Below are 144,179 nucleotides of genomic sequence, written 5' to 3' on the forward strand. Positions count from 1 at the left end.
CTTCCAGCACAAGTGGAGTGCTCAGCACACTATCAGTGCTCTATAGATTTAAGTGGAACTAAACAGATCAGAGCAATGTCAAGCACAAATCATCCTGGCAGAATCAGAAGGTGAGATGCAGGTTCCGGGAGACTGTCAAGGTCAGGAAATGGGCATGATGCAGGACCAGATATGCTAGGGGTCTTGCCAACTGTGAGTTCTCTGTCTCCCTGTCAAGCCCTCCCTGATCAATAATCCAATCATGGGATTCAGTCAAGATGAACTAAAATGTCAGCAAGGTAACAGGAGGAGACTATGATCTGCTTCCTGTTTCCCCAGAGTATAGCACTGTATTGGGCACTTTGTAGGGACTCAGCCATGCTGATTGAACAGAACTGAAAAAATTGAAAACAAAATCACTTAAAAGTTTCAGAGGCATAAAAGTCAAGGAAAATAGCTTAGATAAAAGAATCAGCACCTTTACCACCAGATGCTCTGTGGCCTTTTCTGGGATAAAGTCAATGTGAATAAGCCAAAGCCATACACTCAAAAACCCATCACAAACCATGGTGATGCCCAGCCACCAAGTACTGTGAACAGGCCGGATCTAAGTATACAAGCGAAGAGCCAACTACAGTGCAACTTCTTTTGCTCTACTTTTACTACTATCTCAGGCCTGGACTTTCTTTCTAAAAGGCCTGATGCCAGAGAGGAGCTCTCACAGTGTCCTCTTGGGGTCTCCTAAAGAAGAAAGCAAGATCCACGAGGCACCTCTCTTTTAGGGCACTTAGCCCAGGGGGTCTTTCCCTGGGGGACATCATCGTGCTTCAGAACACCCAGGAACTCTCTAAAATCATCTTATGTGTGTGTGCATTTTCCTAGAAAAAGCCATACCTTGTATGGGTTTCTCAAAGAGATCCATGACCTAATAAAAGTTGAAAGTGAAAGTATTAGTCTCTCCGTCATGTCTGACTCTTTGCAACCCATGGACAGTAGCCCACCAGACTCCTCTGTCCATGGGATTCTCCAGGCAAGAATACCAGAATGGGTTGCCATGCCCTTCTCCAGGGCATCTTCCTGGCCCAGGGATCAAACCTGGGTGTCCTGCAGTGCAGGCAAATTCTTTACCATCTGAGTCACCTTAAGAGTCAATAATTAATTAGCTTAGGTATTTGAAGTTTGGTCAAAATCATTTGCTGGCTAATAAGCTCAAAAATATTCTCCATGAGAAAGGCAGCATGGGGTGGTGGAAAGAGCACAGAGTGAAAGAGCTCAGAGGGTCTGAGCACAGACCCTCTTGGGTGGGCTTCCAGCTCCGCCCCTTACCAGCTTCCTGGTGTGGGAAAGTTACATAGACCATCCGAGCTCCTGCATAATGGGGGCAATAATACCTACCTCCCCAAAGCCACTGACACAGAGAAAGCACTAAATAAATGTCAACTCCCTCCCTCTCTTCAGTAGCAGTCTTTCCCCCTCCCTCCTTCTGTCCCTTCTTTCTTCCCCTTTCCTTCCTTCCTTTCTTCCCTCCCTCCCTCCCTCTCTTTCTTCCTTCCTTCTTTCCTTCATTTCTGGCAACAGAAAGCACCAATGCTTTGAACAATTGCCCCCTTTCCAAAGAGTACAAAGCTGTCATCTGACATAAATAACAAGTTGACATGCCATTGCATGGCCTGGCCAACATTATCCTTTTACTGAAAAATAGGGAGCACATTAATGGGCTTTTGCACCATAAACAATATTGAGCAGTGAAACCTTTCCTTCTCTCTTGTTATTTTATATACGCCAACCCTAATAACCTACAAATTACACATAGGAGATTGTAATCACTAGTGGCAAACACTAGTTTGGTTTGGATGCAGCCCAAGACGATGGAAGGGATGAGAAGAGCATATTACAATTTTTAAAAATTTGAGCACCAAAACCTCATGTTTTCACAGAGAAAGATGCTATACAATCAATGCTAACAATATCACTTAACACATCCCAGAGCCATAGTCTGTGCATGCCTTCACAACCCACTTTTGCATAACAGAGTTGATTGGAATACTTCTTGTAGTTTTTATTTGTTGAGGGTGGGGGGATTTAGCCTTATGGATGCTTCAAAGTTGCACTGCATGAGTCATGTAAGACTCTCTCTCCTCCGTCCCCTCCATCTGTAGAGGGAGGAGGAAAGAACAGAACAGGCGATGGAGCCAGGGTAACCAAGGGTGGGGGTTTGAGGAGGGGGAGGAATGGTGAGATTTCATAGCTTGCCAAAGATTATAAGTCCAAAGGTTGATTTTTTGGCATCAGCTTTACCCAAGTGGAAAATTCCCAATTTTCTCTTCTTGGTCCTTTCTCTCAGAGGAAATGCACAGTTTTGTTGGACTCAAGCAAACACATCTTCCTTTCCTAATTTCCCTGTGCTGGATGAAATACTAATTTATATCCACATTTGTGCCGGAGATCTTACAAATCTGCGGTTGTTTCCTTCCCAAGCTGTAAGGTGGGGGCTCGGGGTGGGGGTTGGGGTGCGGAGGAGTGGAGCTGAGCACCAGGGAAAGGAGACGGGGAATGTGGTTGGAAAGGTGAGGAGGGAGAAGAAGAAAGAAAAACTTCACCCGGTAAGCATTTTCCATACTTAATAATTTGATTTTTGAAGGCTAGTCATATCAAAGAGCAAAATATTCAATATTGTTAATTCAGTTTTGCAAAATATATTCTTAATTTAAAAATGATTTTGCTCCGGGTGGTAGTGCAGTAATAAAGCAGTTATTGACCAGATCTTATTGATTGTAGAGTCTGTGGGCAAAGAGCACTGACCTTGCTCACACTCTTATTGCTTCCTCCCTCCCTGGCCTTCTTCATCTATGCTCGCTCAATAATATATTATTAATATATATTTTTAGCAAAAACTGTATGTTACAAGGTTAAGGGCTTCTTAGTGATTTTTTTTCAAGCTACTCTCTGCCTTTGGGGTGTTAGAGAAGAATAAACCTGGTAACTGAGTATCTGGACAGAAGTGGCTTTCCAGAAAAATACTTCACATACCCCTGGGACGCACACTGTCACCAGCCACTGTTACTGTCACCCAGGACAGAAAGAAAAGAATTCCTAATCCAAAGGGAGCTGCAGGAGCTTGGGCAATGGTGTGCCTGTGGAGAGGAAACCACACCATGGCTGTAATGACCAAATTCAGGACATGTGGGTGTCCTTCCCAGAAAAGTAACTCTGCGCCCAAGGGAGAGAAATCTGTGGTCATATCAAAGTCAATAACAAGCATGTCCAAATCCTTCCACTCTCTAATAGCTACTTCATGGGGCTTTCCCTGGCACCTTTATGACCATCTTCCTCACACCATCAAGCTCAGTTTCCAAGTTGTGTCCAGTTCTTGTGACCCCATGGATGTAGCCCACCAGGCTCCTCTGCCTAGAGGATTTCCCAGGCAGGAATACTAGAGTGGGTCACCATTTCCTTCTCCAGGCCATCTTCCTGACCCAGGGATCGAACCAGTGTCTCCTGCATTGGCAGGCAGATTCTTTACCACTGAGCCACCTGGGAAGCCCACTCTACACCATAACCATGTATGCTGCTGCTAAGTTGCTTCAGTCGTGTCCAACTCTGTGCGACCCCATAGATGGCAGCACACCAGGCTCTGCCGTCCCTGAGATTCTCCAGGCAAGAACACTGGAGTGGGTTGTCATTTCTTTCTCCAGTGTATGAAAGTGAAAAGTAAGAGTGAAGTCGCTCAGTCGTATCTGACTCTTCGTGACCCCATGGACTGAAGCCTACCAGGCTCCTCCGTCCACGGGATTTTCCAGGCAAGAGTACTGGAGTGGGTTGCCATTGCCTTCTCCAACACATAGCAATTGCTTACTTTCAGCATTTGCACATAAACTATCTTGTATGTTTAATCTGTTTTTTCCCAGATTTATCTTATTTCCCTAATAAATGTATAGGTCTTTTGAAGTCAAGCACTATGCCATACACTCCTTCAGTATCCCTTCAAGGACCTGTTGTGTGCCAGGTTCAGAGCAAACATGCAGTTAATAATTATTACACTGGAATGTAAATAATGCATAGCTCTGTATTTAACTTTCTCCCAGGGAAAGCAAAGATACAGAACATTATGGTGCAGTTTGCTTCTGTCCTCTTCACTGGGACCCCCTGTAATCAAGTGGTTTGCCTGTCTCCACAAGTGAACCTGGAGAGGGAAAGAAGAGGAAGATACTACTGAATCTAAGAAGCAACTTAAACTGTCGTATCATGAAGCAGAATATTCGGGAAGTTTGCTTTCGCGTCATGTGTGAAGCAAGAGGAAAGAACAATGGTTATGCTTCCAGAACACTGAACTCAGAGAGGCTAGCAAACCCACAAGCTCTTGAAGAGGTCAGGGCTGGACGTGCATGGGCACAGCTGTCACCTGCAACTTCTGATTCCACGACCCCACCCACATCTCTTTGTATCATGGGAAGGAAAGTGGTACTTCTTCAGATGGCAGAAGAGACAGGCTACCAAAAAAAAAAAGAATCTGGATCTCTCTGACTCCTCTCACCCCCATACCTGGGCTCCTGCTTTGACAAAGAAAATTCCACCCCAGAAATCCAATATTCGTAAAGGACAGGAGAGATGGAACAGGAGCTAGATCTCTTCGTTGCTGCTGGTTTCACTGCCCACCAAGAATGGACAAAGAAGAGGATACCAGTGATTCTGTGATGGGAGATCATAGCCCAGTAGAAACAATCCTGGAGAGCAAAAAGGAAGGCTGGGCTCTGCTTCCTAGCTGTGTGGTCACTGGCAACCTGCTGAACCTACCAGCGGAAGTCTCAGCAGGCACCAGCTGTTCACTCAAAGAGTTTTAACAGAAAAGAACACGTGAAAGTACTTTTTACAAAGATGTTGGGCGGGTAATGGGACCAACGAGGAACAGCAAAAGGCCTAGCAACAGCAGGACGTCTTTAGCATTCATAGGTCTGAATGGGGCCAAATGGAGCAAAGAGGTTGCTGGAAAGTGGCAGAAAGTGTAGGTGGGGAAAAGAGGTCACCCACAGCAATGTGGCCATAGAGGAACATAGGCACTGCAGCACCACATGGGTAGCAATGAATCCCAAACTCTGGCTCCTGGTGCACCCCCATCTCATGTCAGGGCTAGAAGGCAAGGGCAATTGGATGAGGGGTCCTTTGAGGTCAGCTGACCAGAGCCAAAAGCCAGGAAAGCAACATGGGAATGATCTGGAAGAGAAAATGGATGAAGAGTCCCCATCTTTGTGCCTCATTTTCTCCTTTGTCACACAGGAATAATTATGCAGCCCCACCTACCACACAGGTCCTCCTAAGGACTGCACATAATTATAGCTGGGAATGCACTTCCTTAAAGTTTCCAACTCACTGCAGAGGCTGCGTTGGTGAAGCACCCGCTCTGCTCTCGGTGAAGCCCTCTCCCCGTGCCCATGCCCAGGCCAGGGGAGGCATCTCCACTCCCAACCAGAGCCAGAATGATGTGAACAGAGCAGCACAGGGCTCTGCAGGTGGCAGGGGGAGGGGGGAGCTGCACACGCAAGGCAATAATAGAGACTGGATTGTTTACGCTTGTGGGAAAGGGCGCATGAATATGGATAAAACCCTGTGCGCATTTTGCTAATTACCCAGCATCACTGTTAAAGGAGAAAAGAGCCCACTGCAGATTTTCAAGCCAATTCCACCCCACGGAGCCCGCCCCCACCTATGTACACTCACACAAATCACCGCTGCCGCCATCACCACACCACCATTTTCTCTCCTCTCATGTACATAGCTGATAATGCTCCCCTGAATACGAACCACAAGGACCCATTTGAGTTAAATCTGAATTGACAGAAGATTCCCATTCTGCATCACAACAGAGAGCTCAAGGAAGAAAGTCTCAGTCCTTGATTCTAGTTGGCAGGGGCTTTTCCTACAATATCCAGAGTCAAAGCAACCTTATAAGCTCCATAGGCAAAAGACGTGGGGTGAACCAAGGAGGGGAAGGCAGTGGAGAGACAAAGAATCACAATTAAATGGGAAGCCAAAATGCAGGGGAATAAAGCAAAAAAAAAAAAAAAAGAAAATCCCAGTCTTCAGCTCCCAGTATCAGTTAAAGTCTCTTTTTTTATCAGCTTAAAATGGCTAAACTTACTGGCCAGACTGGCGTGCTGCAATTCATGGGGTCGCAAAGAGTCGAACACGACTGAGCAACTGATCTGATCTGATCTGATCTGAGACCCAACTCTCAATGGCACCCCACTCTAGTACTCTTGCCTGGAAAATCCCAAGGACAGAGGAGCCTGGTAGGCTGCAGTCCATGGGGTCGTGAAGAGTCAGACATGACTAAGCAACTTCACTTTCACTTTTCACTTTCATGCACTGGATAAGGAAATGGCAAGCTACTCCAGTGTTCTTGCCTGGAGAATCCCAGGGACTGGGCAGCCTGGTGGGCTGCCGTCTATGGGGTCGCACAGAGTCGGACTCGACTGCAGCGACTTAGCAGCAGCAGCAGCAGCAGCAAACCCAATTCTAGGGCTTCCCCAATGGCTCAGCAGGGAAAGAATCTGCCTGCAATACAGGAAATACAGGAAATTTCGATCCCTGGGTTGGGAGGATCCCCTGGAGTAAGAAATAACTACCCACTTCAGTATTCTTGCCTGAAAAATCCCATGGACAGAGGAGCTGGGCAGGCTACAGTCCAACAGGTCACAAAAACTCGGACACGACTGAGCAACTAAGCACAGCACACAGCACAGACCCAACTCTAGGGAAAGAGAAGACGGTGGATTCTGACCTCTGTTTCCAGGCAACCCCAGGGCTTTTCCCAGAGAGCCAGTGCCAGGAAGATGTCTGCTCACTCGTCCTTGAAAATCAGCAGGGATGTGCAGTTAGGAAAGGCCTGCTCAGGATGGACACTTGGAGGGAGAATCTCAAGCCAGCTAGCCTGGTCCCTGAAGTCCACCACCAAAAACTGCCAGAGGACATGCTCCTTTTAGCTCAAGATCAACCAAGCTAAAGAGCCAACCACAAGCACCGCTGTCTTGAGCTACACAACTTCAGGGCAATAATAAAGGCTTGACCTTTCTGCTTCATTCCTTGCATGTATTCTCCTCTGCAAGAAAGTCAGCAGCAGAGGCACTAGAAAGACACTGGGCTGTGAGTCTGGAGACCTAGATAGTTGTACTGGCTCGTCCCATGCAGCTGTGTGACTGTGAGGGAGGCATTTAGCCTTCCTGAGCCTCAGTCTCACAGTTCTCTTCACTTAAAAAAAAAGAAAAAACTGGCCTAAAAACTCACATAGTTCTCAACGTCAAAAACTCTGTGAGTAACAACACCGTGAAGGTAACATGGACTGAGCTCTTCCTAATGCCAGGCACTACTGTGCATAATTTAACTCATTTCTCAATAGCCTTGTAAGTGTTATTATCCTAATTTAATATATAAGAAAGCTGAGACCCAGGGTGGTTAAGTCATTTTCCTGAGTTGGTAAGTGGTCAGGTGGGGATTTGAACCCAATGAGAGCATATCGATGGTATAGCATTTCAATGAAAGCCATGGGCTGTTCGTCCATATGCTATTCTACCTAGGCTAAAGACTTACTAATCTAGTGCTTCTTCTGCTACGTCAAACAGCTTCTTGTAAGTTTCCTGAAGGAATTCTGTCTCCAAATCAGTCTCAGAAAAACCAAGAAGGGGCAACATGACCTCAGATTTCCAAACAAGTTCTGATGATTGTTCCATCTTCAGTGGGCTGATATGGGCAAATGGAACTTCTGGTCTTTAGTTCAAGCACACAAATTCCACATAATCAATGCTCAGTAAACATGGCATACATATTGTACACAACAGATGCTTGATAAAAGCTTAGCATGATGCCCTACACACTAAGGGCTCTACAGAGTCCTGGCACTGAGATTAGGAAACATGGCAGAGACTATGAGTTGGAGTGGATGGGAAAGTTACCTAAACAGCATCAAAATATAAAATAGTAAAAGGAAGCCTACAAAGATATTCTCAGCACCAGGGGCTTCAAGCCAGAGGGTCCCTCTCCCATGTCAACTCCACCACTACCCCTACCAGCACCACCCACCAAAATCCACAGTACCTCCATGTACCTGAGGGGCAACGTGGCTTGTAAAAGGAAAATGTCCTTGAGCCTAGGCTTCCTGCCATATTCTGCCTTGGACTTTGCATCTAACTTTTTAATGGAGGGAGGCAGGAGCTGATTGGATTATAGGAATACAAATGGATTAATTTGGGGTGGATTAGATACATCACAAAACATAAGTTTGACTTGCATTAACATAAAAATGTCATAAAAATGTAGATGCTGAGGCAGAGCTTATTTGTGATGCTGCTAATGCACTGTTACTCCAGCAAAAGATGTACACAATATTTACGCTGTATCTGACCACATAAAACATGTCATATACATATGCAATTTTTCATTATGTAGACGGAAGAGAGCCAGAGGGCCCTTCAGAATTCCAATTCTTGAGCTCCTGATTTTCCCTTCTTTTTTTTTTTTAATCTTTTTTCCCTTTTCAAGAAACAAATGCAGTTTTAAACCATCATTACTGTATTTTGAACAGTTAATATTTCATATCGTGACATCTCTACTCAGAGGTAACAGGTTTAGTTGATTACTATTTGTTTATAGAGTCGGAGAAACCTGCAATCACAGGGAACATGGAAGGATTGCAATTAGATCTATTGGCTGAGAGCTGTACCTTGCCGACCCACGGTTAAGTGGTTAGCGCTATCAGAGAGAAAAAGCCTACTGACAGCTGGCACATCTGCACATAATAACACGGGCAGAACTGACATGGCCACTGAAGGCTGCTGCTCTGCTCTGTACCCAGAAGCTGAAAACAGATCATGCTTTTTAATAGTGCATCAACACGTTTCTTCTGAATTACCATAATCATGTGAGTTCTGGGAGGCAGCGGGTACCTCTTGGCTAAGCTGCTGTGAATTCTTCAAATTATCCAAATAAAAAAGGATTTTTCCCCCCCAAACCTGAGTCTATACTCAGCTTCTAGTTTATTAAAAAGGAAAAGGACAAGAAGAGAGCGATTGAAGAAAAAGGGTTAATCTAAGTGTTTTTAATAAAACACCCAATGTCGCATATGTGACAGAATGGACACACAACCCCTGAGGCAGTGAAGGGTGGGGAAGAGTCATTAGCATAAATACACAAACAAGATTCTATCAAAGTGGAAATGATGGTGAGAAGTAAAGGTTCACTATGTGCCTGTAGCTGCATAAAGAATCTAGAGAACCCATCACCTCCACAGGCCAACACTTCTCTCTCCAGGCACCCAGCTCTTCTTTCTCCACCGGTCACTTTAGAGATTGCCAAACAATCAAGATTGATCAGATCAACTGGGAACTCTATCATACATAGTGGTGAAAGTGAAAGTGTTAGCCACTCGGTCATGTCCAACTCTTTGCAACCGCATAGGCTTTAGCCAGCCAGGCTCCTCTGTCCATGGGTTTCTCCAGGCAAGAATACAGGAGTGGTAGCCATTCCCTTCTCCAGGGGATTTTCTCAACCCAGAGATCGAACACAGGTCTTCTGAATTGCAGGCAAATTCTTTACCATCTGAGCCACCAGAGAAGCACGGGTGAGCTCTAAAGAGCAAGTCAGCAAATCCCGAGGCTGCCCTGGGATGGAAAGGGTGTCCAGGGTCCTGGTGGCCTCTACTCCTAAACAGGGGCATACAGTTCCCAGAAATCAAAGTTTCCCTTCCTGCAGCCAACTTCTGTGAGACTCAGGCCACACCAGTCTGCATAGAAACTTTCTGAGAATTAGAAAAAAGGCATTCACTCTTGGCAGACTAGTTAGAACAAGGCAGCTCATTCAGTGGGAGATAAAAAAAAAAAAACAATAAGTAAAATAAAAAACCAAATGAAGAGTATGAAGAAAATATTTAAAGAACATAAAAACTCTCTGTGTGTGATTGAATAAATTTCAAAACATATACACAGTAAAGTACTATGCAACTATTAAGAAACAAGCAAGTGAAAAAGGGAGATCTATATGAACTGGTGTAAAATGATTTCCAACATATATTATTCAAGGAAAGAGGAAAAATACAAGAGGCAATGTTCTGTATGCTATCTTTTATGTAAAATTGAGGAGAAAATAAATCATATACAAATCTGTTTTTCTTTTTTTTTTCCAAAAAGAAACAGGGAAATCAAGTCAGAAAACAATTAAATCAGTTACCCATCACTCCCAACTAAAAGAAATCAAGAAGTTCCTTAAAGAAATGGACGATAATAAGGTTGAGAGAGAGAAGATGCAACAAGATCCCAGAATATCCTCTTAATTAGAAAGTAAGAAAGTGTTTTTAAAAATGATGATGGCATGTTTGAAAAACACAGGAGCTACTTGAAATGTAGAAGCAGCTCCCCATTGGCCAATATCTAGTAATTTGAGAACCAAAATAAATAACAGATTATAAACCATTGAAAAGAAAGAATGAATCCATGAGTCAATATTGATTAGAAAAAGTTGAATAAGAAAATGAAGGAAACTTGAGGGCTCCTCCTTTCAATAGGATGCTGACCAATAAATGTAGAGGAAGTGGTAGATTGCAAAATAGCCATATCCAGTCATCAGTAAACAAGAATTGTCAATGGATGTGAAAACTTGAGGTCAAAATGTGATGAGTTGCAAGATAGTTACATGCTCAGAATGTGTCCCCAACAATGTTTAAAAACAGTTACAAGTGTAAAAAGAATAACAATGCAATGGAGAAACCAGACAATACTTTGATCATATATCAAAGCGTTAGTTTCTCAGTCGTGTCCGAATCTTTGTGACCCTATGGACTATAGCCCGCCAGGTTCCTCTGTCCATGGGATTTTCCAGGAAAGAATACTGGAGTGGGTTGCTGTTTCTTTCTCCAGGGGAACTTCCCAACCCAAGGATCGAACCTATGTCTCCTGCATTGTAGGTAGATTCTTTACCGTCTGAGTCAAAACTTAATGTCAACAATACGGGTTGTACATCATATGTCTCTGAATGTGTTAATCTGAGAAATACATGTACACAACATCCTCTGTAAAATTCTGGCCAAGAATGGATAACCTGAACCTAAACCATGAGGAAATATCAGAAAAATTCAATTAGGAATGTTCTGTAAAATAACTGGTCTACATTCTTCAAAAATGTTAATGTAATGAAAGACAAAACAGCATCAAAGTACTGCTTTCAATTAAAAAAGGAGAAAAGAGACAAGACAACTAAACACAATTCATGAGACTGGACTGGATCCTGTAACTGAGGTAAAAATAATGCTTCGAAGGACATTATTGATATAATTAGCAAAAATTGAATATGGACTGTAGATTAGATAAAAGCATTACTTTGCTTTATTATTTGATTAAATTTCCTATTATTTGATGACTGTATTACTTGAAAGAAGAACTTTGTTCCTAAGAAATATGTATTGAAACATTAAGGTACAGAGTATGACACCTACTCTCACGTGATTCGGGAAGTGCTACCTACAATAGATGGATATACAGCCAGGGAGCCCAAACATTAAAAACTGGTCAATAAATAAAAGGCATATTTTTCTCTGTAATGTTCTTGCATCTTTTCTCTAAGTTTGAAATAATTTCAAAGTAAGATATTTTCAAGCTAGGAGAGCTTGAAGAAAAAGAGCCCCCTCTATAGCGCCCAAGCTAGAACTAGCACTGGCATTGTTGAATTTCACTACCACATACCTCTTCAGTCAAGAGCCCTCTCCTGGAGCAAATCTCTCATAGTCATACCCAGTAGCCCTAGGGAGGGGCACCTCCATCCTTCCAATAAACCCTCTACTTGAGCTTCTCTGAATGTCTCTGTTCTTTACAATTAAATGCCTCCTGACCAGTTAGTCCTCAACATACCAGAAGGAGGGAGCAGCACTAGCAAAGGCCTTGAGTCACTCAGTCATGTGCGACTCTTGCGACCCCATGGACTATAGCCTGCCAGGCTCCTCTGTCCATGGGATTCTCCAGGCAAGAACACTGGAGTGCCATGCCCTTCTCCAGGGGATCTTCCCAACCCAGGAATTGAACCCAGGTCTCCCGTACTGCAGGCAGATATTTTACCAACTGAGCTACAAGAGAAGTCCCATGGATATACATGTCTCCTCTACTCTGGGAACCTTTGATGGCTGCATGCGAACATGCCTGTGTGTGTGCTAAGTTACTTCAGTCATGTCCAACTCTTTGCGACTCTATAGATGTAGCCCATCAGGCTCCTCTGTTGATGGTTGCAACCATGTCTTGTTCATCCTTATATCCCCAGTGACTGACATACAGAAGATGCTTAACAAACATTTCAGTGCTGAGTGGAGTTAGACTATGTTGACTGTGGGGATTTATACTACCATCAGTGTTAACAAGTCAAGGGAGCACACTCCACAGAAGGCTTCTCAACCATGCTCATGCCAGCACGCTCTCCCCAGACAGGTGCCAGGAAAATGCTGGCATGACAAACACTAGCATTATGTCTCCACCTGATGGCTTAGGCACTACTTTGGTGGGTTTGCTGTATTTTAAACTAAATGTGAAGGTGGAAAACAGGTAGAGAGGAATTCAAGCCTCCCTGCAACTATTTACCCTATACGTGGGTAGCAAGCATATCAACAAAACAGTATAAGCTTTCCAGGAATTGGAGAAGAAAAGAAGCAGATTAGTATCCTTGCAGATCCCCCCACCCAAAGAATTACTGCCCCATAATTACAAAGAGGGAGAGCTCCAGTTCCCACAGACTATCAGAAATTCCCGAGCTCTAGTTCCAAGCATTAAGAATATCAAGTCCTTCAGATTCTCACCCTGACTAGGCTTGACCAGTGTAGGTAACCTCCATATTCACAATGGCCCAGACAGAGTAGAAGAAAAAACAGTAAGGGCCACAAAAGTAAGCTTCTCCATCCAACTGAGGCCTTTCCTTGGGATTCCTTTACAAGTTCCTACTCCCAAGCTTTGCAGGAGTTAATAAAAACAATGAGAGTCTGGATAGAAGGAATGGTTCTTGAAGAAGAATGTGGAATTGACAAGACCAGAAATAACACGAGTCAACCCTATTTCAACAAGGATATGTCACTACAAATTTGACTGGACCAAAAGCAACTAATTTTACTACCCACCCAGAGAGAAGAAACAAGCCAATCTTGAGTCAAAATTCTCTTGGTTGAAGCCAAAACGCTTTTTCTATCACTATTTTAACCATGTTGAGGTTACACAGTAGTTATTACTTTTGCAAGTAGATAAAGAAACTTCCTAAGACAGTTTTAGAATCCATCTGCGTGATAAGTGGATGTTTTCCAAAATCTAGAACCCAGGAAGTGAATCCAAGTGAGAAGGACATTATAGTGGTCTTGAAAAGTTGAGTTATTCAGAGAGCTCTGACAAAACACCTAGTTCCTGCTGGGATAGTTTTAGGGGAAATTCTTAATTGGATGGAGGAAAAGACACGTCCATGGAGCCTTTAATAGAGCTAAAACCTCCTTGGAATACCTCTGCCACCAAATCTGGCTTGTCACCTGAGGGGAAGGAAAGCCTCAACAGAATAAAGGAACGAATAGACCCTAACAGTGATTTTGATGAAAAACTAATTAGGAATATAACAAGGAGATTATTAATTCCTGCCAGAATCAAAATTACAGACCTTATCATGTTGGAAACATGAGCATTAGAAAAGAACAACTCTCAGACCACACTTTGAAAACTGCCACCTGGAAGGGAGCGAATGATGAATCTGAATGCCCTGAAGGGAACAGGAGACAAACAGGAAGGTTTCATGCTAAAGAGACTATGCCGCCCAGACTTCTGAGAAGTTGTGGGAGTAAGAGGTCCTTAAGCTGTTTAGATGATCTGGAGAGAATCAGAGTGAGTGATAATGGGTAGAATCAGAGCTGGCATGAGGGAAATGCTGACTCGGGGTGGGATATTCAGAAGAGGATGGGAGGAGGGATAAATTAGGAGGGTGGGATTAAGAGATCCAAACATCTAAACATAAAATAGAGAAGCAACAAGAGCTTACCATATAGCACAGAGAGTTATACCCAATATCTTGTGATAACCTGTAACCCCACAAATCACTATGCTATACACCTGAAACTAACACAATATTGTAAATCAATTATGCTGCTAAGTCACTTCAGTCGTGTCCAACTCTGTGTGACCCCATAGACGGCAGCCCACCAGGCACCCCCGTCCCTGGGATTCTCCAGGCAAGAACACTGGAGTGGGTTGCCATTTCCTTCTCCAATTATACTTCAATCTAAAAAAAAAAACAAAAAGAAACATATATAGAAGGGAAGTGGGCAGAGGAACCCCAAAAGTGAAAGGAAAAGGAACTGCCCTCCTATTCAGGGTATCAGGAAAAGTATGCTTTTAGTCATGTCCTAACGTTTTCCCAGAGTTAAACTGAATAGGTTTCAGTGTTTTTTCCTATTCTTTTCTTTTTAACTATAAGGATATTTTGCAATTATATGTCTTATGAGACCTGATATAAATTTTATGGACTTTATTTCTAAGATGATAAACACTTGGGCTGATTTGATTTAGTCCTTAGCCCCAGGGACATGAACAATAAGAGAATTCCCATTTTGCATTTGGGCAGGATATGTTCTAAGATGAAATCAGCGAGCCACTTCATTAGCCACAGAGGGTCAGTCCCCTTTGAAGCTGGACCAGACACCAAGGAATCCTATATTGATGTTGGGTTCAGACCCCCATAAGGCAGCAGTCCCTTCTCACTATTCCATCCTTGTGAGCCTCAGAAACTGTATCTCTATTTTTTAAGATCATTTGTAGTCTCCTCTCCTCCCTTGCCCCTATCAAGAGCCGGACGATGTTATAATTTTCTGTTACTAAAATTTTTATTTCTCTAAAGTGGTCATAAATGCTGGCTTGATGACAATCCAGAAATATTCCATATACTAAACACAAAAACTAGCTAGGAAAATTGCTTGGTTTATTTTTGTTTATGTTATTGAGTTCTTGCAAATGACACAGCTGAATGTTTATCCTACCATAAGGAAATGCATTTTGGTATTTGTATTTTGTTTTTTTTTGTTTCTTGAGGACTTTTTTTTTAAGTTTTGCTTTAAAAGATAAGGGCAATAAAGAGGGAACTTAAACATGCATATATCATATCACACACAAATCCGAGCATGTGCACACACATGCAAAATTTTAAATTTGGGGAAAAGTTATTTCTACAACCTTCCAACATTTTATTTTCTTCTCTTCTATCAAAATTAAAATACCTGAATTTATCAATATTAAAGCACAAAATGAGACAGACTAGACTTTTTTTTTCTATATCACATTCAACCCTCTTCCTAAGATGGCTATAGGAGACCCCTGGGCCTTTACTCCACCCTCACATAAGAGCTCTCCTTGGAAATGGCAGCCAGGGCAAGCTGGACAGAATGGATGAGGACAAAGAGTTTCAGTGAGGAGTGAAACAAAGGGACTAGAAGAGAAGGGCAGCTCTCATTAATACCATTAACTTATATAAGACTTCTAAAATTATAGTGGCAATAGGCAATTTAACCACATTTCATGGAGACTGCTGTGAAATGACAATTAAATCTAGATGAATAAGTAAAGCAAATAATGGAGAAATAAGATACGAGACATATGCATGTAAGATTCCTTATTTTGCAATCAGATAAATAAATGAGAGCTTTGGGAGCTGGATTAAGAATTTGAATTACGCACTTCTGAGCCATTGCTGGAAGGCCTGTCTGCCCTGGACCTCAACTGAACCATTGTTGGGGCCTCACTTCTTCTTCTCCTTGATGAGAAAGAGGAAAGAATGAGCGTCCACATCATCGTTTTATTCTCCTCTTTACAACTCTGCAGGGTGAACAGGTGCTACATCGGGTTGTGTTTTCTTAAAAGACGTCCATTAGTCTCCAGGCCTCCACAGCTCACAACGCCGAGTGTCATAAAGCGATGGCTGCTGGGCTTCCAAAAGTTGACAAAACCCATGGAAAAAAAAATCCCGGCTGGATGTTGCTTTCTGGGGAGAACATGCAGTCACAGCATGGAGGGCCCTTTTGAACATTTTCTGAGTAATAAAAATGTGTTATATCATGAAAACAAACAGGCTTGGAGAGAAAAAAATCTTAACGGACCATAGATCTCAAAGAAAAAGCACCAGCGATTGACAGCCCCACACACCCCGTGAGCAGCTTCTATTTTTGTGATTCCTGAGATTTTGATCACACGCCATTTTGAAAACATAAGTCTAATGAGGGCATAACTACTGAACAGCATCATATGGATCACAAAGAGCATGGACTTTGGGTAAAATTAGGTTCAAATCCTGGCTCCTCCTTTCCCTGGTGGGCATTACCTCTCCTGAGTTTCTATCTCTGAAGTAAAGACAAAGTTATTGTGAGGATTAAATGAAACCATGTATGCAGTAGGCTGTCAGTAAGCACCTTCCTCTTGTGTTAAGTGGACAGAGCTTGTCTCTGGGAGGATTCTACCTTCCCAAAGATGCCTATGATGCAAGCACTAGAGTCAGGACTAGTTAACTAAGGAAAGGCACTAGGGATCTTCTCGCAAAATAGAAACTGATGCTCAAACTGTAGAATTAAGATACAGACACTGAATCCTTTCCAATCATGGGACTGTGTCAGCCTCCTTAAGTGGAGCATGTGCTCAGTGTTTGATGCTGGGGCAAGACATGGAATGTTGCCTAGTTGGTTGGTTTATTTCTCCTCAGTTTTTTTCTAATGCTACATTATATTTAAAATAAAACCAGGAAAATCTCATGTTTAAAGTAACTAACCAATTTTCATTGTTGTTTTTGTTTTAATTTTTTAAATTTATTTTTAATTGAAGGATAATCGCTTTACACTGTCGTGTTGGTTTCTGCCAACAACATGAATCAGTCATGTTTTTTTGTTTTGCTGCTTAGTCACTAAGTTGTATCCAACACTTCTGTGACCCTAAGGACTATAGCATGCCAAGCTCCTCTGTCCACAGGATTTTTCCAGGCAAGAATACTGGAGTGGGTTGCCATTTCCTTCTTCCCGAACCAAGTTATACAATATGCTATATTGCCACCATAATTTTCTCTTATACAGCAATCTGGTAGCTTACCCAAGAGCAGATTACCTTTCAGACAATTTCAGAACAGGCCCCCTCTAGTTTCAATGTGTGTTCAATGGATCCAAAGGGTTGTGTAAGGCTGAGTCAGGGGTGTGACCTTCATATCACCAGCCAGGCTGGCCTGTGGTAGCCAGCTCTGTCCCTGGTAATCTATTTAACCAATCTTGGCCTATGTTTCCTCATCTGTAAGTGAGGAAGGTGGTCTACCATCTCTAAGGTCTCATACAGCCTAAATATCTTCTAGTCACACTTTTTTTTTTTTTAAACAAACTCAATTTTAACCTTTTCCCTCAGTAATACAGGTCTGAACTGTAAATGAATCCAGATAACAATAATGTTTCTAAACGTCCAAAGGGTTGGAATCATAAGATAAATTATTTTTCTCTGGTTGCTTAAAGAGTTGAAAATAAACTGCTAATGTATATGAGGCACTGGAGTGGATATTTTATCTATTGTCCTTCTTTTAATCTGAGTATCTGAAGGAAAAGAGGTAAGAAATTAACACATGATAAGGGCTATAGATGCCATCTACTAGGGTCGGTGCATTATACATATGACCTCACTAGGGGTGTGGAACAACATCCAGTGCTTACAGATGCTTAAAACGCCAAGGATGAAACAGTCACAATTCAAATACAGGACTGAACTGACAGCCTCCAAAGCTCACAGTTTTTTCTAGACTGCCTGCATGGAGTCATAGTAGCTGTAGAAATAATATCTACATATTATCTTATGTATAATGTGGAGCAGAAACTTACTCTCTCTGGCTAGGCCTTAACAATTACACAGCAAAATTCTCCAGTTTAAGCCTCAAAATTCTCCAAGGACCTTACAGCTCTAAAACACAAAGATTCTCTGGTCAACTCAACAACCACAAAAAGTAAATGTATTAAGTATCCTAGAGGCAGTGTTCATCTCTACGTCCAGCTGGATGTCATTGCTATCTGAATCCTGTCCATCCCCTAGTCCTTCTCTTTTGCCCACCACCCCTCCAAAAATACTAGATAACCTCCAAAGATTCAGATACCACAGAATAATACAAATTAATAGAATATATATTGCATGACAATATATTTCACCATTAAAAAAAACAAAACTGGGACAAGCAGCCCATGAGAGCTTTACACTCTAGTGACTTCTTCTTGCTCTTACAGCTAATCAACTGGGGCTCGAGGGGCAGCTATTTGTTGATCTTTGAGTGTAAGGTGGTGTCCTCTCTGGCCCTTTCAATTCAGACATCAACCAAAAGACCTGAGAAGTTATTGTATTTCTGGGATTTTCCTTTGTTTAAAAAAAAAAAAGTGCAAGAAGATATTCAGTGGAAAAAAAGAGAAGCATCGACGTTTCCATTGGTAATCTGGTCCGTGTGTTCCCTGCTACTGAGCATTTTCAGAAGGCCTGACTGTCTGGGTTAATTGTTTAATGCTTTTAGTTAGAATTAAACTTTGCACCTGCTCTGACAGTGATAAATTAAATGTGCTCCTTTTCCAATACTGTTGCCCTCTTTAAGTAGAGACCAAGAAGTGTATCTCCCTTCTTCCCCAGCATTTGAGGAATCTCTGCTACACTGGAGTGTAAACCAGCATAATTTGTCACCAGAGCTAGCGCCAATTAAATTGATTGCGTTGGACTGAACTCTGGGACCCCTAATGCAAGCACCAAGGGAAAAATGGGCTCTTTTCTGCCCATTCCCCCATGTGGCACTTAGGCATAGCTCAACAGTGGAAGGCTTTCAAGGTTCAAAAGGGTTTTATTTTCAAAAGAAATGGGCATTGATCAGCTGCATTTAAAGGCAAAGATAATTCCAGAGCTTGAAGGCTGGATTTGTGTTTAAGGTCTAAATCTCTTTCTTTAACCTTGGGGGGCCAGTATAACATAAAAGCAACAAAGAGATTAAGATTACAAAGGGTTTGCAAGTGTAAATGATGCGGTGGTATTCTCCAAACATAACACAGTCCCCATTCACAAGCCCAGGCACAGGCCGGCATTTGATCTGTTGGTTTTACACCTGTAAAAACAACTCGTGTTTATTTGTCACTCAGCAAACCATTTCGGGCAAGAGGGGATAAGAAAAAAAAAAGGAAAGTGGAGGAGGAGTGAACTTGTTCATACCGCAGAGTTCAAAGGGGCCTTCCCCAAACTGACTGAAAAGTAAACACACAGAAGGTCAGCATGGCAGAGACAATCAGAAAATCCCCTCTCTCTGTCGGTGTAGCACACTCCACACAGGAATGCAAGGAGCAGGACTCTCAGTTCCAACCCTCAGTCATTCCCCTCATTATCCCAGCCTCTGATGCTTGGGTTTGTTATGTCACGTTCCACCAAAGAAGGCAATAAATAAACTCAAGGCAAATATCAGCCCCTTCTTGCTCCTTATTTATGAGCTACCAATTATGTGTCCCTCCGTCTTGCCTTTTAGCTCAACTTCCCACCATCAGTTCTAGAGAACAGTACCATTTGAGAAAGGTGAGATATAAATCAAGGCTACAGAGTTAAGAGACTCAGATTCCAAGTTAGCTGATTCCATCACTGCACAAGGTGAAACCAGGGGTAAGTGCACCCCTTCCCCCAAGTCCCAGTCTCTTCTCACCCATCTGCTTTCTCCCTCAGCAACATATACCTTCTCCTTTCAATTCTATCCCCTGGTTCTTCCTGGGACAAGCTGAAGCCTTCTCAGGGAAATCAAGCCTTATTGCTAAACCACCTGGAAGACGGAATGTTCCGACTTCAGACAAAGGGGGAAAATTGATGTTTATGGATGCTTTCAAAGTCAGATCAAATGTCTGGGCACCCTGAGAAGGTAAATAATTTGGTATGAACTTAGGTGACTAAGTATTCAGTGCTCCTTTAAAGTAAGCAAGCAAACAAGAAAACATCATTACTTAGGAGAAAGACTATTCACCAGAAGAAAAGTGGAAAGGAATAATTCAGGTGGCAGCTCTCTCTCTTCCTAAACCCCTGAACAATTCAGCTCGGGCCCCAAACTTGCATACTCTACCCAAAAAACAAAAGCCACATCTCTCTGACCAGGAGAAATATTGAACATAATTACTGCTTCCCGATTATCCTTTCCAAAATACTGCTTCCAGCAGGGCACTCTGTGGAAAGAAAATAAATGGAAACAAAAGATCAATGTATTGTAGATAGCAGGGGCTCTGGGGTTTTTTTTCTTTCTTTTTTCTTTTTTTTTTTTGAGCAGGTCGGGGGCTGCCCTAGGTCTTTGATGCTGCTCAGACTTTCCTAGTTGTAGCGTGGGCTTCTCTTTGCAGAGGTTTCTCTTGTACAGTACAGGCTCTTAAAGGCATGCAGGCTTCAGCAGTTGTAGCATTGGGGCTCAGTAGTTGCCGCTTTCAGGTTCCACAGCACAGACAAACTCAATAGTCGTGGCTCATGGGCTTAGTTGCTCCGCAGCACATGGGATTTTCCCAGACCAGGGACCAAAGCCATGTCTCCTGCATTGGCAGGCAGATTCTTTACCACTGAGCCACCAGGAAAACATGGGTATTTGGTTTTATGAAAATTTTGTTTGATATGTACTTGTGTGCATATGTATAAACTGACACCTAAGTGTGTGGTATTGTGCAATGATGTAAAATATATTGATAACTCTAGATTAAAACCCTTTCATGGATCATAGCCTTGTCAGAGCAAAAGGGCTTGCATAACTCAGTGAAGCTATGAGCCATCCCATGCAGGGCCACCTAAGACAGACAGGTCATAGTGAAAATTTCTGACAAAGCATGGTCCACTGGAGAAGGAAATGGCAAACAACTCCAGTATTCTTGCCACAAGAACCCCAAGAACAGTATTAAAGGGCAAAAAGATATGACATCAGAAGATGAGTGCCCCCCACCCCAGTCAGAAGGTGTCCAATACACTAATAAGGAAGAGGGGAAGGCAATTACTAAAAACTCCAGAAAGAATGAAGTATCTGGGCCAAAGAGGAAACAATGCTCAGTTGTTAATATGTTTAGTGGTGAAAATAAAGTCCAGTGCTATAAAGAACGATACCGCATATGAAACTGGAATGTTAGGTCCATGAATCAAGGTAAATCGGATGTGGTCAAGCAGGAGATGGTAAGAGTGAACATTGACATCTTAGCAATCAGTGAACTAAAATGGATGGGAATGGGTGAATTTAACTCAGATGACCTTTCTATCTACTACTGTGGGCAAGAATCCCTTAGACAAAATGGAATAGTCCTCATAGTCAATAAAAGAGTCCAAAATGCAGTACTTGGGTGCAACCTCAAAAACAACAGCTTAATCTCAATTCCTTTCCAAGAGAAATCACTCAGAATTACAGTAATCCAAGCCTAGGTCCCAGCCAGTGAGGCCACAGAAGCTGAAGTTGACCAATTATATGAAGACATATAAGACCTTCTAGAATTAACACCAAAAGAAGACGTCTTTTTCTTAGGGAACTGGAATGCAAAAGGAGGAAGCCAAGAGATACCTGGAGTAACAGCCAAATTTGGCCTTGAAATACAAAATGAAGCAGGGCAAAGGCTAACCGAGATTACCAAGAGAACACACTGGTCATAGCAAACACCCTCTTCCAACAACACAAAGACAACTCTACACATGTACATCACCAGATGGTCAAAACTGAAATCAGATTGACTATATTCTTTGCAGCCAAAGATAGAGAGGCTCTATAGCATCAGCAAAAATAAGACCTGGAGATGACTGTGATTCAGACCCTGGGCTCCTTATTGCAAAATTTGGGCTTAAATTGAAGAAAGTTAAGGAAACCACTAGGCCATTCAGCTATGACCTAAATCAAATCCCTTACAGTGGGGATGATGAATAGATTCAAGGGATTAGATTTGGTAGACGGAGTGTCTGAAGAACTTATGGACAGAGAGGTTCATAACATTGTCCAGGAGACAGTGACCAAAATCATCACAAAGAAAAAGAAATGCAAGAAGGCAAAATGGTTGTCCGAGGAGTCTTTACAAATAGCTGGGGCTAGTGCACTGGGACGACCCAGAGGGATGGTATGGGGAGGGAGGAGGGAGGAGGGTTCAGGATGGGGAACACATGTATACCTGTGGCGGATTCATTTTGATATTTGGCAAAGCTAATACAATTATGTAAAGTTTAAAAATAAAATAAAATTTAAAAAAAAAAAAAGTAAGGGAGAAAGGAAAAGCCATACCCAACTGAATGAAGAGTTCCAGAGAAGAGTAAGGAAAGATAAGGCCTTCTCCAATGAACAATGCAAAGTAGAAGTAAACAATAGAATGGGAAAGACTAGAGATCTTTTCAAGAAAACTGGAGATATCAAGGGAACATTTCATGCAATGTTTTTCATTTTCATTCAACATTTCATGCAAGGATGGGCATGATAAAGGACAGAAACAGTAAGGACCTAATAGAAGCAACAGAGATTATGAAGAGGCAGCAAGAATACCCAGAAGAACTATACAGAAATGGTGACCCAGATAACCACAATGGTGTGGTCACTCACCTAGAGCCAGATAGAAGTGGGAAGTCAAGTGGGCCTTAGGAAGCATTAAGTGTAAGTGTTAGTCTCTCAGTCATGCCCGACTCTTTGCAACCCCATGGACTGCAGCCCACCAGGCTCCTCTGTCCATGAGATTTTCCAGACAAGGATACTGGAGTGGGTTGCCATTTCCTTCTCCAGGGGATCTTCCCAACCCAGGGATCAAACCCAGGTCTTCTGCACTGCAGACAGATTCTTTACCAACTGAGCTACAAGGGAAGCCCTAGGAAGCATTACTACAACTAAAACTAGTGGAGGTGATAGAATTCTAGTTGAGCTATTTCAAATCCTAAAAGACGATGCTGTTAAAGAGCTGCACTCAATATGTCAGCAAATTTGGAAAGCTCAGCAGTGGCCACCAGACTGGAAAAGATCAGTTTTCATTCCAATCCCAAAGAAGGGCAATGTCAAAGAATGTTCAAACTATCATACAATTGTGCTCCTGTTGCATGCTAGTAAGGTTATGCTCAAGCATAAACAATCCTTAAAGCTTCAGTAGTATGTGAATCAAGAAATTTCAGACGTTCAAGCTGGATTTAGAAAAGGCAGAGGAACTAGAGATCAAATTGTTGACATTCATTGAATCATAAAGAAAGCAAGAGAATTCCAGAAAAACATCTACTTCTGCTTCACTGACTATGTTAAATAAAGCCTTTGACTGTGTGGATCACAAAAAATTGTGGAAAATTTTTAAAGAGATGGGAATACCAGACCATCTTACCTATCTCCTGAGAAACCTGTATGTGGGACAAGAAGCAACAGTTAGAACTGGACATGGAACAATGGACTGGTTCAAAAGTGGGAAAGGAATACAACAAGGCTGTATACTGTCGCCTTGCTTATTTAACTTCTATGTAGAGTACACCATGAAAAAGGCTGAGCTGCATGAATCATAAGCTGGAATCAAGTTTGCCAGGAGAAATATCAACAACCTCAGATATGCAGATGATACCATTCTAAAGGCAGAAAGTAAAGAGGAACTAAAGAGTCTCTTGATGAGGGTAAAAGAGGAGAGTGAAGAAGCTGGCTTAAAACTCAACACTCATAAAACCAAGATCATGACATCCAGTCCCATCATTTTAAGGCAAATATAAGGGGAAAAGTAGAAGCAGTGACAGATTTTATTTTCTTGGGCCCCCAAATCACTGAAGATGGTGACTACAGCCATGAAATTAAAAGACACTTGCTCCTTGGAAGAAAAGTTATGACAAACCTAGACAGCATATTGAACAGCAGAGATATCACTTTGCTGACAAAGGACCGTATAGTCAAAGCTTTTGTTTTTCCAGTAGTCATACAGATATGAGAGTTAGACCATAAAGGCTGAACACCAAAGAACTGATGCTTTTGAACTGTGGTATTGGAGAAGACTCTTGAGAGTCCCTTGGACTGCAAAGAATCAAACCAGTCAATCCTAAAGAAAATCAATGCTGAATATTCAGTAGGACTGATGCTGAAGCTAGAGCCCCAATACTTTGGCCACTTGATACAAAGAGCCAACTCATTGGAAAAAATCCTGATGCTGGGGAAGTTTGAAGGCAAGAGGAGAAGCGGCTGATGGAGGATGAGACAATTGGACGGCATCATGGACTCAATGGACATGAATCTGAGCAAACTCTGGGAGATAGTGAAGGACAGAGAAGCCTGGTGTGAAGCAGTCCATGGGGTTACAAAGAGTCAGACACAACTTAGTGACTAAACAACAACTGGATTAAAAGACAGTTTTAAAAGCACAAGAATGCATTGGAAAAAACCTCAATGAGGGAGTTTAGCAATAATCAGAGTAGGTCAGAAAGATGTAAAATGTTATACAGGGACTCACACAATGAATTGCCTTAACAAATGGAATAAACTGCTTCTAAAAACATGCAAGCAGATAACACATCCTCCCTACTGATAAGGGAAATATTAAGAAATGATATTTATATATGCTTTTACTATTTCTAAAAGGTTTCACTCCTTTATGCCACCAGCATCCCAGAAGGAAAGCCAAGCAGTCTTTTTTCAGGATTCTCATTTTTAAAAATAGGGGGCTAGAGTGGTTATGTGGCTTGTCTTTGGCCTAGAAAAGGTCCGTGTCAGAAAATAAACTCAAATCTTTGACACAAATTCCAAGTTCTTTCCTCTTCTTGCTTGGAAAACGATAGACTGGTTCATCAGAATCCTCCCCATCATTAAGGTGCAAAGGGAAATTGTTCCCCTCCAGAATGGCCTCTCTGATAGTACCTGTGACCTTGTCCACAACTTCCAGCACCATCCAGCATGGTTCTTATTTGTCCAGGTGGGTAATGTTTTCTTAGAGGTTCCATTACAAGTCTTTCAAAGTTGAGGGCCAGGGCATTCCTTTTACTGAAAGTGAAAAGTGAAAGTGTTAGTCTCTCAGTCATGTCTAACTCTTTGTAACCCTGTGAACTGTAGCCCACCAGACTCCTCTGTCCATGCAATTCTCTGGGCAAAAATGTTAAAGTGGGTAGTCATTCCCTTCTCCAGGGGTTCTTCCTGACCAAGGGATCAAACCCAGGTCTCTTGCATTTCAGGTAGATTCTTTACCATCTGAGACACCAGGGAAGCCCAAAAAGAAGGAGATAGAAGCCCTTGGCTGATTGTGCTGGCACATTCCAGTCTCACTTACAACCCTGGAACAGGACTTTCCCTAAGGCTGTGGTATGTCATATCCAAGGCCGCTCAGTCATATCCAACTCTTTGCAAACCTTTGGACTGTACCCCTACAGGCTCCTTGTTCATGGTATTTTTCAAGCAAGAATACTGGAATGGGTTGCCATTTCCTCCTCCAGGGGATCTTCCCAGCTCAGGGATTGAACCAGTGTCTCCTGCACCTCCCGCATTGTAGGCAGGTTCTTTACCCACTGAGCCATTGGAAAAAGGCTCATCTTTGCTGACTTATTATTTATTGTTTAATCAATGGACTGCCTCAGCCTCCCATACCAAGGTAGGTATTAAGGGAAGAAAATAAACTTAGTGTGGGACCAGGAATGGTCAAAGCAACTGGCAAAGTTGGAGTACACCAGTACCATGGGGCCCATCCTTTTATTTCAAACCACCAGGCATTTAATGGGCACCTACACAAGGCCAGCACAGTGAAGAATGCTGTGGAGTTTATAGCTCAGAGGTGCAGACAGACAGGCAAGCAATGAACTGAAATGCACAGCAGAAAGGAATGAGGGCTAACTCAAGGTCTGAAACATAGGCTGGAGACAGGAAGGAATGGAAAACGGAGGATGAGAGAGGGCTTCACTGTAAAAACTGCATCTGAGCTAAGCCTTGAAAGTTGGCAAGATGTCACCAGCACAAGCTTTCAAGACTTGTCATTTGCTCCATCAGCAAGACTCATTTCAGATTTCCTGGAGCAGCAGGATCAAGAGCAACAGTGATTAAAACAGGAGGTCACACACAGTCCAGAAGGACGTGCCCTGCTTGCCTTCGAGACTTCTGCTGATGTCTCGGCTGCAGAGGAGGTCGATCAGCTAAAGATCAGAGGGCCATCCCAGAGGCTGGCTGCCCAGGTCATCCTGGTGGTCAGCCCCACATTATGACAGAGGGAGCCTCCCTGCGGGCTCCGGGGAGCCGGTAAAACCAATTGTAATCACATTGCTCTTTTCCACAGTGTAGACTGTATCCACCAGCAGCCCTAAACTATGACTGTCTGGAATGGGAATGAGTGGATTAGCCTTTCAAACCTTCCCAGATCAGGTCAAAGTCTCAGGGACCAGTGCTCGGAGTCAAGTTGGAGCCACGCCGAGCCACCCTTAAAGAAAAGAAAGGCCTGTGTTTTCACATCAGCGGGTTTGGGGGAAGGAGGTCCCTTCTCCTCCTGCCCTCAATATGGCAGTTTTTCTAGTTGCAAGACAAAAATATTTGCACATTTCTCAAGTGGCTCAGGAAGCCCCTGCAAAGCAGAGAGAAGAATCCATCGACTGAGTTGTGGTCCACATGAACCCGTCATCCGGGAGCCTCAGGCTGTCTCGTTCATTCCCAGTTCCCAGGCAGAGGGCATCCCAATCCTCTTTCTCTGTGGGAGGCCAACATGGGCCCCGACAGCAAGTGTCATCTCTGGGAAGAACCGCAATGTTAGACTGCGGTGACAGAAACCTCAGCTTCCTCCAAACTCCCCTGATCAGTTTTTGAAGGCCAAGCCGGTTCAGCTAAGGAGTATTCCATGCAAATTTGCCAAACACCAGCTGAGGGGATTTCCACGCCTCACTTCCAACACAGCAGGAGAATCCTGAGCAGCAGGGTCCAGTCCTATCTTTATTTCACATTCTGGAAGCCTGAGCTGAGTTTCCGCAGCTCCCTTCGGTCATTACCACCCATTCACTTTGACCTCTTTATGGCCAAGGATTTAAGACTTCCAAGGTACTTCTGAGTGTGTATGGCTCCTTCCTACATATATTGCCCTCTCCTTCCCCAGAGAAGGTAGAAGGATTACACCCATAAGAGACACCAGAAGACTGAAAACAGGGAGATCAAATGATCTGGCCCAGAACCAATAAAGGAAAGAAAACTCAAATTCCAAATTCACCTTTCCTATCCTTTTATCAGAACTGCTGTCAGGAGCCACATTGAGATCTGAATTTGTATTGTAGGAGAGCATGCATTCCCAACTGACTTTTTTGGAGGACTGTGTATAAATCTTTCTAGTGCCGACTTCTTCTTAAAAAAATAACACCTTTTGTTTCTCCCTGATATAAAAGTAATAAATCTTCATTGAAAAAATGGAAATACAGAAAAGAATAAAGATCACTCCATAATCCAATATCCAGATATTATAACAGCTGTTAACATTTTGATATCCCTTTTTTTGTGTATACTGGATTTATTTTTTTCTGAACTAAGGTTATACTCCTATATACTTAAGAATTCTGCTGCTTTACACATAACATTCTACTGTACTTCTCTGTGTTGATAGCTATTATTCTACAGCATCATTTTAAATAACTGCAAGACAATGCATTATGGGCATGTACCATCATTTACCAATCTCGTTTTTGGACTGTTGAGTTGCTTCTAAGTATTCTCAAATATAAAAAAGGCTGAGTAGAAATCTCAGCCATATTAAGGAAAGAATGGGCAATGTGGTAAAACTCCCAAGGAGACTTCCTGACTATTTTTAATTCATTCTTGCTTTTATGTACATGGCATCCAGGTGAGGTTTGGCATATGCATTCTTGGTCCTTTTATGAATAGGATACACAGCCAGCATGCCACAAAGACACAGGTGGCATCAGAAAGGGGAACGAGCACTAGACTAAGGGCTGAGAGGTCAGATTCCACTGCTAGCCCATAACTCACTGTGTGACCTTGAGTGAGTTATCTACCTCTCGGGACAACACTTTCCTCATACACTGAATAAAGAAATTGAACCAGATGACTTTAATATGCCTTTCAGTCCTAACACCATGGTCCTACAATACTTTTAGGGAGATAACACTCAAACCCAAAACACTGAACCATATATTATTGTTGTTGTTTAGTTGCTAAGTCATGTTCAACTCTCTGTGACCTCATGGACTGTAGCCCACCAGGCTCTTCTGTCTATGGGATTCCCCAGGCAAGAACACTGGAGTGGGTTGCCATTTGCTTCTCTAGGGGATCTTCCCGACCCAGGGATTGAACCCACGTCTCCTGCATTGCAGGCAGATTCTTTACCACTGAGCCACCTGGGAAGACTGTGAACTGTATAGGACCGTCTATTATCAAAGGTAGACTGCGTTAGAAACGCAGTTCTCCACTGTGTTGGGAAGCAACCATGTGTCTCTAACAGACACGACCTGAGTCACAGGCACATTGTTCCCATAACAACTTACGGCTTGAAAATAATTTATTTTGTTCTAATAATTGAGAAGAGATTCGAGATTTCCCCCATGAGAAGGTCACTGTCACTTCCATCCCAGCTTGCTCTTTAGAATGAGAGAGAAGTTAGGGGATTTGGAGTTCATGCACCTAAAAAAGCATAGAACTTTTCACCTATGTTATTGAGGAGACCCCTTAGGACTCAGTCCTGTGATTTCCAAAGTGCCCTAAAATGACATTACTGCTCCTCCTCAGCCCCTTCTTGCTCCTTCCCCAGGGAAAAGCAGACTAATTGCATCCATCTGAGAGATGAGGATCCTGAAATTAAAATGCTCCTTCTCGAGGCAGTGAGGGAGCGTCTCATCATTCAGGGCCCTGGTCCTAGGCCTGCCCACACCAGTCGAACATCAACTCTTTACTGCCCGACATGGGCATGTCTGTGACACATGCCCCACACACCAGCAAGTGCATGGCTGTGAGATCCACTGGGCAACATGACCACTGCTCCTCTGCCAACACAGGGGCTTCTCAGCAGAACCAGGGTGTAGACTGGACCCAGAGAAAGTGGGATGTGAACGGGCCAAGAAGAGGAGACTAGAAAGAAATCCTCTACAGGGTTGGCCAAGGCCTGGAGGCTCCATGTATCTTCTTCACAGGCCCTCACCCAGGTCTCAGGAGCTGTACTTTATCTACATTCAGGCCCTGGGGCAGCAAGAGCTGAAGTAGCAACTTTGCTTACATTCAAACTTGTCTCTGCTCCTGGCACCCACATGCCCTGAAGTGAACAGGAGAGGGAGTCATCATCATAAAGCTCTCCAGGAGGCTGGCGCATGCATGAGGGGCTGGCTCCATCCCATCTTTGAAATATGCAGCGTATGGCAGGGTGGACACAGCTCATTTTAATCCCTGCATCAGTAAACTATTCCTGAGGGGTTCACTCTCTAGTGAGTCAGTCCCTCCCAGCCAGCAAGGATAAACCATATTTTATCCCTAGCTGAGAATACAGTACAAAGAAAACCAAAGAGAACTGGCAGGAACAACCAAGAGAAAGAAAAAAGCTTCTGGTGTGGGATGACAGACTGATTCAAACACTCCCAAATTACCACTAGGGCCATGTTCCCAAAGGGAGCTCCGCTGGGGAGGGAGAAAAATTCAGTGGTCCCAAAGCAGCCACAAACATACATATATAGATATATAGAGAGATACATATAGATATAAATATGCATATATAGAGATATCTGGAGTGCATGTGTATGTACACACACAGACACTCGTGTGTGTGTGTGTATGTGTGTGTGTATGTGTGTGTTTAGGGAGGAGGGAGTAACAGCAAGATTTTACTATGCCCCATTCAAAGCCTGGATTTGGTTGAGAGGCCCACAAAACCTGTGACTCTACACTCCTCCTCCCCTCCTCTGGGCAGTCTCCACGCCATCAAAGACAATTTTCCCAAATCTTGGCCATCAGAAGCTGGGCAGTCTCAGGAAGTTTCCTGATCATTTTGGAAGGACCTGGACATCTGAGAAAGAATAACACACGATTGGTCGGCAAAGATGAGGAGGACCTGGAGGCCAAGGAAGGATGGTCCTAATTTTCCATTTCACTGACCAGCTCCTGGGGAGGCAGTGATCACGAACAGGATCCCAGAAGCCTAAGCTCTGGTTGAAGCTCCGCCAGAAACTCACTGTGGGAGCATGGGCCACCCCAGGGCTCAGCCCAGCTCAGCCATTGTACTGTCCATTCCAGGATGGGAATGCCTGCCCAGCCCACCTATCCAGGTGGATAATGCTACCTGGGCACCTCCAATTCAGCTGGTACCGAGGCCCCTCCATGTAATGCTCCTGGGAGTACAGACATGGATACAGCAGGGTCGCTACATGACAATGCAGTACAGACTACATACAGGTGTTCAAGCCAACACCTCACAACGTGAGGCAATGCACTGCGAATGAGATTTTTAAAAAGAAGAAAAACACACGTACACAGGTGTATTAAGAAGGGCAATCAAGACTCTCTAAAAGCAAGACTTGACCAGCTGTGGAGCCAACACTGCAGGGCACTTCAGCCAGAGGGGAAAGTGCCTGCAGAAGCACAGAGAGCCTCCTGAAAGCATCGTCCAGTCCTACAGTGCTTCACAGTGTCAAAGCGTTTACATATGTATTTCTCATTTTGGCCTCCAAAAATCTGTGCAAGAAGTAACTCCCCGGGTCACAGATAGCAAAACTGAATTCATCAGAACCTCAACATTCATCAAGCACCAACTATAGTCAGGCAGAACAGTAGTTTGATCATCCTCTGGTCACACTGCCTGGTTCCTCACTTATTGTGTGACTGAGGCAATTTACCTCTCAGAGCCTTGGCTTTCACACTTGCAAAATGAGTACAGTAATTGTTCCAACTCAGGATTACTCAGGCTTCCCTGGTGGCTCAGATGGTAAAGAATCCACCTGCAATGCAGGTGACCTGGGTTCGATCCCTGGGTTGGGAAGATCCTCTGGAGGAGGGCATAGCAACCCACTCCAGTATTCTTGCCTAGAGAATCTCTATGGACAGAGGAGCCTGGTGAGCTACAGTCCATGGGGTCGCAAAGAGTCGGACAAGACTAAGCGACTAAGCACAGGATTGCTCTGAGAATTAAATGATGATACAGGGAGATTCAGGTGGTGCTAGTACATGCCTGCCAATGCAGGTAGACGTAAGAGACTCGAGTTCAATCTTTGGGTTGAGAAAATCCCCTGAAGGAGGGCATGGCAACCTACTCCAATATTCTTGCCTGGAGAATCCAACTGAGAGTGGAGCCTGATTTCTAGCACATAGTGAACAACTGTTCGATAAACCTTGGAAATAATTAGGGCACTTAATTGGAGTATACAACTGGCAAGTTATGTGATCCTGGGCAATCTTGTGCGATCTTATGACCTGGGTTTTTCTGAACTCCAGTTTCTCTGTTTGTAGAACAACTTGGTTGGATAGGTCAGCTCTAAATTCCCATAACAGTCTATGATTCTAAAGCACATCAAAGCATGTGATACAGCATCTCAAAAATCACCCTTCAACAAAATCATTCTGAATGCTCTCGACCTGCCAAGCTCTGCCCTAGAAACGGAAAAACTCCCTCGAGGACCACAGAGTTTGAAGAAGCAGGCAGACATGCAGAAAGCTGCTACAACACAGTAGGATCAGAGCTATCTACAGAGGTCACAGATGGAGTCAGGCAGCGAGCCAGGGCTTGCCCTGAGCTTCAGGGGGTCTTCAAGCAGGGTCCCTGGGCCTCTGGGATCAGCAGCACCTGGGAGCTTGTTAGACACAAATTGCTAGGCCCACCCCAGCCCTAGTGAATCAGAAACTCTAAGAGTGGGGCCCAGAAATCTAAGTGTAAACAAATTCTCTAGGAGATCTGGACAGGTGCTAAAATTTGAGAACTGCTGCTCTAGGGTGACAGGAAGTTTCTAGAGGAGTTAGCCCTTGTTATCACTCAGCTTTCCTTTCTCAAATCATGGAAACCTAAGCTGGGGGAGGCACTCAGCTGGCTCCACTGTGCCCTCTTTCCTTGCCCTGTGGTCTCAAGAATGAAGAGTTACAACCAATGGAGGGGGGTGGAGGCGGGCTGTGGCCAGACCGGATCCTGGGAGTGGGTGACCTTTTGCCAAATGGTTCTCACCGCCAAAGCCCTGTCCCGAGAACATTACCCAGCAGCCCCACAGGAAAGGCCTACAAACCAGATGAATTTCTGCAGGGACTGGATGAAACGTGAGGCCACCTGAGAGAAAGGCCTGGGGAAGAGGGATGTGTGTGTGAGGAGCTAACAGGAGGTTCTGTCTTCCATCTCAGTTGTTTGGTGTCTTCGGGTCTTTACCTCAACGGAACACAGGGTCTGGCAGCCTAGGCCTGTACCTCTTCCCCAGCTTCTCAAAACAGCCCTTGAGGACAGTTGCCAGCATCACTCTTCTCCACTCTATCACTCGCCATCCCCTTTGTGTGTCACAAGAAGGAGCAGAGCAGAGGTGTATTTTGGTTTTTTGTTTTTTAAGATCAAGAGGGTTTTTTTTTCCCCCTAACTTAAAGAGAATCTTTTTCTGCATCTGGATAGATTGCCAACAGGCTACAAGCTCTATCAGGAATATCAAACAATTACAAGAATCCCAAACCCAGGCTTCCTGTGCAGAGCAGGACAGACGTGCTTCAAAGCAGAATCATCTTCCCCCATCCAGCTCCCAATCTTTTCCACTAATTCACTGCCCTTCTGTCCCACAGTCCACAATGAAAGCTGGTGAGCTAGCCCAAGGTAGGCACCCAGGCTGCTGGTTCTATACAGTGGGCTCGGATTCTTTCACTTCAAGGCCAGGGTCACCCTCTTGGCTTCCAGACACTTCTAAATATGGTATCATGGAAGCCCATGGACCCATTCACACTTATCTACCCCTACCCTTGGTTCCCTCCCTTCCATGACTCAGGAGAAGAGAGATCAAGTAGGATGGATAACAAAAGAACGACTGCTGAGATGGCAAGATGGTGGTAAACACAGTGGAAAGAGAAAACATCAAAGTACTAAGAACTGGAAGCCGGTCCAGGTAAGAAGTCCAACTCAGCTTCATGTCCTCCAGCTAAATGGCAGGGCCATCCCATTTTGGTTTGGAAAAGCTGATGAGCATATCTTCGGATGTAGAGACAGATTGATTATTAACACAGAGGAGCAGCCAATGCAAGGTTCTCCGCCACCAACTGAAAGTTCCTCCTTCACCCCTTTAGCTCTCCTCCATGTTCTGGACAGCTGTCTTATGAGGGGATCTCAGCTGCGGAAGAGCAAAGCTAGACACAGACTTCAGACTTGTGACTAAATGATCAGCTTAGACTGTTAATAACCCATGATTCCGCCCCACAGGCTATTAAAGCCACTTCACTATCACTTCTCATTTGATCTCATCTTAATTCCTTTCAAATGTTTAAAAGCACTTGAACTAAAACTAAGATGACCATTCAGTCCTGATCCACAGCAAGGACAAAATTTTCCCCACAGACAGTAAAGGAATTATTGTTTACTAACATTGTGCTCTGAACATGTGAACTATTTATTTCTAAGAGCTGTTCAACTTGGAAGGGAATGTGGCTGAACTTGGAAGGGAAGGCTTGAGAAATCATCCCAATCTCATGGCACAATATTGTCACCTTGGTGCTGTACTTTTCCAAAAGAAAATGTGTCCCACGGTTTCTTTCTCTCTCTTTCTTCTTCTTTTCCTCTCTTCTTCTTTCCCTTTCACTATTTCTTCCTTTCTTTATAGTCTTTCTTCCTTCTTTCCTTTTTTATACTAAAGAAATACAAAACTTTTTGCTAGAAGAGTGATTACACAGATTCAAGTGGCTGAACTTTTATGCATTCCTTTCTCTTAAAAAAAGTCATTCCTAGGAGAGAAGAGCTAATAAAGTCCTGTATCTTTGATGATAGTGATGCAGCAGTACAAACAAATTATAGTGTTCAGAAAGTTTGAGAGACTGAAAAGAAATGCACAACGTGAAACACCAAATTTGCCTGTCAAGGTTTTTTTTTATTATTATTACTGCTTGTTTCATTTTATTTTATTCTTAAAGCTGAGGTTTGCAGCTATTTGCTTCACTATAGGAAATTCCAGATCCAAGAATACTGATTTACAACTTCAATCATCACCTGACAAATACAGCCCTTGCTAAGTGAGAGCTGATCCATAACAGGTATTTCAAATTTTCATAAGCCACAACATATCAACCCTAAAGTGAAGAGTTTCATTCACAGGAAACAATTTTCCAAAATCAGCAAATATTTTTTAAAGAAAAAAAAATGTAAAGAATAAAAGAGGAAACCTTCCCATAAAGATAACTTCCTCCCTGAATATGACTCTCTATGTTGAAATATACTGAGTTCTGTGATTTTTATTATTTTTATTACACCTGTCTTCCAGATCCCAGATTAACTCTTATCTTCCCCTGCCCAGGTAGGTCTCCAGGAACTGACAGATGGGCTGGTAACCTCAGTGGAACACCCAAAGTTAACCTGTAAGTCCACAACTTCTGCCGAGGGCTGCTGGCTGCTTATTGTCACAAACATTGTATCTGAGCCACTCTGACATCCTACTTCAAGGTTTCATGGAACATGAGACAACTTAAGCATTGAATTATTGCCTCAGATCCATTATGTACATCCCCCCCTCCAAAAAAATAGCTGCTGCCGCCACAACTCTTAATCCTTAGTCTATTATGGAAGCACAAAGATTAGAAATGCCACTCTTGCAGTAAAAGTTCTTTTTTCTTTGGAATTCTTTCTGCTACTTTTTAAAAAACAGAAAAGTATATTTTTACTTCTTTCAAGAAATTCAATTACACTTGAAAAATGTATGCAGTTGACAATGAAATCAAAATATCTAGGTAATTTCTAGTTTACTCAGAAAAGAAACATCTGAACAATAAAAAAAAAAATGTATTTCAAAGACAGTTCCCAGGTTATACATTTTTAATATATTTAACATATTTTCTTGTAAGAAAGATCTCTTTGCACTTAAAAAAAATTAGCATTCTGTAAAAGTGAAATCTGATAGCATTCCTAGAATAGCTCAGTAATTTATTTTACAATAACTTATAAATGTCAGACTTGAAAATTCAGGTTAGGGTTGTGGCTTCTGAGATTTATTTAAGAAAAAATATTTCTTCAAACAAAAATGTATCAAAAAAAAATTAAGTATGGGGTGCTTCTGTATCCTCAAATTAGTTTGGTGTGTAGGGGAGTGGGGAGGAAATTTTAAAGAGCAGCACCTAATGGTAAAATTAGGTATTGCAGGCTAGCTCTCAGAGGCATTGGAAGTCCGGTAAGGAGGAACATTAAGGTCTCCGTTCTGAAGGCTTTACATACATAAAAAAGGACAAGTCTTCAAATAAAATGTTTTCCTTGGTAAGTAAAGTAAACAACTTGGTAAGTAAAGAAGAGGATAGTGTCTTGTAGTTCTAAAGTAACTGCAAAACACATCGAACATAACTCTAGGAGCTCAGAGACGTGGCCATAAGGTTAATATTATCTTCATAAAACAGCCTCAACTCATTATTTGATGACTTTTTTATGGATATCCAAGTAACTTTCAATGGAATCAGTTGGAAAAAATGAGATTGGATATAAAGCAAATTTTGCTAAACAGCAACAATTTTGTAAAGGAAAAGATACTGATATCATCAATTACTCATGAAGTACAGAGGCAGGACAAGGACAGTATAAAATTATACAAAGGCTATTATGCAAAAGCACAATTTCACCACACACAGAAACCGCCAACCCCACAAAATTCAGTAATAAAAATAGTTAAGGCCATTTAGACTCATAAACAGTTGACTCCTTTTTTAAAGAGAGATTTATTATTATTATTATTTATTTTGACTGCAGTGGGTCTTCATTGCAGCACATGGGCAGCATGTAGGATCTTAGTTCCCTGACCAGGGATCAAACCTGAGTCCCATGCACTGGAAGGCAGATTCTTAACCACTGGAGCACCAGGGAAGTCCTTGACTCCATTTTTTTAAAGGGGCTTCATCAACCTTTACTAACACACACAGTCTACACAGACAAACCATTTTAAATGAAAACACCTTTTCAGAGAACAGCATCTTTGGTTACTTACCTCTGGCTAATTTGAAATACAGTCAAAATGTGGAGAACAATTTTTGGAAATAAACGGAGAGACCCAGATATGCTTCCACCCTGACTCCATGCCCAGTCTGTCTTGTGAATTAGTTTGAATGTTGGCAATCAAGCGAGTAGAAAGGAGTAAAGGGAAGGGAACTCTGACTTCTGTGAATAAGAAGTCATGATTAAATGCCAGTAGATTATAAAGAGCTGAATGCTACAGCCCTGTGGATTCAACAGAAACCAAACCAGAGACTAAGCCTTTTCACGTTAAAGAGAGCTTCATTTTCTCCTAGATTACAGTGTTGCATTTAGAATACTCCAAACCTAGTTCAGAGTTCTATTCTGTGAATATCCAAATGAAAGAAATGCATCTAAATGAGGGGTGTTATTTATTGCTAGATAAATTACAACAAACAGCAGCTTAAAACTGCACACATTTACTGTCTCACAGTTTCTGTGAATCAGAAGTCTGGGCCTGGCTTCACTTGGTCTTCTACAAGGCTGCAGTGAAGGTATTATCAGGGCTGGGGTCTCATCTGTGGCTCAGCTGGAAAAGTAAAGTGGTTCCTGGTCACATTCAGTGCCTTGCAGACTGTTGGCCTGAGGTCTCAGTTTCTTGCTGGATGTCATCTACAAGCCACCCTCAGTTCCCTGTCAAGTGATCCTCTTCATAAGCAGCTCAAAATATGGCAGTTTGCTTCTTCTTTAAAACCAGCAAGAAAGAATGTCTTTTGGCAAGACTGGTATCACAATCTTATTTAATGAAATCACATACATGTAATCATACATATCCTTTTACCTTTGCTGAATTCTACAGGTAGAAGCAAGTCACAGATCATGCCTCCTCTCAAGGAGACAGAACTGATTATATAAGGATGTGAACAGCAGGAGAAGAGGATCATGGGAGTGACCTTGGAGCCTGCCCAGCACAAGTTACTCAAAAGCTAACTTCAGTCAGCTGGTGGTAGCTATCTGGAGCAAGAGATTAGCAAAGATTCTCAAAGCAAATGAGCCCCATCTCAGTTCATTTATTCAATGGTACCTGTTTTTTGGACATGTACTATATCCTCAATACATGAGGAGGAGGTAATAGGGAAATAGTAGAGAACAAAGCAGAAACAGACCTAGTCCTCGAGAAGTTTACATTCTAGTAGGTGGAGACGGACAATAAATAAATATGTAATATCGGGGGTTCATGAGGGGTTAGAGAAAAACATTATACCTTAGAGTTGAAGATTGTGAAATCCACCTCCTTTTTGCCTTCACTGCAGAGGCTGAACTCAGTGGGTAAAATGGCCAACTAAGACTGCAACAACTTCACCAGCCCCACTGCTATCATTTATGAGCTTTGTAAACTATATGAGGCAGCTCCCCAATTTGAGAGAATCTTACTTTTTACAATGATAAAATGGATAAAATGGAGAGTAGGTGGGAATATGTGGTCTCAGCGGTCCTTTCTAGTTTTAATCTTCTATACCTTTTATGGGTAGATTTTGCTTTAAAACAGGAGTCAATCTATTGAGTGTTCTTAGTTTTAAATTTTTTTGAACTAAAAATAAAATTTTAATTCTTATATATTCTTCTTATATTCAAAACATTAAGTGACAATCCATGACAACTTACACAAAAGAGCAAATGTTTCCCTTATAATTTCCCTAGGTGACTTTAATTTACTATCCTTAGCCAACAAGTAAGTTATTGACTTATCAAGGCAAATTCCTATATATTGCTATATAGTTCTCTCTTGTGGGTGATAATTTTGATCTCTCCTAATTTTGCAAATCTCCAGTTCTTTTGCCAACCCCAAACACTGACTTGGGGACAAAACATGCCGTGGTAAAAGTCTGCTCTGGGTGAGGAAGGGGTAGGATATGACATTGCATGTACTTCCATTCCTGTGATAGATGCTTCTTTCAGTTAAACAGCTATTTAAACAGAAGAATGACTAATTCAAAATCCATGCAGAAAGCTCAACACTTGGAAATATGCATCTACATTACCTGAACTAAGATTAAGAGAAATCATCTTATATTACCATCATCACAAAAATAAACTGTATAAAGTTGCCAAGGTCCTTCTACTCAAAACTATGAGTTTTCCAGTAGTCATGAATGGATGTGAGAGTTGGACTATAAAGAAAGCTGAGTGCCAAAGAATTGATGCTTTTGAAGTATGGTGTTGGAGAAGACTCTTGAGAGTCCCTTGGATAGATAGCAAGGAGATCAAACCAGTCAATCGTAAAGGAAATCAGTCCTGAATATTCACTGGAAGCACTAATGCTGAAGCTGAAGCTCCAATACTTGGCCACCTGATGTGAAGAACTGACTATTGGAAAAGACCCTGATTCTGGGAAAGATTGAAGACAGGAGGAGAAGGGGATGACAGAGAATGAGATGGTTGGATGGCATCACCAACTCTATGGACATGAGTTTGAACAAGCTCTGGGAGTTGGTGATGGACAGGGAAGCATAGTGTGCTGCAGTCCTTGGAGTCAAAAAGAGTCTGACATGACAGAATGACTGAACTGAACTAAACTGATAAAGTCGCAAAATATTCATATCAGGCTATCATCATGATTAGGATTCTAAGACTAACCTTCTTATCCTTATCCGTAGTTATTCAACAATCTTTCTTTAACTCTTTATCTTTTATCTATGCTACCGTTGCTATTCAGTTGATAAGTTGTATCTGACTCTTTGTGACCCCATAGACTGTAGCACACCAGGCTTCCCTGTCCTTCACTATCTCCTGGGGTTTGCTGTTTGATCAAATTCATGTCCATTGAGCCCATGATATCATCCAACCATCTCATCCTCTGTTGCCCCCTTTTCCTCCTGCATTCAGTCTTTCCCAGCATCAAGGGTCTCTTCCAATGAGTTAGTTCTTCACATCAGGTGGCTAAAGCATTGGAGCTTCAGCTTCAGCATCATTCCTTCCACTGAATATTCAGTGTTGATTTCCTTTAGGATTGACTGGTTTGATATGCTTGCAGTCCAAGGCACTCTCAAGAGTCTTCTCCAGCACCACAGTTCAAAAGCATCAATTCTTCAGCAATCAGCCTTCTTTATGGTCCAACTCTCACATCCATACATGACAACTAGAAAAACTATAGCTTTGACTATACTGATCTTTGTTGGCAAATTGATGTCTCTGCTTTTTAATACCTTATCTAGGTTTGTCATAGCTTTTCTTCCAAGGAGCAAGCTTCTTTTCATATCATGGCTGCAGTCACAGTCTGCAGTGACTTTTGCAGCCCAAGAAAATAAAATCTGCCAGTTTCCATCTTTTATCTATGTCTTACCATAATGTGACCACCTATGTGAGCTTATGCTAACAACCATACTATCTACCATAAACCTGATAACTACTAACTTGGCAGGTAAGACTTGATAAAGAATCATTCTGAAGAAGCAGCTGTTCACTTTCCCTTAGAAACTCTTTACAAACAGCAATAGTGTACAAATCAGAAAACATTAGACCCTCTGGCTATCAAAAAGGAAAAATCTGCCAAGAATCTCTTCAAGTGTTTAACCCAATTGTAGTGTGATATATATTTTTTAACTTTTTAAAAAAGTATTCAGTGTTTTTTTCCCCTCAATGGAAAAGATTTTATTCAGATTTATCAATAGTCTGGTTGGTTAATTGAGTCTTATAATAAATACTACCACTGCATTTACTTACATGTTATGAAAACGGGTCTTTTATCCATTCTTTAGATGAGACTTTTCTTTGTTTTCATTAGACATATATCAGTTTTTCAACCTTGTAACTCAGTAGGGATAAAAAATGTCACATGTTACATCAGGCTGGTACTAAAATCTAAATAAGTTTTAGGTAGGCTAGTAACATAAAGTTCAGTAGAGATCAGACTTAGCTATAAGAATAAATGAATTTTTTAAATGATATGCCAACTTTTCACATACAACAAGATTCTTAAGAAATTGTAACCACAGATATTTTGCCATAACCACCCTTTTACTTAATAAAAATTTTTTGAACGTTTCCTCCAGGCTGGGTTCCAGAGTTGGCACTGAAGATATCCCTGCCTTCAAGAAATTCACAAGCTAATATAACTGAGTGCTTCCAACACACGTTTTAAAATTATACTTCTCATTACCTAGCAAGTGTGTCCCCAAAAGTCACAATGAAACTCATCTTTGATAAATTGAGTCATTCTTGAATATGCCATTTAAATAATCCTGTGATACAGTGGGAATCCTTTTATTACATAAGGCAAATAACACTTCTAATTTGATATTTAGATTTTTATACCTTGAGTTTTCTAAAAAGTATTTTTATATGTAATTTATTTAATCGTTCAGCTATGATATATTGGAAAGAACGCTTAGAGGAACTAAACTTGGATTTAAGCACTGAATATAATCTTAGGCAACTTACTGTTGGCCTTATTAGTAAAAAAGGAATAATATCTCACAGGCTGGATAGGAAGAGATGTCAAATGGTAGGTGTGGCAACCGATACCCATTATGGCTCCCCCTGATCCTGGTACCCATGCTGTGTAGAGTCCCCTCCAAGACTGAATTAGGACCACTCCGTATGACCATCAGAATGAAGTGCATATGACTTCCAAGGCTAGGTCACAACAGACACTGCAGCATTCACCATCTTCCCTTACATCACTCTTTCTGGGGAAAGCCAGCTGCCTCATCCTGGAAACATTCAGGCAGTCCCATGGAGAACCCCTGTAAAAGGCAGCTGAGGCCTGCCAACAAGAAACCAGTAAGGGAACCATCTTAGAATTGGATCCTCAAGCCTCAGTTGAGCCTTCAGACAACAACAGCCCTAAGTGCCTTCTGACTTCAACCTCATGAAAGACTTTGAGTCAGAACCACCCAGACCCACAGAAACTGTAAGAGTTAATAAGTACTTTTTATTGTTTTAAGTCACCAAGTTTTTGGTAATTTGTTATACTGCAATAGATAGCTAGTACAGATTATGAAAGCTCTGTGTACATAACAAGAAGAAAAATAAATTAGAAAGAATATCTTCTTTCATTCTCTCAACAACTATCGACAAACAGACTCTGTGCCCAGTTCTGTGCTGGGTCTATAGTTACGGTGGTGAGCAAAACACAGACCCTGCCCGTAAAAGTTTACCATGAAGCCAGGAAGATGGCCAACTAAATAATCACAATAAAGTGTGAAAGTTGCCATGGCAAGGAAATACAGGATACTTTTGAACCCTGTTTCAAGGACAACTAATCTTTTCCAAGAAGTCAAGGGAAGCATCTAGAAGAAAAGTTTTTGAATCTAAGAAGATTGTTGAGATAAATAGAAGAGAGATAAAAAGTTGCCTTTTTCACTTAACCAGCAAATTTGGAATAGATGGATTAGAATTGAAAAATTCAGAACTGCCAATATCAACTTCCATTCATTCTTCCAGCCAAAATGTGCTGAGTGCCTACTATGTGCCAGGGACTGTTCTAGGCTCTGGAGGTTCATCAAAGACTAAAGAAAGAACAAAATCCCTGCCCTCATTATTAGTCTTAAAAAAAATAGGAAACTATACTTGGGGAGGTGGTAGAATAATAATGGTCAGGGGTACAGGTTTTGAACTCAGATCTGCCTCTTACTGGGTTTGTAATCTTAGGTAAGATTTTTAACCTCTCTGTGCCTCAGTTCCCCAAGTGTAATAAGAGCACCTAGCTCCTGGGTTGCTATAAGAAAATAAATGAGTTAATGCTCATCAAACCTTTAGAATAACATCTAGCACATAGTAAGAGTTCAATTTATTGTAGCTATTTTTGATTTTCTTGCAATCTTACTTACAAAGCCCTCCTGTTCCCAGTTGAAGAAAAGGCACAAGGTTAAATTTAAAATACATGAGATCCTCACGAAGTAGGTCATTTCTATTTCAGCATAAGGTTGACATCCTGAGTAATTTATTGCCTGAATAATTCTGAAACACAGAAATGCAAATGTACAAAAGTTCTAACCATGTTGCAGATGGAAAAATGCTCCTTATCCAAGAACTTGTTTCATCTGTTAAACAACCCCTAAAATGGGCTCTTTCTACATAATGCTAAAACAACCTGTTGAGAAATAAGAAATTTAGTATGGTCTAGTCCCAAAGAAATTGCCTTTATATTCAAATACAAACTTTAAGAATAGTTTTGCATTTGATCAAATATTTTGAATGAATAAATACCGACTAAAATAATAATGTCGGCCTTGAGAACAATAAACACTGATTTCCTCCTTGTTTCCTTTATCATTTCTCTCCGGCCCAGTTTTGAACGGAAAGAGATGGCCAAGAACAATGGTTCCTCAAAAATGTTTCATCCCTGGATATCTTACTAACAATTATTTCATGTGTTTCAGGCCCCAGAGAGTAGCTATAGCTGGAGTGCTTCAGTGAAGAGCGGACGATCGCAAAATCGTAGACACTAAAGATGGAAAAGACCTTCGAGGTCATCTTGTCCACTCCTGTCAACTCAGTCCTGTTCCCCACAGCAAATTCTCAGGGGCTTTCGACAGCCAACTTGTAAATGATTCCAGCACCACTGGCCTGCCACTGTTCCCCTGGAGAGACCACTCCACTGTCTAATAGACCTTTCTGTTAGGTAATTTTTTTCCTTGATATTCAGCCCAATTTTACCTTCTCTTAGCTTCATCCCGTTATTCATTGACATACTGCATTGGACCAGGCTAAGCATCTCTTCTCCTCTTTCAGTGTAGATATCTTGTCAGATTAATTATGACATCAGCGGCTTCAGCCAGCCACATTTACAAGGTCCAACACAGTAGCATTTAGGCGGACAGATTTGGCTTGAGTGTCCCATCAAGGAATCTATGCAAAGAATGCCACAGATGCAAGAAGATCTCTTGCGCTTTGTCCCTCATTATCTATTTCCACAGCTTGCTTAGGGTTCATGTGTTTAAGAGCAGCAATGTTTGATACCTTTGGATTTCCCTAAAATCTTTCTCTTTCTCTCTATTCCTTCTCTATTCTGGCTCCAGGATAATCAGAAGGGGCCTCAAGAATGGCCCTCCTTTAGATGGTAGTTTACCAAGGCATGGTCTTTTACATCCTAATAAGAGATCCTAATATTGACTCCAGCTTTTTGCCCTAGGACAGAACATCCCTATTCTAACTGCCTGGAAAATCCCATGGACGGAGGAGCTTGGTAGGCTGCAGTCCATGGGGTCGTGAAAATTCAGACGTGACTGAGCGACTTCACTTTTACTTTTCACTTTCATGCACTGGAGAAGGAACTGGCAACCCACTCCAGTGTTCTTGCCTGGAGAGTCCCAGGGATGGCAGAGCCTGGTGGGCTGCCATCTATGAGGTTGCACAGAGTCGGACACGACTGAAGCACCTTAGCAGCAGCAGACAGCCTTGGATTTATAAAACTGAGGATGAATTGGTTTTAAGTGGGTTTTGTTCATATTGCCAATGTAAGGCTTTGGGGAAAAGCCATTAACTTGTGTGTGTGTGTGTGTGTGTGTGTGTGTGTGTACATGTGTGCATATGCATCTGTCTTTGTACAATCACTCTGTGGTTTATGAATTTTATAATTATATTTTGGTCATCAAACATAGTAGTGACTGTGGAGCACATCCTGCCACATCCTAAAAGAGAAACATTTTTAATCACAACTCAATGCAAAATATCCATGCATATACATATATATATATATATATATATATATACACACACATACATACACACAACTGAAAGAAAATTTCAGGAAATAATATTTATCCTCACCTAATAGGAAATCTCTATTTGCTATTCTCATCTTTTTCAATTATTTACAATGATGGCCTCAGCCCTTTAGGGCTTCCCTGGTGGCTCAGACGGTAAAGAATCTGCTCACAATGCAGGAGAACCAGGTTTGATCCCTGGGTTGAGAAGATCCCCTGGAGAAGGGAATGGCTACCCACCCCAGTATTCTTGCCTGGAGAATTCCAGGACTGTAGCGCTATAGTCCATGGGGTCACAAAGAGTCGGACACAACTGAGGGACTAGCACTTTCACTTACACCTTTTCCTCAACCCATTAGATTGATTTTACAGCCCACTAATGAGTCAAAGCCAAGGGTTGAAAAACCCAAATGTAAAGCCGCCCCCCCTGACCTCCAACCCTGTGGAGCAGCTGGTGTTGAGAGCTAGCCTCTGCTCTTTGCACCTGTCTCCACTGTGACTACTGCCCAGAACCTCAAGAAGCTTCATTTCACTTTTATCAGCTGCCACAGGCAGCTCCTGGTTCCCTAACCTCAGCTCCCAGGACTGAAGGAGACTGAGAGGTAGAGTTATGAAGATTGCCAAACTGAATGGCCATGTCAGCTTCCTCCCAAGAGGCTCAAAGTCCCCCAAACACACTGCATATCAGGACTGGGGGCAGCAGATGCAGGGCTAGAGACAAAAGTCCTTCCGAGATTGATTTTATAATCAAGCTCTAAGATACACCTCTGTGTGGTGGCCACGATTCAACAATTCTATAAATCCATCAATGGCAATATCAATGCATATGCAAAAATACATCTCAAAAAGGCTTCCAGCTAAATAATGTCTAGTGTCATGATGGAGGTCCTCATGTCTCTTATAAGCATTTCCTCTCCTCACAGGACTTTTTGTTCCCTTAGTGTTTATTTCTTGCAACTACATTATATATGAGAAATTAGGGAAACGAGTTAAAAGTTTTATATGTATTTCTCTTAAACTTTCTGTTTTTTTCCTTGTAATTAGTTTCATTTACTGGTTCTCCTAAAACAAGTTGAGTAAAATTCCCCTCCAGAACGATAATTCACCCTTTTAAAAAGGAAAAGACATGTTGGGTGACTTCTAGCTATGTGGAGTGGAAGATGCCCATTTCTGTCACAGACCATCTAAGGATAACCCTGGATCTGGAAGCCAGAGCCTTCCTGACATTAGCATACAGGTCAACTGCTTTTCATGACTATCTGCTCTACAGAGCTTTGTATTACATGGTAGCTTCAACTAAGTAACAGGAATCTGGTAAGTCCTATTTTGCAGCTGGAAAAGCCAAGGCTCAGGGAGGTGGAACAATTTACCAAGGTCACAGAGCAGATGAAGGAACTGAAATTTAAACCAAAGCTCTGATCCAAAGCCCACTCTCCTTCCTCTTCAAAAAGACTGCCTCAAAGTAATAAACAAGAGGGACAAATAGAAGTCAATTCCATTTGTATCAGTAACTATTTTAAACGTAAATACTGGTCTAAATGGACCAAAAAGGTGGCCTCTCCATTAATACACATTGGCTTGCACATTAAAAAATATTCTTATGTTAATACTACATATGAGGATTCATTATCTAGACATTTTTTCCATGCAAAGACACATCAGAAATCAAAATTACAGTCAAGGTTAAAATGCGATTTGATGAATAAATTTTAACTCCAAAATGTATGTAGAGTATATAATGAATGACATGAAGGTATAAATTAGTATACTAGATAGGATACATGACCCACTTTCTTAAAAATAAGCAAAGATATTTATACTTCAAAAAAATAAGGAATTTGCTGTATTAAAAAGGGATACATCACTGTGAGGGTGATGTGTATCCAAAAATGCAACTCAAAACATCAGAATGCAAATTGCAAAAAAAAAAAGTAAATTGTTTGCCCAAACCAAAGGAATTCTTACAAAAGCAAGTTCACTGTGTATTTCAAACATTTATTCAATTTTACTTTCAAAGAATTACTATGTCCTTTAAAAAGCACTACTATGTAAAGTATGGTTTACTAGTATCTTTACTCCATCTTGTGTGTGGTTACACACAAGAAAATAGCAAGAAGTTCATCCATATTTAAAATTAGTTGGGCTTCCCTGGTGGCTCAGTGGTAAAGAATCTGCCTGCCAATGCAGGAAACACAGTTTCAATCCCTGGTCCAGGAAGATCCCACATGCCGTGGAGAAACTAAGCCCATACACCACAACTACTGAGCCCACATCCCACAATTACTGAAGCCCATGCTACCTAGAGCCCATGCTCTGCAGAAAGAGAAGCCACCACAATGACAAGCCCACCCACCGCAACTAAAGAGTAGCTCCTGTTCACTGCAAGTAGAGAAAAACCCACGCAGCAATAAACCCAGAACAGCCAAAAATAATACATAAAATTAAGCTATCAGCACTGGTCTCAGCATTGGTAATAATCAACATGGTGATGAAGATGGATACAGTTCTCTGCCCCTTAAAGTTTTTGACTGAAGCCAGGGGCCCAGCATTAATGCTGGAAGGCAGACCCCTTGCAGATGGTAAGCAGTGCTCCCTCTGGACATGAGGTGGTTCTCACTCCCCTCCTTCCAAAAAGTGGCTTAAGCCACTTATAAATGCTGCATAGGAAAATCTTCTGTCCAACCTTGACCTTTCTGCTGAGGCCAACATGCAACATGTTTATACATTCAAAAAGCCTCGTAAATCATTTCAGCTTCAACAGAAACCTAGTTGAAAAGACAAACTAGGGCTAGAGAGTGAAGAGGAAAATGAGTAGCCAAAGCAATCTGAGATGGAACACAAGTATCAGACAGTTCAATGAGAGATTTGAAGTCAATCTCCAGCCAAAGACACTGACTGCAATATTTACCATCCCAGACCTCTGGATCATTTTAAAATAATGTTGACCTCCCCCTCTGAATCTTTTAAGCCTCAGGATATATGTGGGGTAATAAAAAATGTAAATGGATTGAAAGCTTGGTTCTTGTGAAGTAAGACGGTTAACTTCAAGTTAACCTGTCTAGACATGTGAATAAAGTCTTTTAAAAGTAGAAGGCCCAACAGGGCCAAGATAGGTTTTTCCAGGGCTGTCCTGTGGCTGAATAATTTTCCATGAGCTCAACTCACTTCATGGAACAACTTTAAAAATAACAAAGAAATAATAAATCTCACCATATGGAAATCTCTTTGGCCTCCACGTAATTCTCTGCCTTCTCTCTTTTTGTATTAACATCATAGCTTTCCATAGGTGGTATGCAGAGAGTATCTGAATCATCACACCCTGCAAAGACTGGCATTCCAGGCCATTTTTCTACCTTGACCTACTGAGGCTGTAACCATCTAAACCCATATGGAGGATATCACCATGGGGGCAATTTGGTGGTTTAGTTGCTAAGTGTTGTCCGACTCATGCAACCCCATGGGCTATAACCCACCAGGCTCCTCTATCCATAAGATTTTCCAGGCAAGAATACTGGAGTGTATTGCCATTTCCTTTTCCAGGGGATCTTCCCCACCCAGAGATCGAATCCAGGTCTCCTGTGCTACAGGCAAATTCTTTACCAACTGAGCTACCTGAGCAGTTTAGAAGAGCATTATGATGGAGAGAATCCTTTGGGCATAAAAGGATGACACCAGTGATCAGTACTACCCTTGACAGGATAAGAGGCCCCAGCACTGGGACCCATGCTTGGGGGCCAGCTCAGCACCTCCTCTGACTTGTCCTTCCCCACAAGTTCCTGAATTCCAAAATGTCCTGCCCAAAGAGCCTCTCCTCCTTTCCCATATACTAACCACAGAGGGCTCAATTACAGCAACCAGCCAGAGGGCAGGGAATATCACCAAGAAAGGAGAAGATGGGAATTCCCCCCACCTCCCATCCCACCAGAAACATGTTACCCATGAGGGGCTTTCTCCGTGTGGAAAGACATGGCCTTGTATCATACTGGGACTCCAGATTACTATATAGGATTGGGTATTCTAAGGACAGTGAGAGAAGGACAGGTTCTCCCAAAATCCAATAGAATGTATTTATAGACATATACACATATATGTGTGTGCATATATATAGATAGGTAGATACATATATATGTGCATATATCTATATATACATACACATTTATAGAGATAGAGAGAAGGTTTATTTTAAGAAATTGTGGAGGCTGTCAAGTCCAAAATCTGCAGGGTAGACCAGCAGACTGGAAACCCAGGGAAGAGTCATTGCAGCTCAAATCTAAAAGCAGTCTGCTAGCAGAGTTTACTTTTCTGTTAAGTCTTTTTTCTATTAAGGCCTTCAACTGACTGAATGAGGCCCACCCACAGTATAGAGGGTGATCTGTTTACTCAAAATCTTCTCATTTAAACCTCAATCTCACCTAAAAAATACCTTCACAGAAACATCTAGAATAACGTTTGACCAAGTATCTGGGTACTGTGACCTCACCAAGTTGACACATAAAACTAACCATCACAGAGAAAAGTATGTTTCATGTTGATGTTGATCATATCCCACAAAGCAGGCCTGCTTGATGTACCTTTTACTTAAACACACACACAAACACACACACGTCATTGTATGCTTTGTGTGTTCAATAGTAAGTCTACATAGATTTCTACTCACCAGTAGTAAATAGTAGAATAAATACACCTTAGCACCCCCAATAGAGAAGGAAATGGCAACCCACTCCAGTGTTCTTGCCTGGAGAATCCCAGGGACAGGGGAGCCTGGTGGGCTGCTGTCTATGAGGTCGCACAGAGTCGGACACGACTGAAGCAACTTAGCAGCAGCAGCTCCCCCAAAAGATCGTAAGTTCTGTATAAAGAGAAAAAGTTTCATCTTCTATGTCCATGTGGCATCACCCTGGTGCCAACAAGTATGTAGTCTATGTTTAAGGCCTATGTATTATCTGATTAGCCCTTCTTTTGCAACAGTAATGCCAAGCCTCCATCTAAAGCATGTTACTGTATTTTTAGGAGATCAAGTTGACAGATGTGAAATCCCTGGGGAGAGAATTCCCCTTTTGTCTTTTCTTTAAATTGATACTTTTATTGATAAATAATTTATTTTTAATTTTTGTTGGAGTAAGTTCATTTACAATGTTGTGTTAGTTTCTGCTGTACAGCAAAGTGAATCAGCTATATGTAAATATATATCCTTTCTTTTCCGGACTTCCTTCCCATTTAGGTCACCACAGAGCAGAATTCCCCCTTTACTTTACTTGTAGGCAAAGCCAGGAGCAGAGGAAAAGAAAGAAACGGAGGGAAAGAAAAAGGCCAAGCAGAAAAGCAGAGGTATCTATCACATGAGCCATTGGGTCCACCCCAGAGTTTTCTCAAGCACAGTTATGGCATCTTTATGTACTGATTCACAAACATCTATTAAGCACCTGCAATGTGGCAATGTCTGTCCTCTTAAAGTTATCATCCTTATTCCAAGCAATACACAATTCTATGAAATCCCTTATAGTTAGGAGGGGTCTGCAGGGTTCCCCTCTGGGACACACTCGCTTCTTCCCTGCTGAGGGTCACGTTGAGAGTTTTAGACCAAAAGTGACACCATCTGGCCTCCAGTTTCAGCTGTGCCACCGTCTCCCTCGGCGATGTCAGATCAGTCACACTTTTCCCTTCCTCTACTAAATAGGATGGCAATTATAATGACTTAACTACTTGTGGACATGCTATGAAGATCAGTGAGATAATGCATGTAAGAGCACTTTTTGTATAAGTGAATACAAATATAAGGTATTTCTAGAAGCTGCCCTGAAGACTTTTCCTCCTTTTAGGAGAAGCCGAAAGAGGTGACAGGCAATAGCATAAGGCAACAGCCACATTAGGGTGAGACTCTGGAATTTTCCATCTGCTTGATACCTCCACCAAGGTCCCTCAAACATGCCACCAAGGCCTGATCCCAAATAATCTGCCCATTAGCCTTCCATATATATGTGATATTCACCCACCAAAGTGCCCATGCCTTTAGGTTAAATTTCCCCCACAAAGAACCAGCATATTAAGTTATAATTTATAGCCTTTTCTATTTCAATGTGCCTTGACTTACTGAGCCTCATTCTAATATCACTGGGCTTTCCTGTTGGCTCAGATGGTAAAGAATCTTCCTGCCATGCAGGAAACCCAGGTTCAATCCCTGGGTTGGGAAGATTCCCTGGGGAAGAGAATGGCTACTCACTCCAGTATTCTTGCCTGGAGAATTCCATGGATAGAGGAATCTGGAGGGCTATATGGGGTCATAGGGTCATAAAGAGTTGGACATGACTGAGTGCCTAACACTTACACTTTCACTTTTCATTCTAACATCACCAGAAAGCATAAGAGAAAAAGCATAGCTGGAAAGTAGAGGAAAAAGGGATCAGTAAAACACTGTTTTACAGATTGGGGAATTGAGGCTCAAAGAAATGAAAATAGTTATCTAGCATCACATGGCTAATCAGTGACAGAACTGCAGCAATCTCTCAAGCCACTGTCTTCCCTCCTCTAAGTACTTCATGCTGACAATTTCTCTGTACCAGATGGATTAGAAAAAATGTTTTGTTATTACAAACGTACTAGACGAAAGGACTCTATTTAGCACCTAGCCAAATTATAGGTACACAATTGATGCTCTTGAACTGTGGTGCTGGAGAAGACTCTTGCAAGTCCCTTGGACTGCAAGGAGATCCAACCAGTCCATCCTAAAGGAGACCAGTCCTGTGTGTTCATTGGAAGGACTGATGCTGAGGCTGAAACTCCAATACTTTGTCCACCTCATGTGAAGAGCTGACTCACTGGAAAAGACCCTGATGAACTCCAGAGTTGGTGATGGACAGAGAGGCCTGTCGTCCTGTGATTCATGGGGTCACAAAGAGTCGGACATGACTGAGCGACTGAACTGAACTGAACAGATATTCAATAAATGCTTTTTGACAAATTGTTAATAAGACTTTATGGTAGGGCATAGTGTTATTTTTTTCCAATTGCTTCCACATTTATAATCTCATTTTTATCTGCATAACTAATGGGGCAGGTGTTATCCAATTCAAGAATAGGAAGCTAAGGCTCTGAAAGGTTACAGGCCTTCTAAAGTAGGAACAGAGCTAGCAATCCTACTACTGGGCATATACCCTGGGAAAACTACAATTCAAAAAGACACATGCACCTCAGCATTCACTGCAACACTATTTATAATAGAAAGGACATGGAATCAACCTAGATGTCCATCAACAGATGAATGGATAAAGTAGATATGGTACTTATATACAATGGAATATTACTCAGCCATAATAAGAAATGAATTTGAGCCAGTTGCAGAGAGGTGGATGAAACTAGAGCTGTTACACAGAGTGAAGTAAATCAGAAAGAGAAAAACAAGTATCATATATTAATGCACATATATGGAATCTAGAAAAAGATTGAACCAATTTACAGAGAAGAAATGGAGATTCAAATGCAGAAAACAGACTTGTGGACTCAGTGTGGGGAGGAGAGGATAGAAGAAATTGAGAAAGTAGCATTGACATATATATATACTATCATGTGTAAAATAGATAACTAGCAGGAAGCTGCTATATAACATAGGGAGCCTAGCCTGGCACTCTGTGATGACCTAGAGGGGTGGAATGGGGGTGGGGAGGGAGGTTCAGTAGGGAGGGGACATATATGATTTGCACTGATGTACTGCTGTACAGAGAGCACCACAAGGTTGTAAAGCAATTATCCTCCAGTTAAAAAAAAAAGTAAAAAAATTAAGTAGGCACAGAGCCTAGCTAGAACTCAGGTGTCCTGACTTGCTGCCCGTGTTCTTCTATGAGCCAGACTCAACAACACCGCAGGAGCTGAAAGAGTTAATGTGGGTGCTGCTGCAGCAAGAACAGATGGCTCCTTGCCTACTGACCAAGGTGACTTTCTGTCCAGAGGAATCTTTCTCCACCCTCATGATAAGGGAGGGTACAGGCAGGTACTGGCTTTATAAGTTGAGTTTATAATGGGGAAATGCTGGGCTTGCCAACAGGGAGGGCTCACAAGGCATCCGGGCCTCTTCCATCAGGATTCTTGGCATTTCACCCTCTATGTAATGACAGTGTAGAGCATCAGCTCTACATTGTCATTTCTCCATGGGTCATCTAAAAATTCTTGAGCAAAATTAACACCTTTTTCTATAGGGCACACACACACTTTTTTTTTAATATCGTTTTTTTAAATATTTATTTATTTATCTATTGACTGCTGCATGAGAGCCTTCTCTAGCTGCAGGGAGGGAGAGGCTACTCTCCAGTTGCAGTGTGCAGGCTTCTCATTGCAGTGGTTTCTCTTGTGGAGTGCGGGCTCTACACGTGGGAGCTTCAGTAGTTGTGGCCATGGGCTCAGTAGTTGTGGTGCATGGGCTTAGCTGTCCTGTTGCATATGGGATCTTCCTGGACCTGAAATCAAACCCATGTCCCCTGCATTGGCAGGCAGATTCTTTATCACTGAACCACCAGGGAAGCCCCCTTGCACACATACTTTTTACATAGCTTTGAAATTAATTCTTTACATATGACTTTTTTCTAATTAGACTCTTGGACAACAATGTCAAACTGTCTTGATTTTATCCTTGTATCTCTAGCATCCCACTTGAGTAACATAGAACTTCAACAAATGTTTGTTGAAATAAAATTAGGGTGGCTCAAACACCCCTGGGAGGGGTAAAATACTAAGTCACAAACACTTCAGTCTGAATTAGTTTGCCCTGGGTCTTTAGTGAGGACAGCCAGGGTCCTAGACACTTGAGGGCACAAAGCAGAGAGAAAGGAGGAGGAGCTGGCCAAGGACGAGTCCCCAGCAGGAGAGTCCCGACCCCAGAATGTGTGTGTGTGTGTGTGTTAGTCACTCAGCTGTGTCCCACTCTTTGGGACCCCATGGACTGTAGCCCACCAGGCTCCTCTATTCATGGAATTCTCCAAGAATACTGAATACTGGAAGAATACTGAAGTGGGTAGCCATTCCCTTTTCCATGATCCCAGGATACCAGGCTCAAACACTATGGTGAATTTTACTGTAACTCCCTTCAGTTTCATTTGAAGAACAAAATGGTTCAAACATTAGGATTCAGGACCGAAAAGTTACAAAATCTGGTATCAACTAAGTTCATAGAGGACTCTCAAGGCAGTAAGTCCCATAGAGGGGCTGACAAGATCTGCCCAGGCCTCACCTTCCCCTCCCACAAACAGGGGTTCAAGGAGCAAGTTTGGCCGGTATTGTTGTTCAGAGAAGCAGGGCACAAACTACCAGGGCTACCAGGGTATACAGCTGATGTCTTCTCCAGGATAACTGGGGTGCTCATTTATCATAGTTTCAGGTCAGTTTTCCCAAAGAAGTACAATAATGTGCCTCTCCTGGGATGAGGCCAATCTTCAGTGATCTGGACACAGCATTTCATGCAGTCTGATGAGATTACTCAGTGAGTGGAAAAGGAGAAGGAATTTCCCTGTCCAACATATGGAAACAAGATTGAGTTCTGAATAAATCAAAACCATCAAGTGTTTGTTTTATAGACACAGGCCACATTTTTGAGAAAGGGGAATATAGGGTTGTTGTTCTTATCTCTATGGCTCATTGTGGCGTTCTTGGATTCTGTTTCTGTTCATCTGTTTGTTGATTTTAGTAGTCTAGTTCTTACTATGTACCCAACATTGCTCATAGATTATCCTATTAAACCTTCCCATTAAATCTATATATTAGACATTCTTATGTCCACTTCCTTGGCAGAAATATCAAAAGAGACAAATTAACACAAGATCACACACCTAACAGCCAGCACAGCAAAGTATCCACATTCAGCCTTAGCTGACTCCAAAACCTTTGCATTCTCCAGCATTCAAGGCCACTCATGTGTCCTGCCATTTCCCTTCTGCTAAATGGGAGGAGAATCTTTTCTAAATACCAGCTAGGTACAGAACATCATGTTGGTCCAGGTGGGAAAAACAAAAGAAGTGGAAAGCCTAGTCCCATCCCCTCAACGGAATCATCAGTAATGAACAGAGAAAGTATTCAACAAATGTTCATTACTTGAACTATAGCATATGGCTAAGGGATCCAGCTCCCTTTGTATCATCTAAGATATGACAATAAGTCAAATGCATGCCCCCCAACCCCTACAAGATGAAGACTGAAAAGGTCTTATCATGCCACCTGCAAGAACTTGGAAATTACTCAGTATGCACAAAATTACCATCCATGACTATACATTTTGGGTTCAACCATTTTTTTTTTTCCTGTAGAATTTTAAAATCCAAGAAATAGGAGGGCTTTCTTCCCTTTCTTTGAGAAATCAAGGTATACAAGTCATCATTTTAAGCTAGGTCAAATTTTTCTTCTTTAGGTTATTAATGTTAGGACTTAGAATAAAACTGGAAAAAATAGAATGAGTCTATATATGAAGTAGAACCTGAATCACAGCACACAGTCAGGCATTTTAAATCCAACAAATATTACTGACTGTTTTGCCATGGAGCACACACACTTAGAGTCCAAATGCCTTACAAAGGGCTATAGGACCTTTTATGGGCCTGGTTGAGATCTAGCCTCCCAATCTTACTTCCTCCCTTTTCCTAAAACACACATTGTCCCCCAACCAGAACAATTTCACTCCATGTTCCTCCAGGCTGTTGTGGCTTTGAGCTCGCTGCTCCTTCTAATGAGCTGATTTTCCCCACTCGCCATCTAGTAATTTACCTTTATAAACCTTCTCCACCACCTCCTCACTGATGTTTTCCTCCACTCCCTCAAGAAATGTCTTCCTCTACCCCCTAATGTGTATGCGTGCTCAGTCACTCAGTCATGTCTGACTCTTTGCAACCACACGGACTGTAGCCCACCAGGATCTCTGTCCATAGAATTTTCCAGCCAAGAATACTGGAGTGGGTTTCCTACTCCAGGGGGATCTTTCTGACCCAGGGATCAAACCCATGTTTCCTGTTTCCTGCATTGGCATGGGGACTCTTTACCACTGTGCTACCTGAAAAGCCCACTCCCATAATACTTGGGACATAGACAAAGTAGTGTGGAGCTCTGGACTGAGGCAGGCTGAGTGCACTGCTGAGACTCAGATATGTTTGGGCGTATCTGGTGAACAGATGGGGCCAGAGCTTCCTAAGTTAGAACTGTTCCAAAAAAAAAGAACTGTTCCTAAGGGAGATGCGGTCAGGTAATAGAACCTTCATCACTAGGGCGGGCATCACCAAGCATGGTGGGATGTCTCAGTCTCAGCCCCCAATGGACCTGTGTCTGGTTCCCAGGGACAGAAATGGCTGTGAGTAAAACCCCAAAGCTCTATTCATTCCATTCACTCTGCAAGATGTTGGACACAGTTTCCTTAGGTTCCTCTACCACTGTATGTCAGTGCCATTTGTAGCACAAGAAGGTCACAGTTGAAGCAGCATTTGGGGCTCAAGGAGGTAGGGGTGGGGAGGGCATTTACAGAGGGGTAGCACTCAGCAACAAAGACCCAGAGGTCAAGGCCCAGAAAGTGGCCATGTCAGAACCAGAAGGAGGAGAGAAACAGGTAGATACCCATCAGCTGACTAGACTTGGGTGTGAGTCCACAGGAGACAGCTGGCAGGTGGGGGGACAATGTTAGGATAGACTTTCTATGGAGCTGAGGTAGACGCAGAGAATAGTGACATATAACACCAGTGACTTGTTTGGTGTTGACTGAGTGTCCATCTCCCTGCCCCTTCTAGAAAGAAAATGCCACAGAGATCAAAAGAGAAGTGACCTTGCCTAAGCTTTTTTTATATCCTTCCAATGGAAACTTACACAACACCTGACACATAGGACCTGTTACTCAGGACATGAAGGAAGGAAGGAAGGAAGGGAGGGAAGAAGGCCGGTCTAGGGGCAATGTTAGGGACATTGTGATCATCTCAGAAAAAGCAAACAACATGAATGAGAACACAGAGATAAGAATAAGGACATGGGGAGAAAACACAAGCCTGACTCAAGTCAAGAATAAATATTAGGGAGTGGTGAGAAAGTAAATTGTGGGTGGGGGGAGCGGCAGTGCAGTGAACGTGTGGGGCAAGGATGAAGAGCCTGGAAACCAGAAGGAGAAGAAATTGTTTAGATTCTGGCTGGGGCTTCCCTGGTGGCTCAGATGTTAAGAATCCACCTGCAATGCAGGTTCAGTCCCTGGGTCTGGAAGATCCCCTGGAGAAGGGAATGGCTATCTACTCCAGAATTCTTTCCTAAAGAATTTCATGGACAGAGGAGCCTGGTGGGCTACAGTCCATGCAGTCACAAAGAGTCAGACACAACTAAGTGACTACCACACACAAATAAGTGATATCATGTAATAGTTGTCTTTCCCTTTCTCAGTTACTTCACTTAGTACAATAGTCTCTAGGTCCATCCACGTTGCTGCAAATGGTACTACTTCATTCTTTTTTTAAGGCTAATATTGGATTATATATACAAAGCACAGCTTCTTTATCCATTCATCTGTTTATGTACACTTGGGCTGCTTCCATGTCTGGGCTACTGTAAATAAAACTGCTATGAACATTGAGGTGCATGTATCTTTTTTAATTAGAGCTTTCATCCTTTCAAGCTTTATGTCCAGGAGTAGGATTGTTGGAGTTATCATATGGTGACTCTACTTTTAGTTTTTTAAGGAAAAAAAAAAAATACTCCATACTGTTCTCTATACAGGCTGCACCAATTTTACATTCTGGGGGGTTATTTTGAGGACAAGGCACAAATTTGTTTTTGTTGATTTAATTGTACAGACATGATGGTCATATAACACCTGTTTCTTAGATGAGAACAATGAAGATCAGAGAAATGAAAAGAACTTTCAATAAGACTTGGCGTCAGATAGACTTCCACATACCCCGTCTCTTTGCTGGACCAAGAATCTTCTCCCACTCTGCTCCCTTCATGTGGGTATTTGAGTGAGCAGCCTGCCTCCAACTAGATGTCCGTGCAGTTCTCAGAGCCTTTTATAACTGAATTGCTCTGTTTCTGGCTTCACTTTCCTCACAAACCCCCACTTATTGAAATCACTGGTAAGACATTAAGATTTTTCAGAATTACCATACTTTATCAGAATCTGCTTTAAGTTCCAAAAGATTCTTCTGCAGTCTGCTTTATTCTGTTCCTTCTTTGACTTGTGAACGAAGTCTGGTAGGATGGACGGAGACAGAATGGAGGGAGGGGAGAGAGGAGATGGACAAATTGTTTCATGCTTAGTTCAGCAGCCCTCTTACCTAGGTTTCCTCAACTTTAGAGGAAGCATATTTCATATTTATTGGGATATTTTCCTTCCAAATTTCTTTAAAAATCTCTGAAAATCCATTAAAATGGCAGAAAGAAAAAGGAAAGAATGGGGGGAGGGAAAGAAAGAAAAAAGTCCCCCAGTTTTAGGTCTTCTCTTTGTCCCTACGGAGACAGTTTCCAAATAATTCATGACTACTTAGAACATCTGACCCACCTATTAAATATGCCCTTCAAATTGGCTTAGAATTTTACTACATCTTTGGCGAATAAAATTTCCTGATTCATAGAGAATGCTTTCTAGGTAGAGCATGCATTGCCCCAACTCCACTTCTGAAACTTGCTCACTGTAGGTAGGTGCAACATTATTGGCTGATTATATTTTATAGATGATTTCCCTTTCCCAAAACAGATGTTTACAAAGTCTTGTCTCCATGAAAAAGTGCCAAGGACCCAGTCCATTTAAACCATTTAAAAGGAGGCAATGAGAACATTTACTGTGCAAAGGGTAGTATATATCTCCATGCAGATCCTGGATAGTATTTTTAACATAAGATTTAATTATAATGATAATGACTTTGTGGTCATATTTCTAAAAAGGGGGGAAAATAAATTTTTAGGCACTTTACGGTTATGTGTTATTACACTAATGAGAAATGGCCGTTTTATCCAGGTATCCAGGTACCTGATTATAATAATGAAAAATATTGTTCTACTTTTATAAGCCCTACATTCCAAAAGCCCTTCAGTGCTTCATATCATCATCATCATTACTGTAACAGTTAATTATACACAGACTATCTGGGTATGTGAGTAAGAACACTTGACTATAATCTGACTCACTAATAATGGTAAGGTCAGTGGTTCAAACCCTGGGAAGGATGCTGGCAAACAAAGGGAGTTGCTGCTTCACAAATGCCTCATGTCAGCAGGAATGGAACTGATGGTCTCACAGGGAAGGGAAGGTTGCAGCTTCAACGTTGCTGCAATAGCTCAGGCCTGAGGAGGAGACTTCAGTGCAACTGAACTGAGTTGGCCGGTAACCACTTGGTTTAGAAACACGTGTGTGTGTGTGTGTGTGTGTGTGTGTGTTAGTCACTTAGCCGTGTCTGACTTTTTGAGATCTCATGGACTGCAGCCTGCCAGTTTCCTCTGTCTGTGGAATCCTCCAGGCTAGAATACTGGAGTGGGTTGCCATTTCCTTCTCCACTGAGACTACCCCAATTTCAAACTTTTCTCTTTTGACAGTACATGAAATGCAAAAAGGCAAAATGGCTGTCTGAGGAGGCCTTACAAATAGAGAAGCTAAAGGCAAAGGAGAAAAGGACATTTGAATGCAGAGTTCCAAAGAATAGCAAGGAGAGATAAGAAAGCCTTCCTCAGTGATCAATGCAAAGAAATAGAGGAAAACAATAGAATGGGAAAGACTAGAGGGCTCTTCAAGAAAATTAGAGATACCAAGGGAACATTTCATGTAAAGATGAGCACAATAATGGACAGAAATGGTATGGACTTAACGGAAGCAGAAGATATTAAGAAGAGTTGGCAAAAATACACAGAAGAACTATACAAAAAAGATCATCATGACCCAGATAACCATGATGGTGTGATCATTTGTCTAGAACCAGACATCCTGGAATGCAAAGTGGGCCTTAGGAGGCATCACTATGAACAAAGCTAGTGGAGGTGATGGAATTCCAGGTGAGCTATTTCAAATCCTAAAAATGATGCTGTGAAAGAGCTTCACTCAATATGCCAGGAAATCTCAAAAACTCAGCAGTGGCCACAGGACTGGAGAAGGTCAGTTTTCATTCCAATCCCAAAGAAAGGCAATGCCAAAGAATGTTCAAACTACTGCACAACTGCACTCATTTCACGCGCTAGCAAAATAAGGCTCAAAATTCTCCAAGCCGGGCTTCAACAGTACGTGAACCATGAACTTCCAGATGTTCAAGCTGGATTTAGAAAAGGCAGAGGAACCAGAAACTCAAACTTCCAACATCTGCTGGATCATCAAAAAAGCAAGAGAGTTTCAGAAAAACATCTACTTTTGCTTTATTTACTATGCCAAAGACTTTGACTGTGTGTATCACAACAAACTGTGGAAAATTCTGAAAGAGATGGGAATACCAGACCACCTGACCTGCCTCTTGAGAATCCTGTATGCAGGTCAGGAAGCAACAGTCAGAACTGGACATGGAACTATAGACTGGTTCCAAATCGGGAAAGGAGTACGTCAAGGCTATATATCATCACCCTGCTTATTTAACTTATATGCAGAGTACGTCATACGAAGTGCCAGGCTGGATGAAGCACAAGCTGGAATCAAGATTGCCGGGAGAAATATCAATAATCTCAGATACAAAGATGACACCACCCTTATGGCAGAAAGTGAAGAAGAACTGAAGAGCTTCTTAATGAAAGTGAAAGAGGAGACTGAAAAAAGTTGGCCTAAAACTCAACATTCAGAAAACTAAGATTATGGCATCTGGTCCCATAAACAATGGAAACAGTGACAGACTTTATTTTTGAGGGGCTCCAAAATCACTGCAGATGGTGACTGCAGCCATGAAATTAAAAGATGCTTGCTTCTTGGAAGAAAAGTTATGACCAACCTAGACAACATATTAAAAAGCAGAGACATTACTTTACCAACAAAGGTCTATCTAGTCAAAGCTATGGTTTTTCCAGTAGTCACATATGGATATGAGAGTTGGACTACAAAGAAAGCTGAATGCTGAAGAATTGATGCTTTTGAACTATGGTGTTGGAAAAGACACTTGAAAGTCCCTTGGACTACAAGGAGATCCAACCAGTCAATCCTAAATTCCTTTATCAGACCTGAATATTCATTGGAACGACTGATGCTGAAGCTGAAACTCCAATACTTTGGCCACCTGATTTGAAGAACTGACTCATTGGAAAAAACCCTGATTCTTGGAAAGATCAAAGGCAGGAGGAGAAGGGGATGACAGAGGATAAGATGACTGGATGGCATCACGGACATGATGGACAGGAGTTTGAGTAGGCTCCAGGAGTTGGTGATGGACAAGGAAGACTGGAGTGCTACAGTCCATGGGGTTGCAAAGAGTCAGACATAACTGAGCAACTGAACTGAACGGAACTAACTGGCTAACGAGGCCCTTACAAAATGTCACAGGCTTGGTGGCTTAGCGAATTTATTTCCTCACCGTTCAGGAGGCTGGGTGTCCAACACCAAGGTGTTGACAGAATTGGTTTCTTAATTGAAGAGTCTCTGCAGCACCCAGCATGCTGTTTCCTCCTCCTATTGGGATAAATACGTTTGGAAAGCCCTGAGGCTTCTGTTCTTGACTTGTAGATGGCTGTCTTCTCCCTTCTCCATCTTCTCATGGTCTTCCCTCCATATGTATCTGCCTGCTAATTGCTTCTTCTTATAAGGACACCAGCCCTATTGCATTAGAGCCCACTCTAATGAATTCACCTGATTTACTTCTTTAAAGACCCTATTTCCAAATACAGTCACATTCTGAGGTTCTGAAAGTTAAGACTTCAACATGTAAATTGGGGAAGTGGAGCATAAACCAGCTCAGAGCAGACAGGATCGCAATTCTGGGCTCAGAAATCATGTATTGTGAGTATGACCCTTACAGTCCCTTCCACCCAATCTTCAACCAAAATCTGGCCTTCTAGTTAGAAAGGTAGAATTTGCCCTGTGATTTTTCATGGCTCCTTTCTCTTGGTTCCCATTCAATGTTAAGTCCAAAGTCATCTCCTCAAAGAGGCCTTCTTTGATGGCAGAAACTGATATTGTTGTACAATCCACCCCAGATCACATTGCCCAATTTACTTTTTTCCCAGCACTTACCACTGTCTGAAACTGCCTTGTTTCTTTGTTTGCTTTTCACAGTCTGTCTTTCCCACTAGATGCTAAATTCCAAGGTAGCAGAAACCTTACCACGGTTTATAGCTGTGCAGTTATAGGCCAGTGCCTAGCAAAGAGTCTAGCACACAGTTGGGATCAAAATATATTTGTAAAGTAATTGACTTTAAAGGGTAACAAGAAGATAAATGATAAAAGGGGACACAGTCTGCCTGGAGAAAGGACAGTGGGCTGTTGGCCAATAGTTTTTCAGAGGCCCCCTGCTCCTTGGTTAACATACCAAGACCCCGTCATAAAGGCTCAGGGACCAGTTTGCCAGCACCCAAAGGACAAATGTATCACTCAGAGGAGGAACCACATGATACCAAGCTCACCAGGCTAATGTACTAAAAGAGGGATGCCTTTGTAGGAACTTACATGGAGCCGGATTGATCTCAAGGACAAGCACATGCTACCTGTGTAGGTAGAAGGTAACCACAAAGGTGATACATATGACTGAATATTTAATCACATCAAGCTAGGTAAAGAACTCACCTGTCAATGCAGGAGACTTAAGAGATGCCGGTTCAATCCCTGGGTCAGGAAGACGCCCTGGAGGAGGGCATGACAACCCTCTCCAGTATTCTTGCCTGGAGAATCCCAAGGACAAAGGAGCCTGGCAGGCTACAGTCCATAGTGTCACAGAGTCAGACAAGACTGAAGTGATTTAGCACACACACAAACACACACACACAGCTAAATACTCTGGTCTTACAACAGGAATGGTCTTGCCAATGGCACTGGAAGATGCATATTCCTGTAGCAAAGGCTCCTGACTAATGCTTTAGGGACAATGTCAGCATTTGCTTTGAGGGTTTTTCAGCCAATCCCCCTTTTCAGAAGGCATTCTTGCTTTAGGCCCAAAGAGAAAAAAGAAGCATTAGAAGTTAACCAATATATAACCTCACTGTTTTCATTACAAACCATCTTCTCCCCAAAATCATTCCACCAGAAAGCACCAACTCAAGGATTTATTGTGCTATACCAACAGCCAGTTTCTGAAGTGAAAATATTATAATTTATTGATGAGGAATGGAGATGGGATACATATTCCCTGGGGGTTAAAAGGTTTAATATTTTTGTTTGGTTAGTTTTTTCAGTGATTTTTCATCTCTCTTCCATGTTTGGCTCCTGAGCCACCAATTGCTAGAGAAGGTATCAGTTTGTCTAGGATGAATGGCAGAGTCTGCCCAGAATGTGTAAATGATGAATGTACTTATGTTAGCTGTTATCACTCCACAGCCAGCAAGCTGGAGGGGAGGTGTATTAAGTCAGATCATTCCCAAACACGTTGGGAGAAAGAGAAGATGGAATGGAAGAGTTTATTTTGTTTCTCCCAGTAGGTCAGTTTTAGAATCACAAAGTGCTCTGGGGTCACTCGGAAAATAAGGAAAACAGAATGTATCTGACTGCCGCCCAGGCTGAGGAAGCAAATCCCCAAATCACACAGAACTAGGAAGGATTTGGTTTCATTAAAAGCAGCCACTGGCATTTAGCCCCTGAAGATGAAAGCCAAAGCCCCTTAAACAGGCTCGAACACAAGCTGAATTTCCGGCTAAGTCCCCAGGGTGCCAGGATTGTTACAAAGGAAGGTACCAACGTCCAGAGGTTGGAAAGAGCCGGGACTTTCCAAACATATTTATCCCAATAGGAGGAGGAAACAGCACGCTGGGTGCTGCAGAGACTCTTCAATTAAACACTAAGAACAACCATATCCAGGTTCCTATTTCCATTTTATTGGTTAGGATACCAGGACCTCCACAAGGTTCTGGGGTCTGCTGAGGCTCACATAAGTGGAGGTACCAGAAACCCAACAGATGTCTTCCTGACATCAAAATTCCATATTCCCTCAACCACTTGGAAAAATGAGTATTTCCAAGTCAGTGGGTCAGAGTCCCACCAGGCCTTACCTCTCACGTCTTCATAAATCAGACCCTTGGGCCTTTTGAGTCCACCAAAATTTACACTCTGGTCTAGCTGAGTTTTCAGAGCTCATTACTAAAAACTTATGTTCCAGCTCACTTTCTGGGTGAGGAAGCTCATTTACCAATTTGGGTATTCATACTGGCCTTCCTCTAAAAAGGACAGAAGTTAGCTATCCAAGATGATGAAAGGGATAAAATATGAAGCCAGCAAAAATGTGTGCCCTAATGACATATGCTTTTGTGTCTGGTAGGCCACAGGTTGGAAGTTCTGAACTTTCTAACAAAAAAGAAAAGGAGGGGAGATGGAGGAGAGAAGAGAGGGAGGGAGGAAAAAAAAGAAATGTATCAGATTCATTATGTCCACAAAACTAAAAAAGAAAAACATCAAATGAAATAACAACTCTATATCCAACATCCCTAGAATAAGAGACTAAGGGCACATTGCAGAGAGCTGTTAGATCAGCTCTTCTCCTACAGAACATTTCAGTAAAGGCAGTTCTGTAGGAGTCAGGCCATGCCTTTTCCTACGTGCCCTGCTTGGCTCCCTGCTAAGAACACAGACAGTCTCAGGTGCAGAAGTTTGAGACCCCGTTCCTGTCCCGAGGATATCTCACACCCATTCTGGTTCACGAGAAAGGTCACAAAAGAATGTGCATGGATCCCTGCAATGCCACCCTGGGAGAAAAACATCAGCCTCTGGAACTAAGATGTCAGCCCCACCGTTTCCAGGCCCAGGGTGATGTTGAGGGTATTCCTAAAGGCCCAGAGTCACAACTAAGGGGGTGAAAGCACCTTCCTTCTCTTAAAGGAGTACCTCTGCTCCAGGGAAAGTCACCTCCTAAGGGTCTATCTGAAGTCTCCACCTGAAAAAGTGCCCACCAAGACCTGGTTTCTGGTTTAAAGATTCTAGGTTTTTTCTTTTTTCTCACTGTACTCTCTTTGTGGAAACTCTGAAATCTCAAGGAATGATCTAGTTTATCAGATGATTTGTAGCCTGAGTTTGCAGACTCAGTTTAATTCTACACACAACCTTCATTTCCTGCTCCACAATTATCCCCTTTCTTCCCTCTACTAAACCCCATCTGGAACAGCAAGGGGACAAGGAGCCACTCTGGCTGTCCCTCCTCCATGTGAGGCCAGGTGAGGGAGATGACAGAGTGTGGAGCACCAGAAAGAAGCATGTCAGCATGCACGACTCCTGTACCTGTTGTTGGACAGGGCTTAACAGAACCCTCTCCTGGTCTGGCTTTCCTGCATGGTGCACCCTTAGAGAGGTTGAACCCAAGCTCCTTTGCCAGCCTGGGTTTCTGAGTGTCTCCATGCTGAGAGGTGCAGCACTTGACATTTGGCTGCCATGCTGCTGTGAGCACATCTGACTCTGCACAGGCACGTGGAAACCAGAATGTACCTGTCACAGGTGTCAACCTCTGTCTGACAGGTACAGATCTGGCGAGTGGTCACAACTTGCTGTTCCCTCATTGCAAATATCTTCTTTGTGACCTTTCCTCTGCAGATGGGCAGGCGCCGGCCTTTACATGCTAATGTATCCCTTTATATTCCGTGGGTCTCCTTCTAGTTCTGTGACTGTATGACGGGGACTCGTGAGAGACAGTAACTGGGGGGTGGGAAGTGAGTGCTATTCACATGAAGACCACATGAAGCCTGCTTGAAAATGGCACTGACTTTTTCTAGCTAACAGAATACCAGTACAAAGTTCCAACTTTAATAGAATAAATTAACAGGCCAATCCTTTTTTTCATTTAAGAATATATGACCCCAAAACATTCTAATTTATTTTACTATTTATTTAGGTGTGCTCTGCCTCATTTGAGAAAGGATTATAGAGAATTATGACTTTTTGTAGAGCACAGACAATTCTACTGTATTAAGTTTCTGTAATACTCATTGGGTACAATCAACTAACTGCTTTTTAGGAGACACAATTTTTCATTAAGCATACCACCATTGATAGTAACACAGTTGTTTGAGCAGCTGGTTAATCCAATGGCATCAGGTCCTTTCTTTGATAAACGGTGGTTAGAAATTCATTAGTCTTATGAAAGTTTAGAATTTTCTCAATGAGTTTTTAACAATTTTGATTTACTACATTATCACTTTGGCTTATCAAGACAAACTACATTTACAGCCATTAAAAATTTTATTTAAATTTATGACCACAAGATTATCTTGCAATCATATTTTTTGTGCATCTGAAACTGTCTAAACTCAAACCTTCACAGATAAAAACAGAGTCACAGCCAAGATCTGCCTACCTGGAGCAGAAATCAGTGGGGCCACAACTAAAAGAAACAATTACAGGATAATTTTGACAAAATTGCTGGAGGCTGAATATGAACTAGCAGGAGAGTGAGAAAGTCTTGTGGGCCACAGTCTTAGACCCCCAAGGTTTTGGGGGTTTTACTTCTAGGAACCCCAGCAGGTTCTCACAGTGAAGACCCTAAAAGCTATGGGAAAAGGAGGTGAAACATGTCAAGGGCGTTCTCCCTACAAAGGCCTATCCTCTAGCAAAGACTTTTCCTTATTTTTCATAGAGCTTTATCCCATATATGGGAAAGGTCAATCATCCAACACCAGCACCCTGAGCCTTCCTGTCTCACCTAAGGGAGGAAGAAACTAAAACACATCTGCAAAGGCCCAGAGATACAGGTCCACTAAAAGACTAATATTTGATCATAACATTATAGAACACTCCCCCACACATCTTGCCACCATATCAGGAGGACTCCAGAATAATAGTAGATTACTGTTGAAAGAGTTTCTATGCACACACTCTACTTAAGTAGGAATTCTAAGCAAAGCCCCCTCCCCTCTCCAAAACAGGAGAAACAAACATAAATACACCAGAGAAATGTAAGCTTCTTGGTACCTAAAGCTACAGCATAACCCAGCTCTAGGCTAGGTTAACTTAAAATCTCACACTAAAGGCCTTTTACATGTGTGTGTGTGTGCTCAGTCACATCCAACTCTTTGCAATGCCATGGACTGTAGCCCTCCAGGCTCCTCTGTCCATGAGATTTCCCAGGCAAGAATACTGGAGTAGATTGCCATTTCCTCCTCCAGTGGATCTTCCCAACCCAGGAACTGAACGTGCATCTCCTGAGGCAGGTGCATTGGCAGGTGGATTCTTTACCACTGAGCCATCTGGGAAGCCACCAAAGGCCTTTTGCCCAAGTTCTTATTACCCAATACATCACATCTAACTTTTAACAAGTTACAAGATACCCTAAAAAAAAGCAATGGGAAAAAATAGTATGAAGAGATAAAGCAAGAATCAGAACAAGACTGAGCTATGAAACAGATTGTGAAATTATCAGACAGAGAATTAAAAATAACTATGATTAATATTTTAAGGGTGCCAATGGAAAAAGTAAACAACATGCAAGAACAGATGGGCAAGGTAAGCAAAGAGACGGAAACTCTAAGAGAGAATAAAAAATAAATGCTACAAAGCAAAAATGCTGAACAGAAATGAAGAATGCCTTTGATGGGCCCATCATTAGACTAGATATGGCTGAGGAAAGAATCAGTGAGTTTAAAGAAGTGTCAACAGAAACTTCCCAGATTGAAACACAAAGAGAATAAAGAATGATAAAAACAGACTATCCAAAACTGTGGGACGATTTTAAAAAGTGTAACGTAAGCATAATTGGAACTTCAGAAGGAGAAGAAACAGAAAATGGAACAGAAGAAATATCTGAAGTACATCAGTTCATAGGATATGTTCTAAGAGCCTCAGTAAATGGCTGAAGCCATGGACAATACCAAACCCTATATGGGTCTATCATGTTTTTCTTATATATACATACCTATAATAAAGTTTACTTTATAAATTAGGCAAGTAAGAGATGAACAATAATAACTAATCAAATGGAACAATTATATAATATACTATAATAAAAGTTATGAGAATGTGGTAGCTCTCTCTTTCTCTCAAAATATCTTATTGTACAATTTAATGCCTTTTCCATAGTAACTAAGTATTACACACTGTGGCCATAACTTTGCCACTTAAGTGCAATGGTGAAACTAGCAGATTTCGTTTTCCTTCTTCACAATTTCACAGAGAGAAGATTCATCTTTACCATAAGGCTTAGCAACCTCAGCATACTATTTTTTTTTTTCTTTCCTTGTTAAGCCAAGAACTTTCACTTTTTCACTTAAAGGGAGTACATTACAGCTTTTCTTTAGCATATCCAAATGGCCAACATTGCTACTCAAGCACTTTGGACTCATTATTAACTAAAATAAAGGTTACTTGAACACAAGCACAATGACACCATGACAGTCAATCTGATAACCAAGAAAATGGATGTGAGAGTTGGACTATAAAGAAAGCTGAGTCGCAAAGAATTGATGATTTTGAACTGTGATATTGGAGAAGACTCTTGAGAGTCCCTTGGACAGCAAGACGATCAAACCAGTCAATCCTAAAGGAAATCAGTTCTGAATATCCGTTGGAAGGACTGATGCTGAAGCTGAAACTCCAATACTTTGGTCACCTGATGCAAAGAACGGACTCACAGGAAAAGACCCTGATGCTCGGAAAGATGGAAGGCAGGAAGAGAAGGGGACAACAGAGGGTTAAATGGTTGGATGGCATCACTGACTTGATGGACATGAGTTTGAGCAAACTCTAGGAGTTGGTATGGACAGGGAAGCCTGGGGTGCTGCAGTCCGTGGAGTCACAAAGAGTTGGACACGACTGGGCGACTGAACTGAACTGAATGGATTTATTAAAATTTTTAAAAATTAAATAAATTATGTAACCTTGATTGTCTTTAACTTTTTCCTAATAAACAAAGGGTTCAAGTTTTAAGAAACTCAAACTTATCAATGTGTCTGCTTGTCACTAAGGTGATAATTAAAATAACCCTTTTATGTATATTTGTAATTTTATATTACATCTATGTGACAATATTTATTACATATTTCATCCTACGACTCATTGGTTCTAAAAAAGTTGATAAGTTTCTGTAGTACCTGCTAGGGGGTAAAATTAGACAATGGAAAAATAAATATAAGTCAACAGGCAATAAATACTAAGGCAACAGTATCCTAAAATATGCAACAAAATCAATGAGAAAGGCTGCGAGCTCAGCTTGCCTGACATGATCTTTCTTCTTTCTGTTTTTGCTTAAGAATTTCATGCTACATTTTCTCATTTATTTCTTCAGCATTTTCTCCCATATAGATCCATATTATTTTATGTCTTATAATCAGTTCCCCCACCGAGCTCTTCTTTCTCTACTTCTGACCTGCTGACCTCAAAGGATGAGTTTCAAAGTACCTAAGAATCTTATTTCCTTGCATTAGTAAGACCAGGGTTTACTGATGTCATTGTTTGCTTTTGATGTACGTGGCTGATTGGCCCCTGAGAAGGATGACCTGCCTCTCCTTCCTCCCTCTTCTTTCTTCCCTCTCTTCCCCTCTCACCAATCAGTCAAAAGCTGCCCCATGGAGGCCAGCAGGAAGATCCTTTCTGGTTACTGCTCCTCTGAAGAAAAAGAAAGCAGAACGTCTGCAGTCTGTAGCCTGAAGTAGGCTTGGCATTAAGTCCTGACACAAAGCTGCCACCTTCCTGAGACAAAAATCTATCCTTAGCCTGCTATGGCCCAAGTTTTGATTGAGCTCAGAAGAGTGTCAAGGCCAAGTCGTAGGGAGCACAGCTGAGAAACTTTTGTGACTTTGTGGAGGCACTAAAGTGCTAGTGGGCCTTACTCGAGATTTGTTGAATGAATAAATTTATGAATTTAGAAGCATTGTAATGCTGCTTAGAAGCCACTGTAATGCTTCACTGAGGTGTAACTTGCACAAATCCCTAGAATAATAGCATTTTCAAGTGGCAGAAAGGCCTCAAAAAGAAACATTGTCAACTAACCCTTCTACTTTCTAAAGAAGGAAACTGGTTCAAAGAGGTCAATTAACTGGTTTAAGGTCCCTCAACTGGCCGACCCTTAAACCAGAAACTATTTTATCATTACCAGCTTTCTAGTTAAATATACCAGGTAATGGTACACAATTGTTGGTGTTTAGCCTAGTTAATCCCTAGGTTTCATCATGTCTCTCAAGGAATCCTTTCTAACTCCTCCCTCTCTCGCTCTGTCTCTCTCTTCCCCTTCCTCCTTCCCTCTCTGCCATTTCCCTTATGCACTTTGTGTCAATATATGTGTGTTTTTCCTTTTCCTCCTCACTTATCCTCAGTTTTTACAATATTACTGCAGATTTAAGGAGTTAGTCTTGTGACTATTACATTCTACCCCCAGGAAGACAGCAACATAAACCTCTCTATGGCTTAACAAGGACATCCATGTGTATTTCAAATCAAATGAGCAAACTAATATTTGATCTTTTTTAAATCTGAAATTCTTTTGGATCAGTTCTTCACTGGCAATATAGCTAATTCAATTAGCAATCAGTTTAATCAATATGAAGAAATCCAGCCCTGATGTAAGACGGACACAAATCTGAGTTCAGACATGGTGCTTCCCCTACATAAGTGCATTGTCATTGCCTCAAACATGAATTATGTTGTTGTTCAGTCGCTCAGTCGTCTTCGACTCTTTGCGACCCCATGGACTACAGCATGAACGTGTTTACTAATGCAGCCCTCATCCAAGAATTTATTCTTGGTCAGGCCTCACACTTTAGAATGCATATGTGAATTGTCACTCTGTCCTCTAAATGGAAACAGAAGCCTCATGGAAACATCCCTTATACTTTGATATGTTCATGACAGGATACAACACAAGTCCCGTTTGGGCCCAGCGTACAACTACATACTCATGTCTAACTTCTTGGTCCTGCTGCCCAAGAATAGAAAGTTTTAAACGGTTCCAAGATTCTGTCATGACAAAAATTCTCTCTTTACTAGCTTTGTCTAATAAGATAATTCCTCATTTTAGCCTCCAAAGGTTACTATTTAAATTGCAAGGCAACATCCATCACTGTCAGTCAGGAACCTCCTGGCTGTAATTAACTTATCCACACTAGGTCACATGATAGCTGAGCTTTGACAGGAATGAGGACTTCATAGTCCAGAACAGACAGCAGTACCAGAGTAGGTCCTAGATAGCCAAGGATTAGCTAAGAGCACAGTGGGAAACCAATCAGCATTCCAGGTACTCAGGGTGCAGGCCTTTAGATAAAACAGCAGTATGGAAATAGTTGACTGCTTTTTTAATAGTCAATGTTCAATTAATATTAGCTAGAGTAAATTGTGGGCTTCCCAGGTGGTAAAAAAGGTGGGCACTGGTGGTAAAAAAAAAAAAAAAAAAAAAAAAACCTGCTTGCCAACGCAGGAGTCATAAGAGGCACAAATTCAATACCTGGGTCAGGAAGAGCCCCCTGGAAGGGAGGGCATGGCAACCCACTTCAGTATTTTTGCCTGCAGAATCCCCACAGACAGAGTAGCCTGGCAGGCTACAATCCATAAGCTCACAAAGGGTCAGAAACAACTGAAGTGACTTAGCATAGCATGTACACAGAGTGAATTGAAAGATATTTTTCCTGGCTTCAGAGAGTTTCCCATCACTGGAAATAGTACATACACAAAGGGTGGATGGTCATAATGAGGCCAATTTGGGAAAAGAGTAGTCTAGTAGTACAGCTAATGACCCATGAGTGGTCCATGACATTAATGTGCGGGGTCATGGTCAGATTAATGCACATGGCATTAATGTGCAGGGTTTAATGGAATTAAATGGGAAATTGTCAAGAGCATTACATACAGCAGGGACAAATATTTTTTGAGAAACTTTTGTTTCAGTTGTCTGTGTATACATATGTGCCTAAGTATAACCTGGAGATTGTGGTAAGAAAAGCAAAACACTGGTTTAGAAGACATTCAGAAGCCATGTTTCTATTTATTCTTCTTCCATTTAGACTTGAATTTATACTATCTGGTCCATGGTGGGTGCTCAATAACTGCTATTCATAATATCAATCTTAGAATTTCAACAACTCTACCAGCTAGGTATTCTGATGTTGGTTTTAGGGAAGATAAGATTAATCACTTGCCTATGTTAAATGACTTGTTCAAGGCCACACAGCTAATAAGCCTGTGTGTCCAGTACTTAAACCCAAACAGCAGAACACTACAAGTCCAGATGTGGGTCATACTCCAAAGCACTCTTCAGAAGACTGAAGATGGAAAGTGAACTTAAAAGTAGAAATTCATCCAATAAAATGTTGAGGCTCTGCTAGAACCACCAATGATTTCAACTTGAAAATTCTCATTATTAAACAAAACTCTGAATCACATAATCTAAAGTGGCAGGGCCCAAATGCCAGTCTATAGATTGGCTGTATCATAATCACTGGAGAAGCTTTAGAAAAATACAGATTCTCAAACTCCTCTCCTAGAGAATATGACTGAAGAGGTGAATTTACAAAGCCCCCAGTGCTTCTGCTCAGACAGGTTTGGAAAGCATGGACCTAGTTTACTTCCTTCCATTGAAGATCTAACAGAATTCTTAACTGGAGGAAATGTTGGATACCATCTAGCCATTGGGTGGCAATAAGTTTCATCTTCAGTGCCAACTACAAGCAATAAATAATCCTGCTTGGAGGATCAGTAGAGATAGATTCCAAATGGCATTCAAACTTGATCAGATAGCACCCCAAGATTAATTAATAATGTCTGTTATGGATGAGGAGGTGTAGAAGGGGCATTGCTACGATCCAGTCCTTTTATTTTCCAGTCTTGTCTGCCCCCGGAGAAGGCAATGGCACCCCACTCCAGTACTCTTGCCTGGAAAATCCCATGGATGGAGGAGCCTGGTAGGCTGCAGTCCATGGGATTCCTAAGAGTCGGACATAATTGAGAGACTTCACTTTCACTTTTCACTTTCATGCATTGGAGAAGGAAATGGCAACCCACTCCAGTGTTCTTGCCTGGAGAATCCCAGGGACGGGGGAGCCTGGTGGGCTGCCGTCTATGGGGTCACACAGAGTTGGACACAACTGAAGCGACTTAGCAGCAGCAGCAGCTTGTCTACCCCAAAACACACTTTAGCGACAGAGAACTGAAATCCAGGCTTGCTCATTCCTAGTCTAGTGCTTTATTTAAAACAATTTCCATTGTCCATAGTCAGGCTTATCAGAAATGCTGGTTTCTAGAAAGCTTCTAGCTGGTGTATGGCAGAAAAAGCCAACATTTACTTTACTTGAAAGATTAAGGCAAATCTACCCTAATTGTTCCTACTCATTAATGCCTCAGCCACTAAGGCAGGTAGAATATTTTATTCCATTATTAGCTATAAAATTTTAAATACTGAGATCCCTTGAGAATTAATCAAGAAAAATCATGTGTTTAAAAAAAAGCCTAGTACAGTTTCTGACTTGGGTTTAAATTTATACTAAAGAATGTAAGATCTTTTCTTGCAAGTAGGTTTTGATGAAAATACAGAGCATAATGCATAACTGGATGCCTAAAGGATAGAGTTCATCACTGAGAGAGGGAAAATATACAAGAGAGGGCATCTAGGGTATCAAGGAAACTGTCCACTTCACAACTGTCCCTAGAACAGCCTGGTCAGAAACTATACCCCTAACTTCCTCAGCTGGGGCCTTAGGCAAGTTACTTAGTGTTAATTTCCCCTTCGGTAAAATATGGGTAATAAATCCTGCCTCTCAGGGTTGTTTTGAGAATTTACTGAGAAAAACCTTATGTTCCAGAAAGGGCTCAGCACATTTCGTGGCATATAGTTACTCAATAATGTTTATCAATCTATGTGTTTGATTTGCACAAAGAAATTCCCATGAACTGATCCCATGAACATCAAAACTGAGGTCTGTTCAACTCAGGGTTCTATTTAAACTATGAGATCTATAGGTCATCTAAGACTAAAAGCCAAAGACAGAGGTTATTGAGAGGCAACATTCACTGTGCAATAGGCTTAAGATGTCTAAGCTGGTCACTGAGTCAAAGAATTCTGAGATGGGAAGGTCCTTTCCTTTGCCCATCTGCTACTGTCCATCCCGGTCATTAACACACAAGGAAACTCTAAACCACAAGACACTCTCAGGAGGGTGGCCCTGCGTCCCAGCTTCTTGAAGCAGTTTCCTGGGTGGCACCCCCAGGAAAACAGTATTTCTAGCACTGGGAAGCTCCATTTGTAAATTAAACACAAGGTTTTATAGAAAATTAAACATTTTGACTTCTCCCCTTCTCCAGCATGTCTGCCGAATATTTCCAATAGGTACTTTTAAACAACACCTATTCTGAGGTGATATGGGTAAATTGCAAAACATTAATTTACTATTAACATAATTACAGGGTTTTTTCTGCTCTCTAGAATTTGTTTAGTGCTTGGGGCCAAATCCCTTTCACTCTCACAATACCTTCTTTGTTTTAAAAAGGAGATACTACAGTGTCTGGTTGGTGGGGGGAAAGTGCCCTTTGAAATTTCCTGTTATCACAGTCATAAGCTGCCTCTAATCACAGGCAGCACAATAAATAGACATAAGACTTCTTTAAAATGCCTACAGTCTGCTAAGAATTAAAGGTCTTCCTTTGCGTCTCTCCTCAAAATATATTTCTAAATAGTTGCTCAGTCCTAAGCTTTCCCTAATAAGGTTCCATTTAAATAAGTTTGGAAATATTTTCCTTCTTTTAAAGAAAGCCACTTAATTTGGAAATGTCAGATAAAAATACATGTACATTATAAGGCTATCACCTATTTTCAGCTCAGTTTTTCCAGGCTGTCTCTTTTCCTTTCTTTCTTTCTTTTTTCTTCTTCTCTTTGCTGTTCCCAGCAGCTTCTGGGAGCTTCTTCACCCAAGAGGACAGAGCTCATCAGATCACAAACAATTTCATCTGTTTTCCTGGCAGTAGCCATCATACGAACAAAACTGGCCCCCATCGCCTGATACAGCCCTTCTGAGTAACCCCAGCTCCCCAAACCCCAGCCCAGGCCACGTGACTGAAATGAAACCAACTTGTCCTTAACTTTGGAAAATCAGCCACTCTCCTCCTTACTGTGCCATGTCAAAATTAAGGAGTAAACAGAGGTCCCCCAATCCCCCTGATTGCATTAATCATTCAAATGACGTATTAGCATTCTTCAGACTCTTCTGTTGTGCTTCCAAATTAACACCTCTAGGTTCAAGGGAATAGAAATTAACTGAATTATCTGGCAGCCCCAGATGTCCTAGCACACTCTTCCTTCTCACTGATTTAATATGCCTGAAGAACAGTTATGAGGCAGAAACACTGCTAATGGTCAAGAAATAATTTATGACATATGTAACAGACAACCTAGCCCCCCACCCACGTTCCAAAGTTGTCAGGATTCCAGGCAACTCCCAACTGCCTCTGCCATTGGGCACGGCCACCTTGTCCACCCTTTTTTTCTCCCACGTCGCCGTGAGTACTGGGGTGGCGGGCCCTGCTCTAAAGCAGGCAGTAACTCCCCAGTACCAGCTTGGTCACACCCAGCAGCACAGGCACAGAGATGATCCAGGAGTCTGTCCCAGAGCAGGACAAGGAGACAGGGCATGAGGGCAGAGCCCACAATCAGACAGGGATTCTCGGCCATTTCTCAGCCCTGGACATGGGCAACCTTCTTGCGGAGGTGTGAAAAGGATCAGTGGTTCCTCAGTGCTGTGGAAGGGCCTTTTAGAGCACTGATGTAATCCTTCACAATAGAAGCCTGTTTCCCTTGGGGGTTAATCCTGTCATTTGGGAGTGTCTCCAGGGCATTAAGCTGTAATTGCTTGCACAACTCCAAGAGGCAAACAGGAAGCTGGCTCATACAGGCATTCACAAGCTTCCTCAGAGCAGGCAGGTCCTGTCTCTGGCATGGCGGCCCCTCCCAAACCAAAGCTGCATCTCCCTACCCAGTCTGAGAGGTGGGCCCATAAAGAGGTGGAAGCCTGAGGGGTCACACAGGAACCTTGCCCCATCCCAGCTCCCAGCTGCTTGGATCTCCCAGAGCAAGGATTAAGAAAACAGGGGTGGTTGTTGTTGTTATTGTTTAATCACTAAATCTTTTCCGATTTTGCAGCCCCATAGACTATAGCCCGCCAGGCTCCTCTGCCCATGGAATTCTCCAGGCAAGAATACTGGAGTGGGTTGCCATTTCCTTCTCTAGGGGATCTTCCCAACCCAGGGATTGAACCCACAACTCCTGCATTGGCAGGTGGGTTCTTCACCATTGAGCCACCATCAGGGAGGTCGATGCCAGGCATCACCTGAACACAGAGCCCTCACAGTAAAAGGCAGAAATTCAGATGCTTTCTCCATACCTTGGTGGGAATCAAAACATCAGACGTTTATTAAATGACATAGCGGTGGCGACTACTTTGCACAGCGAGCCCAGAAGTGTATGCTGTCACTTTAAAAAAAATTGAGCTGATGCCAGGCTAGTCATGGTAATGCTCCCATGGCATGATTAGATTCATGCCCAGGGTTGTATTTGCATATGATATTCAGGGCATGATTTTTTTATTGTTCTTAATCAGAGCCGAATGTCAACAAAATAAATGAAGTTGCGAGTTGAAGTGAAATTTTTATCACATCAGGGATGTGCTTTTTCTCCCATTTATCACAGCCCATATTGAGAGAGTGAAATTTTTTGAAAATGTGGTAATCAATGGAAGAGCTCCATATGGCAGGGATCAAAGGTGTTACATAGTGTGTGGTTCTGCTTTATTGCCAGCCAGTACTGTTAATTGGACAACAAGATCAGAGGCAATATTAAAATCCAATTAAATTGATATGAACAGATTGCCAAGTGATGTACACTAATGTATAATTGAGTATCAAGCAAATGCAAGTCCCCGTCTTCTGCTTCTACCTCCTGAATAAATGATGGCGCCATAGAGGACAGAAACAAGTTTGCACATTAGCTCCACAGCTCTGGGCTCTCATTTGTTACTTTTCAAGTTGATGACTTTTGGTTTTCCTCCTAGTCTGTCTTAAAGAGACAGACCCTTCCCCTGTTCCCCAAAGCCCCTACCCCTTGTCCCCCACCTGGGGTGAGTCTTCCGCCTCAAAATAATTTTCTCCTTTTGGGGTTTGGAAATGAAATCCATGTTTCCTATGCTTCATTACATGCCTATTGCATAGCAGGTCCTAAAGAGCAGTGCATTGATAATAGATTGTGCTAGTTGTAAATGATCTGTCCATCCGGACCAGAACGCTAACACATCCCTAATGCTGTTTCCCAGTTATAAATTAGATGAGATTGTTTCTCAACCCAAAAGGAAAGCAAAAGAGCAAAGCGCAGAATGAGCACCACCGGAATACCTCTTCACACAATGAAGGACCAGAGCCTCAGTTGTGAGATGCGGATCCCAGCAGTGGATCCCAGGGCCCAGCCGGCCACCACGCTGCCAGCAGGAGCTGAAGTGGGCCTCCATTCATTCCACTCCAAAGAAGGCCGGGAAGGGACAGAATCAAGAGGAAGGCAGCCCCTCCCACTCAATTAAAGCAATTAGCTCACAGGCCTTACCAAGGCCAGGCCTGGCTGAATAGGATCCCCCTGCCCCACAGTTTGTTATCCAAGCTGAGCTCACACAAATTAATGAGGAGCAGGAATGAGTAAAGCCAAGGGCTGTTGCTGGCAAACACTCTGGGGGCCTCGTCCCTTCCTCCTGTAAGAACAACCCCAGATTACCCCCAACAATAAAACCTGTTAACTTATACAACTTTGCTTAAGAAACAAGCCTGATGGGATGTTGGCAGACTTCCCTGCTGCCAAGCAAGAACTATTGCGGGCAGCCGCGAGCTTCTCAGGATTTAAGCCCATGATGGAATGGTAAACGAGGGAGCAGACTGTTTATTCCAGCAGCCAGATTGTCTCTGGCCATAAAGTTCTGTGTTTGGAAAGTTTTTTTCTTCCCAGTATATTTAAAAAAAAAAAAAAAAAAAAAAGGTGGGAGAGAAAGGTGGGGGAGAGAGTGTTGAGCAAAGATCATATTTTGCTATTATTTATTCAAGCACCTCAAAGAAAAGCATCAACCTTCCAGATTTTGAGCTGACTTACTAAACATAAATCCCTTTCAGCATCCCAGAGAAAGGAAGAGAAGGAAGACGGCAGCTAGAACCGGAAGTACAAGGAAGAAAAGAGAGGAGGGAGGATATTTAAAATCAAGACTAAGGGACGGGGTTTTAACTAGTTTGGAATTTGAGTTGCTAAGTGACATATATTTTAAATCATCTCTTTACCAACAGGTACATACTTTTAAAGATTAGATTTATTTGTGGGCCTTAAAAACACTGAGATGGTATCTGTGTTCATAAACCAGTTTGAATTTTCTTTTTCTTTTTTTTTTTTTTTGGCTTATAATAGTCAAAACAAGGTGAGGGGTAGGGGGCAGATTCCTGGTCAGCAACTACTCACTAAGCAACTGTTGAATCAAAGTGATGTTTTGTTTTCTTTTTCCCAAACCCTTTTGACTTTGGTCCAAACAGCCTCACTGCAATTCACCTTGAAAGTAGAGCAAATAGAAACTCAGAGTGAAATCAGACCGCCACAGCACCCAACAACACCGTTGAAACATGTGAGCCCTCCCACGCGAACCACAACAGATGAACTTGGCGACGGTTGGCATCCTATTAATGGAGAAGGCGAGACCAGACCATCTTCTGCCTAGAGCAGAGTTATGCTTTTCAATAAGGCAGCCAGCTCAGGGCTGCAGCTCCTCTCTGCTTCCCCATTGTAAGAATAAGAGAAAGGCTCCTTGGAACTGGATATCTAAAAGTTTCTTGGAACTTTGATGAGGTAGTTTCTAGAAGCAGCTGTTTAACTTCAGCAATTTCTTGGTGCCTCCTTGCCCATACCATGACTACTGGGTTGCCCTAAAAGCTGTTCCAAGAATTGGGGAGAAAATAAAACTAAACAGAAAGACCCTGAAACGTATCAAGGAACTTAGCACTTTATGATATTTTAGCAAAATAAGTTGAGGAGCTTACAACAGATAGAAACCAAGTTGTTTATCTTGAAACAATATCAGCCTCGCTTGGGAACAGTGCCCCAATATTCCTGGGCCTGCTCCGGGGCTCAAAATGTGGGCAACCAAAGCACTGAAGAATTGGGTAATGCCGTCCCACATATAGAACCTCTCCTGGATGCCCAGCATGGGCTATGCCTTCCACAACCTTTCCTCTTTTATCACCACAACCTGCAAGGTAGAAAATATTATCCTCATTTTTCAGAGGAAGAAACTGAGTCTCAGACAAATTACTTCCCTGAGGCCAAACAGTAGAGAGATGGAACTGAAATTTAAACCTATCCCTGCCTGATTTTAATCCACATTTTTTTTTCTAGTCTACACAATTTAGCCTCCAGAGTTGCTCCAAAAGAAAAGACCAATGGTTCAAAAATCCACTTAAACTGCAAACTCACCCATCACCACAGAGAGACTTGGAATCAAGATATTTCACAGAATGAGAGATACTCCTGAAGAGACTAAGGAGAGCCATTCGCGAATGTGGCTGTAAAGATACTACATTAGAAATCTGGGGGTCTAGGTATGGGATCTTCTGTGGCTTCAGGTAAGTCACTAATTCTTCCTCCCTATGTCCTTCCACTTCCCCTTCCTCCAGGAGTAGTGATACCAGCAACCTACCTATCTCTCTTAATTGTGGATTAGATGTAAACACTGAAATCACTTTAAACTCTTCAGGGAGAAGTCCACACAAATCTCCATCGTTAGCTATACTCACACTGTGATCCTCAGGGCAGTTCCCACTTACTTGAGCCTGATTCCGAACAACATGATAGGGTCTGATCTGGGTATGGCCACGTGCCTTGCCTTAGCCGATAGTGAAGGTGATAAATGTCTCTTCTGAATAGACACAATTCTTGGTATCCTTTCTTCCTTACGGCAGTGATGTGGGATGGACAGGCTGCCACCCTGCACCTTAAATCCTCAAGTAACTAGATGAGCAGAGCCTCCCCATTGCCCAAGATGGACATGCAGCATGAATGTAAAATCACAGTGTTGTTCATCACCGCAACATAGTCTACCTGACAGATACTATATAGAAGCCCTATCTCTAGAGAGTACCAAGGGGAAACAGGTCAAAAAGTAAAGAAACAATAAACAAAATCCATTCATTTAGGAAATATTTATTAGGCACTTATTTTGGTGACAGGGTGTGCTGATGTGCTAGAGATAGATTATTATTCTTGAACTCAGGAATCCAAAAGAGCATCTTCTAACAAAAAACAAGAAGTGTTCTTTCAAGGAATTGATTTGAAATTTGAAAAATATTTGACTCTGACAGATATGTTCAACTACCGAAATCGATTTATAGCCAAGGGAAAAAATTCCCCTCCTGAAAATTACCCACAAATCTACCTTCCAAGTAAATCTCACTAGATGTTTTCATTCTATTTTTAATTCTCCGTAGTTTTTCATTTGCAAAGGTATAGCTAACTATACCTAAAAGAGGAAACAATCCAGACATATTAAAAACATTCCAAGATGGTGACTACCATTTCAATAGGCTTCTGCTAAAGGCTAATATTAAAGATCAGGAGTGAAAAAAAAGAAAAATAGACCCTCCAACTCTGGGAAGTCAATCTTTATTACCACTTAGAACCAAATAAATAAACTTGTGGTTTTGCCATTTAAAAAAGTTTGTATTAACTTCACTTTTGTTTCTGAGAAAACAACTGTCCATTGTAATGAGTTCACCCTATAACTTCACTCTCTTTTCCGTCTCTTCTGGGCTTTCTTCCCAGGTCCAGTAAGATTTTCACATTTCTAGGCAGTGGCATTCCATTATAAACGACCTAATATTATGAGCTAGAAGGGGCATTATGTAGCATAAGACCTTAAGAAAAACATTTTAGGAGATTTGTTATGTGAGGAAATATAAAATTCCGTAGTCTCATGACTACTTTTCAAACCTTTCCAATTGTTATAATCATTTATGAAACTGGAGTTTGCTATAATTAAATCTGTCCATATATTAGATAACGATTCATATATATATGTATATATGTACACATACATATACACACACATAAGTTGACGAGACATGTGGTGTTGAAGGCAAGTCTCAAGACTAAAGAAGAAGAGATTGCGGAGTGTGAAGCAGCAGCACTGTGTTGGAAAAAGCCCCACCTCCGTTATTCCCAATCTCTGTCCTTCAGACAAATCCCTTCACCTCTCTGGGCTTCTGCCACTTCACCTGCAGAACAAGATCAGGCCAGAGGATTTCAAATGCCCCTTCTAGCTCAACTGTCCATGGATCTACTACTGAAGTTGCCTCCAATTTGCAAATTTTATTGAGTAAATTGGGTAACGTCTGGGTAGCTAGGATTCCAACTGTACAGAAATATACAAGCCAACAGCAAAAAAAGTAAAAGTCAAATGTGAAAAGAGTTACAACATACAAATACTAAGATTGTTAAAGATTTTTCTTCTTTTTTTCTTCTAAATTCACTTAATGTGATTGCTACACTACTTTTATAATTTTATAAATCAATAAAAATTTTAAAAGATATCAGTTTCTGTGGAGGGCAGTGTTTATAATTACCTGCAGGGAGTGTCAACACACGAATATAAACCCCTTCTTTGGATTTATAGGCACATAACATTTACAACAGATAAATCCATATGATTATCAATTCTAATTTTTCAAAGCCAAAATTCTCTTAAGCAACACAATTTATTTGTCTAAAGATATCAAATAAACTAGATTGGCAAACAGTTTCATTTTTCAGCTGTCTGCTTTGGCATTGTGCCTACTATAATACATATCTAATGTCACTCACTCCCATCTCACCCTGTCCGCCCAGGCACACAGGCTTGCAGACATGACAAAGTTGGCAATCTCGGGTTAATATTTATGCCAAAGGTCATAAAAGTCATGTTAAGCAGAAATGCCGAGGGAATTTGGGTCTCTCTCTATTACCTTACTCTCTCCCACTGTCCAAGTTTTGACAACATAATGTGATTACATAATAACTCAAGCAGGAAGAAAATTAGACCCCATATAGGAAACCCAGGTGAGGCCCCCATGGAGTTATCTGAGTTAGTTATCCTGCTGCATGTGAAGTCCTACAAGAAACAAACTTCTTAGCATTTTGAAGCCCTGAAAATTCCTACTCACTCCCCCATCCCATTCCCACCCAACCAAAAGAAATCTCTTCCGTGGGAGAAAATCTGCCACTTAGAAAATGGTATCTTTTCCAAATTGTATACTGATCGTAACAAATGAATTACTTCAATCACAAAAAAACTTGTTGCTCCAAAGAACCAAAAGTCAGCTCCATCTTTCTCTGTGCATTCTCATTATATCAAATAAATAAAAAAAGTTCCATCTGACCTGAGAAGTTCCAAGTGCCCTGAAAATTTCCATCTGATCCCTGGCGATAAAACCTAATCTCAGAATAGCGTGCCCTAAGCTATTAGCACCAAAACTACCTATAGTCAAGTCAAAGTTAATTTCAATAGCTCTTTCAGAAGAGTTGAATAGTTTTTACAGGAATTCTACATCCCACAAACCTAGAAGCTCACCAGAAAAGCAGGCTCTCCCAGGGGTTCTAAAACCCTTACGTGCAAGATCTCTAATCGGGTTGCTACCAACACTTCTCTGAAGTTCACAAAGAAAGAAAATGCAACTGACGTGGACCCTCCCCATCCCCACAGTGAGTCTGACTTCAGCATTGATAATGCCTCCTGCTTCGACAAAATAAACCACGCAGAGCAGGAAGCCAAACAGGAGTCCTTGGCAACAACCAAGAATGAGCCAATAGTTTCAGCAGCACTTTCATAAGCTTCTCATAAGCTGTCGATCTTTCATCTCATTATCATTTTGAAGCTGGTTCCCATATTCTTCTCCAGCTACTGGCCTTGCTCTTATAATAAAGAAATAAACATATTTCTATTCATTTTAGAATATACATTATCCATCTAAGATTAGGAGACAGTAACCAGAGCAAGAATTGCCTGAAAATCCCTGAGACCATGGACTGTATCATCCAACATATGACAGCAGATAAGAACATAGACTCTGAAACCAAGATTACAAGGGTTGTAATCTCAGCTCCATCACTTACCAGCTCTAATCTTGGGCAGTTGATTTTATCTCTCCATGTCTCAGTCTCCTCATCCATGTAACAGGGATAATAACAGTGACTTCTTCATTGGCTCACTGTGAGGACTAAATAAACACTTATAATAGTATTTGGTACAAGGTAACTGCAGTGTATTAGCTATTAATAACACCAGTTCAACCAATGTAAGTTATCAGTACCCCTCCTTGAGTCTCCAGGTTCAAAAGGAAATTAATAATATCCTTATCCACCAAAGTTACCTCGCAAGTTGAAAATATCAAGTAATGCAATTGGTGTGAAAAGTTACTTGGGATGAAAAAAATATTTATTACTATCTGTAATATATCATTTTTAATACAATAATATTATACCTCAGTCAATTAAAATTGAGTCTTTCATTTCAAAGAGGTGAAAAAAAAAAAGAAAGCTAGTCCTCAATTGGCCAGAAACACCCCCGTGGGCCAAGTTGAGAGGAAGACTAGGAAGGGAACATGCCAGACTGATTTTTACTTCCAACAGTATATTTCAAGCCCGTTCTATAGAACGAATTGGGGGATGTGATGACAAAGCTGCATCACTGTGGATTTATGGCTAATCATTTGTGTTTGCTAAAAACATCAGGACAATACACTTTCTGATCAATCTGTCTTGCTACAAGAATATTCTGAAGTCAGAAATGTTTGGGGTGCTGCTAGTAATTGTTTGACAATGCAAATTCTGACCCCAATAACTGTGCGGGGTGGGGGATTGGCAGATGCCACTGTCAGAATTGCCCAATCCCAACAAACAGCCAGCCAGGCTAGATGATGATTTGGAGCCTGGGCATCACAAAGGCAAGCCACCAGCTCTCCTTGAATGTTGGTTGGACTGAACTTTTGGATTGAAATGACCATTTGTGCTGATGCCAGGTGAGCATGGCTGGAAGCACTCAGATGCCAAAAGAGTCAACTTCCACCGACACTCCTAGTCAATGGTTGAATGTATCTCCCATTTTTTAAGTTCTGTCATCCCAATGCTTTGCTCATCCATGCCAATGGCTAAATAACTGTATGTTTTCTCTATACTGACCCTTCTCTAGAGTGCTGAGTCCTGGACTATCAGCATTATTTCTACTTACATCAGAGCCCACTTCCATTTCCGTGTAGCCCATGTGCTTTTCAGTGACTAGAGTCTCCCTCCTCCTAAAAAGCTCCTTTTTTAACTCACCATGCATGCAATGACAATTTTGCTACTACATATTTGTAGAAATGATAATAATTACTGACATTTATCTAGGTTACTTTGAGCTACACATTGACCTAAGTGCTCTATATTAATCATCTCAATCCCAAAGCAAGTCTATGAGGTAAAGAGTATCATTATCCCCTTTCATAGATGAATAGATCAAGGCATAGGGATGGCAAGCATTGTGCTGAAGGCCAGACAACATGGCCTTCTAGATGTTCATGTGGAACATCTAGAAACTGGTAGGAGCAGGATATGAGTCCAGGAAGTGTGATTCACAGAGCCCCCAATTTTAGCAAAGTACAGTCCACTACAATATACACACACGTGGGAATATGTGTCTTCACAACTGTACAACCCAAAGTAATTTCATTTCACACCAGCCCCTCTAGGAATGGTGACTCAGGTAGTCTTGTCTCAGATATTTTAAGAAATGCAAGGAAGAAACACTTTAAGGCTCTTTGAGTGATACAGCATGGGCTCTTAAGTTGATTCCAAGAATACAACCATGGATCCTTAACTATGTACAACTACATATTCCTCTGTGCTATGTACAAACTTTCAAAGATATAATTATACCTTCCAGGTAGGATGCAATATCTCTGTCAATCAAAATGTAGGCAATAGCTGGCCAAGAACTTACTGTGCCTCCCCCTGGGAATACAGTGATGAAGACACCACTCATGAACCTGTCCAGATGGAAATTGTAAAAGACTGATAGAGAAGACAGACATTCAGGGAATGATTGTAAATAATTAAAGGAACAATGACAAGAAAGCAAAATGCACTAAGGAAAAATATAGGGTGCTTTTGAGAAAATAGAAAGAGAGAGGTAGCTAATTTCCTTTAAACTCATGGCATCCTTCTTGGAATCTGAACTGAATGCTTTCAGAATTGCCCCAAATCCTGAAATCACTTAATAAATATTTCTGAATTAATATCCGAGACAAGGGAAATGAGGTAATGCTTGCAAACCAGAGAAACACGTGGCAGTTTCTTTATACTCCCAGTGCTGGGAGAAAGTTGAAATGAGCTCAAACAGAGAATGACAAGAAATACAGGGCACACTTTGCTGTGGTTACAGCACTAGCCACACTAGCTGGATTGTTTGGGGCCTCACTTTCATGAGGCTTAATACAATCAGGAAGGGCTTAGACACCCAGCCAGGATAAATACCCCACCAGGAGCCTGATCAAGGAGAGAACCAAAACCCAACCAGCCCAGGCTCTCTTGCGGTGCCCAGACACACATGTGGGCGGCTCCATCAGCCAAAAATGCTGGCCCCCTCTGGGGGCTTCCCAACCCCCACCAATCAACACATTCTTAAAGTAGCCTGGGGCTGCTGAAGCTCATAATCAGACCTGGGTTGGATTGCAAACATCTCTATAATGCCAATGCTGGCTAACATGATTAGGCACAGAGCATTAGCCAAATAAAAGGGATGGGAAACAAGGAGCCAGAAAGACAGGGGGGGTGAAGAGAAGAAGAGGTGTATGAAGCCCGCACAAAAGGGGAAAGGAAGTGGAGAAAGGTCCTGAGACACTCCTAAAGGGAGGAGATTACAAGTCAAAGCAGCACCCAAATCTAAATCTTTTACTGTTCAGCCACGCGGCCAGTCGAGGGAATTAACCAATATTGAGGATGTTGTGTGACCAAAATAGGTAGACCTCTGCCTTTCTCAGGCCTACAGCGTACTGAAGGGCAGACTGAAAACAAATGCCTCTATAGCCCAATTCTTAAGACATTCACGAAGACTGTACACACTTTTATAGTAGATATTTTGGAGGAGGGAATGAATAAACCAAAAAAAACAAACAAATGACTACCCCCACTGTAGTGGTTAATTCCATGTGTCAACTTGGCTAGGCTACGGTATCTGTTGTTTGGTCAAACACTAGTCTAGATATTGCTGTGAAGGTAATTGTTAGGTATGATCAATATTTACCATCAGTTGACTCTAAGTAAAGCAAGTTATCTCTATAATATAGGAAGACCCAATCAGATGAAGGCATTAAGGGTAAAGATTTCCCAAATTAAAAAAAAACGGTGCCTGAAGACTACAACACAAATATCCTGCTGGAGTTTCTAGTCTGCTGTTGTATCCCACGAATTTTAGACTTGCCAGCTTCCATAATCACATGAGCCAAAAAAAAATCTCTATATATATACACAGAGACAGACATAGGATATAACTGTATAGATAGGATACAATATGTAACAGGATATATCGATATATATCCTATCGGTTCTATTTCTCTGGGGAACCATGTCTAATACATCCCTTAAATTTGCTGACTGATTGTGACACAGGACCTACTTCAGAACTGTGAAAAGGTGAAAATTTCTGCTTCTTATAATTGAGGAGATAAGATCACTACAATTAATTTAACAATTGCCAACATACTGAGGATGCTGTGGGAGTGAGTGCAGAGCATGCCCACCCCACCAAAGGGGTGTCAGAAAGCTGGGCCAGCAGAAGCATGAAGCATGAGGGGCCATCGCCACCAGGAGAGGACAGCGAAAAGGGAGGGATTGTGAGAAGCTGAAACCTGAGTGTGCTGCCCACAGACTCAGTCCTGCCACTCAAAGCCAACTACCAAGTCGCACTGCCCACAGCCCAGCGCCTGAACAAGCCCCACCAGCCTCTTCTCTGGGTCCTAGGAGAGCTGTCCAGGAGCACAGCGTTTCAGCCCCAGGCTCAGGCCTCCAGCTTCCCCAAGAGCTGGGAGGCCACACCCTACTTGCACAATCCCAAAAGGGTTAATTCCCATTTCCCCACCTCCCCCACAGTAAGTAGTGGCAATCTTTCCTAATCATTTCCATTTCTATTCCTCTTTAATTCTCCCATTCCCCTCTTTGTTTTCATGACCTGTGGGAACTTGAACTCCAGCTGGAGGTAGAGTCTGCCTTTATACTTAGAGCAGATATTTAAGCAATTATCCTGTCACTGGGCCTAGCCTTGCCTCCTCCATATGGGTCCTTCCTAAGCAAGGCATTTGGTTTCTCCTTTGTTCCTGGTGCACTGAGTAAAATTGTTCCAGAAAGTCCCTGCCCTTGAGCAACAACGCTGGGAAGACAGGGGTAAACTGAACTGGGGACCCTCAATGCCAAAAAGCAGGCAGAGAATGGGAGCCATCAGCCCCTGTGGCTCTGCACCCTACCCCACCACTTACAGAGGCTGTCTGTCTCCTCCAGCAGATGAGTCAATAAACAACTCACATCGGCTGCTGGCCAGAGGCTTGGCTGGTAGGAAAGGACAGGGGTGTGAGGATGAGGTGAACTCTGCTTGCTGCGCAGCGCTACAAGAGCACCAGCTTCCTGCTGGCACAGCAGTAGGAGTCAGCAGCCAGGCACCCAAAAGAGATCCAAGCAGACCCCCACTGGGTTTACTGTGACTTGAAAGTACCCCCCACACAGAGAGAGAACTGGGGTGTCCACAGAGAACCTCTGGTGTTACTTTCCTATGGCTATTGTAACAAATTACCACATACCAGGTGGTTTAAAGCAACAGAAATTTATTCTTTCACAGTTCTAAGGCCATAAGTAAAAAATTAGTAACATGGGGCCAAAACTCCCTTCAGAAAGAGGAGAGAATCCATTCTTCCAGATTTTGGCAGCTGCAGGCGTTCCTTGCCTTGTGACCACAATACTCCAATCTCTGCCTCCAGAGTCGCATCTTGTTCTCCTCTGTATGTGTGTCAAAACTCTTTCTGCCTTCTTTAATTTTATTTTTTAATTGGTTTACAATGGTTTCTAATTGGTTCACAAAATTGCTTTACAATGTTGTGTCAGTTTATGTCATACAATGCAAATCAGTCAAAACTATACACACACAGATATACATATACATCCCCTTCCTCTTGAGCCTTCTCTCTGCCTTATTAGGACACTTGTGATAGTACTTAGCCGCCCCCCTCCCGTACCCCCTGCAGTATTCAGAAGAACTTCCTAATCTCAAAATCCTTAACCACATCTGCAAAGACATTACCATATAAGATAATGGCAGGTTCCAAGAATTAGGACCTGATATCTTTAGAGGGTTGTTATTTAGCCTACAGCATTCTTATGTCTACTCTATCTCAGAGTAAGAGATGCAGCCAAGAGGGATGGTGACATAGGCTTCTCTCCCACCCTAAATTCCGAGGTGTTGAGGGGAAACCAGGGTCTTAACAGACCAGCAGCAGCAGTGGCCAGCTCATTCATAGCCACAGAGGTCAAAGGGAAAAGAGTGGGGTGGCTGGGCTTTAATGCATCACTGTTAAAATAATGGGTAGAATTAGGTCATAAAAGGAGGTCTGGGCTAAATTTGCTAATAATGTGGCTCTGAACAAGTGAACTGGATGTGTCTAATCCTCAATTCCCAAAACTATAAAATGGGCACAATAATCCCTAACTTAGTGAAAAATTTTAAGGATCACATATGACTATTCACGATGTACCAAGCATCATAGTCGGCCCTTTGCAAATATTTTCTTCTTTAATCCTTACAGAGATTTATAAATACTGCTATCCTCAGTTTATAGATGAGTAAATGGAGACCCAGAGAAGTTACATAATATGCACTAGATCACACAGCTTAAAGGCACTCATTGAGCCTGTTCTGTTGACAACACGTGTGCATGCTAAGTCCCTTCAGTCATGTCTGAGTCTGTGCAACCCTTTGGATTGCAGCCGACCAGGCTCCTCTGTCCATGGGATTCTCTAGGCAAGAGTACTGGAGTGGGATGCCATGCCACTGACTCCAAATCATACAGCAATCAACACAAAGAGAAGTTAAGAAATAAGAACAAATTATTTTTGTTTGAAATAATAACAAAGTTAAGAAATAAGAACCAGTACAAATAAGTGGTTCTTAGCCCTGGCTGCACATTAGAATCACCTGGGGAGGCTACACTACTTAGATACCCAACTAACTGAATCAGCATCTCTGAGGGTTGGTCTGGGTATTTGATTAAAGCGTCCCAGATGATCATTGTGCAGCTTGGGCCAAGAATCACTCAGTTAAGCAAACCCCTTCCCCTCCTCCAGCTGTGTAATGGCTGGCCTTCTTCCACTGCACACACCCCGCTCCAACCAGAGCACCTGCTCTGATTTCTAACTGCACATCCTCGGTCCACTCTTCTTGATGGTCTTGATACCTGATCTAACAAGAAACAAAGACCTTCCTTGCTGAGCAAAAAATATCCTCAGTAATTCATTCATTCATTCACTATAAATGAAAGCAAACTTCATGTTGCTTTCTTTCCAGCCCCCTTAGAACAGTACCTGGCACCTAGTAGGTATCTGATGAAAATCATAATTTCATTCAGTGTCTATTGTAATTCAGGCAGTTATAAAGGTTTCCTTATTATTTATCCTGTAGGTATGTTTCTTTCCCATCTTGCCTAATTTCTTCTCCCCACTGAGACAGATCCTCTGATGACTAATGCCTCCATTCTGGGCATCTCCTGTGTGGGCCTATCTCCTACTTTCCCTGCTGTTGCTGCTGCTAAGTCACTTCAGTCATGTCTGACTCTGTGCGGCCCCATAGACGGCAGCCCACCAGGCTCCCCCGTCCCTGGGATTCTCAAGGCAAGAACACTGGAGTGGGTTGCCATTTGCTTCTCCAAGGCATGAAAGTGAAAAGTGAAAGTGAAGTCGCTCAGTAATGTCTGACTCCTAGTGACCCCATGGACTGCAGCCTAACAGGCTCCTCCGTCCATGGGATTTTCCAGGCAAGAGTACTGGAGTGGGGTGCCATGGCCTTCTCCGCCTGCTTTCCCTACGGCCTCCCAAATGATACCTCCCCTCAAAAGACAGCCTTGCTCTAATCCCTAGAATCTATAAATGTTACCTTTGGGGGGGAAATGTCTTTGCAGATAATGATTAAGAATTATAAGATGATGACATTATCCTAGATTATCTGAGTAAACCCTAAATGCCATAATAAGTGTCCTAAGACAGAAGAGAGTGAAAAAGTTGGCTTAAAACTCAACATTCAGAAAACTAAGATCATAGCATCTGGTCCCATCACTTCATGGCAAATAGATGGGGAAACAGTGGAAATAGTGACAGACTTTATTTTGGGGGGCTCCAAAATCACTGCAGATGATGAATGAAGCCATGAAATTAAAAGACACTTGCTCCTTGGAAGAAAAGTTATGACCAACCTAGACAGCATATTGAAAAGCAGAGACATTACTTTGCCGACAAAGGTCCGTCTAGTCAAAGCTATGGTTTTTCCAGTGGTCATGTATGGATGTGAGAGTTGGACTATAAAGAAAGCTGAGCACTGAAGAATTGATGCTTTTAAACTGTGGTGCTGGAGAAGACTCTTGAGAGTCCCTTGGACTGCAAGGAGATCCAACCAGTCCATCCTAAAGGAAATCAGACCTGAGTATTCTTTGGAATGACTGATGCTGAAGCTGAAACTCCAATCCTTTGGCCACCTGATGCAATGAACTGACTCATTGTAAAAGACCCTGATGCTGGGAAAGATTGAAGGCAGGAAGCGAAAGGGATGACAGAGGATGAGATGGTTGGTTGGCATCAGCAACTCAATTATCACGAGTTTGAATAGACTCTGGGAGTTGGCGATGGACAAGGAGGCCTGGCATGCTGCAGTCCATGGGGTCGCAAAGAGTCGGACATGACTGAGTGACTGAACTGAACTGAAGAAAGAGGCAGAAGAAAGACAGAAAAGAAGAAAGCAATGTGACCATGGAGGCGGAGACTATAACAACATGATCACTAACCAAGGAATACCTATAACCAGCCACCAGGTGCTGGAAGAGGCAAGGAGCAAATTTATCCCTAAAAGCCCTCTATGGAAGCATGAGACTACTGACTACTTGATTTTGACCCATTAACAGTGATTTCAGACTTCCAGCCTCCAGAACTGTAAGAGAAGACTCTATTTGGTAGTATGTTACTACCAGAGGAAACTTATATATCACTTATCCTGACCTGGCTCTGACCACACCCTGTCTGGCCCCAATACCTGGTCCTTCCCATGCCACAGTTACTGTCTGTCTTGTCATTCCAGAGGGGCTTTTAACCCTCCTGCTCACTCCAGAGAGCCAGGAGCATTCCCTTACCAGGTCAAATAGACACAATGCCAGACACCAAGTTCAAAGTCTCCAGGACAAGACCCTGAGAGAAGAGAAATGGAACGCGAGACTTATTCTAAGAGACCATCAGAATCCCATTCACAGATAGCCCAGCAGGATAAGCTCATGTACTGGGAATGCCGAGACTCCAGTCTTGCAGAAAAGGAACAAGCTCCGAAACTTAACTAAAACATCGGAACCACACCCTTCCTTCCACTTCTTCTGCAGCCTCTCCATTTAATCCATCCCTACAAAGGATCATGGCCCTTCCATCACCATTAGTGACAGGCCCTCACATTTATACAGCACTTAGTGCTTTTGCAAAAATGTCTACATCCATCACTTCATCTGAGATCCACGCTGTGAAGTAGACGAGCATGTAACTGTCCTATATTACAGGCAAGGTTTGAGGGCCGAACTGGGGCCCAAACCTTCTGGAAATTAATCTAAAAATTAATCTAACACAACAGCAGGTCTCATGACCCTGAATCCAGCACTCTACCCATTTCACTTTACCTCAAGCCTTGTGGCTTACACACTCAGAGATACAAGCACAGAAGGGCCAATGTATCAGTTTTCCCGAACAACAGCTCACCCAAGAGCTCACGCACTTTATGTAAAGAAACTCATTTAATCCTCACAACAGACCTATGAGGCAGGAAATTTGTCTCGCGTTCAACCGCTTGTGTATGAAGGAGGAAGAATTTGAACCTAGGCTATTTAGCCCCAGATTCCGCATTCTTAACCCAAAAGGAATTAATGCAGTACTGCAAGAACTTTTCCTCAGAGCTGGAAGGCTACAAGAGTATATAAAATACTGATGATATTCTAACCACTCTTCAAAATGAAGAACCAGAGACAAAATGAACTAAATGAGCCCTTTAGAATGAAGATGATAGTGCTTTGAAATTCCTACTGGAAATTCTTTCCACCATATGTGTCCATTTGTAATATGGTCATCATTAGGCACACATGTTTGGGGTGTGTGTGGGTGGGTGTGTGTGTATGCGCATGTGTGCTCATGTAGACTAAGATGAGCGGCAGACCCTCCAGATGGTTCACCAGAGAGCTTACATCAGGGCTTTCCCAGTGCCCCTGTTCCATCAAAGGGACTTTGAGTTTGGAGTCTGAGTAAATTAACAACATCCCTGTTCTTTATTTGTCTCCCTCTGACTGTGATAAATAACCCTGGGGAATCCTTCCTATTTCTGGGGTGAGAGAAAAATGAAACATTCCTACCTACATTTCACACCAGTATGGAAAGTAGGGTATTTATTGCAAGCTAGCTGTATTCTAGCATTATAGTACATGTTTTCAATCTCCCCAAAGTGGCAAACATGTTCATTGTCATCATTCCAAAGCCTTTCTAGTTACCTTGACCAGGTGGGGCAGGATGCCAGCACTATGGAGACAGAACTAAGCCATCCACCCTAAAAACTGACAGTCTAACCCACAGGTCTTATGCATACAGACTACAGATCAAGAATAATGCTGAGAGATGGCTTGGGAATGTCTTCCAGTCTAATCTTTTTTTATCAAATAGATATGAAACCCGAGCTCCAGAGATGGGAAATGATTTGTCCAGGATTACACAGCAACATAATAGCAGTGCCTACTTGTATTGGCAGACTAGAAAATTTGGACAAATCTTCATGAAGAGAACAACCAGAAAATCTGGGCAATATATAAAAAGTATCTGAAACTGGAGATGTTTTAAGACAGCAGCAGCAGAATTGCAGGACCTAGTCCAAAAATAAAAGAAAACCCAGAGAAGTCAGTCTGGCATTTGAGGTTACTTCTACCCAAACTCCAGGGTCTGAGCCAACTCTAGGATACATGGCTGAGATACATGGCAAGACCTTCTGACAGACGGTCTTGCAGAGAGGGAAAAAAAAAATTTCAGGACCCACCAAGACAGAGGAACCAGCAAATTCTTAAGCTTGGGGTTGGGACACGAAAGGGACACAACCTTATCCTAAATGTAAGGTTGAATCAAAAATCAACCAGTCCTCCCAGGGACCAGGAGCTATGTTTGACCCATCCACACTGATGAGATTAAGGTGGTCTTGGATTTTCAAGGGCATAGCTTCCAATGAGAAATAAATTAAATCCTCTCTAGAGTAAGATACCATTATGCTAAGCCTCAAATTAACCCTAATTTTTTTTTTCATATGCAATACTTGGTATTCAATCAAAAACAACCAAACATACAGTAGGACCCAGAAAATAGTTATCAGACACAGGCTTTAAAACAGTTATGCTTACTTAATATTTTCAAAAAATTTAAAGCCAAAATGTGCAGTTTTAACAATAAACTGAAAACTACTTTAAAAAGATGGAAATAATGACACTAAAAAATACACTACTAAAAACTATAATAATTACAAATTTTAAATAAATGGAAGGTTATAACAACAGATCAAATACAACTTAAAAGTTAATTGGTAAACTACAAAATAAGTCAGAAGATGTCCAGAGCAAAGCACTGAAAGACAAAAGGATGGAAAATAGAGAAAAGAGTATGAAATAAATCAAGACTTATTGCATGAGAAGAAAAGGTCTAAGTAATATAACTCCTGTCATAGAAGAAGAGAAAGAGAATGGAGGAAGAGCAATATTTAAAAGCATTTTCCAAAACTGCTGAAATACACAAAGAGGCATAAATTCAAGAAGCACTTACTATGACTATTAAGCAGGATATCATTTTTTTTAATATCTGCTCATCAGAAAATAAAAAGTGATTAACAGAAAAGAAGGATCTTTACATTAAACCAAGAAAAATTACAGAAGCAACAATAGAACTCACGATCTGACTTTCCATCAGAGGCAGCACAAGCCTGACAATAATGTTAATAATATCTTACAAGTGCTAAGAAAATACCTGCCATCCTAAAAGCCTATACTCAGGTAAAATATCCTTGAAAAATAGTGAAATCAAGATATTTTTCACAATGATGGAGAATTTTTCAGTAAACTTTAACTACTGGAAATGTCTATACATAGGAAAATGATTCCATTGTGAAAGCTTAAAGATGCAGGAAGATATGAAGAGTAACAGGAAAAGCAAATACGTACGTTAAATGAATACTTGCTATACAAAACAGCAACAATTTTGTTTTATAAGATTTTAAATATCTATAAATTAAAATTCATAATAATCATAACACAAAAGTTGAAAGAGGAAAAATATACAGTATTCTAGGGTCTTTAGTAAGTGATGAAGATTCTTATTTTATACTTGTTACGTCAAGCATGTTTGTATACATCTGAGTAACTACGATCAGATGAGATCAGATCAGATAAGTAGCTCAGTCGTGTCCAACTCTTTGCAACCCTATGAATCGCAGCGTGCCAGGCCTCCTAGTCCATCACCAACTCCCAGAGTTCACTCAGACTCACGTCCATCGAGTCAGTGATGCCATCCAGCCATCTCATCCTCTGTCGTCCCCTTCTCCTCCTGCCCCCAATCCCTCCCAGCATCAGAGTCTTTTCCAATGAGTCAACTCTTCGCATGAGGTGGCCAAAGTACTGGAGTTGCAGCTTTAGCATCATTCCTTCCAAAGAAATCCCAGGGCTGATCTCTTCAGAATGGACTGGTTGGATCTCCTTGCAGTCCAAGGGACTCTCAAAAGTCTTCTCCAACACCACAGTTCAAAAGCATCAATTCTTTGGCGCTCAGCCTTCTTCACAGTCCAACTCTCACATCCATACATGACCACAGGAAAAACCATAGCCTTGACTAGACGGACCTTTGTTGGCAAAGTAATGTCTCTGCTTTTGAATATGCTATCTAGGTTGGTCATAACTTTCCTTCCAAGGAGTAAGCGTCTTTTAATTTCATGGCTGCAGTCACCATCTGCAGTGATTTTGGAGCCCAGAAAAATAAAGTCTGACACTGTTTCCACTGTTTCCCATCTATTTCCCATGAAGTGGTGGGACCAGATGCCATGATCTTCGTTTTCTGAATGTTGAGCTTTAAGCCAACTTTTTCACTTTCCACTTTCACTTTCATCAAGAGGCTTTTGAGTTCCTCTTCACTTTCTGCCATAAGGGTGGTGTCATCTGCATATCTGAGGTTATTGATATTTCTCCTGGCAATCTTGATTCCAGCTTGTGTTTCTTCCAGTCCAGCGTTTCTCATGAGGTACTCTGCATGTAAGTTAAATAAACAGGGTGACAATATACAGCCTTGACAAACTCCTTTTCCTATTTGGAACCAGTCTGTTGTTCCATGTCCAGTTCTAACTGTTGCTTCCTGACCTGCATACAAATTTCTCAAGAGGCAGGTCAGGTGGTCTGGTATTCCCATCTCTTTCAGAATTTCCCACAGTTTATTGTGATCCACACAGTCAAAGGCTTTGGCATAGTCAATAAAGCAGAAATAGATGCTTTTCTGGAACTCTCTTGCTTTTTCCATGATCCAGCGCATGTTGGCAATTTGATCTCTGGTTCCTCTGCCTTTTCTAAAACTAGCTTGAACATCAGGAAGTTCACGTGGTTCACATATTGCTGAAGCCTGGCTTGGAGAATTTTGAGCATTACTTAACTACCATGTGAGATGAGTGCAATTATAGTTTGAGCATTCTTTGGCATTGCCTTTCTTTGGGATTGGAATGAAAACTGACCTTTTCCAGTCCTGTGGCCACTGCTGAGTTTTCCAAATTTGCTGGCATATTGAGTGCAGCACTTTCACAGCATCATTTTTCAGGATTTGGAATAGCTCAACTGGAATTCCATCACCTCCACTAGCTTTGTTCGTAGTGATGCTTTCTAAGGCCCACTTAACTTCACATTCCAGGATGTCTGGCTCTAGGTCAGTGATCACACCATCGTGATTATCTGGGTCATGAAGATCTTTTTTGTACAGTTCTGTGTATTCTTGCCATCTCTTCTTAGTATCTTCTGCTTCTATTAGGTCCATACCATTTCTGTCCTTTACCAAGCCCATCTTTGCATGAAATGTTCCTTTGGTATCTCTGATTTTCTTGAAGAGATCCCTAGTCTTTCTCATTCTGTTGTTTTCCTCTATTTCTTTGCATTGATGGCTGAAGAAGGCTTTCTTATCTCTTCTTGCTATTCTTTGGAACTCTGCATTCAGATGTTTATATCTTTCCTTTTCTCCTTTGCTTTTTGCTTCTCTTCTTTTCACAGCTATTTGTAAGGCCTCCCCAGACAGTCATTTTGCTTTTTTGCATTTCTTTTCCATGGGAATGTTCTTGATCCCTATCTCCTGTACAATGTCACGAACCTCATTCCATAGTTCATCAGTCACTCTATCTATCAGATCTAGGCCCTTAAATCTATTTCTCACTTCTACTGTAACTACTATAGTTATCACCAAAAATATAACTATAATAAAAAACATACCAAGCTAATAGAAAATGAAAATAATTTAAAAAATCAATTCAAAAGAAAGGAGAGAGCATGGAATACTATAGATAAGATAAATATAAAACAAATATAATAGTGTATATTTAAACCCAAATATATCCATAAATACTTTAAAAGGAAAATGCATAGAATGTTCTGATTAAAAGAGGAAGACTATTAGGATAAAAACCCAAAAATATTGCCTACATGACACTTATTGAATATGATCATATAAAAAGGTTAAAAGAAAAGATGGGGGAGAAAACTATTCAAATACTAACCAAAATAAAGCTTGTATAGCTAAATTATTAATATCAAAGAAGAATTTATTGCAAAAATCATTCATTGAGATAAAAAGGAACATCTCACAATGATAAATATATTCAATTAACCAGGAAAGTATATCATTTCAAATTGATACACATAGATATTAATATAGCCAGTTACCATTGAACTAGGTTCAAAGTAATGAAAAAAGAACGCCCCTGGCATCACAGGATCATCTTAAATGAAGACAAGTAAAGGAAGAAGGTGAAGAAAGCTGATAAGGACATGAGCTGAGTTGCAGAGATAGAGAGGAAAGAGATGGAGAGAGAGAAACATAAAATAGAGCTGGATATGAAGGGGAAAATTTAGGGAAAATGAGATAAAGGAGAAGCAACCAAAAAAAAAAAAAACCAAGAGAAAACAACTGGAAGTAAGGTGGAAAATGTTTTGAGAGAAAAAGTATGAAGTCAAAGCGATTCCACAAAGGAAATGTATCTTCTTCAAGGCAGCTCAGCTTTTTACCCCTCTAGATGAGAGCTTCTGTGGCACATAATGACACCTCCCATTAGACTCCTGCCTTCATTAATTTTAAATGTTAAACTCAGTAGTAAAAGGGAGCAGTCATGACCATGACCCACCTTTCTGGCTTCAGAGCTTACATACAAATATGGTACTCTCCATGTTGCAAGAGCAAAAGCAATCACTCATTTCCTGTCCTCTTGTAAAAGCCAGTAAGTCAGAGATCACCTAACCATGGGCTACCCCAGCCAAACTGCCAGGAGCCCAGTCCTGCTTGGAGTCCTATCAAAACCAGAGAGGACTAAAGCTGAGCAGAACTCAACTAAACCCTGTTTTTGAACCCATTTTATTATCTCTCCACAGTGGGAGTTGACTCCTGGGTGAACACAACCAAGAAGTTTGTTTGGTAGCAAATGTATATTTGCTGTCCTCTATCCACACTGAAATAGATGTTTTTCTGAAACTCTCTTGCTTTTTCCATGATCCAGTGGCTGTTGGCAATTTGATCTCTGGTTGCTCTGCCTTTTCTAAAACTAGCTTGAACATCTGGAAGTTCACGGTTCACTTATTGCTGAAGCCTGGCTTGGAGAATTTTGAGCATTATTTTACTAGCGTGTGAGACGAGTGCAATCGTGTGGTAGTTTGAACATTCTTTGGCATTGCCTTTCTTTGGGATTGGAATGAAAACTGACCTTTTCCAGTTCTGTGGCCACTGCTGAGTTTTCCAAATTTGCTGGCATATTGAGTGCAGCACTTTCACAGCATCAACTTTCAGGATTTGAAATAGCTCAACTGGAATTCCATCACCTCCACTAGCTTTGTTCGTAGTGATGCTTTCTAAGGCCCACTTGACTTCACATTCCAGGATGTCTGGCTCTAGGTGAGCGATCACACCATCGTGATTATCTGGGTCGTGAAGATCTTTTTTGTATAGTTCTTCTGTGTATTCTTGCCACCTCTTCTTAATATCTTCTGCTTCTGTTAGGTCCATACCATTTCTGTCCTTTATCGAGCCCATCTTTGTACGAAATGTTCCCTTGGTATCTCTAATTTTCTTGGAGATCTCTAGTCTTTCCCATTCTATTGTTTTCCTCTATTTCTTTGCATTGATCACTCGGGAAGGCGTTCTTATCTCTCCTTGTTATTCTTTGGAACTCTGCATTCAGATGCTTGTATCTTTCCTTTTTTCCTTTGCTTTTTGCTTCTCTTCTTTTCACAGCTATTTGTAAGTCCTCCTCAGACAGCCATTTTGCTTTTTTGCATTTCTTTTCCATGGGGATGTTCTTGATACCTGTCTCCTGTACAAGACATGAACCTCCATCCATAGTTCATCAGGCACTCTGTCTATCAGATCTAGTCCCTTAAATCTATTTGTCATTTCCACTGTATAATCATAAGGGATTTGATTTAGGTCATACCTGAATGGTCTAGTGGTTTTCCCTACTTTCTTCAATTGACTATGCCAAAGCCTTTGACTGTGTGGTTCACAATAAACTGTTGTTGAGATTTTGACCAATATTTCTCTGAGTATGGCCCATGACTCACTTGCAGCAGAATCTCTTAAAAGACCCATTAAAAACGCAGATGTCTCACCCAATCCAGACCTCCTGACTCAGAATGTGTCTTTGAGTTTGGTAGGGACTTTCTATGGCAAATGCATTCCTGCCTAATTATTAACATGATATAATGTAAAGGTAGATAAACACTATCAGTTATATGCTGTGATTTTCTAGAACCCCCAGAGAGTTCTGAGCACCCCTCTTATTTAATGAGTCACAACTTTAATATACAAAACTGTAAATATTTGAATCCAGATATATATTTTGTTAAGAAATATAAGTAGCTTAAATATATTTTTGTTTTTTTTCTTAACAACCTCAGATATACAGATGACACCACCCTTATGGCAGAAAGTGAAGAGGAACTCAAAAGCCTCTTGATGAAAGTGAAAGTGGAGAGTGAAAAAGTTGGCTTAAAGCTCAACATTCAGAAAACGAAGATCATGGCATCCGGTCCCATCACTTCATGGGGAAACAGTGGAAACAGTGTCAGACTTTATTTTTCTGGGCTCCAAAATCACTGCAGATGGTGACTGCAGCCATGAAATTAAAAGACGCTTACTCCTTGGAAGGAAAGTTATGACCAACCTAGATAGCATATTCAAAAGCAAAGACATTACTTTGCCAACAAAGGTCCGTCTAGTCAAGGCTATGTTTTTTCCTGTGGTCATGTATGGATGTGAAAGTTGGACTGTGAAGAAGGCTGAACACCAAAGAATTGATGCTTTTGAACTGTGGTGTTGGAGAAGACTCTTGAGAGTCCCTTGGACTGCAAGGAGATCCAATCAGTCCATTCTGAAGGAGATCAGCCCTGGGATTTCTTTGGAAGGAATGATGCTAAAGCTGCAACTCCAGTACTTTGGCCACCTCATGCGAAGAGTTGACTCATTGGAAAAGACTCTGATGCTGGGAGGGATTGGGGGCAGGAGGAGAAGGGGACGACAGAGGATGAGATGGCTGGATGGCATCACTGACTCAATGGACGTGAGTCTGAGTGAACTCTGGGAGTTGGTGATGGACAGGGAGGCCTGGCGTGCTGCGATTCATGGGGTTGCAAAGAGTCGGACACGACTAAGCGACTGAACTGAACTGAACTGAACAACCTCATCGAGGTATAGCTGATATACCATAACCTCTACATGTTTAAAGTGTATAAATTTTGACATATACACTCTGAAACCATCATTAATTCAAGATACTGTTTCCTCATGCCACTTGAGAAACTCCTACCTCTCTCCACTTCACCTCATTCACAGGTAACCACTTATCAGCTTTCTATTACTACAGTTTAGCTTGCATTTTCCATAATTTTTTTACAAATGGAATCATATATCCTCTTTTTTTCATCTGGCTTCTTTCACTCAGAATAATTACTCTGATATTTGTACACATTGTAGGTATCAATAGTTTATTTTTATTCCTGAGTAATGGTCCATTTTATGGATATAACACATTTTTTAAATCCATTCAACTGTTCATGGACATTTGAGTTGTTGAAATTTTTGGTAACTACAGAACAGAGAGCTCTGAATAGTCTTAGACACGTTTTTTCATGAACATATGCTTTCTTTTTTTTTGGATAAATACCTAGAAGTAGAATAGATGGATCATCTGGTAGCTGTATGTTTAACTTTTAAGAAACTGCCAAATTGTTTTTAAAACTGTTTCATCATTTTACATTTCCATCGGCACAGTATGAGGGTTCTAGTTGCTACATATCCTGCCAACACTTGATATGATCAGTAACTTTTATTTTAGACATTCTTTCAGATGTACAATAGTATCTCATTGTGATTTTAATTTGCATTTCCTTTATAACTGAAATGTTGGCTAATAAGCATGGACTTAACTGGTCATCAATATATACTTTTTTGGTAAAGTGTCTACTTAAATCTTTTACCCAAGGGGGGAAGGATTATTTTCTTATTAATGAATGTTGAGATTCTTTAAATGCTCTGGATACAAGTCCTCCATCAGATGTGTGATTTATAAATATTTTCTCCCTGTCTGTTATTTATCTTTTCATTATCTAGAGTGATTTTAGACATTCTTAATTTTGATTAAATTTGATTTGTCAATTTTTTTCTTTTATGAATCATGCTTTTGATCCATATGTTAATGAACATACAAGAAATCTCTGTCTAACCCTAGGTCAAAAGATGTTCTGTATGCTTCTTCCAGGTTTTCTTTTCAGGTTTTATTTAGGTTTATGATCCATTTGGAGCTAATTTTTGTATGTAGTGTGGGCTGAAGTTCTTTTTGTCTTTGTACATTTTCATGTGGATATACAATTGTCCCAGCACTGTTAATTGAAAAGAATATTCCCTTACCACTATGTTCTCTTCATAACTAACAATAAATTTCAGCCTTTGAAATCAATTTACATATATGTCTGCTTCTCAACTCTATTCTGTTCCAATGACCTACCTGTTTATCTTTATGCCAGTTCCACACTATCTTTATTATTGTACCTTCACAATAAATCTTCCAACATTGTTCTCTTTCAAAATTTTATTAGGTACTTTAGGTTGGTTGTATTTCCGTATGAATATAAGAGTCAGCCTTGTCAATTTCTACCCTCCAAAAAAATGTCCACTGGGATTTTCATGGGACTTACAGATAGAACACTAGGAGAACATCTTAGCAATACTGAATCTCTTGATCCATGAGCATGGTACATTTCTCCAGTTTTTTTGTGTCCTCCTTAATTTCTTTCTTAATCCCTCTTAGCCTTGTTTTGTAGCTTTTGGAGTATGGGTCTTGCACAACTTTTATCATATGTGTCCACAGTATTTCATAGTTCTAATGCTATTATAAATATTTTACTTCAATTTCTGACAGTTTGTTGCTAGCACATAGGATGTAATTGAACTATGTATTTGGTCTTTTATTCTGCAGCTTTCTTAAATTCATTTATTAGTTCTAGTAGCTTTATGGAATTTTTCTACATAGGCAACAATACTATGCACAAATATACTTTTACTTCTTATTTGAAGGTCTTTTTTCCTTTTTCTTTCCATATTGTACAACCTAGACCCTCCAAAAATGTTAAAATAGAAGAATGGACATCCTTGTCTTGTTCTTAAGCTTAGGGAAAAGCATTCAGTCTGTTATCATGAAATAAGATGTTAGCTGTAGATTTTTTACAGATGCCCGTTACTGACAGGAAGTTTACTTATATTCTTGGTTTACTGGGTACTTATATCAGAAATGGAAGTGAACTTTGTCAAAACATTTTGGGTTTGTTCTGCTTTGCATCTACTGAGATGACCATATCATTTTTAAATTTTTATATTTAAATTGTTAAACTGGTGAATTCAATAGCTTAATTTTCAAATGTTAATTCGACATTGCATTCCTAAAATAAGTACCACTTTGTCATTATGCATTATCTTTTTATACATGATTGGATTTGATTGCTAACATTTTGGTAAAAATTTTGTATCTTATGATCATGAAGACCACTAGTCTGTAATTTATTTTCTTGTAATATCTTTGTCTGGTTATGGCATCACTGTCATACTATCTCATAGACTGAGTTGAAGAATATTTTCTTTTCTTCAATTTTCTGTAAAAGTTTATAGAATTATTATTATTTTTTCCTTAAATGTTCAGTAGAATTTCTTCATGAAGCCCCATGGCCCTGGGGTTTCTTTGTGAGGTTTTAAATGATAAAGTCAGTATCTTACATAGGATTATTAAGGTTACCTATTTCTTTTTGGCTCAGATGGTAAAGAGTCTGCCTGTAATGCTGGAGACTCAGGTTCAATCCTTGGTTCAGGAACATCTCTTGGAGAAGGGAATGGCTACCCATTCCAATATTCTTGCCTAGAGAATTCCATGTACAGAGGACCCACCCAGGCAAGCTACAATTCATGGAGTTGCAAAGAATCAAAAACAACTGATCAAATAACACACACTATTTCTTCTTGAATAAGGTTTGGTATTTTATATCTTTCAAGAAATTTGTCCATTTAATGTAATTTTCAGAATATACTGGCATAAAATTCTCCTTTATTACCCTTTAAATATCTTTAAAATCCATAATGATATTATCTCTCTCATTCCTGATACTGGTTACTTTTATCTTCTCTTTTCTCTAACCAGTCTTACTATAGATTTATCAAATTATTTTGACCTTCTCAAAGAATCAGTTTGGGTTTTATTTATTTTTCTGTTATCTTTTAAATTGATTTCCATCAGGATGCTCAATATTCCTTTCTTCTCCTTACTTTGGGTTTCATTTGTTCATTCTCTTTTTAAGTTCTTAAGGTGAAAGTGAAGGTCATTTTTTTTAAAGATTTTTTTTAATCTTTTTTTAAAAGATTTATTTATTTATTTTATTTTTGGCTCTGCTGGGTATTCGTTGCTACACATGGACTTTCTCTAGCTGTGGCAAGCGAGGGCTATTCTTCTTTACTGCAGTACGTGGACTTCTCCTTGTGATGGCTTCTCTTGTTGCAGAGCATGGGCTCTACATGTGCTCTAGGCACGCAGACTTCAGTAGTCACAGCACACAGGTTTATTTGCTCTGTGGCATGTAGGATCTTTCAGGACCAGAGATTGGACCCCTGTTCCCTGCATTGGTAGATGGATTCGTAACCACAGGACCACCAGGGAAACCCAGTTTGTAATCACTTTTTCTTTTCTCATATGGACATTTAATACTGTAACTGTCTCTTTAAGACTATGTTAGCTGCTTCTCACAAATTGTAATATATGGTTTTCTTTTTGCTCAATTCAAAATACGTTTTAATTTTCCTTTTGATTACTTCTTTGGCCCATGGGTATTTTTACATGTGCTTTTAATTTTCAAACATTTGGGGATTTTCAGAATAACTTTTTGTTATTTGGCGCTAATTTATTTCCCTCATAGTCAGAGGACATACTTTGATTTGAATCTTATTAAATTAACTGAGGCTTATTTTATGGTCTAGAATATGTTCTATGTTGGTTTATATTCCATGTGAACTTGAAACTAGTGTTTTCTGCTTTGTGGGGTTGTGTGAGCTACTGGGTTGACCAAAATGTTCGTTCGGGTTTTCCTGTAACATCTTGCCCAAAAAGCTAAATGAACTTTTTGGCCAACTCAATACAAATGTCAACTGGAAAACGTTGGTTTACAGCGTCACCTAAGTCTCCCTTATCATTACTGATTTTCCGTCCATTTGTGTCCTTAAGTGCTGGGAGATGGGAGCTGAAATTTCTGACTATAATTATGAATCTATTTTTGCTTGCAGTTCTGAGAGAACTAAGAGTGTTTGCTTCTTGTATGCTTAGGATGGTAATATCCCAGCAAAGAACTAGCATTTTTACCTCCATGAAATGGCACTCTTTATTCTGGGTAATAATTTTTCTTCGAAATCTACTTTTGTCCAATATTAAAACAGCCGCTCCTGCTGTTGCTGCTGCTGCTGCTGCTAAGTCACTTCAGTCGTGTCCAGCTCTGTGCAACCCCATAGACGGCAGCCCACCAGGCTCCCCTGTCCCTGGGATTCTCCAGGCAATAACACTGGAGTGGGTTGCCACTTCCTTCTCCAATGCATGAAAGTGAAAAGTCAAAGTGAAATCGTTCAGTCATGCCCGACTCTTCATGACCCCATGGACTGCAGCCTACTAGGCTCCCCACTCCATGGGATTTCCCAGGCAAGAGTACTGGAGTGGGGTGCCATTGCCTTCTCCTCTGCCGCTCCTGCAAGAGAACTCAATGTTAAAGTTAGAAAGATCATGAAGACACTGGAACTCAGAGAGGTTCAGCCCCTCATCCTGAGTCTCATAGGGGATAGAGCTTAATTTGGGGGCCTGTCTCCAAGAACAATGTCCCAAGTACATCAAGGTTTGAAGTGGGTGAAATGTCTGCATATACAAAGAATATTTCTGGAAGAACACATAAAATGTGTGTGACTCAGGTTGCTTCTGAAAAGGGGAAACAGGTGGTCAGGGCACAGAGATGAGAGGGAGATTTAATACTCACTGAACACCTTTTGGACCTTTTGAATTTGTACTATGTATATGTTGCCTAATGAAAAAATAACTTATTTTTAAGAATTAAAAAAATTTATAGAATAAAAAAATAAAACAGTCACTCTTCCTTTTTCTTTCTGATAAGTGTCAGCATGATATATTCTTTTCCATATTCTCACTTTTGACTTATTCATGTCTTTAAAGTGTATTTCTTATAGGCAATATAGAGGTGGGACTTGATTTTTTTTTTTTTAGTCAAATCTGACAAATTCTGTCCTTTCATTGGAATTTTTTGACCATTTACATTTACTTAATGATACAGGCTTCCCTGGTGGCTCAGATGGTAAAGAATCTGCCTGCAATGTGGCAGATCCAGGCTCAATCCTTGGAGAGGACAATCCCTTGGAGAAGGGAATGGTTACCCACGCCAGTATTCTTGCCTGGAGAATTCCATGGACAGAGGAGCCTGGCTTGCTACAGTCCAGGGGTCACAGAGTTGGGCATGACTGAGCAACTAACACTTTCATTTTCAATGATACGGTTAGATTTTAATCTATCACATTGCCATTGGTTTTCTGTTTGTCTGTTTTCTTTTACTTCTTTCACACCTTCTTTTGGATTACTTGAATATTATTTTATGATTCTACTTTATTTGCTTTTTGGTTTATTAACTATAACTATTTTTATGTTATTTTAGTTGTTTCTTTAGAGTTTACCTTACTTTTCTATTCAGTGATAAAACACCACTTTACATTTATGCTACAACTATCAAGTTCCATTTCCCACTAACTTTTTCATTTCTAATGGAAAATTTTAACCATGATTTCCTCAAATATTTTTTTCTGTCCTGCTTCTCTCTTCCCTTTTAAGGACTATGTGAAAGTGAAAGTCGCTCAGTCGTGTCCGACTCTTTGCAACCCCATGGACTGTACAGTCCATGGAATTCTCCAGGCCAGAATACTGGAGTCGGTAGCCTTTCCCTTTTTCAGGGGCTCTTCCCAACCCAGGGATCAAACCCAGGTCTCCCGCATTGCAGGTGAGTTCTTTACCAGCTGAGCCATAAGGGAAGCCCAAAAATACTGGAGTGGGTAACCTATTCCTTCTCCAGGGGATCTTCCTGACCCAGGAGTCAAACCAGGGTCTCCTGCATTGCAGGCAGATTCTTTACCAACTAAGTTACTAGGGAAGCCCTTTAAGGACTAAGGTTACACATATATTAGGCCACATGGAGCTATCACACATTTCACAGGTGTTCTGTTTTTGTTGTTGCTGTTTTTCAGCCTGTTTTCCTCTCCATGTTTTATTTGCTGCAGTTTCTATTACTGTGTCCTCAGGTTCACAGATGCTTTCTTCTGCAATGTTTCATCTGTTGGTCATCTCATCCAGTATATTTTTCATCTGACATTATATCTGTATATATTCCATGTCTCTACCTTACATGCTCAATAGTAATGCTAGTTTCTTCAATTTGTAAATTTAAAGCAGCTATAACTATTTTAGAGTTCTTACCTATAAATTCTATCATCTCTATAATTTCTTAGTTGGTTTTGATAGATTTTTCTCTTCATTATGGATCATTTTTTTCCCACTTCTTTACATGTCTTATTTGTTTAAAAGCTTCCTTAGGTGGGACCAATATTTAATTTTTGCCTATTTTTTTCCACTACTGACTCAAAACTCTTCCAAATATTCTCCTCAGTGTCCTGTGATTTCTCTAGTTCTCTGCTCCAGATGATGAAAACAGAAACTATTCCTGCCCCTGTATGATCTTCAAAGATATGCTTCCTCTAATCCTTTTCAGTGACCCTTTCTGCAGCCTTGTACAGCTTCCTCACATGCATAATCAGTAACACTCAATTGACAACATGATGGGACCCTCTACAGATCTCTGGAGCTTTTTCTCTATGAAGAACTCTCCATTCTGCTACTTTGCCCTGTGAACTCCAGACTCTGACTCCATAAATTTCCAAGTTTTCTATTCAAAACTCAGAAAAACTTATGGGATCCACTGAGTTCTTCTTCCCTGTACCTGTGGAGATTCCTTTTAGACATAAGCTGGAGTGGTCATAGGATTCATCTCATTTGTTTCCCATATTTCAGGGATACTGTCCTTTGTTGCCTTATAACTAATGATTTGAAAGCCATTATTTCATATATTTTGTCCAGTTTTACAGTTGCTTGGGTGGGAGAGTAAACCCAGTCCCTGTTATTCCCTCCTGATTGGAAGAGGAAGTCCTGAAAATACCTTTATCATAGCACTTTCCACATCTGTTTATATAACTGACCCTCATAAGAACATACCTTCTTTGAGGCTAGGGAACACACTTTACCCACCAGTAAACATATAAAATACATTCCATTAGTACTGATTGAACATTGTTATTATGGTAGAGCATGTCTCAATAACTCCCACTTTAGTAATAGCATGGGAGAGACAACTCACTCTTGTCTAGTATAGGGTATGGGTATAAAAGACTTTATTTCTGAGTTCTGATCCACTTCTGCCACTGACAGGTATATATAATTTTGGAGAAAGTACAGAATCTTAATAGGTCTCAACTGTCAAATAAAGATAACTGCCCTTACTAATTTCACAAGATTGGCAGAATGAATTTTTTAAGGGTTAAAAATCAGCCCAATGTAAAGTTTATCAAAAGCAATAGCAAGAACTCCCAGGAAGCCTAAGAAACTTCCATACCTGGAAAAACATTTTTGAAATTAATATGATTAAATATTTATAAACATTACATTCCAGAAATGTAAAATGCTGCAACTAGAAAGAATCCTTGTACATATTACAGATAGGAAAACTGAGGCTCAGAGAAGTTAAGTGATCTGTGCAAGGTCACACAATCAGTGGCAGAGCTGGGACTAGAACTCTTCCTATCACAATGCAATGTCTTTCAATTCAAAAGACACTTTCTTATTGTTTTTATTGATGATTTCTTTTCCTTATTCTTTGATTTCACAATCTCAGTGTGCAGTAGATTTTTTTCCATTAATGGAGTAGATTACAATGTCATAATTTTTTAATTGTGAAATTCAGAAGTCACTTGTATAACTGTCATGGTAGACAGTAGGAAGATGATTTACAGATGTAAAATATATATATATATACATATTTAGCAGCAAAGGATCCTTCTGGTAGTTAATAGTATTCGTCTATGCTACATGCTGGAATTTGAAGCCAGAACATCCTTAGAGAAAGAAAACCCAAGACCAACATGTGACTGTACGTTAAGCCATGCTCAATGGGAGTAAAACACCAGTCTATCTTAGGGCACCAATCAAGACCAAGGGCTTAGCAGACAAAAGTAATGCAGGGCAAGAATGAAAGGAAAAGAAAAGCCCAAAAGAGACAGCTGCTGGGTGAAATCTACTGAGCTCCCATGTTGGAGAGACCCAGAAGGCAGAGCCTACACAAAGGGAAAACCAAGAAACACAATTCCCCAAAACACAATTCAATACAAATTTAAGGGGCCTCCCTGGAGCTAAGGTTAAGGGACAGATGAGAATGGCTAAAAGTATCAGGCACTAACATTTTGCTTAATTATGCCAAAGATACAAAGTGCTAAGAGTCCTCTCATTATAATTTCCTTGAGGATTTTAGCCGTTTCCAGTGCATCTGAATGAATTCTCTAGTTTTCTGTTGCTGGTGGAATGCAGTATTCCCTTGCTCCCCAAAATTTCTTATAAATAGACCTTCTGCTAGAGGAACCCAGCAAAGGGTTTATAAGCCATTCACACTGTGGTCTTTGAAAATGTCCTGCCCCTTGGTTGTTCAGTGCACAACCTTGCAACTGTATGTGGCAGGTCTCCATTGATATCTTGAGACATGAAATGCAGACATAGGAGCTATCTGGGATCTGATGATGATGTAAGACTCATCTGTCTCGTTCCACCGTCTAAACAAAAACATATCTCTTTCTCTTTGGCCAGGATTTGGGTTTCTGATCTCTACTTTCCAATGCTGAAAAGAAGATGGGGCCAGCTAACTAGAAAAAGATCTTTCTTCAGAAGTAGGTAAAAAGTACATATTCAAAGTTTAAGGAAAAGAAACCACACTGAGATATATTAAGTTGGTACAAATGTAATTGCAGTTTTGAACTATTCATTATAACTAGGCTCAAATACATCTTTATTCATCAAAATAGGAACCATTATAATCAACACATTTTTACCAATGAGAAGTAAGTTTGTTTATTCCTATAGCATAAAAATTTGCACTTCAGGATTTGACAAATTCTTGGAAAGCATTTTCTGCCTCCTGCTGGTTGTGGAAGCACTTTCCCTGCAAAAAGTTGTCAAGATGCTTGAAGAAGTGGTAGTCTATTTTCGTGAGAGGTCAGGTAAATACGGCAAATGTTGCAAAACTTAATAGCCCAATTCATTCAAGTTTTGAAGCGTTGGTGGTGCGACTTGTCAGGCATTGTTGTGCAAAAATGTTGGGCCCTTTCTATTGACCAATGCTGGCTGCAGGTGATGCAGTTTTTGGTGCATCTCATTAATTTGCTGAACATACTTCCCAAATGTAATGGTTTTGCTTGGATTCAGAAAGTTGTAGTGGATCAGATGGGTAGCAGACCACCAAACAGTGACTATGACCTATTTTTGGTGCAATTTTGGCTTTGGGAAGTGCTTTGGAGCTTCTCAGTCCAACCACTGAGCTGGTCATTGCCAGTTGTTGATTAAAATCCACTTTTTGTCACACATCACAATCCAACCAAGAAATGGTTCGTTTTTTGTGTAGAATAAAAGAAGACCAAACTTCAAAATGGCAATTTTTTTGATTTGTGGTTAGCTCATGAGGTACCCACTTATCAAGCTTTTTTATCTTTCCAATTTGCTTCAAATGCCAAATGACCATAGAATGATCAACACTGAGTTATTTGGCAACTTCTTGTATAGTTGTAAGAGGATCAGCTTCAATGACGGGTCTCAACTATCCTTGGCAACGTCCTATGGCCAGCCACTGGACTCCTCATCTTTAAGTTTCTCCTTTGCAAAACTTCCTGAACCACCACCTTAGTGTACGTTTGTTAGCAGTTCCTGGGCGCAGTGGGTAGAGCACACTGCATAATGCAGCAACACTGCATGATGCCAGGTGAATGAAAGCATGGGTGGATAAATGACAGCAGAGAACAGCAGTTCCTGGGCCTGATGTGAATTGTCTCCATTGCCTTATGACCCATTTTGAACTCAAATAAGAATATCACTCAAATTTGCTTTTTGTCTAACATCATTTTCCTAGTCTAAAATAAATATAAAATAAACAGCAAGCAATAAGTCATTAGCAGAAATATATAAAGTGAGAAGTTTGCATTAAAATGATATATAACATAACCACATTTATTTAAGAACATATTCCAATATCAAGTGACAAAGTTCAACAATGCAAAACCCCACATGAGTACTTCTGCACCAACCTAATAAGTATATTTGTGTATTTGTGTATCAGTCAGGATAGGTTAGATTATGGTGCCTTTGTTTTTTTTAAAACATAAAACTACAAAGGTTTATTTCTTGTCTACACTGATACCCATGACAGATTACCTGGGGCCTCTCACTACAAGATCCAAGCTCATGAAGCAGCTACAACTGGAAATTTTGCCAGCAAAATTGACAGAAGGAAAAGAGAATACTAGGTTCTCATAGCTTTCACCTGGAGGTGACACACATCAGCTTTAGTTAACATTTACTGACCAAAGTCAGTCACATACCAATGGCCAGGAAGCAGAATTCTTCCCACAAGGAGAAAGAAAGTGAAGTCGCTCAGTCATGCCTGACTCTTTGCGACCCCATGGATAGTAGCCTGCACCAAGCTCCTCCGTCCATGGGATTTTCAAGGCAAGAGTACTGGAGTGGGTTGCCATTTCCTTCTCCTGGGAATCTTCCCAACCCAGGGATCGAACCGAGGTCTCTCACATTATAGACAGACGCTTTACCGTCTGAGCCACCAGGGAAGTCCCACAAGGAGGGGTACTGGCAAATGTCAGATAACTAGTCTTTCACAGTTTGGAAAGAAGAGGTTTCAGAGAGGCCAATCTAGGAGGAAGGTGGAAGGTGGCCTACTCCGAGGGGGACAAGAACTGTTTCTCTGCTGTCATTTATCCACCCACGCTTTCATTCACCTGGCATCATGCAGTGTTGCTGCATTATGCAGTGTGCTCTACCCACTGCGCTCTGGGGCCTGCCTAAAGAGCCGCTCCCCTATCTCTCCAGAAGGACCTAGTGAGGAGGCAGGAAAGCATTTGGAATCAGAAGGCAAACAAGAGAGGAGGACACGGCCTTACCCAGGAGAGGTGGGACCGATCACAAAACTCTGAACAAAGAAACAGGCCAGGGCTCAGCAAGAACGTAAAAAATCTTGCTGAACAAGGCAAGAGGAAACCTGTGAAGGATTAGCAGAGGATGGAAGAAGAAGGAGAGTCCAGTGAACGACAGTGAGCACAGCACTGAGGGACGTTTGAGGAGGAGGGACGACATCAGAGAAGACACAGGGTCTGAATCGAGGCCTGTCCCCAGACGTCAGCCATCCGCCGCCCTCAGGTAGGATCCTGAAAACGCAGATGCCTCGCCACACTCACCAGCAGACCAGTGCTTCCTGGAGAGGCTGTGGGCCACTCCACAACCCAGCCACCCCTCCGGGACAGTCACCATCTTCCTCTCCCTTTCCCATCTTGAATGGCAATTAGGAGAAGGTTAACTGAGTGTCTTTCTCCCAGGAATCCTCTTCCACTTTTCAAAATCACAGCGTTAGCAAAAGAAAATCCCAGCTTAGGCTAACAGGTAGGAGTGTGGTGAGGCCCTGGGAGCTGCTGTTGGAAGTGGGGAGATTGGGCGAATCTTCCCAGCGGGAGGTTAATACTCATCGTTCGGAGTTGCAGCTGAGGCCCATTTGAGTGACAGGCAGCCGGGAGCTGAAAGAACCGCTCGGATCCCAGAACTGCTGGCATGCGGGCTTGAAAGAGATTTATTTCAGGATAATTAGCTGGGAGTATTAAAGGTGGCCAGAAAGATCCGCAATTACTGTTTAGCAAACAGAAAGGAGACACACATGCATTTAAAATAAAGTCAAAAATCAAATTAAAAAGACCCAAATTTTTCTCCACTTGAAAGTTGTTAAATAACTGGAAAAAAAAAAAAAAGCTCAAGCAACTAAGCAACTTTATTGTATTCAGCACACATGCAAAAGTGTCAGAGAGGAAACAAGGGAAAGAACAGTCTTGGGTGCATAGCTGATGGGAAAAATACTCCCTGCAAGGCTGGGTATTTGGGTGTGCAGAATCTTATGACAAATTGTTCTTGTATCAAAAGGGAACTTTCCGTACCTCTTTGTTGCTTCCTTTTACCAACACAAAAAGACCCGTGCCAACTAGCGTTCCTTCAGCTTAGAGAAAAATCAACTCAAATCATACTAAAGTGCAACTAGTTGAAACAAGAAGTTTAACAATTCCTTAATATTTGTAAAGAACAAATGAAAGAAAGAGGAAGGGAGGGAGGAAAGCAAGGGAAGTAAGAGAAGGCCCAGCTCCTTCAGCCTCTGTGCGTGCCTTCATCCTTTGGGGCCAGAGGAACTGACCCCTCCTCGGCTTCTACAGTCAGAGGGCTGGGGTATTTCACCCTCTCCTTTTCCACTTATCCACCCTGGTTGGAGACAAGGTTGTCCGTAAAGGAAGACAGCACTTTTGCACCTCATTTTATCATGAGGGGACCAAGTACAGAACTTTCTAAGACATCCCTGTCAGAGAGAGCCTTGTTCCTGAATTGGGACAGTCACAATGAGTGGCATCTTCCTCTCCAGGTCTGGGAACTAATGTTAATCAGAGGGGTCAATAGAGCCTCATCCCTTCATGCTGTTTCACTCTGGAGCACCCCAAGGAGGGGACCAAAAGGTCCCCATCCACCCTCCAAATTCACTCATTGGAGATGCATTCATTCCTTAGTTTTCAAATGTTCACTCTCAGGTGTTTCCCCATAAACAGGCTCCTTGGAGAACAGACCTTTAAGCTTTTATGAGCTAAAGTCTTGGTCCAGAGTCTTTCAAAAGCCTTCAGAAATAAATGTCAGGCCCTGGCAGGGGTATCTGAGGAGAGAAATGTGCATGAGAAAGGCAAAGCCACCTCCCAGGTTCTACCTTCTCCCATCTGGTCAAGTGTGAACCCCACACTAACTGCTCACTGAGGCTGGCAGCTTTACAAAGAAAGACCAAGTCTCTGGCCATGTGTGTTTACATCTTGTTGAAAAGATCTGTAAAATTTTTAAATACATAAAACAATGGTTTATATTATTTATGGAAATATATATATATATATATATATATATATATATATATAGTAGAAGTCCAGAAGTATTCAGGGCAATGATATATACAAGCTTGTCAAAGGACTGGAGCCTGCGACTTTAGCTCTGTCAAGTCTTTATTCTTTACAAAAGGTAATAATTCCAATGGGAAATAAGGAAAGGTAAACAGCTGGAGAATACCTACTAGAGGGAAGTCTGCTCTGCCACACACTCATGTGTTCCAAGGAAGGTATGGGATTAATCAGGGAAAGTTTTGTTCCCATAGACAAAAAGCCTTCATCTCTTATGACTCCCCAAATTACGCCGCCAGGCCTGATTTCTCACCCTATGAGGTCCTGTGGCTACAGAGAGGAGTCTCTTGTTCTTCAGGTCTTACTTTCTTCATAAGATCATAGACTCCAGCAGGGACAACGGTTTCTGTCTGCTCTGTATTCCCCAGCGAGCCCATCACAGAGCTGGACTCCTGTGGGCATGTGAAAGGAGAACAGGATTCTGGGAGGAGATGAGGCTCAGTTTTCCAGGCAATTAGGAATAACTGCTCAACATTAAAGGATGTTCACTAGGGCATTGTTTATAATAAGAAACAATGGAAACAATCTAAATATCAATAGGAAATTGTATGAGTTAAGACATATAAGTAATATGGAACATTTTATAGAATATTTGAATGAGATAGAATTGGAAACCTATTCAAGATGTAGTAAGTGAAAAATCTAAGTTCTACTTTAAAGACTTTAATACTCAAAAACTAAACATTTGCATTTTTCACAGAAATGATATCATTTATATTTATTTATAATTTATATTTATATAGCTGGAGAGCTATATATATATTGGGTTGATGCAAACATAATTACGTTTGTGAATTTTAAATCATTATAACTAGGCTCAAACACTTTATTAATCAAAATAGGAAATATTAAAATCAACACAGTGATTGTATGAGAAACAAGTTTGTTTATTCCTGAAGCATAAGAATCCACGCCTCAGGATTCGATGAACTCTTGGAAAGCATTTTCTGCATCCTGCCGGTTGTGGAAGCATTTTCCTGCAAAAAGTTATTGAGATGCTTGAAGAAGTGGTAGTCAGTTAGCGAGAGGTCAGGTGAATATGGCGGATTAGGTTAAACTTCATCGTCCAATTCATTCAACTTTTGAAGCATTCGTTGTGCAACATGTCGTCAGGCGTTGTTGTGCAGAAGAATTGGGCCCTTTCTGTTGACCACTGCCAGCTACAGGCATTGCAGGCTTTAGTGGATCTCATCGATTTGCTGAGCATACTTCTCAGATGTAATGGTTTTGCTGGGATTCAGAAAGCTATCGTGAATCAGACGGCAGCGGACCACCAATGACCTTGACCTTTGTTTGGTGCTAGTTTGGCTTTGGAAAGTACTTTGGCGCTTCTTCTAGATCCAATCACTGAGCCGGTTGTCACCAATTGTCATATAAAATCCACTTTTTGCCACACATCACAACCTGATCAAGAAACAGTTCACTGTTGTTGTGCAGAATAAAAGAAGATGACAACACTTCAAAATGATTTTTTTGATTTGCAGTCAGTTCATGAGGTACCCACTTATCCAGCTTTTTAACATTTCTGATCTGCTTCAAATGCCAGATGACCATAGAGTGGTCAACATTGAGCTCTTCGGCAACTTCTGTAGCTGAAAGAGGATTAGCTTCAATGATGGCTCTCAATTGTTGTTGTCAAGTTCTAACGGCCAGCCTCTATGCACCTCATTTTTAAGTCTCTCCTTTGCAAAACTTCTTGAACTACCACTCCACTGTACATTCGTTAGCAGTTCCTTGCTCAAAAGCACTGTTGATGTTGCCAGTTGTCTCCATTGCTTTATGACTTATTTTGAATTCAAATAAAATCACTCAAATTTGTTTTTTGTCTAACATCATTTCCCTGGTCCAAAATAAATATAAACAGCAAATAATAAGTCATTAGCAAAAAAAAAAAGTGAGAAATATACATTAAAATTATGGATAACATAACCACATTTGTTTATAATGTATTCCAATATCAAACAGCAAATTTCAACACTGGAAACTGCAAATACTTTTGTACCAAACTAATAATATCTGTCATAACTTTGACTTACGTCATCACATTTCCAAACCCTGTGTTGTGCCAAGGTTCCGGAGTCATACAAAACAAAACTTTACACATGGCCCCTGGGGTCACTGATCTGCTCTGGTCATTACATTGTCCAAATATACAGAAACTGCTGTATCATCTTTGGGAGAGAGAAGAAGCTCCTTGGGCACATGAGACAATGTATACACCCTCTCCCTGCTTAAGGAAAAAGTGAAGGTATGGACAAGGTCTCACCCTATAGAACCTATCCTTGGTCTTAGGGCATCTCCCTACTTAAATATCTCAGAGCTTCTGCCTCTTTTCCCATCCTCTCCTGCCTCCAAATCCAAGTAAAAATTCTACCAAGTCCCTAGAGCTTTCAGAGAGGATGAAGGCAGACAGATTCTGCTTTGACTTTATAATACAAAGCTGGCTCCTTCATGGAACTGAGAGAATATAATAAAATAAGAATGGAACACTAATTAGTATTCTAGTAATTCTCCTGCTATGGATGGATGGATTGATGAAAGTAAAGGATAGAATAAATCAGAGTATTAGTCAGGGTTCTCCAGAGAAATATAACCAACAGGATGTGGAGAGAGAGAAAAAGAGAGAGAGATTATGGGTAGTTGGCTCATGAGACTGGGGAGGCTTGGTAAGCCCCAAATTTAAAGAGTGGGCCAGCAGCCTGGAGACTCAGGAAAGAGCTGCAATTAGAATCTAAAGGTAGTTTGCTGGCATATACTCTCTTCCAGGGAGATCAGTTTTTATCCTATCAAGGCCTTCAACTGGTTGAAGGTCCATCCACATTGGTGTGGTGGTGATGGTTTAGTCACTAAGTTGTGTCCAACTCTTGTGACCCCATGGACTGTAGCCCACCAAGTTCCTCTGTCCATGGGATCACCACCTCATGGAGGGTAATTTGCTTTACTGGAAGCCCACCAATTTGAATGTTATTCTCATCTGAAAAACACCTTCACATAACATACAGAATAATGTTTCACCAACTATCTGTGCACTGTGATCCAGTCAAGTCGAGGCATAAAAGTAACTATTACAGATAAATAGGTAGGGAGACAGACAGACAGATAGGCATATAGCTACAGAAATACATTATAGATAGAAACAGAGATAACGATACAGATGAGATGGATATACAGACAGAAATGCTAAATGCCAGGCTGAATGAAGCACAAGCTGGAATCAAGATTGCCAGGAGAAATATCAATAACCTCAGTATTCAGATGACACCACCCTTATGGCAGAAAGTGAAGAGGAACAAAAGAGCCTCTTGACGAAAGTGAAAGAGGACAGCTTAAAATTCAACATTCAAAAAACAAAGATCATGGCATCCAGTCCCATCACTTCATGGCAAATAGATCACAGTGAAACAATGGGAATAGTGATAGATTTTATTTTCTTGGGCTCCAAAATCACTGCAGATGGTGACTATAGGCATGAAATTAAAAGACACTTGCCTCTTGGAAGAAAAGCTATGACCAACCTAGACAACATATTAAAAAGCAGAGACATTACTTTGTAGACAAAGTCTGTCTAGTCAAAGCTATGGTTTTTCCAGTAGTCACATATGGATGTGAGAGTTGGACCATAAAGAAAGCTGAGTGCCGAAAAACTGATGCTTTTGAACTGTGATGTTGGAGAAGACTCGAGAGTCCCTTGGACAGCAAGGAGATCACACCAGTCAATCCTAAAGGAAACCAGTCCTGAATATTCATTGGAAGGACTGATGCTGAAGCTGAAGCTCTAATATTTTGGCTACCTGATGACCTGACTCCTTAGAAAAGACCTAGATGCTGGGAAAGATTGAAGGCAGGAGGAAAAGGGGATGACAGAGGATGAGATGGTTGGATGGCATCACTGACTCAAGGGACACGAGTTCGAGCAAGCTCCAGGAGTTGGTCATGGACAGGGAAGTCTGGCATGCTGCCATCCATGGGATGGCAAAGAGTCAGACATGACTGAGCGACTGAACTATACAGAGACCCGAATGATAGAGACATATGGTCTCTGGAAGGATACACTCCCACAGTGGTTACTCAAGGGAGAACTGGGAATGTATTTCTTAATTGCTTAAATTTTTACAATTAAAATGTACTAATATATTATTTGTGGGTGTGTATTTACTCTTTTTTCAAGAAAGAATAAAGATTCTGGAGGGAAGAAAGGGAATAGAACACTATTTATGTCTTCATATTGCTGACAAAGGAACCCAGCTATCCTCGGCTGCTTCTCTGTAGAAGAGGGTTAGCACTGCCACCACCCCTCAGACACAGTGTGAGGCTCTGGGTGGAGAGATGTGAACCCATCAGAGCAAGCTGTCAACTCACAGAATCTACAATCACATCATTTAATTCCAAGTCAACGCTGTGAGGTAGGTATTAATGCCCTAATATTACAGATGAGAAAACCTGGGCTACGTGATGTTAAGAACATGTCCCTAGGTCACACGTACGTCCATCCTCAAATCTCATGCTCCTCTTTGGATGAACACCAAACTGCCTCTGCGAAGGGAGTCTATGTCTTAGAAATGAGCACAACCACCAGAGAACAACCCTTTTTTCAAAGAGATTTCCACTTCCCTCCAGCAGCCCAGATAAACTTTCCGTTGCCTGCAGACCCTGGCCGAGGCTGGCAGCAGCTCCATCATAGGCGTGCCAAACATAAATAAAGTTCGAAGGACAAACGCAGCCAGAAAGCATCAGAGGTTTCTAACCAGCTTCCAGACTTATTATTTCTTATTATTTCTTGAGAGCGTCCACTGCTCTTTTAAAAACAAGGGGCCTATTCTGTGAGCCGCTCAATGGTCTATTTTAAACTCGTGGGCTGTGTTTGTTTATGTTCAATTCCAGGCCTTGCCCTTTGCAAGAAACCGTCACTGGCATCGTGCAGAAAGCCAGTGGAGACTGCCATATCACTGTTTACAGCTTTCTCACTTAAAGAAAAGGGGTGGAAATCGAATATTTGCAATTGTCCCAATTCTGAGAGGGCCCTAGAGAAGACAGATGGTGCCAAGCCGGCAAGTCTAAGAATTCCTGGGGCAGCAGTGAGTCCTAGGTAGGTGCTGAAATGGAAGAGAGAAAGACGCTGACGCCAAGGAAAAGAATAAATGTGTTCATTTATCCAACAAATACTGAGCATCAACTAAGTGCCAAGCACTGGTCTAAGTACTTGAATACAACAATAAACAAAGCAAAAAAGCTGCCCTCTGGGAATATACATTCTAGTGAGAGGAAGCTGACAATAATCAATAACTGATAACATGTTATTTCTATTATACCAAATATAATAAGTTAACAGTAATAATGGTGTTTATGTCTACACATCATCATGCCTGAGAGACCTTCTCTGATCACTCAAACCTGCAGAGGTTGTCCTTTAAGTGCCCTGATACTCGTTTTTCAGTACCTTCTTCTCTGGGCTTCCCTGGTGGCTCAGCAGTAAAGAATTTGCCTGCAGTGCAAACGATGTGGGTTCGATCCCTGGGTTGGGAAGATCCCTTGGAGGAGGGCATGGCAACCCACTCCAGTATTCTTGCTTAGGAAGATCCCATGGACAGAGGAGCCTGGCAGGCTACAGTCCACGAGGGTCACAAAGAGTCAGACACAACTTAGCAACTAAACAACAGCAACAATAATAACAACAAATAAATACACTGGAGAAATATTGGGTGTGTCACACAGAAACTCAAGACTTTCCTAAAGAGATGCCCAGGCCCTAATGTGACACTGGTCAATCATTTAGAAGTTGCAGCATCTGAACTCTGAACGCTGTTGGTCAAATTTTATCACCTTCTCAGTCCTCCTCATCCTTAGCCCAAATCTCTACTCACCAAGGCAGGGCTCCAGCATGACTGGCAGGAGGCCTCCAACCAGTCAATGGCCTCCAACCCCTTCTCACCTTTCCCCCACAACCGAGCTGCCATCTCCAAACTGATACCCAGCAGACCCTCACTCTTTTGCTCTAGGACCCCTCAGGTCAAGGAGAAAGCAGTTTGATGCAAATGTATTTACAAGTGAATGGGCTCTGGTTTGCCTCCCTAAAGAATTAGCTTTCTAAATACAAGGCTCCCTCTCCTACAAGGGCAATCTTCCTGCAAAAGCCTGCTCCAGTGGAGGAATTTTATACTTTGTGAAACCTGAATCAGCAAGATATTTTGGGGCCATGAGGACTTCTAGGGACTCTCCTGGAATCACATAAACCTCCGTCTCTGCCCTCACATCTGCCCCTTGCAACCTCCACTTGCCAAATTTCACAAGCATGTTCTTAAGGAACCAACAGACACCATTTAAAACAGAAGTGGGGAGGGAAAGCAAAGGCAACAAGAAACAGACAGACAGACATCAGAGAACCTGCAAACCAAGTAAGGCATTTTGTTAAGAAGGCCTTTGCACCACTCGTACAGAAGGGATCCATTGTATATCTGATCCTGTGGTCTATGTAAAGGGCCCACACTGCAGTGATGTTTTTGACAAGATCTGTGATTGATTTGCCGGTTCATTAATGAATGGACCTGGAACTGCACACTGCTTTGGCTCTAGAGAAAGCATATGATTACAGCATGTGTGGTGGCAAATGCTATAATTAAAGATGCAAAACAGGGCTCATTACACACCCATTTTAAGTGCTTGGAACTTTTTGAAACAGTCTCCTTTTCAGAAGCACCATCTGCAGGTGATAAGCCTCAGGAGACTTTCCTCCGCCCAGGACATATGAAAAAAATGGAAATGAGTAGGTTAGGGGTGGGGAGGGGAGCATCCACATCTTTAGAGTAATATATATATATATATATATATATATATAGAGAGAGAGAGAGAGAGAGAGAGAGAGAGAGAGAGAGAAAGAGAGTGCAGCTACCTTGTCCAGCAGAAAAGTACAAGAAAAATGGCCACATCTCTCAGAATGGGGACCCACAGCCCTGGATCTTGAGAGTTAGGATAAAATGCTGGTTTGCATTCAGAAATTATATCACTTAGAAATTATATCATAGGTCTGAAAGATCACATTGCATCTCAACAGCAGATCATTATATGATAGAGTTTTTCCTCCAATACAGGATTCACAGCAGTTCTTATTGAGCCAATAAAAAATAAAGTAACTATAATCACAATAAAGACAAAAAACACCATCATGAATGTACAGCCTACTTTACCCACCAAGCAAATTGCCTAGATGTGCCTGAGATCTCCAAGTCAGAGCAGGTAGAAGAAATGGTCCTTATTTTTCAGGTGGGGAAAGGAAGGTAATGAGGCACAGAGGGGTCAAGTGAGCTGTCCAGGGAGAAGGAGCAGGTCAGCAACCAAGTCAGGACAAAAACTAGCCCTCCCGATTCCTTATTCAGGGTTTGCTCTCCTCAGGCTGCACGTCTCAGAAATGTCAAACACATTATGCAAGAATATCAGAAGTCGGTGTTGAGGCAGAAAAGACTTGGTTTCCAGTTAATAAAATTATCATTACATGCACAGCACAAAAATGCTCTCCCCAGCTGAGTGCACACTTCAGTAGGTAGGCCTGGAGGCCCAGGTGTCCACCAAGTGGCACAGTCCTTTGAACACTGGTTAACATTGAAACTGTGAGATGCTTCTCCAATCACCCCACCCCTTTCAAGACACTTGATTAACTGAAGCTTAAAGGAACCACCATATCTGCAGAGGCCTACTGCAGGGTGGAGGAAGAGGGGGCACTGACGCTGGAAGCACCTACCTTGACTAGTTTTGCTGCTAAGTCGCTTCAGTCGTGTCCGACTCTGTGCGACCCCATAGACGGAAGCCCACCAGGCTCCCCGTCCCTGGGATTCTCCAGGCAAGAACACTGGAGTGGGTTGCCATTTCCTTCTCCAATGCATGAAAGTGAAAAGTGAAAGGGAAGTCGCTCAGTCGTGTCCGACTCTTAGCGACCCCATGGACTGCAGCCCACCAGGCTCCTCTGTCCATGGGATTTTCCAGGCAAGAATACTGGAGTGGGGTGCCATTGCCTTCTCCGTGACTAGTTTTACTTTTGTCCTTTTCTTGATCCCGAAGATATAAATGGGTGAAGAGAGGGGTGAATAGGAAAAAGAATATCAAATTTTATAGCTGCAAATCCATCCACAGACAGTAAGACTGAAAATTCCAACCAGGCCAGGTTGGGAACATCCAGGCCCTTTGGTCTCCTGGAGGAAGGCATTCTACAGGGCCCTGGGATGTGGGTCACTTGTGTGCAAATTGCATACACTCGTTACTATTTTCTGTAACTGTGTAAGGTGACATCTGCAACACTGAGCTAGAAACAGATAATTTCATGGAACCATAGAATCCCTCTGCCCAGGGAGAAGAAATCAGGTCATGGGTCACCACCTCTGGTTTGAACCAACCTGGAAAAGCACCTTTAAAGAACTCCAGAAAGAGATGTATTAAAACCTCCTCAGTAACCTTTAGGAGAGTCCAACCATTTCATCGCCATTAGCTTCTTTCTTAAGGAAAACTTACACCCTCTAAGCTGTGGCCTAAGCCAGCTACCTCTGTCCTATGATTTGCATTTACTTTCTTTTGGCAAATTCTAATATTTCCCTTCACTACTAGTAGCAACCAAGAACCACTGAGTAATAAGAGGCCAACATACTGATTTACACGAAAACAAATCACAGATAAGGATCTTTTACTACAATCTAGACTTGCAGTTTTACCTGAAGTTGATAACAACAGTTTAAATTACAGGCTGGTTATTTCTACCTAAAAATGGCAAGTTCAAATTAAAACGACAAGTTTAATAGTGGTTGGGCAATAGAGTTTTCGGCATTTGATTCCAGCACGAATTGGTGTTTCTGGTGTATACCTGAAATAAAACTGAAGATCCTAAAATTAAAGGTTCAGTTAACATATTGCTAAGGCCACAAAAATATTCAGGTGCCCCCACTGGTCTCATGTCCTTGTTGTAGAGTGAAAAATCCAGGCTTCTGATCCTAGCATAAGCACTAATTTGCTGGCAACCCTGGGAAAACCACTTAACCTCTCTGAACTTAAGCTGTTTTTCCATCTGCTTCCTCTAGGAAGCAGAATAGAAGATCTCAAAAGGGCCTAGGATGTGTATGATTCTGCCTAATAAGGTTATGATGAGGATGAATTGAGATAAACCTTGTGAACTGCTTAGCTCAATGCCTGGCATACAGTAAGCACTCAATATAAATGTTCACTATAATTATCAGTTGTGATATGCACAGCCTGGGCTCACCAACTTGAAACAGAATTTTCAGTCATATTCCATTGTCTTATTAGAATACCATCTTTGAGCGCTAAGATCAACCAACATGTAAATTCACACCAGCTGCAGAAAACTATGTCTATAGCCACAGGTGAGTCTGTGAAACTTTAGAATCATCAGGATGACATAAAGAAGAACACAAAGAGCCCCCTGAAGTCATTAATTCAGGCGGTTCCTTTGAGGAGGGGCAACATTACCCCCAAATCAGACCAGTCCTACATCCTAATTACATGCTTGCTAAGCCTCAGTGTGTCAAAGACCTGTCCTGCCTAACTACTACCTTATGTGGCTTGTATCATTCGCTTGGTCTCCTCAGTTTCCTTCTTCTGCACACACAGAAGACTGCATGTCCCAGACTTCCTTGCAGCCTGAGCTGAGTGGCTGTGGTTGATGATACTAACTTTCGTATCCAGTCATTAAAGCATCCATGAGATTCTCCATCTCTCTTTTTCTCTTTGGTTGCAACTTACATGCCTGTATGTATTTATGTCTGCCTGGTTATGATAGAAATTGCATTTCTTAATGTGGTTTGTAGTCCCAAAAATGGAAAGCTTAGAGCAACCTCATGAGGTAGGTCTTATCTCCATTTCACAGCTAAAAGCATCATTCAGAAGGGCTAAGTGATTTTTCAAAATCACAAAGCTACTACGTGCAGGCACTGGTGCTTGGGCGGAGGTCGGGTTGCCACCAAGCTCTTGTGTATGCTGGTCTTCATCCCAGCTGGTGTAGCCAGCAGCCACTGGCCCGTGGTCACACTGGCCAGATCTATCCAGGGTGCCTGGGCATGGAACCTCCACCCTTACCTGGCTCTTCACACATTTTTAGGAGTTATGTGTGAAAGTTTCAGTGGCTTCTATTTGCATATATTTTAAACAGATGTCCACAAACACACACATACAAGTTTTCCAGCCTATCGTAAAATAGGTAAGTTTGTATTTGATTTCTCCCAAGTGGTATTGAAAACCACAGAAGAAAAACCCAGAGAGAAAGGCTGGCTGATGCCAGTCCAGTGGTGGCAAAGGGAGACCTGATATTTATAAATCATGAGCATCAGATGGAAAATAAAGAAGCAGAATCCATTCTTATAAGGCTGGATGAGGTAAAACAGAAAAATCTGCACTCTAACAAGACCTATCCATCCCACTTATTTTCATTGATTCCTTAAGTGCGTCTATGGACAATTCAAAACCAAGATACTGTGTATCTTGAGGATCAGTTTTAAATATTCCTGGGAGCTTTACCCCTTTAAATATCAATCAACATGGTTATGGATTTGGATCCTAAGATGCTTATTAGGCCTTGATTCTTTGGAGAACATGAACATTTTGGCATTCAATCCAAAAGCTGGAGGCAGCAGTCATGGTCTGATTCTGTTTTTAGACAACATACAGGCATAGTACCGTGGTCACCCCACTGGGGAAGAGCAGGGGCCACTGCTACAAGTGTGCAGATAACCAAAGTGCTAAAGAAGACCAAAAACAGCAGCTTTTACTTGGAAGTGACAGAGAGTACAGAATAGCCAAGCCCCAGGAAGGGAGGTCTGTGCTCAGCAGGTGGTATGGTGTTGGATCTCCAGCCTCCTAGCCAGTAGAGGAGCTTCCTGCCTCCAGGCAGCCAGGCTGAATGCTCACGGGAGACAGGCACCAAAATGAACAGGATTCTAAGAGCATTTCTCACCCACTCTAACTGAGGTCTCTTCTATTCCATCAGAGACTCACCAGAATCACTACTACGCCAGACAGAACTTTCTGCTTCTGTGAGAGTCCCCTGAAGAGTCCCCTTCAGGTCATAAAAGGTTAACAAGACTGACTCTGTAACCCCCACAAGCTGCCCAAACAGCTCCATCCTCAAACCCATATTACATGCACACACCAACTACTCATGACTCCCAGAGCCTTTCTGGCTGACGGAGAACTCCTTGAGGCAGGATCTTTCACACTGAATATTTCCAGCTCAAATATTCCATCAGAAATGTTTGGGCCCCATCTGAGCTCACACGTTCTGGCATGGCCTAGCCCATGCCCCTCCCTATCCACCCCCAAGAAATAGCAGTCTGATGTTCCCTCTCTTCTTCCCTGTCTCTTTGGGAAGGGAAGACGTTATGCACTGACCTAATGAGTGTATTTAAAAATTGCAGCTGACTGCCATAGTAAATTCATGTCATGTTTTTTTTATGATAGATAATATTTCAGAGACACAGTCCTGAATGGAACCAAAAAAAAAAAAATCTTCTTAGAAAAACAATTTCTGTTCGGAAATTCAGCTGCCCACTTTCAGCTGTTACTTCTATAGAGAAAACACATTCTGAATTCTGCAGACAGACGACAAAGCTAGCTAAGAACTGGTGCATAGAAGGACTTTGTGTGTAACTTATACCTAATGTGGGAAACTCCAGTCATGGTGCTGCAACTTTAAATCTCATTAAGCCCCTTCTAGGTATCAAAGGTGGGCCAGTCGTACCATTTCCTGAGCCCTGTCAAGTACAGGTTACAGGAAATTGACAAAAGAGCTTCCATTATCTAGCCAAACTTCACATGGCCCTATTATTAAGATGCTGCCTAGTTTGATCACTCTCTTAATCTATCAAAACTCCAAAAGGATAATCTTTTAAAAGCTTCCCCCCTTCCCACCCTTCCAAACCCCCAGCCCTTCCTTTGTTGCTTAAATCAAGGTAAGCTGATTTTGTGCAAAGTTTGGAGGAGAGACATGCTTGTAGCTGACAAAAAACAAACACGAGACTTTTCTACCTGGAAACTGTTCCCTTTGATTCAAGACTGAATGTCACCACTTTGTAAACAAAGAAGATGATTAAAAAATGCTGCCGTGCTTGCTTGCTTTTTTATTTTTATTTTTAAATCCCAGAGTCTTCCCACAGTACCTGGCACTCTGAGAAACCCCTGTTAGGCACACCAGAAGAAGATTCAAAGGAATTGCGTGCTCTTTGCTGGTTTTGTTTTATAAGCCAGGGACCACTGAAAGAAAATAGAGCCTCACATCCAGGTGTCCCTGCTTGGCGAAATAATGGGTGCAGATTGATGTGATCTGGAGGTACCAGATATTAACATCCTCAGACCTCTGCCAGGCACACTGCCAGGCCAGCTCTGGAGAGGTCTTGAAGGGCAGAGCAGGATCCACTTGCACTCCTGGCCATCTCCCCACAAGGGCTTCTATTCCAGGACCCCACTGGAAGGCAGGTGCCCCTCCCCCCTCACGCAGGATGAGCGGGGAGCTGAATGGGCATGCAAGATGGACTGCTTGCATTATTGATTTAAAACGGCCAGCTGACAGTACACTGTGCCTCCTCCTATTTATTTCCACAAGGTACATCTTTCTCTAAACTGAATTGTCTTTGATTTAAAAGCTGGGGTGTCTCCCCCGCCCCACCCCACCTCCAAAGAAACTGAATCCCATCTCGACACAGCTGCTCAAAGGCAGCCGGGTGGCTGTTACCTACTGAAGAGAGCTTTTGTGCTTCCGAGAGGAAGACAAGGCCTGCGCTGTGAAAGTAATTTTTGATCATCCTGTTTAAATACATTGTGTGTCAATCAGAGAAGTTTGAAGAGCATTATAATTACAAAATATATCCCTGCTCTATAATCAGTATTGTTTGTTATAGTGGCCTGCATGGTGATAACAGTTTCAATATGCAGTCCCCAGAACTTACAAATACCCATTTTACTTGTGCATTTAGGAAATACACCAGAAAGAAGAGAACAAATAAAGGTGTACTACATTGGTCAATAGCACGTTTTGATGCTGGGTTATCCTCCCTGTGACAGCAACAGTAATGCTGACATTAATGAAACGTCCCACTTTGGGGGACATTTGTTGGCCTGAACCCTCTGGCATGGAACACTGGGGTCAGGATTCTGGGTTCATTAAATGATTAACTACTGCCCCAATCTTACTTCTACCTTGGGTGGGATGTTGCAGGACTCAGCCTGAGCCAGGCACACCCCCACAGTCACCTGCAAGCTGTGTGTGTGTGTGTGTGTGTGTGTGTGTTTTCTTAAAAGGCAAGAGCCAGAAAGCCTACAGAGACATCTGGATGGGAGAGGCAGAACTGACTTCATCTGCTTAACTTTTAAAGCCTTGAACCTACTAACAGGCAAAGTAAATATGAATTTTAAAAGAGGCCTCTAATAAACTCTCGGCCTTTCCTTCACTTCGAAAGCTGATTAGTAAATCTATCCACCCAACATCTCCCCACTCCAGGTGGGCTTCCTTCTCACCCACGCCCACAGGACCCTCTGCTTTGACAGCAGGGTGGTCTACTAGCACTCCAGGGCCTAGAGAATGGACTGGACAAAACTTGTGACCTTCCTGGGAGGCCCTCATGAGCCATCACAGAGACGCGAGCTCCAGGCAACAGAAAGGGTTTGCTTCCACTGGCTTCCTTACACCTACAGTGTCAAAGTGCATACTTTTTAGGCTGCTGTCCCATGCTGCCCACCACCTGGACCTAGCCTTGCAATTCACCCTCCCTACAGAAATCCTCTTAGTCACATGGTGTGGGGACACCATGCTGAGTACTCCTGATCAGAATTTCTGCACCCACCTTTGACAGTGCCCCTTTTCCAGCCCTCCTGTTCCCCCCATCTTGATCCCACCAGGTCTGCCCCATATCCACCCACCTCCCTGTGCAACAACACCAGATCTGACTCTCAGTGTATGTATCCTTCAAAAATCACTGTGGACGATGACTACAGCCATGAAATTAGAAGACACGTGCTCCTTGGAAGAAAAGCTATGACAAACCTAGACAGTGTAAAAAGTAGAGACATCACTTTGCCAACAAAGGTCTGTATAGTCAAAGCTATGGGTTTTTCCAGTAGTCATGTATGGATGTGAGAGTTGGACCATAAAGAAAGCTGAGTGCCCAAGAATTGAGGCTTTAGAACTATGGTGTTGGAGAAGACCCTTTTTTCTGTGTGTGTGTGTGTTGGAGACCCATTTAATGTGGACACTCAAGGCCTGGGCAGAGTGAGGAGAGTCTAGGAGTTGGGCAGGCAGGCATGGTAGATGAGCCGCTGGCCCACACGTGGCTCCAGGAGGGGATGCTGGGAGGTGGGGGCTGGCCCAGGCACACCAAGGGAAGTATCAGAAAGGTGGCGTAGGCAGGCAGACCCCCCCAGGAGATCTGTCGGCCAGCCCTTGAGAAGGTATCTAAGCCAGGTGGTGAGAGTTCAGGCCAGAGCCTGGCCCAGCAAGTCAGGGTTGGGGCCTGGCTGGGGGTTCCCAGAGCCTAGGGGCTGGCATCGTTGGGAGTCTCTCCAAGCTGCTGCTGGAACTCAAGGCACATCTGCCAGTTGGATTCAAGCAGTTCCTGGAGGCTGGCATGGAGGTGGTCATTCTTCTCCTCCAGGTGGTTCAGCCAGGAGTTGATCTGGTCCAACATGGAGTCAATTTTTTGGGATCCAAAATCACTGAAGATGGTGACTGCAGCCACGAAATTAAAAGACACTTACTCCTTGGAAGGAAAGTTATGACCAACCTAGACAGCATATTCAAAAGCAGAGACGTTACTTTGCCAACAAAGGTCCGTCTAGTCAAGGCTATGGTTTTTCCTGTGGTCATGTATGGATGTGAGAGTTGGATTGTGAAGAAAGCTGAGTGCTGAAGAATTGATGCTTTTAAACTGTGGTGTTGGAGAAGACTCTTGAGAGTCCCTTGGACTGCAAGGAGATCCAAGCAGTCCATTCTAAAGGAGATCAGTCCTAGGTGTTCTTTAGAAGGAATGATGCTAAAGCTGCAACTCCAGTACTTTGGCCACCTCATGCGAAGAGTTGACTCATTGGAAAAGACTCTGATGCTGGGAGGGATTGGGGGCAGGAGGAGAAGGGGACGACAGAGGATGAGATGGCTGGATGGCATCACCAACTTGATGGACATGAGTTTGAGTGAACTCCGGGAGTTTGTGATGGACAGGGAGGCCTGGTGTGCTGAAATTCATGGGGTTGCAGAGTCGGACACGACTGAGCGACTGAACTGAACTGAACATGGAGTTGACGGCAGCGTATTCTGCTTCCCCAAAGCCGTCTTCCTCACCTCTAGCACCTGCCTACACCGGCGTGCCCAGGTCCCCGTTGGGACCCAACATTGCAGGCTCAGGTGCCACAAGGGCCGAGAGACAATGGAACGCGGCGATCGTCTCGCCCACAACCGGTGCAGGTCGGAAGGTGGAGGCGGTGAATGGAACTCCAGGCCAGAAGACAGAGAAGACTGTTGAGAGTCCCTTGGACAGCAAGGAGATCAAATCAGTCAATTCAAAAGGAAATCAACCCTGAATATTCATTGGAAGTACTGGTGCTGAAGCTGAAGCTCCAATACTTTGGCCACCTGATTTGAAGAGTGTATTCATTTGAAAAAACCTTGATGCTGGGAAAGATTGAAGGCTAAAAGAGAAGGGGGACATAGAGGATGAGATGGTTGGATGGCATCACCGACTCAGTGGACATGAGTCTGAGCAAATCCCAGGAGATAGTGAAGATCAGGGAAACCTGGCATGCTGCAGTCCATGGGGTCATAATGAGTCGGACAAGACTTAGTGACTGAACAACAACAATACGCATCCTTCAGCAGAGTTACAGGATTTTAGAGGAGAATGCGGCCTGACACGTCATCTTAGTTGCAGCACCCTTAGGTCTTCAGGCGAGGAATCTGGTACAGACTGAGGATTCACCGTCCTCAGATCAGAGATCCTGCCTCCAGGCCATGCAGCCTCATAAGCTTCTAGAGGGCAAGCTCCCAGTCTGCTGCTTCTCCCCCTTCTCTCCAGAGCCTCCATGGTGGCCCTCCCCAAAAAGGAGCATGAAAGAGCAGGTGAATAAAAGTCCTGCTGCCATACTGATTTACATTCGCTGACTATTCTGAGGCTATAAATTTGCTTTTTAGTATTTCCACAGTGTATAACTTTCTCCAAAGTAAATTACCTATTATTTAAAAGTCAGGTGGTCCCCGTCTCACTTTTTCTCTCTTCCTCTATTTCCCCACTCTTTAAACTGAATCCTTTGTCAAGGTAATAGACATCTTTCTTAATTGTGACAGTTTTTCTTCACAATTGTCACACTACAGGCTTTCAGTCCAAGGTCCCAAATTCTGGATCCTGATCCAGGGAAGGACAGATAAAATCGAAGGCCAGGAGAAAGCCTGCAGAGGGAAGGAAGCAGGAACCCTGCCACTTTCTGAGTCCTGGTCCTTATATATCAGACTGTACCACATCCCATGCTCTGCAGAGGCCAGCCCTCATTTTCTTTCAAGTCTAATATTATCAGGTTTTGTCTGCTTCACTCTGAGTTTTTAATCAAAAAAAATTTTTTTCTTTTAAACAAGGCCAGGAAGTGGCCACTGTCACTTATTAGTAAAGTCACATGAGAGTGCACAGGCAGGTACACAGTGTGTGTTGCGTCCAGGGGTAACATCAGCTTGGGGTATATAGGGATATCTTCATGGAGGAAACGGGATTTGAAATGTGCCTGAAAAGACAAATTGGATTTGGACAGTGTTTCACGGAGAAGCTCTATACAGTCAGCAAAAACAAGACCAGGAGCTGACTGTGGCTCAGACCATGAACTCCTTATTGCCAAATTGAGACTTAAACTGAAGAAAGTAGGAAAAACCACTAGACCATTCAGGTATGACCTAAATCAAATCCCTTATGATTATACAGTGGAAGTGAGAAATAGATTTAAGGGACTAGATCTGATAGATAGAGTGCCTGATGAACTATGGAATGAGGTTCGTGACATTGTACAGGAGACAGGGATCAAGACCATTCCCATGGAAAAGAAATGCAAAAAAGCAAAATGGCTGTCTGGGGAGGCCTTACAAATAGCTGTGAAAAGAAGAGAAGCAAAAAGCAAAGGAGAAAAGGAAAGATATAAACATCTGAATGCAGAGTTCCAAAGAATAGCAAGAAGAGATAAGAAAGCCTTCAGCGATCAATGCAAAGAAATAGAGGAAAACAACAGAATGCGAAAGACTAGAGATCTCTTCAAGAAAATCAGAGATACCAAAGGAACATTTCATGCAAAGATGGGCTTGATAAAGGACAGAAAACAGAAGAACTGTACGAAAAAGATCTTCACGACCCAGATAATCACAATGGTGTGATCACTGATCTAGAGCCAGAAATCCTGGAATGTGAAGTCAAGTGGGCCTTAGAAAGCATCACTATGAACAAAGCTAGTGGAGGTGATGGCATTCCAGTTGAGCTATTCTAAATCCTGAAAGATGATGCTGTGAAAGTGCTGCACTCAACACGCCAACAAATTTGGAAAACTCAGCAGTGGCCACAGGACTGGAAAAGGTCAGTTTTCATTCCAATCCCAAATAAAGGCAATGCCAAAGAATGCTCAAACTACCACACAATTGCACTCATCTCACACGCTAGTAAAGTAATCCTCAAAATTCTCCAAGCCAGGCTTCAGCAATATGTGAACTGTGAACTTCCTGATGTACAAGCTGGTTTTAAAAAAGGCAGAGGAACAAGAGACCAAATTGCCAACATCCACTGGATCATGGAAAAAGCAAGAGAGTTCCAGAAAAACATCTATTTCTGCTTTATTGACTATGCCAAAGCCTTGGACTGTGTGGATCACAATAAACTGTGGGAAATTCTGAAAGGGATGGGAATACCAGACCACCTGACATGCCTCTTGAGAAATCTGTATGCAGGTCAGGAAGCAACAGTTAGAACTGGACATGGAACAACAGACTGGAAAAGGAGTACATCAAGGCTGTATATTGTCACCCTGTTTATTTAACTTCTATGCAGAGTACATCATGAGAAACGCTGGACTGGAAGAAGCACAAGCTGGAATCAAGATTGCTGGGAGAAATATCAATAACCTCACATATGCAGATGACACCACCCTTATGGCAGAAAGTGAAGAGGAACTCAAAAGCCTCTTGATGAAAGTGAAAGAGGACAGTGAAAAAGTTGGCTTAAAGCTCAACATTCAGAAAACGAAGATCATGGCATCCGGTCCCATCACTTCATGGGAAATAGATGGGGAAACAGTGGAAATAGTGTCAGACTTTATTTTTTTAGGCTCCAAAATCACTGCAGATGGTGACTGCAGCCATGAAATTAAAAGATGCTTATTCCTTGGAAGGAAAGTTATGACCAACCTAGATAGCATATTCAAAAGCACAGACATTACTTTGCCAACAAAGGTCCGTCTAGTCAAGGCTATGGTTTTTCCTGTGGTCATGTATGGATGTGAGAGTTGGACTGTGAAGAAGGCTGAGCGCCAAAGAATTGATGCTTTTGAACTGTGGTGTTGGAGAAGACTCTTGAGAGTCCCTTGGATTGCAAGGAGATCCAACCAGTCCATTCTGAAGAGATCAGCCCTGGGATTTCTTTGGAAGGAATGATGCTAAAGCTGAAACTCCAGTACTTTGGCCACCTCATGTGAAGAGTTGACTCATTGGAAAAGACTCTGATGTTGGGAGGGGTTGGGGGCAGGAGGAGAAGGGGACGACAGAGGATGAGATGGCTGGATGGCGTCACTGACTCGATGGACGTGAGTCTCAGTGAACTCCGGGAGTTGGTGTTGGACAGGGAGGCCTGATGTGCTGCGATTCATGGGGTTGCAAAGAGTTGGACACGACTGAGAGAGTGATCTGATCTGATCAAGTGGGGAAGGAGATAAAATCACAGGAATAAAATCTAACACACCAAGAGGTAATTAACCAGGACTGAGGATGAACAATGCACCTTCAGATGTCCACCAATGACACAGTCAAGAAGGCTTTCCTACCATCTCTCGGGTGAGTTAGGAAATGGGGGCTGAGCAGGAAGAGAAGGATGGAAGGTGGGTAAACCTCTGGGAGGCAAAAGCAACCAAATGCTATTCCAGAGGCCCCGACCCTAAGGCAGAGGACCATCATAAAGCCGCTAAAGAGTGTTGGGATGGGCCCTAGGGACACTTCCCTGCCTGTGTCCCCTCCCTGCCAGCACCCGCCACAGAAGGGATCATGAAATATTAATTCTATCTGATCTGGGGCCACCCAGGCAGGATCATGTTACATGATACTTTAATGACCACAATTCAGGCAACACAGTCTGGCTGTGAAGGAAGAATTCCTGTCCCAGCCCAAAGGTGCTCATGTAACAGGAGGGAACAGGAAGTAGGACTCAGAAATCTAGCATGAGACCCCTGAATGCTCCAGGGTTCCCTGAGAGCCTGCTGTGCCTTTGCAGGATAGACAGGCATCTACTGCCTCTCAGCCATTCCTCATCACCACTAACGTGAGCTGTTCTTCTGTGTATGGTGTCACTCCAGAACTAATAAAATGTGAAAGTCTAATTGTATTAGCAATTTCCCATCATATTCTATTAATATGTATCATATTGGTATCCATTTTCACTAATGTGACATGAAAGGCAGTAATGTGATTACTTTTTTAGTGAAAACAAATGTTAATGTAATTAAATGTTGACCACATAGGCTGGGAGGTACAGCAAGCGGTAGGTATTTGAGACTTTCTTCCTCTAGAAAAAAAGGAGGAGGTGGAGGAGGAGGGAGGCGTCAATCAGAATTAGGAAAAAAAATATTTTAAGTGTGCCATGAAAATTCATGGTCAAAACCTGCCAATAATAGAGCTCTTCTCTAGGACAGTGCCTGGCACATTTTATGTTAACAGGGAGACTATAGCATATAGAAATAAGACATAATTGTTGACATCAGAGTCTGGCTTCATACTCTGGATTTTTCTAGCTGAGAACTTTGGGCAAATTAATTTCTTTAAGCTTCAGTCACAGTATTTGAATAATGGAGATAATAATAGCACCAAGCTCAGAGGTTCTTGTTAGAATTAAATGAGATTATGCTTATAAAACACTTAGCCCTGTGGCTGGCACAGAGTAAATGCTCACAAAATATTAGAAAGTATTGCTGTGGTATACAAAGGAGTAGACTAAAGTTTTTGTCCAATGATCCTAGCTCCTGTTCAAGTATGCAGCCCCTTGGAATATGCCTTCATTGTCCTGGAATAATCTACTTTAGTAGAATGAGTGAGCTTTTAGGCTCAAATTTCCAAACAGATCAAGTTGTGGTGGGGGGTGGGGGGCAGGGGAAGCGTTGTTTTGTGTTGTTATTGCTTTCACCCAGGTCCTTTGTCCCTTCTTCTTGCTAATTCAGAAGTGAAAACCCAAAGCCCTTTTCTATGCCCACCAGAAAATAAGGGAAATATTTAGTAGCAGATTCAGCTTTTTCCAGGGATTAAGAGGGTAAGAACTGACCACCTCTGACACCAGTTAGATGGTCAGTGTCCAAGCAAGATGTGGCAGGTGAGACTTTCAGGGTCTCTTCCCCACCAGGGCTACTTGAGGAGGAAAGCCAGGGACAAGGGAGAGGTCCAGTCGGCTCTTGGTGCTTGTCTCCCAGTGGGACTAGTGCAAGACAACATGGATTCTGGCTTCCAAAGACTTCCCAGAGCAATTTCTGCCCGGAGTGGCACTATGTCATTTCCAAGCTCCCTTCTGATTGCAAGAGCCTCTGGCTCCACCACACTCACCCAAATGAATCAACCTACTCAGTCATTGAGCTCAACTTCTAACAAGCAACTCAAAACTTCTCCATCTTCTGGTATCCCTAAAGAAGAATTTGCCGTAGGGTATTCGGAAAGTGTGCCTATGAAATAAGATTGGACTTGTCCAATGTACCTAGTGTCCTTCAGTTCCAATACATGATCAAACTTTCATTTTTACCTCAGGGACAAAGATCCATGTAGCAAAGCCATGGTTTTTCCAGTAGTCATGTATGAATGTGAGAGCTGGACCATAAAGAAGGCTGAGTGCCAAAGAATTGATGCTTTTGAACTGTGGTTCTGGAGAAGACTCTTGAGAGTCCCTTGGACAGCAAGGAGATCAAACCAGTCAATCTTAAAGGAAATCAACCCTGAATATTTATTGCCAAGATTGATGCTGAAGCTCCAATACTTCGGCCACCTGATACGAAGAGCTGACTCATTAGAAAAGACCCTAATGCTGGGAAAGATTGAAGGCAGGAGGAGAAGGAGACAACAGAAGATGAGATGGTTGGATGGCATCACTGACTCAATAGACATGAGTCTGAGCAAACTCTGGGAGACGGTGAAGGACAGAGAAGCCTGGTGTGTTGCAGTCCATGGGGTCAAAGAGTTGGACCCAACTGAGTGACTGAACAACAATATACTTGGAGCCTTATATAATTTTGCATTATATTGGACTGCTCTTTTCATAAATGAGGTTTATTTTTTAAGCATAATGCTCAGCACTGTATTTAATACTCACATCAACCCTCTGAGACAGGCACAGTAACCCCACTTTACAGATAAGGCAGCTGAGATTCAGAGAACGGCCAGTAGGGGCAGAACCAAGAGTTAAACCCAATATTTCTCCCCAGAGAACCATCTGTCTTTGTAGGAAAATGCCTTTTATTGCCAGGGTTACTAGAAGCTCACTGAAGGCAGGGCTTGCCTTTGACCATATATAGTGAAATCGGGAGCTCTGGGTTTCATTACTGTCTCCGCTTCTCACCAATGTCATGACTGTGAACTGTCACGTGACTGCTCCAAGCAGGGTAGCCATGTGATTTATCATCCCGATCATGACACATCTGAGACTGAAAGGGAGAACTAAGTAGACAGGACGCTGGCACAACAGACACATCAGGGATATCCTAAGGATATGGCAACGTGTGTTCCCTCAGAGGCTCACACACTCATTTGCAAAACACTGCAAAGTAGGGAGGTGGGATGAAACATCAAGGTTACCTCCAGAACTGAAAACTTGGATTCCTTGAGTATAGTAAGGTGGTGGGGGGGTGGCGAGAAGGAATATATTCATTTTGACAGGTAACCAGAAACACAAAATGGTGAATATTGAATGCTGAGTGTAGGGTGCACAGGAAGCAAGTGATATGACAGGAGGGCATTTGTTTTAATTCTGAAAAACACTACAAAACACATAAAAGAAAAACCATCTCTAACCTCACTGACCATAGCCCTCTTGGTACATTTTTCTTCCTTGATTTGTATCTATGTTTAGACAACATAACTACATATAAACATACATCCTTTAAAAAATCTTAAAAGAGTCAGGTATAGTTAGCAGCTCTGGTTTTTCATTGCTGCTCCAAGGATTTGTCCCTTTCTCTCATACACCCACATGTGCATATGCTCAGTTGTTCAGACATGTCTGACTCTGCAACCCCATGGACTGTAGCCCTCCAGGTTCCTCTGTCCGTGGAATTTTCCAGGGAAGAATACTGAATTGGGTTGCCATTTCCTACTCCACGGGATCTTCCTGAGCCAGGAATCGAACCCAAGTCTCTTGTATCTCGTGCATTGGCAGGCGGATTCTTTACCACTGCGCCACCTGGGAAGCTCAGTGATTCACCTTTAATAAAGTTGCTCCAGCTTAACTCTACATGGGTGTAACTACCATAAGAAAATACAAGAAAAAATAAATAAATATACATCTTTTTTTAATCAAAAAGTGAGTGACACTGTCAGCCTGCACTGTTCTTATTCTCACATCTGCATATAAAGACTTATCTCATAAGATAATGAGGGTTTCCCAGGTGGCACAGTGGTAAAGAATCTGCCTGCTAATGCAGGAGACACAGGAGACCCGGGTTCCATCTCTGGGTCGGGAAGATCTCCTGGAGTAGACAAGGGCAACCCACTCCAGTATTCTTGCCTGGAGAATCCCATGGACAGAGGAGCCTGGCAGGCTACAGTCCATGCGGTCATAAAGCGTAGGCCATGACAGCACAGCACACAACACAATAAGGTAAGTTCCCATCACATGGATGAAGCTGCATATCTCACCATTTTCCCTCTCAGTGGACATTTAAGTTGTAATCAGCTACTTCATAACCAACTATAAAGAATGTCACTATACATTTGTCATTATACAGACACAATACTCCTGCTATATTATACTTTTAGGTACTTAATATGATCATTTTAAATTCTAAGAAATTCAGTCCACTCACCAGAGAGGCTGTATGTACCAATACACCCATTTCCACCTACCCTGTATGAGTCTGCCCATTTCCCAGCATGCTTGCCAGCATCAAATTGTCTCCATTTTTTCAAATCTCCCAGGTTAAAAAAAGTATATGTTACGGATTATTTAACATTCCTTTAATAACTGGTAAGGCTTTCTTCTCAAATGTTTATCAGTCATTTTTTTCTATAAAAATACAAAGTATGTTTTCCCCTATTTTTTCTATCTGGTGTTCTTTACTTTTTGCTTCATAAAATCTCTTTGTATACTAAGAATGTTAATCCTTTATATGTGATACAAATATCTTTTCCCAAAAGTTGGTCATTTTTCTTGTGAGTTGGTTTATATCATCTTTTGTCAAGTACCAAACTTTGTGCTTTTGAGGGTTACGTTTCCATTCTTCTTTCTCCAAGGCCTCTGGGGTTCCCATCTTCCTTTGAAATGTATCCTAACCCCAAAATTTATCAGAATATTATCCACAGAAGTTCTGAGGATGGAAGTCCCCTGGAATCAATCAGAAACAGGGCTGGGTAGGAGCCAGGTCTCATCTGCCTGGCGGGATTCCTGGCAAGGCCAGGGGAACACGTGCTTCAAGACTGCTCCACTTCACTCCCTAAAAGGCCCAAAGGGCAGAGAAGAGTGAATCCACCCTGCCAGGGTTCTGGGGCCTAGCTCAGTTCTTAGAAATCCCAGGCTTTAAGGATTCATTAGAATTTGTTTTCTACTTCATAATTTACTGAGATGTATTTTGCTATAAAAGTAATATTTTGATTACTAGCCAATGAAATCATCTAACTTCCCTCCTTGAAATCATACCCCAGATTTATTTGGCAATACTGGGTACCTCCAGCAGTGTCTAAACCCCAGTTTTTGGGACTCTCCTTGGTAGTCCAGTGGTTAAGAATCCACCTTCCAATGCAGGGGACTTGGGTTCAATTCCTGGTCAGGAAACTAAGATCCCACATGCCACAGGGCAGCTAGAGAAGCCTGCACACTGCAATGAAAGGTCCTGAGTGTGGCAACTAAGACCGAAGACAGTAAAATAAGTAAATATAAAAATTTTTTCACTTTAAAAATAAGCCCCAGTTTGAGACATTTTGAACACTTTTTAAAATGAGATCAAAGCAGAGAAGAAAGACAGCGTTCAGTTGACCAGTTCTATAGGTTAGGGAAATTTAAGCTACTTTCAGGATTGGCCATCATGGGAGTGTGACCCAAGTGCCAAACCGGAGGGACAAGGTCTAGACTTCCTCTTCATTAAATCTATTGATGCCCCCTTTCCCTCCCCCACAGTGGTGTCCCAACTCCTTTCATTGCCTCCACTCACCCAGCCTTTCCTCACCATCCCCAAACTCCTTGAGTTCCCCAACAATTTTCCAGCATATTTTCTGATGCTGCTGCTGCTGCTGCATCGCTTCAGTTGTGTCCGACTCTGTGCGACCCCATAGACGGCAGCCCACCAGGCTTCCCGTCCCTGGGATTCTCCAGGCAAGAACACTGGAGTGGATTGCCATTTCCTTCTCCAATGCATGAAAGTGAAGAGTGAAAGTGAAGTCGCTCAGTTGTGTGTGACTCTAGCGACCCCATGAACTGCAGCCTACCAGGCTCCTCCGTCCATGGGATTTTCTAGGCAAAAGTACTGGAGTGGGGTGCCATTGCCTTCTCCAATATTCTCTGATAGGTCTGTTCTATTCCTGCCTATTTTGGAGGCATAGATCAGAGACATGCAACCAGCCATCCAAAAGGCTTCAGAAAATAAAGACCTCCTTTACTGAAGGAGTAAGCATGGAGCATGGCATCTTTCACTGGGACCAGTGCTGAAAAAGAATTCTGAGTGCAGACACTACATTCAGGGGCAACCTAGTGACCCTCAGCCTCTGATGTATAAAATGAGGCAAAAACAAATATAATACTTTGAGGGCTCTACACAGAATCAAATGGGTTAATACAGTAAATGTGCTTAAAACAGTACCTGTCACAAAGCAAGCACTCAACAAATGCTAGCTGTTGTCCACGTTATTACACCATATGTAAGTGCTCAGGGTTGTCACTAAACGAATGATCTTCCTGCTACTGCTTTTACTCATAAGAATAAGCCACCCTCAATCCCAAAGGAGGGATGGAAGCTGCAGTGTTGGGAGGGGAGGGTTGGAGCATGGTGTCAACCAAGAAGATGTTAGGATAAGTAACTTGCCTGCCTGTCCCGTGTCACTTGCCTTCTAGGCTGCTTCAGAAAAGATCAGCAGAATAACTGTGCCTTGGTTTGCGTCACTTCCAGCAAAAAAAAAAAAAAAAGATTCAGATGAGAAACAGCAGCCTCTGGAGGCCTGGTTTTTCAGATGGATTTACTTGGCATAAGTTCATACATTCTCTAAGTTTCACATTCCTTCTCTTGGGTTGATCCGGAAGTGGGGCTCCCAAGCTTTTCGCTCTCCTCTCAGTTCTGAAGCAGCATTGCAACTTGCCGCTGCCGTACCATTTTCATTCCAGCTGGCCGTGGGGTCCTGTTCCCAGCCTAGCCCTACCTCTTGCTAAATGACAAAAGATCAAAGCTTTCGTAAAACCACAATGAAAGGGAAGGAGAGATCAGGTTATCTGGGCCATTCACTATACACATACACAAGCATGTGTGCACTCGCTCGTGTACACTCTAACACACACCCTCTGCCAGATTATAAACTGCAAAGCCAAACAAGCCATAAACTCTTACGAGGGACGAGGGGGGAGACTCATGCCACAGAGATAACAACAATACCGTCACATTTCAGACATGAGCAGGTTTTTGTGTGTGTGGTCTCCAAACCAGGGGTTGGGGAGGGAAAAGCTGACAGCCCCTTAGAACTAAAGAGGCTCAACTGGGTGCCACTATAATAAATCAAAACCAGTTATGTAAAGTGTAAAATTATCATTTGGAAATCACTCTCTCTGAATAATTCAATCATTGACTTTCACATCAAACAGCCATTTCAACCACCCACACACACAATTCAGTCTCATACTGGTCTTAAACTCTCTTTAATTATCAGCATTAACCTATCACATTACTATTTCATTCCTATTTCATCCTGGGGGAGGGGTCAGTGATTATGATAAATCACAATGAACGAGAAAGACTTTCAGCTGTCCTTCAACACGGTTCCAGAGTTCCCTTGATCTCACAATGACAGGTCTGCCTTTGTCCCAGGGAGGGACAAGGACAGATAAGCATCCTCCTTCTTGACAAATGCATTACCGATGCCAGTCAGGACAAAGAGGCCAAAGAACCCAGCTCCGCGGCTGCGCATGGCCATCTCCCATGTCTACATCCCAGGCTGAGCAAAGATACCCACTTGTCTCTCTGGCTAGTGGGTGGAACATGTGAATCTATGTAAACAAGTTTCACCAACAGCCTAGTTTTCATATACTTCACTGAGCAGCCAATACCCTAAAATATAACAATTCTTTACACACACACACACGTCTAAAGCTAATCACCCCTAAAGAATAGTTTACTGAACCTCAGATGGTGAGTGTCCATTATATTACTTGGGGGGACTGTGACCCTTGCCTTAGTGATCCACAAGAAATTGCACAAGAATGGACCCGTGGTGAAATATTTCACTTAGGGAGTGGGGGTTTCCTCCATTGCTGGTTGGGAGTCCAGCTTCCTAGATCTGCACATCTAGGGGTGTCCTCTACTTCCACTTAACACTTTCTCCCCCTCACCTTTCAGATCTTCTGGTTTCCATATATATATAACAGTGAAGGGGTCACCATAAGGAAAATGCAACAAGAAAATAAAGATGTCTGCGGCATGCTATGAGAGAGAAAGAAGCAACCTAAATGTCAACCACAGTGCATAGGTTAACTCAGCTGTGGCACATCCATTCAGTGGGATGCATTGCAGCCACTGAAGATAATGCTGCACACGTGTGTTTATAGGCACTGGAAAGCTGTTCACAGTACACTGTTAAGAAAAAAAAAAAAAACAAAATCAAGTGAATCATAGGAAAGCACGTGGATATGTTTAATTCTATTTTTTAACATGTAAGAAGAAGGAGGACAAATTATGTTAGGATATGGCCAAAATTCTAATAATGGTTATATTTTTCTGAAAAGCATTATTACACGTGACATTTATTCTCATTTTCTACTTTATTTCTCTCTGTATTTTCTAATTAGTCTACAAAAGAGTAGGTTAATGGAGTGGTTAAGAGCGTGGACCTAGAGCCAGTCTTCCCGGAGTTAAATCTAGTTCTGCCACTTAGGGATGTGACCTCAGGTGAGCTACTCAACACTGCAGTGCCTCAGTTTCTTTATCTATAAAATGGGGAGATAATGATATTGACCTCTCAGGATCATTACAAGGATCAACTGACTTAATTGTGCAGAGCTCTTACAACAGTGGCTGGAACAAGGTAGCAATAAACACAATGGAAGTATGAGCCACAGTTATTCAGACAACCATATAATTCTCACATAATTTAAAAAACAAACAAACAAACGTGGGGGCCTCAGGCCAATTGTCAGATCTCAGGCACATTCGCATCTCTTGGCCTGAGTTTCCTCAATAGGAAGATGAGCGAATTAGACAGATGACCTCAAAGACCCGTCCCCGTTCTGTGACAGCGAAATTCAACGGGGATACATCTAGCAGACCCCGAGTGTAGCAAGAGGCAAGAGCGTAAAGGGGACACTTCAAAGCAGGCTGCAGCAAGGGCTGGTGGGAAAGGGAGCCATGGGGCCCCTGAGATAGATCAGAGCAGGGCTGGGGGAGGGGGGTCGCCAAACACCAGCCAACGTGAGCTGCCTCCACACTCAACTCTGTGATTAAGTGACTGGCTTCTCTTTTTCAAAAAGCCAGACTCCAGCTCAAAAGACCTCGGGGACTATTTTAAAGAAAAAGTTATTTCTTTGTTTTTAATTGTAATTAAGTAGGTATTTTATAATTTTTAAAAGGTGTAATTTCCGTGTCACTTCCATGATGCGCTAGGTACCCTTCACCGGAGGGAGAGAGCATAAGTGTAAGAGGACTGCTGTGTATTATTTTGTGATTAGCGAAGAACGTTTATGCAATTGTGAGCAGAACAGAGATACCAGAATATTTCACGACTTCATTAAACATGTCAGAACTTTAACAAATTTACACGAAGCCAAAGTTTATTCATGTTAAGATTTCATTCATCCGTCTTCCCATACTTTGACAAAATGTTTAAGTTAGTTTCTCATTTTATTTGTCTACTGAGTTCCCTAAGTTAGGGAAATTAGTATTGTGTGTGCGGTTTGATTTAATTAGCAATTGGGGAAATCGGCCTGGCATGTTTCATGGAAGCTTGGGGAAATTGTCAATTAGCATTGTGTTAATTGGTGTCTGCCATCCTTGCTTTTTAGTTTTTAACCCCTTTTACCTTGTTCCCTCTTTCAGTATGTAAAATCTGGCTGTTTATTATTCTTTAAATAAAGGATTAATTGCCTGAATTCCTGCCTCTGCTCCGTGTCCTTTCTCTCCCGAGCAGATGGGGAGTTGGGCAGGCCCGCCGTGGCGGCCTTGTTTCTTGCAGGCCCTGGTCCTCCCTGGCACAGGGGGAAGTGCTCTCCTGCCCTGCCCCTGCCCAGCCTGAAGCCTCCTCTCTGCGGTCGTCCGTGCCGGCTGGACCCCCTCTGAAATCTCGCCTGCTTCTGGGTGACCCCCAACCTGCTCACTTTCCTGGAGTCTGTAGCTGATACACAATTTGAACAGCTCATGCGTTCTGCCCCAATCAGCGCCCTCCTGGAGGAGACACTCCAAAAGCAGGAAGGAAGCTACATTTCAGGGCCTCCTGGGAGCCGGGCTCTTGTAATCTCACAGCATCCCCCAAAGGCAGGTTTACAGTAAAAAGTCTGGGATTCAACTTCACTTGCAGGATGCAAGATGAGCCTCTGTCCCTCTTGTTCAACACTGTCCAGCCCTTTGTACACTGTATGGTCCTTGGACCAGCAGGATTGCTGTCAGCTAGGAGCCTGACAGAAATGCAGAATCCCAGCCCTCAGTGAGATCTACTAAGTCGGCATCTGCATTTAACAAACTCCCCAGGAAATGCACATATTAAATGTGAGAAGCACGGGCCTAGTGCATTGCTTGGCCTATAAAACTTGACACTTTTGCTGGAGTATCTGCTGGACCTCAGTATCTACTGCCTTCTTTCCCATAGTCAAAGAAGTTTGGGCTGGGCACTGAGGTATCCAGGTAAAGAATACATTTCCCAGATTTCTTGGCAGCTTGATTTTGACCATGTAACCAAGTTCATGAATTTGAGCAAACTTCGGGAGATAGTGAAGGACAGGGGAGGCCTGGCATGCTGCAGTCCATGGGGTGGCAGAGTTGGACATGACTGAGTAACTGAACAACAACACAAGCAAGTTCTGGCCAATCGAATGTAAGGGAAAGTTTCTAGGCAGCTCGGAGGATACTTCCTTAAGAGAGAAGTAACATTTCACACACCACCCCTCCCCCCCACCTCCATGAATCCTACTGCTTGGAGCATGGGTGAGATGACCACAGTGCCATCTTCACCCATGGGGTTGGGGCATATACTTTGGGGCTGACAGAGTAGAAATGTGCAAGGAGGCTGGGCTCTAAGGGACGTGACAGGGCAGCGCCCCCAACTTTCCATGTACTGCCTCCCCAAGACCCTGAACTTTACTTAAGCCATTCTTGGATTGGGGGGATGGGGGGATCCTGTCTTTCATGGACCAGTCTACTTCTGACTAGTACAGAATCCGAAGCCCACCTTCTCTTACATAACACAGAGTAAAGAGTAAGTGAAGTAAGGATATTGCCCATGGTGTACAGAACAAGGACCAGTGGGCAGAAGTTCCTAGAAAACAGGTTTCCACTCGCCGGGTGCTTGCCAGTAATTACAACTGTCCGACTGTGAAATAAACTGGCTACCTTACCCAGGTAGCAAGCTTCCTTGTCACTGGAGATGTTTCAGCAGTTACAGGACCATCTTCCGGTGCTTCCAAACGCTGCAGAGGATATTCCTGTACAAGGTGAAATACTGATCATTTCCAACTCTAACACCTTTTCGCCAGAGAATTGTTGGAGAAAAAAACAAAGAAACTACTCAGGGCATAATGGATTTTAAATCATAAATGCACCCTGAGCACCATACCAAGTTAGGAACTTCTCTTAGTTTCCACTTGCACACCTCAACCCCAGAACTGTGTCCTTTATTCATCTGCTGCCTCTCAGTTTACACAGACCCTTCTAAATCCTCTTTACTGCTGGAGCTTGGAGTCCAGGAGAACACTTCACAAACTCTCCGGCCATCTGGTTTGGTTCTGCCAAAGGGAGGCACTGATGGGAGATGAGAAGGTGGGAGAAAGAGGAAAGCTCGCTGCTGGCTTTCCCCGAAGTGGGCAGTAGCTCCGGCCCTGGCCCATAGTTGCCATAGCGGCAGCGGATGGAGTGTTCCTGATTCCAGCCTCAGGGAAGGTGGCAGCCACACCTCCCGAGTCATTCCAGCAGCACAGCTTGGGTTCAGGTGCAGGTCCCGGTCCAGCGGGATTGGTAGTCTCCTTGTCTCTGGGTATTGCCTCTTCTTTCTTCTGCTTCTCCCCATCTACCTACCAATTCCTTTTGGCTCCCTGAGCCCTTTCTTCCAACATCTCTGTAACCAATTCTCTGCATTAAATCTCCTCTGGGTGAAATATCTCAGATGCTTCCTGTTTTCCCAGCTGGATCAAGACGGATGCAACCACCAGCCCTCTTGGGTCTCTCTCCTCCCACAAGGCATCCTCCATGCATGTCCCAGAGGGGGACGCATATCAAATCAGCACCCGGCAGCAGCAGCCCCCACCACCAGCCTATCCAACCCTGGCTAACGCCCGAGCTGCCATCCATCACATGCAGGCGAGACCAGAGGGCTGTAGGTCTTCAACTTAACACCTAACAATCACAGCTGATGAGGCCACACTGAGACAGATCTATGGCTTCAATTTCTCACCAGCATTTCAGCTCCCCAGGCCAGTTGTCACGTAGCTGGTCTCATTGAGAGGACATTAAAGGACCCATTTTTCAGGAGTTGGCTTATGCAAGCAGAACACCATTTCCACATGATATTTATCAAGAAACTCTCAAACATGCTCCCATGCCTCAGTCCCCAAGCAGATTTAACTATTAGACAGTACCCATTTATAAACGAGCAAATGAAATCCTTCTCTTTGATAAGGAGAGCAGGAAAATTCTCTGCTTCAGGGTTTCTTCAGGAGCTCCCCTGGGAGAGAGAGACAGACTTCTAGAGAGGAGATGTCTACCAGTCCCACCCCCTCTCCTTCCAGCTCAGGTTCCAGAACAGGTTCTGGGCCAGTCAGTCAGTTGTGGGGAGGACTGGGATCAAGACATCCCCTCGGAGACAAAGCCTGTTGTTTTTCAATAAATAAGTGACCACTTACAGGTTGACAACATAACCAACAGAGCACACGTGTGATGGTTTCCTGGGAGACTCAAGCGCAAATCAGACTAGACTGGGCAGATGTTGGTCTGAGAATGGGCCTGGCCTCGGACAGCAGAGGATTGCAGCTGGTGAGGAGGAGGCGTGCAAATTAATAGTGTCATCATAATGATAGAACAACTGAAGACAATAATTAAATATTGGCAATGATGCACACATCACTGTAGAAGTAGTGTCATACTATTTTCTCTTTTATT

The 144,179-nt window shown here is 42.1% G+C and overlaps 1 pseudogene; it reads right to left on the reverse strand.

The window, feature by feature from the left end:
• Positions 1-126,751: 126,751 nt before the first annotated feature.
• Positions 126,752-127,606, reverse strand: LOC113900775 (annotated as a pseudogene).
• Between the last annotated feature and the right edge of the window lie 16,573 nt (positions 127,607-144,179).

Source organism: Bos indicus x Bos taurus, chromosome 11 (genome assembly GCF_003369695.1).
Source record: "Bos indicus x Bos taurus breed Angus x Brahman F1 hybrid chromosome 11, Bos_hybrid_MaternalHap_v2.0, whole genome shotgun sequence".
Taxonomy (NCBI): domain Eukaryota; kingdom Metazoa; phylum Chordata; class Mammalia; order Artiodactyla; family Bovidae; genus Bos; species Bos indicus x Bos taurus.